General features: G+C 42.1%; 4 protein-coding genes and 2 non-coding genes across 26 annotated transcripts in view; 3 read left to right on the top strand and 3 right to left on the bottom strand.

The window, feature by feature from the left end:
* Positions 1-215: 215 nt before the first annotated feature.
* On the bottom strand, positions 216-70,376 carry IFT25 (intraflagellar transport 25). Of its 18 annotated transcripts, none has more exons than XM_060140004.1 (8): positions 70,224-70,353; positions 69,500-69,576; positions 56,031-56,101; positions 55,220-55,332; positions 42,287-42,393; positions 40,604-40,672; positions 38,371-38,414; positions 36,531-37,166 (listed from the first exon to the last, which is right to left on the bottom strand). In XM_060140004.1, the coding sequence occupies exons 4-8, from the start codon at positions 55,315-55,317 to the stop codon at positions 36,942-36,944; spliced, it is 543 nt and encodes a 180-aa protein (XP_059995987.1). In that variant the 5' UTR covers positions 55,318-55,332; positions 56,031-56,101; positions 69,500-69,576; positions 70,224-70,353; the 3' UTR covers positions 36,531-36,941. The 18 variants fall into 18 exon arrangements, with proteins under 18 accessions (XP_059995998.1, XP_059995997.1, XP_059995996.1 ...); XM_060140002.1 differs by having other exon boundaries at positions 69,500-69,573; XM_060140009.1 differs by lacking the exon at positions 69,500-69,576 and adding an exon at positions 60,735-60,823.
* On the top strand, positions 8,161-23,372 carry DIO1 (iodothyronine deiodinase 1). 3 transcript variants are annotated; one of them, XM_060139996.1, is made up of 5 exons: positions 8,399-8,456; positions 8,631-8,739; positions 16,510-16,653; positions 19,625-19,824; positions 21,626-23,372. In XM_060139996.1, exons 1-5 carry the CDS (start codon positions 8,403-8,405, stop codon positions 21,692-21,694), a joined length of 576 nt encoding a protein of 191 aa, XP_059995979.1. In that variant the 5' UTR covers positions 8,399-8,402; the 3' UTR covers positions 21,695-23,372. The 3 variants fall into 3 exon arrangements, with proteins under 3 accessions (XP_059995980.1, XP_059995977.1, XP_059995979.1); XM_060139994.1 differs by having other exon boundaries at positions 8,165-8,739; XM_060139997.1 differs by lacking the exon at positions 21,626-23,372 and having other exon boundaries at positions 8,161-8,739; positions 19,576-19,785.
* Positions 33,565-33,637, top strand: TRNAA-UGC (transfer RNA alanine (anticodon UGC)). The gene has a single exon. It is a non-coding gene; the product is annotated as a tRNA-Ala (tRNA).
* On the bottom strand, positions 42,610-42,682 carry TRNAG-CCC (transfer RNA glycine (anticodon CCC)). The gene has a single exon. It is a non-coding gene; the product is annotated as a tRNA-Gly (tRNA).
* A 492-nt stretch (positions 70,377-70,868) lies between the features above and the next one.
* Positions 70,869-89,608, top strand: LRRC42 (leucine rich repeat containing 42). 2 transcript variants are annotated; one of them, XM_060139993.1, is made up of 9 exons: positions 70,869-71,078; positions 72,339-72,371; positions 76,707-77,193; positions 81,103-81,234; positions 82,634-82,752; positions 83,993-84,081; positions 84,254-84,367; positions 87,654-87,738; positions 89,112-89,608. In XM_060139993.1, the coding sequence occupies exons 3-9, from the start codon at positions 76,721-76,723 to the stop codon at positions 89,384-89,386; spliced, it is 1,287 nt and encodes a 428-aa protein (XP_059995976.1). In that variant the 5' UTR covers positions 70,869-71,078; positions 72,339-72,371; positions 76,707-76,720; the 3' UTR covers positions 89,387-89,608. The 2 variants fall into 2 exon arrangements, with proteins under 2 accessions (XP_059995976.1, XP_059995975.1); XM_060139992.1 differs by lacking the exon at positions 72,339-72,371 and having other exon boundaries at positions 70,870-71,078.
* A 24,331-nt stretch (positions 89,609-113,939) lies between these two features.
* The window catches only part of LDLRAD1 (low density lipoprotein receptor class A domain containing 1), a 9,004-nt gene continuing 1,047 nt past the window's right edge, over positions 113,940-121,896 (bottom strand). The window contains exons 3-6 of the mRNA XM_060142584.1: positions 119,622-119,750; positions 117,168-117,305; positions 115,289-115,417; positions 113,940-114,088 (exon numbers count right to left, since the gene is read on the bottom strand). Of these exons, the coding sequence (XP_059998567.1) occupies positions 113,940-114,088; positions 115,289-115,417; positions 117,168-117,305; positions 119,622-119,750 (545 nt within the window). The remainder of the gene's footprint in view (positions 114,089-115,288; positions 115,418-117,167; positions 117,306-119,621; positions 119,751-121,896) is intronic.

The following is a 121,896-nucleotide window of genomic DNA, read 5'->3' as shown; positions in this document are numbered from 1 at the left end:
CATGAAATGGAAAACCATGATCTCTTGCCAGTAATAGAATGTAACCATAATAATAAATGAAAATCAAAGTTATTAAAAATTAAGAAAATAAACAATAAGATATAAAAGTAATAATGAATTGATTTATACAAATACATACCTGAAAAGTTTTTCAGTGAGAATAAAGGAATAACTTATGATCAATCAGTAATGAAGATATGTATATTAAACTCATTGCCTCTTCATTTAAAATAAGGATTAGCTTCTAGAATAATAAAATGATTCTTTCCTTTGGTTTTGATGTTATAGCACCAAGAATCCCAACTCCCAACACATATCTGCAATTGGAAAGGAAGGGCAAAACATATTTAACCACTTTTTAGATTTCAGTTATACATATTTATAACTACTTTGTATTCTAAATAATTGTCAGCTTCCAAAGTGATGGTTGATGTACTGCTGAAAATAACAGAATTACTGGAGTTTTGAAATATTTATGGGCAGCCTGTGTAACATGGTGTATCAGAGGTCCACACCAAGGTCCAATGATACGTAGGAGGTCTCAGAGAACTTATAGTCATACTCATAGCTATGCTTTAACAGTGAAAGGATACAAGAGAAAATCAGCAAAGGGAAAAGGCACATGGGGCCAAAGTCCAGGGAAAACCTGGCATAAGCTTCCAAGGGTTCTCTCCCAGTGGAGTCACACAGGATACACTTAACTCTTCCAGCAACAAGCTGTGACAACATGGGTGAAATATCATCTACCAGGGAATCTCATCAGAGAACAATGCCCAAGGTTTCTACTGGGGGCTAGTCACATAGTCATCCTCTGTCTAGCATGTACCTAAATTCCAAATTCCCAGAAGGAAAGCAGGTTTTCACAGTAGCTAAAATGTGAAAGGAACCCAAATGTCCATCAACAGATGAAGGGATAAGCAAAATGTTTTTTGTTTGTTTGTTTGTTTGTTTGCGGAGCACAGGCTCCGGACGCGCAGGCTCAGTGGCCATGGCTCACGGGCCTAGCAGCTCCGCGGCATGTGGGATCTTCTTGGACCAGGGCACAAACCCGTGTCCCCTGCATCGGCAGGCAGACTCGCAACCACTGCGCCACCAGGGAAGCCCAGAAAAATGTTTTATATACATACAATGGAATATTATTCATCCTTAAGAAAGAAGGAAATTTCACAGTATGCTACACATGGAAGAAACTTGAGGACTATGCTAAGTGAAATAAGACAGTCATAAACAGACAAGTACTGTATAATTCCACTTACATTAAGTATTTACAGTAGTCAAAAATCATAAAGACAGAAAATGTAATTGTGGTTGCTAGGAGCTAGCAGGAGGAGGGAATGGAGGATTATTGTTTAATGAGTATCATTTCAGTTTTACAAGATGAAAAGAGTTATGGTGATAGCTGCACAACAATGTGGATGTTCTTAATGCCACTGAACTATACACTTAAAAATGGTTATAATGGTAAATTTTATGTTATGTGTATTTTATCACAGTAAAAAAAACAAAAATAAAGTAATAGGGCCAGTGATTGCAAATGTAGATCATATAGTTCTAATAAATTTACATAACAACTCTTTCCAAAAACAAAGGTAAGGGAATAGAAGAAGATACACTATGCTAACACTAATCAAAAGAGAGCTGGAATGACTATATTACTTTCAGACAGAGCAAACTTCAGAGCAAGGAAAATTATCAGGGATAAAGACATTTTATAATGATAAAGGGGTCAATTCTCCAAGAAGGCATAAGCTTTAATGTGTATGTGCCTAACAACAGAGCATCAAAATACATGAGGCAAAAACTGATAGAACTGAAAGGAGAAATAGACAAATCCACTCTTATAGTTGGAGACTTTAATACCCCTCTGTCAGAAATGGATGGATCTAGCAGGCAGAAAATCAGAAAGAACTTAGGAGAATTCAACAGCACCATTGGTCAACTGGATGTAATTAACATCTATAGACCACTTCACCCAACATCAGTGGAATACACATTCTTCTCGAGCTTACATGGAACATTCACCAAGATAGACAACATTTGAAGCCATAAAACATACCTTAACAAAACAAACATAAATCAGAAATCATACAATATATGCTATCAGACCACAGTGGAATCAAACTAGAAATCAATAACAGAAAAATACTTGGAAAACTCCAGAATACTTGTAGATTAAACAAAACACTTCTAAATAACACAGGGCCAAATAAGAAACCTCAAGAGAAATTAAGAAATATTTTGAACTAAATGAAAATGAAAATACAACTTAACAACATTTGTGAGATGCAGCAGAAGTAGTACCTACAAGGAAATTAATAGCATTGAAAGCATATATTAGAAAAGAAAGGCCCAGGTTCAATCCCTGGTCAGGGAACTGAGATCCCATGAACAGTGCAGTGTGGCCAAAAAAAAAAAGAAGAAGAAAGAGAAATCTAAAATCAATAATCTAATAATTCAAAATAAATCAAAAATCTAATAATCTAATAATAATCTAATAATCTAATAAATTCCACCTTAGCAATTTGGAAAAAGAAGAGAAAATTAAATTCAAAGTAGTCAGAAGAAAATAAATTAAAATTAGAGCAGAAATCAATGAAACTGAAAACAGGAAATCAATAGGGAAGATCCATGAACCAAAAGCTGGTTCTTTGAAAAGATCAAAAAAATTGATAAACCAGGCTAAGTAAGAAAAAAAGAAAGAAGATGCAAGTTTCTAGTATCAGAAATGAAAGAAGGGACATCACTACCAATCCCATGGATATTAAAAGGATAATAAAGGGATACTAATAATTCTATACCCACACATGTGATAACATAGTAAAATGGACCAATTCTTTGAAAGACACAATCTGTGTAAACTTACACCAGAAGAAATAAACAATCTGAATAGGCCTGTATCTTATTAAAGAATTTGAATAAATAATTAATAACCTTCCAAAACAGAAAAAGTACGGGCTCAGATAGGTTCACTGGTGAATTCTACCAAACAATTAAGGAAGAAATTATGCCAATTTTCTACAATCTCATCCAGAAATTAGAAGGAGAGGGAATACTTTCTAACTCATTCTATGAAGCCAGCATTACCCTAATACAAAAACCAGACAAAGACATTACAAGAAAAGAAAATTAGAGGCCAATATCTTTCATGAATATGGATGTAAACATCCTCAACAAAATATTAGCAAATTGAATCCAACAATAATAAAAAAAACTATACAACATGACCAAGTGAGATTTATTCCAGATATATAAATCTGGTTCAACATTAAAAAATCAATTACTGTAATCCATTACATAAAAAGCCTAAAGAATAAGAATCACATGATCATATCAATACATGCAGAAAAAGCATTTGACAAAATTCAACACCCCTTAATTATAAAAATTCTCAGCAAACTAGGAATAAAGGGGGAACTTCCTCAAGTTGATAAAGAACGTCTACAAAACACCTACAGCTAACATCATACTTAATGATGTTACAACTAGAAGCTCTTCTGCTAAGATCAGGAATAAGGCAAGAATATACCCTGATGGTTTGCAAACTGGCCCCCTTACATGGAAGGCAGGGAGAGACCAAAGAAAGAGGCAGATCACTCCAGATTGGTAGGTGGCAGGATGGCATTTTAAATAAGCAAGGGGATTTACGAGGCTTGTCTTGGGCAGCCACAAGACAAGTAGATCTCTGAACACACCCACCATTATCTTAAAAGTTTATACAGAGGACTTAACTGGGTTCAGTCATATATACCATCCAGATTGTCTCAGCATCACATTACTATCTCAGGCTGCATAATTGGGTAGCTTCTAGCATGGGGAAGGCAAGCAGAACACACATTCCAAAGACAGAGGAGGAGGTGAGGAGCTTCTGATTGCCCAAGTCCAGCTTACAGGTTAACCAGTGGTCATGTCCTCTCAGTAATCTCTTCCAATATCCCCTCTCACCACTCTTTCAACATCATACTGGAAGTATGAACAAGAAATAAGTGTATACAGATCAGGAAGAAATAAATAAAGCTTTCTTTGCTCATAGATTACACAATTGTTTATGTAGAAAATCTGAATGGGGCTTCCCTGGTGACACAGTAGTTGAGAATCCACCTGCCAATGCAGGAGACACAAGTTTGAGCTCTGGTCCAGGAAGATCCCACATGCTGCGGAGCAACTAACCCCGTGCACCACAACTACTGAGCCTGTGCTCTAGAACTGGCGAGCCACAACTACTGTGCCTGCATGCTGCAAGTACTGAAGCCAGCGTGCCTAGAACCCATGCTCCGCAACAAGAGAAACCACCACAATGAAAAGCCTGCGCACCGCAACGAAGAGTAGCCCCCAGTCGCCGCAATTAGAGAAAGCCCGCGTGCAGCAACGAAGACCCAACACAGCCAAAAATAAATAAAATAAATAAATTAAAAAAAAAGAAAAAAGAAAATCTGAATGAATTGACCAAAAAACTACTGGAACTAATAAGTGATTATAGCAAGTTTGAATGATACAAGGCTAATGCACAAAAGTCAATTGCTTTCCTATATACCAGCAATGAACAATTGGAATCTGAAATTTAAAATCATAATACCATTTACATTAGCACCCCCCACACTGAAATACTTAGGTATAAATCTAACAAAATATGTAGAAGATCTATACAAGGACACCTATAAAACTCTGATAAAAGAAATCTAGGAAGAGCTAAATAAATGGAGAGATATTCTATGTTCATGAATAGGAAGAGCCAGTTCTTCCTAACTTAATCTATAGAGTCAACACAATACTGACCGAAATCCAAGCAAGTTATTTAGTGCATATTGACAAACTGATTTCAAAGTTTATACAAAGAGGCAAAAGACCCAGAATAGCTAGCACAATATTGAAGGAGAAGAACAAAGCTGAAACACTGACACGACTTGACTTCAAGACTTAATTTAAAGATATAGTAATCAAGAGAGTATGATATTGGCAAAAGAATAGACAAATAGATCAATGGAAAGAAGAGAGAGTCCAGAAACAGACCCACACAAATATAGCCAAGTAATCTTTGACAAAGGAACAAAGGCAATACAAAGGAGAAAAGAAAGTCTCTTTGACAAATGGTTCTGGAGCAACCAGACAGCCACATGCAAGAAAAATGAATCTAGGCACAGACCTTACACCTTTCACAAATATTAACTTGAAATGGATCTTAGACCTAAATATAAAACACAAAACCATAAAACTTGCAGATAACACAGGAGAAAAACTAGATGACCTTGAGTTTGGTGATGACTTTTAGATACAACACCAAAGTCACAATTCATGCAAAAAGAATTGATAAGTTGGACTTCATTAAAATTAAAAACATCTGCTCTGAAAAAGACACTGTCAAGAGGCTGAGAAGACAAGCTACAGACTGGGAGAAAATATTTGCAAAAGACATAGCTGATAAAGGACTGCTATCTAATGTAAACAAAGAACTCTTAAAACTCAACGATTAAAAAAAGAATAATCTGATTTAAAAATGAGCAAAAGATTGGAACAGACACTTCACCAAAGAAGATATACAGATGGCAAATAAATATATAAAAAGATGCTTAACATCATATGCCATTAGGGAATTGCAAATTAAAACAAGTGGGATACCATTACGTACCTCTTAGAATGGCCAAATTTCAGAACACAGACACCATCAAATGCTGGTGAGGATGTGGAGCAACAGGAACTCTCATTCATTGATGGTGGGAATATAGAATGGTGCAGCCACTTTAGAAGACAGTTCGGCAGCTTCTTACAAAACTAACCATACTCTTACCATAAGATCCAGCAATTGTGTTCCTTGCTATTTACCCACATGAGTTGAAAACAAGTCCATGAAAAAACCTCACACAGATATTTATGGCAGCTGTCTTAGTCCATTCAGACTGCTATAACAGAATACCATACATAGACTGGGTAGATTATAAACAACAGAAATTTATTTCTCACAGCTTTGGAGGCTGGGAAGTCCAACATCAAGGGATCAGTAGATTTGGTATCTAGTGAGTGTCCACTTCCTGGTTCCTAGGCAGCCACCTTCTTGTTGCATCCTCACATGGTGAAGGGGCAAGGGAGCTCTCTGGGGTCTCTCTTATAAGGGCACTAATCCCATTCACTAGGGCTCTACTCTAATCACCTAATCACCTCACAAAGACCCCACCTCCAAATACCATCTTTAGGGATTAAGTTTCAACATATGAATTTTGGGGAGATACAAGCATTCAGGCTATAGCAGCAGCTTTATTCATAATTGCCCAAATTTGGAAACAACCAAGATGTCCTTTATTAGGTGAATAGATGAACTGTGGTACATCCAGACAATGGAATATTATTCAACGATAAAAAGAAATGAGCTATCAAGTCATGAAAAAACATGGAGGTGGGCTTCCCTGGTGGCTCAGTGGTTGAGAGTCCGCCTGCCGATGCAGGGGACACAGGTTCGTGCCCCGGTCCAGGAAGATCCCACGTGCCGCGGAGCAGCTGGGCCCGTGAGCCATGGCCGCTGAGCCTGCGCGTCCGGAGCCTGTGCTCCGCAATGGGAGAGGCCACAACAGTGAGAGGCCCGCATACAGCAAAAAAAAACAAAACATGGAGGTTTCTTAAATGCAAATTACTAAGTGTAAGAAACCAATCCGAAAAGGCTACATACTGTATAATTCCAACAATATGATATTCCAGAAAAGGTAAAACTATGGAAACACTGAAAAGATGAATGGTTGCCAGGGGAGAGGGAGGGATGAACAGGTGGAGCATAGAGGATTTTAGGGCAGCAAAACTGCTCTTTATGATACCATAATTGTGGATACGTATATATCACATATTTGTCAAAACCCATAGATTGTACACCACCGAGAGTGAACTCTAATGTAAGCTATGGACTTTGGGTGATAATGATTTGTTAACATAGGTTCATCAGTTGTAGCAGATGTACTTCTCTGGTGGGATATGGACAGTGCGGGAGGCTGTGCATGGGCAGGGGCAGGAGGTATACGGGAACTCACTGTACTTTCTGTTTAATTTGCTGTGAATCTAAAACTGCTCAAAAAATAGCCTATTTAAAAACAAACAAAAACAGGAAAAAACAAGTGACACCAGGGATATAAGATTGCTTTGTACCTGGCAAAATGCTACATACACATGAGGGTTGTTATGGCTTGAAGAGGCAGGTGCCTGCACTTTGTGGGCACAGCATGTGGCATTTGCATTGATATGCTCAGAAAGAGAACATCTTCTGGAGACGGTTTTTCTTTCTCTAAATAAAGTTTGTGTGCTAGAGGCCAAGGTTGACACTTTTTAGAGGTGACAGCCACTTTCCTGTCATTCTTCCTTCTGCCCTAACACACAGCTATGTAAATGTCTCAGGAGGGGTAAACTTAAACTTTGTGAATTAACTCCTTAGAAATTATTAATGGCAGAACTGGCCTGAGGCCACTTCCCCTCTCTGGGCCTCAGTTTCCCTGCTTAAAAAAGAAAGTGGTTTTCGATGTTTTCTAAGACACTTTCCCTCTCTGAGCTTCTGTGATTCTTCTCTCAGTTTCTCCGATGAGCCAGGCTCTCTCTAGCTTGTAGTTCTTTGGACGTGTGGCTCCTTCCACCAGGACCACTGACCCCACTTGCCTGGTTTACTGCTTGCTCTTCTGTCTTTCTGGTTTCAGCATAGACATCACTTCCTTGGGGAATTCCTCTTGACCTCTCTAAACAGAATAAACTGCCCCTTCTCCATGCTCCCATAGCCCCCACTCAACCTCCCTCTCTGTACTTAACACACTAAATGGTAATTTTCTGTTTACTTGACCCTTTCCTGCTCTACACTGCACCCTGCCGAGAGCAGAGTGTTGTATTTATTACTCTACCCCCAGTGCTAAGTGGAGGCGCAGTTCCAGATTTCCCAGTTCTGTCTACCTGGAGAGCTTCCAGACCCAGATCCTCTGGGAAGGGTTATGCCTCCAGAAACTCTCAACCACCAGCTAGAAGCTGTGAGTGGGAAAAGCATCCTTCAGTAGGAAAGAACAATTTACGTTATTAAAAGACTAACATTAGAACTTACTTATAGCAGAGCCTTTCTAAAGAAACACAGAGTCCCTCTAAGTGTGACCTTTTAAAGTTTTTGTTTTTAAAATTTATCAGAGGGAGAATTTAAGATCTGAAGTTTCCCAGTCCAAGTATCTCTCAAAGGCTAAGGCAAAGAATCAGAAATGATCATTAGAACAGACCTTTAGCACCTGGCTTGGAATTTTCCATTCCACTGACAGGAAGGCAAACACCTTCTGTCCTGGCACCTTCTTCATATCCGGGTTGGCTGCTGCTACCCTGCACCTTTGTTCAGCTCCACCCCTTGTGGCCCGGCGGTTTCTGCTCTGCCCACCAGCCTCAGAGCCAGCTCTGGCTCTGCCACAATGGGGCTGCCGCTGCCAGGGCTGTGGCTGAAGAGGCTCTGGGTGCTCTTTCAGGTGGGCCTGCACGTGGCCATGGGCAAAGTGCTTCTGACACTGTTTCCCAGGAGAGTCAAGCAGAACATCCTGGCCATGAGTGAGAAGACTGGCATGGCCAAGAATCCCCACTTCTCCTATGAAAACTGGATACCCACTTTCTTCAGTGCCCAGTATTTCTGGTTCATCCTGAAGGTCCGTTGGCAGCGACTGGAGGACATGACGGAGCAAGGGGGTCTAGCCCCAAACTGCCCCGTGGTCCGCCTGTCAGGACAGAGGTGCAACATCTGGGACTTCATGCAAGGTCAGGAGGCTGGTCCAAGCTTGAGAGGTGCTTGGATGGGGGTGCTTGATGGGGGTGGGCAGGTGGGTTGGAAAGCCTGAATGCTACTTAATCCAGCTGCTTCTTTTTTGGCTTCTTGTCCTCTTCCCACTTCCTGAAACTAGCACCTCTCCTGGGTTCTGTTCTTCTAAGTGGCATCGTCCCCTTCCCAGGCAATCAAACCGCAAACCATCCACACTGGCTGTCAGCTCCTTCAGCACCTCTCTTACTGCACAGTCACTCTGCCTGGGATGCTCTTCACTGCCGCCCCACCCTACCCCCCACCCCACACCTGGTCCACTCTTGCCCAGTGACACTGCCTGAGACAAGCCAACCCCCGGTCCCCTGGCCTACTCCCTCTTCTATGCTTAACATCCTAAACTTTTCTTTATCACACCCATTGTGGTTTGTAATTATGTGTGGGTATTTGATGAATGTCTGTCTCCTTCACTAGCCTGCAAGCTCTGTGCAGGTGGAGGTCATGCCTCTAACTCACTATTGGGTCCCCCTGGCTGCTGCTGGCTCATGGTAGTTGCTCAGTAAATATCTGTTGAAGATTCTCTCTCTCTCTCTCTCTCTCTCTCTCTCTCTCTCTCTCTCTCTTCCAGGCAAACCAGCTCTATTTGGGTTCTTAAAGGCCTCTCTGGTCAGTTTTCCCTTTTTGTCCTTCCTCCTCCCCGTCTTGCCATCTCTTCCCACCGAACTTGTGGATGGCTGCCAGATTCCCCTTCCACAAGCACATTCCTGGATGACTGGTGCCCCAGCTCACCAACCTTCAGCAGCCCCCATCTGCACTTGGGATGAAACCCAGGCTCAGCCTTGTGCTGAAGGTCCTTCCTGATCTGACTCCAGCTTTTCTTCCCAACTTCACCTGCAGGCTTCCCCTCAGGCCCACTGCCTCCAGATGAACTGCTGGTTCTTTACATGCCTTGTGCTTTCCCTTCTCTTTGCCTTTGCTGGTGTGTTGGCCCTTCCCCTCTGTCACCAACATTCCTCATCGTCAGGGTCCTGCTCTCGTGCCTCTCCCTGTGAAGCCAGCTCAGATCCCTTCACTGAGGCCTGCTCTCCCTCCCTTCTGAACTCATGGATCTCTGCCTGCACCTCTCCTGGACATTGATCCTTCCTACCCAGCACCCGGCTACTGAAGCTCAAGTGTCATCCTTCCGCCCAGTGGGGAGGCTTGGGACAGGGCTGTGTCTGATTCATCTCTGAATTCTCAGGGTATAGACACAGCAGAGTAGAGAAGACCCCTGAGGCAGCTGGCTAATCTAGTAATTTTCAAAGCATGTGTTTTGGAACCCAAATCCCACACATGTGCTTTACTACATAGAGTTCCCTGGTCAAAATAGTTTGGGAAACACTGCATACTATACTCTCCTCCTGGAAGTTCATCGTGCACATGGACATATAAAAGGCTCCAAGACACCCTGAAGCTTAAAAACAAACCAAACTTGAACACAGCACTGACTAATTTTCTACTTTAATTTTCCTAACATACACATACAACTCCCCACTCTCCACCAGAGGAAAATCTTATCATCATCATATTGGTTCCAAAGAACAACCTCTGGGAAAGGCTGACCTGATCCAATGTTTTCATTTTAAAACGGAAATGGAGGAAACTGAGAGCAAAGGTTACAGGGCCAGTGACAGACCAAGTCAGACCCAGAATCAGGGCTTCTTCACCCTGTTGTTTCAATACACCTCAACAGACATTTGTGAGCGTTCCCTATGAGCCAGACCCTCAGCTAGATGCCAGGGACTCAGAGCTAGGAAAGAGCTTGCTGTTTTGCTTGAGGAATGTATGGTTCCACGGAACAGACAGATGTAATAAACAAATCCGTACAGTTCCATGAGGTGGGCAGACAAAGGTATGAACTTTGCCTGCAGGGCTTGGAAGATTTCCTGGAGGAAGTGGCTTTGGAGTTAGGCCTTGAAGAATGAGTAAGATTTTTATAGCTTGAAAAGTGTTGCAATCAGACGGAAGGGGAAGAGTTTTTTGCTGATGACTTTAAACCATTGTGCTGAAATGACCTCTATTTATTCAATAAACATTCACTAAGTGACCACTGATAATAAGAGCAATGAGAGTAATAGCTAATCTTTACTGTGCGTCTACCTCGTGCCAAGCACTGTGATAGAACCAGGCCAATTTGCTGACTTTTGACGGTCTAGTGATCGGTTCCATGAAAGCCAACTTGCCTCACGGCCAATTCACAGCATTCACTTGCTTATTTTAACTGTTTACCTTCCAGTGAGCCCGTGTACGTTTTGTTTTTTTCCAGCGTACGTTTTAAAGACTGTTCTATTTGTCTCTGCTCCCTGCTGCTACACCTGAAACTGAAGATGGAGAGAGAAGGAGTCTGAGAGACAAAAGAAAACTCTATTTATAAAATAGAGTTGGCTTTCAGCACATTGGCCCAGAGTCCCCTGAAATAATAGATACTGACAACACAGAAATCAACACAACTGGAAGATCTCATAGCTCACAGAGGGAGATGATGGAGCGGGAGAGGGGACCCAGCAGTTCCGGGAGGAGTCAGGTGGGGTAGGAAGGTGGCCAGGGGAAGTTTTCCTGGAGAAGAGGATGGTGAGCTGATGGTCTAGGGACCGAAGCCTTGAGGTGGGTGAGGAAGAGGAGAGTGGTGACCAGAGCCACGCAGAGGGGAGGAGCAGCAGAGGTCTGATATGTGGAGGGGCTTCAGTCAGTTTGGCAGAAGTGGGGTGTGGGAGGTATGAAGGGGTGAAGAATGAGGCTGGAGACATCATCAGGGATCAGAGCTTGTGGGGCCTCATGCGTCTTAGCAAAGAGGGTATCCTTTATCCTGTATTGGTGAGTTCTAGAAAGATTTTCAAGCAGGAAGTTAACATGATCAGTTCTGCTTATTAGAAAAACATCCTGTATGTGTTTTGGAAACCCACCAGTTCACTAAAAAGCTCTGTTGTATGCTTTAGGTATAAATATGAACTCATTTGAGAGCCACAGACTGGAAAGTCTGGAAAACTCTTTACAGATAATCTAAAGCAACCTTTACAATTTTCAGATGCAAAGGCCCAGGAAGGTAAAGGTAAAGAGTTCTTGTAGAGTGAGAACCAGACTTGAGCCTTAGGACTCTCAGCTAGTGTACATTCTGTTGTTGGATAAAACAACAGAGGCTCAGAGAAATTCCCAGCCACCTCTTATCCTCTGCATGTATGTGCACACACAAGACATACACACACTCTCAGACACACATGTACCGCAAAACATTAACTGGCATGTTGGGGTAGAAGGCAAGTCCGGATGATTTCTTTTCTTGGAACCTAGCAGCTAATCTGAAACAGGATTTATTTCAGCCCCCATTTAAAATCTTCTAGAATCTCTCCAGGTATACTTATGAGGGGTCAACTATAAACTAGCTTTCTCTGCTGAGAGAGCCTGGCGTAGAGAGTTGATTTACTGGTTTGGGGGTCAACCAGTAAGGTAACCAATGGTGGGTTCGAGTCTAGTGCCACCACAGAGCCGTTCTCCCACTTATGCAAACAAACTGGACTTGCCAGTCTTGCCTGATGTTCTTGAACTGGTGTCCTCTGCACTGCGGCCTGTGGACATGGGCAGGCTGCCAGCCCCCGGTACAGCCACCCACTTGCGCCCATCCTTCCTCTCTCTGCTAGCAGGAAAGCAGGGAACTAAGTTTAAACTTTGCCCTCACTACTGGTCATTGCACCCAGACACACTATAAATAATTAAACAAATGGCTCTGCTTCTTCCAGTGTCCTAACCAGTGGATGGTGCATTTTTTTTATCCAATTGAGAACAAAATTCCAGACAGCTCACGTTTTGCACAGGTCCTGACCTTAAATCTCCTCTGTTCTTATCTGAAGGGTGACTCCCTGGGGTCACTGGAGGCCAGTGGCTGGCCACTTGGCCATGACTGGCCTCTGAGCCTCTCCTGCTGTGACCTGGGCAAACCCTGCACATGGGTGAGGATGCGACCAATGGAGGCCCTCTCAATGCCTCCTAGGGCCTCTTATGAGGAAATCTGTGAGACAAGGACGAGGAGAACTTTGTATCTCCAGAGAAACTGGCCTGCTTCCTCCTCAGGTACTGAAAAATGAGGAATATATAAGTAATCATGTTTCTCCTTTTCCTTGGCCACATGGAAACTCGGAGTCAAATGTTAGCTCAGTTATAATGAATGCATGAGACCTGTTCTGTGCCTCTCAGAGCGCCATGGTTTTTTTACATTTTTATTTGATATTTTATTATCATATGTATAAATAAATAATTTTATTTATTATATGTATAAGCTGCTTCAAATCCTTTGCAGAATGAGGTGAGGGAATAACTAACCCAATAAACCACAAGTGAGTTAAGATGCCCTCTACTCCCCATCCATCAACAAGTCCTGTCAGTTCTACCTTTTCCCCTTCCCCACTGCACACAAACTAGCCCAGACTCCCATTATTTCTCATGTGGATTCCACCAACGCCCCCAACTGCCTCCATTCTCACCCTCAGTCCTTTTGCCACTGAGCAACCAGAGTGATCTTCAAGTGTTAGCTGACCACTTTTCATCTCACAGCCTACTGTAGCAGTCAGAGTTCTGCCTTGCAAGCAACAGAAACTCACTCTGATTTTCTTAGTCATACACATTTACACACGTACAAAGTGTATTAGAAAGATGTTGCAGGCTCCCCAGAGTCAACCACAGCTGGAGCACTGGGCCTGGACCATCTTTTAGCATCAACAGTTGGGCCTGGAAGCTGCTGTCACTGTGATTGCCATGGGAATTCGTCACCACTATAGGACTCCACCATCCCTGACGGGGCACTACCACTGGGCCGTGGAAGAATTCTACCATCTCAGTAACTCCAGAATCAAAGAGCTATGTGAGAAAGTCCAGTCAGCCTGGGTCACTGCCTGTGCCCTGGCTGCTGGGAGCGAGAATGGACCTGGCCCCCCTGCCTTCTACAGAGCAAGGCTGGGCGCGCTCCCCCATTAATAGTACACAAACTATAAATTCCAAGGAGGAAGGAGGGCTAGAGACTGAGCAGCCAAAATTGCAACAAATATCCAGCATCCTTACTTTATCTCCATGATGTCCCCTTGTGCCTGGAAGAAAATCCAGCTGCTATACAAGGCATAGGAGAGCTTGCCTGCTTTGGCCCATACCTACCTCTCCAGTCATGTCTCTCATTGCCCCTGGCCTGGTTCCAGTCACAGTGGCCTTGCAGGTCCTTGAACACACCAAGCTCTGTGCTTCTTTGGGCCTTTGGACATGGAGCCCGTTTGCCTGGAATGCTCTTCTCCTGCCTTTGCCCATACGTAGCTGGCTCTTTCCTGTTTCTCAGGATAAATGGCATCTCCTCAGAGGCCTCCCCTGACCCACCTGTCTTCAACGAGGTCACTCCTTTAGAGTCTCTTTTGTGTCACTTATCACAACTTGAAATTACTTCATTGATGCTTTTGCTTGCTTCCTGCCTGTCTCCCCATTAAACAGAACCCCAACTGCATGCAGGCAGAGACCTGCTGCTCTCGCTCTCTGCTGAATCCCCAGTGTGCGGCAGAGAACCTTGCGCAGTATGAGCGCTGAGTAAATGCTTGTAATGGAATGAGAGTGTGCTTGATGTTGGGGACATGAAGAAGAATGAGGGACAGGCCCTACCCTCAGGTGCAATGAGTAGCCTGGGGGATACAGACACAAACCGGCCATGTCACAGTGCGGGACCTGCCATGCTCTAATAGGTGCACGGTAAGGGTTCAGCGATGTCAGCTCTGGTCATAAGTAGCCACGGGGTGCTAGCAGCTCCCTAGAGTTACCCCCAGCCTAGACTGGGGGAGTTACAGAAGACTCCCACCAGGGCTGACTTCATGGGCGCGGGACTAATGAATCATACAGGGTGCCATGTTCAGAAGGGCCCTGAGCTTGGGCTGAATGCTCTGCAGTAGCTGTCTGGAAATTCTTAATAGCTTTATCTTTTTTTTTTAATGTATTTATTTATTATTTTTTTATTCTTTATTTTTGGCTGTGTTGGGTCTTTGTTGCTGCGTGCGGGCTTTCTCTAGTTGCAGCGAGCGGGGGCTACTCTTTGTTGCAGTGCACAGGCTTCTCATTGCAGTGGCTTCTCTTGTTGCGGCATGCAGGCTCAGTAGTTGTGGCTCACGGGCTCTAAAGCACACGCTCAATAGTTGTGGCGCACGGGCTTAGTTGCTCCGTGGCATGTGGGATCTTCCCGGACCAGGACTCAAACCCGTGTCCCCTGCATGGGCAGGCAGATTCTTAACCACTGCGCCACCAGGGAAGTCCAATAGCTTTATCTTTAATTTGCATTTTGTAAGAGAAGACTTTTCCACAATGGAACATGCCCTGAACACTTGGAGCCTTGGCTCACACAGGCTCCTGCTTCCCACAGCCCCCCTGCCCCCAACACGTTCTCTAAGGCCCACTCCTCCCCTCCCAGTGCCCCAGCCTATCCAGCCTCATTTCTGCTCCCACCCAGTGACTGCTACCACCTTCTGGCCCCAGAGAGGGCCTGGACCAAGGTATGGGAAAGGTTAGGGTCAGGTGTGGGCATCCCACCGCATCTCATACTAGGGCGTAGAGGTGGTCATCCCTAGCCTGGGCTGACAGCGCCATGAAGCAACTTGGCAAGTGACTGGGGGTGACTTGGCGGGAGAAGCTTTTTGCCCCCTCTCCCCTCATCAAGGTACCTAGCATGTCCGTGCATGGAGGTTGGAATAGTCTGTGGGTTGGGGTGATGGCAGGTAGGAAGATGATATGTCTGGCTCAGTTTCTGTGCTCCTGGCTGGGGCATGGTGTATTGGTCTGGTGGCTGGAGGGAAAGGAAAGCTGGTAGCCAGCAGCCACAAGCACAGAGTTTGGGGGCTCCTGGGTGACTGTGAGAGTCTGCATTTGCCCTATGAATATCCCTGTGTCCAGGGGAGCATGACATTAAGCAGCAACTGAAAAGCAGCATGCCAGGGCAAGAGAGATACTGCACAAGAAAACTTTATATTTTAATGTATTTAACGGCACTTTCTCCCACTTTTTGAACAAGGGACTCTGCATTTTCATTTTGCCCTGGCCCAGCCGATTATGTGGCCAGTCCCCACGCTTCACTCCCCTTTGTGGAGTCTCCTCCACTGCTCCCCACTTCACAGGGAGGAGATGAGAGCTAAGAACATAAGAGCTTACATTTATTGAGCACCTACTATGGGCAGCCCTTTTCTGTTTTAACTTATTTAATCCTTAGAACAATCCTATAAGGTAAGTATTGGTACTATGTCCATTTGTGGGTGAGGAAACTGAGGTGCTTTGAATGGAAAGAGCACCAAATTGAGAATCTAGAAGCCACAATGTTAATTTTAATTCCATCACTGACCTGCTGTGTGACATGGAGCCAGCCTATAAACCAGGGGGAAAAAAATCACCCACCTTGTAGTATACTAATTACATCAATGAGAGAATAGATGTGTGCCTGCCTTATAAACCGCATGAAAGGGACTCTCCTTGTTCTTATTTTAATTACCACCCAGTGAGTGCAGGTGGTCTGCTGAGACCACCTGATAGAATCCCCTCATTTTGGAGTGGAGTAAACTGGCTCCAGCCTCTGCTAAATCCCGCGCTCCAGGCTTCCATCCCGCACTGTGCCCCGGCTCCATCTTAGAGGGGAAATAAAGGTAATAGAATGAAAGCAGGAGTGAAGATGGTGCTTGCAAAAGAAATGCTGTGTGTCGATTATTGGGTGATCGTGATTCTATTTGTTTCAGGCAACAGGCCACTGGTGCTGAATTTTGGAAGTTGCACCTGACCTTCATTTATTTTCAAGTTTGACCAATTCAAGAGACTTATTGAAGATTTTAGTTCCATAGCAGATTTTCTCATCATTTACATTGAAGAAGCACATGCATCAGGTAAAAAAGAAAGATTGCCTGCCTCCACCTCTTCCCTCTCTCTCTCCCCCCCTTTGCTCAAGGTTGGGGGTAGGGAGAAGAGGAGGAGAGAGAGAAAGAGCCGCTATTTGTTGAGGACCTACCATCTCCCAGTCCCTGCTAGGTTTACCCACCACTCGCTAACTCCACAGTCTGTGCTCTCAACTAGGCACACAGAGCAGAAAACCTGGAGCGACAGGTCTAGCTGGGAGACCATCTAACATTCTGAATGGATAAATAGGGAAACCAAGGGAGAGGAGCTAATATGAGCACAGTCACAAGGAATTTAGACCTGAAATGTCACAAGTGAAATGGCGGCTCTATAGCAACCTGTGAAATCCATTCCAAGCCTCTCCAAGCTCAAAGGGACTTTGTGGTTCATCTCAGACAGTGGTTCCCAAGCGTCAGTGAGCACCAGAAGCGCCTGGAGGGCTTGTTAAAGCAGACTTCCGGACCCCACCCCAGAGTCTGAGTTAGATCTGGGGTGGGGCCTGGGAATTTCCATTTCTAACCAGCTCCGGGTGACACCGAAGCTGCGGACTGGGGACCACACTTTGAGGACCACTGCTCTGGGCCAGCTTCTACCTGGGGCTGGGATCCTTTCTTCAGCCCCTAATAGGTGATGACTCATCTTCATTACCTCATGGGAAATCTTGTTCCTTTGCTGCACAGCTGTTTGTGAGAAAGTCCTTCCTAACGATGGGCAGACATGTCCCTTCCTGAAACTTCTACAGCTTGGTCTAAGCCCCTTGAACTTTATAAGATGGTCAGACACATCCCTGTCTCCCTGATTTTCATGGGGACTGAACACATGAGTTTGGCCCAAGTCTCAAACCCAGAGATTGGAGAAGGCAAGAAGGCTCATGTGGCTGAGGGGGACGAGTCATTTACTCACCCATCTCCCCACAAGATGAGAGGCTGTTTTGATCATCTGTCACCCAGCACCTGGCACAGTACATGTCACAGAGTCAGTGCTCAGTAATAGTTGGGTGAATAAGTGAGCATTTAGGCCAGTATTAGCCTTGCTGGCTTCTCCACGTGTTGTAAGTGTAGAGATTGCTATTGATTCGTTTTCAGCAAAGCTGGTCCAGCAGCCCTTTCCCCAGTGTGGTCCTTAGATCCCTCATGTCTGATCCAACTGGGTTGCTTGTTGAAAATGCATATTTCAGGGCCCCACCCTAGGCCCGCTGCATCTTAGTTCATATGCACCCAGAGGTTGGAGAACTGCTTTCACCCTAACACTGTGTTCATTTAGCTGCCCATTTCTATCCTCATGTAAGGCTTTGGGGCAACTTAAAATATTAGCATAGGGTAACAGGTACATGGAGATTCATTAAACTGTTCTCTCTACTTTTATGTATATTTGAACATTTCCAAAATAAAATTCAAAACAAACAGCATAGGTATCAGGAGAGCAAAGGCAAGCACAATGTGCCTTCTTTGTTAAATACGCTTTGGGAGAGCAGCTGCCGTCAAGTAAAGAAAGAGACCCTGGGCACCTACAGGTGTCTGTGGTGTCCACCGTTGAGAAGAGGCGATGCCTTGATGTTCTCATAGCTGATGGCCAAAGCGCTGCCGAAGCTGATTTACCTGTGGGGTCAGCGCTGCTCAGTCTTTAAAGTGCACTTAAGTCACCTGGTGATCTTATAAAGATGCAGATTCTGGCCCGGTGGGGCTGCGGAGGGGCCTGAGACTTGGCATTTTTATGCAGCTCCCCAGGTGGTGCTGAGGCTGCTAGCGCAGGGACCACACTTGGAGTAATAAGGTGGTAGAGGATCCCGCTTTGATCTCTAAAAGTACACATTGCAACAAAAGGGGTTGGATCCTCCCAGAAATTGTTTCTGGTCCTGATACCTGTCTCCTCCCCCATTCTCCTGGAATCAGACTAGCAGGTTTAACCCTTTCCTGGACCCAGGGCTGTCCACCTCAAGCCACTGAGAAATTTCTCCTGAAAGCTGGGTTTCCTAGGGGAAAGGTACTGAGCAGAGAGGACTCTGAAGCATGGAGCAGGTGGGGCCAGTTCTGCTGATGGATTTCAGCAACTTATATTACCCTGGGAGGCAACTATTAGTATAAATGCAAGCCACGTGGCTTCTGAAAGAACCTTCTACCCAAGTAGAAGGGCAAGGCCAGTAGCAGTTTATGGTTATTTTTTTCAACCTGTGGGCCCATAGCTAATGAGTACCCTCTCTTTAAGTAGGCAGATGGGCACCTCGCAAACGAGGCCAATTGAAAATCCCCTTCCATTTAAAGTGAAGAAGCTTAAATGGGTTTGGTTTGGTGGTGGGGGTGGGGCATCTCCAGAGCAAAGTAGTAGAATACCTGCAGTATAGAATGAAAACTGCAAAAAAAAAAAAAAAAAAGAAAAGAAAACCGGCTTCTTTCCCACCCGTCTGCTATTTGGGGGCAGTCAGGCAAAACAAACCCAATATCTTTCAAGCATCTACTATGAACCAGGCAGAGTGCTGGGAATTCTGCAATGTTCTCTCATGTAAGCCTCACAGCCATCTGCAACGTAGGTTCTGTTAATCCCATTTAACAGATGGGAAAACTGAGAATTTAAAGAGCTCACCCAATATCACACAGCTGGGTGTGTCAGGGAAGGCTTCCTGGAGGAGATGGTGTTACAGCAGTGGTTCTCAACTGAGGGTAATATTTGTCCCACAGGGGGTATTTGGTAACATATGAGACATTTTTGGTTGTCACGAATCGAAGGCAGGGGGACGCTACTGACATCTAGTGAGTAGAGGCCAGAGATGATGCTCAGTGCCTTACAACACACAGGACAGCCCCCGTATCAAAGAATTATCTAGCCCAAGTTGTCAATAGTGCCAAAGTGGAGAAGTCCTCCATCTGCAGCCCTCAGTTAAAAGTGTGTGTGGCGGGGGTGTATTTGGCCGGCAGGAAGTAGGTGCCATGCCTGTGGGGCTGCTGTCCGGCCTTTCTCTTACAGATGGCTGGGCTTTTAAGAACAACGTGGACATCAAGAATCACCAGCATCTCCAGGACCGCCTGCGGGCAGCCCGCCTGCTGCTGGACAGGAGCCCCCAGTGCCCCGTGGTGGTGGACACAATGAAGAACCAGAGCAGTCAGCTCTACGCAGCGCTGCCTGAGAGGCTGTACGTGCTCCAGGACGGCAGGATCCTGTACAAGGTGGTGACCTGGGGCAGGGCGCCAGGGAGGGCGAGGACAAAGACAGGACTTTGTATCAACGCTCAGAGAAGGAAACTGCCTTGCCCAAGGCCACACTGCACAGGCTCTGATTTCAATTCCAAATCCTCTGGGATGAGATAGGAGTGGCAGAGTTTGAAGCTGCTAATCCCTGAGACAGGCCTGAACGTGGAAGGGGGTATAGAGGCCAGAAGAGAACCAACTCTGCAGTTAGGAGCTGGAAATGCTGAAGCAGGAATTCGAGACAGACATTACGTCCAGGCTTCTTTTCTGGTGATTGTGTCACCACCCTTCAGTGCTTCCAGCCTGGTGAGGGTGAGGGGAGTAAGCATAGCCTCCAACCCTGTGGGCACTGGTAGCCTCCCCTGAGAGGATGGAAATTAAGTTTTATAGCTGCTGAAGGGATTCAAGCCTTGGCAAGCACATGAAGCCCAGTCACGTGGATGCTCCTCTGCCCTTTGTAATGGAAGTGCCCCCGATTCTCCATTCACACCCTTTGCTATCATGCCGCAGTGCAACTGTTTTCACTCACCATGTTCACGTGGTCAGACAGGCCCTACTCACACAGGTGAAACAAGCAACAACCTGCAGATGAATCCTCAGGGTGCTAAGGGTCACAGCATGAGGATTCAGGTCCTTCTTCCTTTCCTCTCTCCTGTGACATGGTAGTAAAGTGGCACGATTGAGGCAAGCTAGGTACCGAGTCCATACCCTGGAAAGCGCTGTAAACACAAACACAAATTTAAAATGGCCCACATCTTACTTCAAAGTGCTCACAGTTGAGGTGATAAGGAAGACACAAATAGAACGTTAACTTGGCCCGAGTGCGGTGAGACTCCAGAACAGGGATCAGCAAAGCTTTTCTGTAAAGGGTCAGATAGTAAATATTTTCAACTTTGTGGGCCAAATAATCCCCGTCGACATGGTTCGGTTCTGCTGTTATAGCACAAAACCAGCACAGACAATATGTAAATGAAAGGGTGTGAGACATCAGGACAGAGTTAGCTCTCAGACTATAAATTTTCTGAATGTCGGGGAAAGGTAGGCCTTTCAGAGGAGGTGACGACTGAAGCCAGCCACGTGAACATGGTGAGTGAAAACCATTGCAAATATAGGGGAGAGGGTGGGGAGAGGCACTGAGACACATTAGGGAAGGGTGTGAATGGAGAATCAGGGACACTTCTGTTACAAAGGGCTCATTCTGGACCAAGGAGTTTGGCCTACATCTTAGGGCAAAAGAGAGCCACTGACGAGTTTTGAGCAGGGGAGAGGCACAATCAGATCGGTACTTTAGAAAGATCATGGCCTATTGGGTGAAGAATGGACTGGAGAGAGCAGGGGCTGAGGACTGGGGGTGGGGGGAGGTGTGGCAGCTGCCCAAACAGAAGATGAAGGGGGCTGAACTGGGGCTGTGGGACTGGAGAGGCAGAGGTGGTTTGATGCAGAGTGGGCAGAACTTGATGAGAGGTGGAGAAGTAGATAAGGCTGGTCTGAAGGTCTGACTGTGGAAGAGAAGCTTATTTGCATAGACCCCTTTTCTCCTTTTAAAACTATTCACTTTACCTGCTCTGGTTTTCCTCCTGCTTCTCTGTCCAGTCTTCCCATTAAGTGTTGGTGCCACTCCACACGGGTGATCTCAACCACCTCATGGGTGCCTGCCTTGACTACACCATCCTGACGACTCCCACATGTATATCACCAGCCCAGATTTCTCAGTTAAGCTCCAGACCTACATATTCCTGCAAGGTGGAAATCTGGAAATGCTGACTCATTTTTCTTGCAGGGTAAACCTGGCCCTTGGAACTACCGTCCAGAAGAAGTTCGTGCTGTTCTGGAAAAGCTCCACAGTTAATCTGGACAGATCCCCCAGTTCTAGGTGCTCAACAAGAGGTCTTCTCAAGGCTTGGCTTGCCCCCCATCCCAGCTGACATTTACCTCTTGATCTGTGTCCCCAGCGGAATCACTAGCCCAGATTTTTCTTATCCAAGCAAACAACTGTTACAATGAGAAAATGAAGCTGCAAGTGAGCTGAGTGTTAAAGAAGGTACAACTCCACACTGCCCCCACCGTGGAGACCTTGTTCATTGCACAACGTCTCAGCGTGAGAGCAGGCGCACTCCCTGGGCTTCCTTCTGAACATCCAGCCACTCCACTATGGCATTCCTTAAATGAAGTAACTTCATTTTACCAAATTTGCCATTTATGGAATTGATAATTTAATAACTAGATTGGTTTTTAGAACTAAGCATGGGGATAACTCCAGGTGTTTAGAGAGAGATGAGGAATTTAAAGAGAAAGGAGTAGGAATGGGAGCAGACAGTACAAATGGGAACGCTTCCCTCGCCAAAAGATTTAAACCAGAAAGTGGTGGGGGTGATGAGAGGTGAGTTTCCCTGGTAATATGTCTTCAATTCTACTGTAGAAGAGGCGGGTACTCACTTTACCATCTTTGAATATATTTCATAGAAGTCTGGCTCTCCATACCCAGGAATCTTCTACTATCTTCACTTACCAAGAGCCACTTGTGGGGAGGGCTGGCTTCCTAAAAACATTATAACCTTGACCAAACTAGACCACAGGCAATACAGAGCTGTCATTCAGTTATGCAGAAGCTCATATCTGTAATTCTGCTTCTCTGATTTCTTCACAATTCTCCTAATGGTCATTTGTGTTAGATTACATCAGTCTAATGGATAACCATTGGTATTGATCTGTTTTAACTCTGCCTCTTTTCATATTTGTTTATGATGGCCACAGCCTAAAGTACACACAGCTGTGACTTGATTTGAAAGAAAATGTTTTAAGATGCAGCAAGCTAATACAGAATGATTAAAAAATATCAGGCTAGTTCAGATGGCTTCAGTGCGATATTTACACTGTCTTTTCTAATGTGTGTCAGCTTGTTCTAGCTTTTATTATAGACCAATGTAATTTGATTAGAAAAAATAACATATGTTGGAAGGCCCTCCTCTGGAGGGAAGAACACTCAGTCTGTATGTGTTACCTGTCTAACATGGTTTTGTCTTGTGAGCTCCTTGCCAGAGAACATCCATATGGGAGGCATATTACGTTCACAACATGACATAATAGAATGGACTTGGGAAGCATTTTTTCTAACATGAAAACACATTCTCCTTGGCTCTGCCTTAGTTGCCACATGTTATTATTAATGTCGTTATTTTACTTTTTAAAAAATAGTTGTTAATCATCTATCAGGCACAGGCACTTTCAGATACGTAGTCTTATTTAATCTCTGTATATTGCAAAGAGGAGATTATTAGCCCCGTTTTACAGATGAGGAAACCAAGGCTCAGAGTTAAGTAACTTGTGGAGGCTCTCAGAACCAGTAAGTAACAAGCTGAGATTCAAACCCCATCTCTAACTTCAAACCAGAGTCCTAGCTGTGCTCTCTACTGGCTGTGTGACTTTGGTTAAGCTGCTTTTGTATCTTGAACTATTACAAAACAGGGTATCAATAGGGCCTACCCCACAGAGGACTCATAAATAAAGCACTCAGAACTGTGCCTGACTTGGAGAAAATGCCATCGAAGTGTTGGCTCTTATGGTTACCATCATTATTGTTCCACAACTGCCTCCTTGGGCCCCCTTCAATTCACGTCTATAAGTGCATAGAAATATCCCGGTTTTAAACAAATAGTAGCTGGAACTGAGGAGTTTTCAGAAAGCTAAAATAGATCCCAAACATTCCAATTCAATTCTCTTCAATGTAATGCTTCAGACATTAATTGAGCACTGATTCTTTTCTGGGTGCTGAGTGATGATGCAAAGATGACAAAGTCCAGCTTTGGTCCTCCAGCAGCTTAACCTCCTAGGGCAGGGGGGATGGGGGTGGACATGCACTGCAATAACCATAATTCAAGCTGGACTATGATGGGTTAGAGTGAAGACTAAAGCTCAGAGAGCACAGAGGAGAGAGCAGCCCTTCTGAGCTAGGTGCGTCTAGGAAAGCTTTGTGGGGGTGGGAGCCTCTGGGCTTGGCCTTCTAGGATCCCTAGGACTTCTATAATCTGGGATGGGAGCCTGAAGAGTATGGGAAGGGAGAAGAGCATTCAAGTGGGCTAAACAGCATGGGCAAAGGTGGGAAAAAAACCTGCCCAGGAGACTGCAAGAGGTTTGAATTCAGTTCTACTTCATGATCAAGAAAGGGCTTTTCTATTTGAAGGTGACCTCTCTGGGTCTGGATAACAAGAATGATCTTGTTATCCAGAGGAAGTAAAAGAAGCTTGTTAAAATGTCTTGTCCCACTCTGAGTACAGTTTGCATTCAGAACTTCAACTGATTTGAAGAATCTTCTTCAAAATACCATGCCGGTCTGCTTTCAGTGGGAGGGTTTACGTTTTTAGTTCACTTGTTCTCTAAGGGTGATGACCTTTGTGGTACCTGGCTTTATGTGGGACTCTGAGCCTACACCCCATTCTAGCTGATGCAAGACATTGCCTTATGTGCCTGGCAGGAGGCCCAGGAAACTCAGGCTCTGACTCTCAGAAGTTGGCAGATGCCCTCGGAGTGGCCCAGTGACTTTAATGCTTGTTCAACTCCCCAGAGTCAGGCTCCCAACTGGTTCCTGGCCACAGAAAACTTTATTTCTGCTAAGTTCAGCCATTAACTTCAAAAGGTGTATTAAAATATTTTATCCAGCATTGTTAGATGTTCGATTCCAGGATATCCAATTGGCCATATAGATTACATCATTGCAAGTCTCAAGTATGCAGTTTTTTGAAGAAGGGCTCGTGGATCCTGTATTCCCTGAAGTCTTACATGCTTCTAATGACCAGCTGTTGTCCTTAAGCCTGAAGGATATCTGGCTGGGTTTCAGATTCTTATGTTTCAGTCTCGACCTCAGAGATCTGTGGACATTGTTCCACTGTTGTCTAGCTGTCATGAGAGGAAAAGTCTGAGGCCAGCCTCATTTATTTCCCCTGGCACTTACTTGCTTTTATTCTGCCTGGAAACTTGTCAGATTCTTTCTTCATATTTGAAGTTCAGTAACTTCACCAAGACGTAGTCTAGTGTTGGTTGTTCTATGTCACAATTTACTGCTGTGGTCTGAATGTTTGTTTCCCCTCAGAATTCATATGCTAAATCTTAAAGCCCAGTGTGATAGTGTCAGGAGGTGGGGCCTTTGGGAGGTGATTAGGTCATGAGGGTGGAGTCTTCATGAATGGGATTAGAGCTGGCTTGCCCTCTTCCACCATCTGAGGATACAAGAAGTCTGTAACCCTGTAAAAGGGCCCTCACCTGACCTTGCTGACACCCTGATCTCAGATTTCCAGCCGTCAGAACTGTAGGAAATGTTTCTGTTATCTATAGGCCACCCAGTCTATGTTATTTTTGTTATAGTAGACCTAAAGGACTAAGGTAAATACAATATCCTCTTTTGATCTTAAGATTTCTTTTTTTTTTTAATTTCAAGGACATTTTTTGTTGCCTTGAACATCTTCTCTGTTGCTTTTGTTCTATTATCTTACTCACGGACTATAATTATGGGTATGTTGTATCCTTTTTTCTTCCATAACTATTATCTTCTCCATAACTTTTAAAATCTTTGTTCTTTTTGATTCCATGTTGTGATTTTTCTCAAAATTTTTCCTCTGATCCTGATTCTTCTTAAGTTGGGTTTGTTATTGTTCCAGATACGGCTTGTTGGTTCTCACTCTTTCCTACTCTTCCACACTCTCCTCTGGGTTTCAGGAGGTAGAAGCCTGAACACTGCATTCTGGTTAGGTTCTGCCAATGCGAAGCACTGGTGGAGATTAGAGGTGGGCAGAAGGCAGAAGTCATTTTCTCCATCTCTGGCTGTAGGGATTGCAGGAGACTGTGCATGGTAGCTGCTTTAGGATCACCAGCCATGGTGGTGGAGTGGCTTCTGTTCAGAGGCAGTAATGGTGCTTCCATTGATCAACAGTGAGTGTGGCCCATGGGGCTTCAGCTCTGGGTTACATTCTCATCTTCTGTTTGTTTTCCCAGACTTTTCAACACTTTGTAACAAATTGCCTGCATTATTTCCTTCCCAGCTTTAACTAAATATCTAGATTGATTTCAGTTTTCCTAACTCAATGCTGACTGCTACAATTATCATCATCATCCCTTTGCTTCTTATGTGGCTTTCACCTCTGAAACAGTTTATTTTTCTCTTCCATTTCTTTTCTCAGCTCTGCCAGCTCAATTTTCATCTTCTGCATCTTCTTTTTCTTTAAATCTTTGCACCTCTTTGAGCTCTCTGTCTTTTTTTTTTAATTAATTAATTTATTTGGCTGTGTTGGGTCTTAGTTGCAGCACGTGGGATCTTTCATTGCGGCTCACGGCTGTTTGTTGCGGCAGGCAGGCTTCTCTCTAGTTGTGGCACGTGGGCTCTAGAGAATGCGGGCTCAGTAGTTGTGGCACGTAGGCTCTCTAGTTGTGGTGAATGGGCTCCAGAGCGGGCGGGTTCAGTGGTTGCAGCACGTGGGCTTAGTTGCCCTGCAGCATGTGGCATCTTAGTTCCCCGACCAGGGATTGAACTCTCATCCCCTGCACTGGACCACCAGGGACGTCCCTCTTTTTGATTTTTTGAGAGATAACTATTGGGTCTCCATTCTTGATGTGTTCTTTGTGTAATTTCTGTTGCAATGAGTGTCCTGTAACTGCCTTATTTTTCTGGGCCCCCCTCCCATCTTTTTGTCTTATAGTTTCTAGTCATAGGTCCCTATAGCACAATGGTTCTCAAACTTTGACATGCATCAAAATCACCTGGAGGGATTGTTAAAACAGATTCATGGGTTTCCCCCGCCAGAATTTCTGATTCAATAGATCTGGCGTTGGGCTAGGGAATTTGCATTTCTAACAAGTTCTCCGATGAGGAGGAGGTTGCTGTTCCAGGGACCACACTTTGAGAACTATTGTTACTATAGATGCCGTCAGTGTTCTGCCCAGATCCCTTTTCCACATCAGTGCATCCATCTGCCAGCTGCTGTGAGTGTTGGCTGCTAATGGTTCACAAGTGTCTTTTCTCCTGAGAATTGCTCTAAGTGACAGGAGCTACAATGCCTGAGACGTTATGTTCCCATAAGGGTGGCCCATGGCCAATGACTGATGGATTTGAGAGCACAAAGGCCTGGTCCCTTGCCTCCAAGTTGGAGAGCATACCTCTCTGGTGTCATTCATGCTCCAAAGCTCCCTGTGGCATCAGGCTGAGGCCAGACTTCAGCTGAAGCCATCTTTGATTAACTTTCTCCCCTGACCTATTCTGCTTCTGGAGAGCACTCCCTCAGTTAATCACTCTTACAACCATTCCTCTCTAAAGCTCTGTTTCTAGAGACCCTGACCTAAAGCAGTCCTCTTCTGGATCTTTTCTGATTGCTCTTTTTTAATAGGGCTTGTTATTTGCTGAAGCATAATATAGAAAGAGGAACTGTCAGCTAGGGCAATCTGCAACTTTGATTTAGATTGGTTGTCTTGAATACTCTCGTTATTTCCTTTGCAATGGGGCTCATAGAGCCAAGGTGAGCTGCCTTCTCACCACCTGCTCTGGACTTAATTGTGCCCTCCCCCCACCCCCATTCATATGTTAAAGCCCTAAGCCCCAATGTGACTTTATTTGGAGGTAGGACTCATTCAAGGTTAAATGAGTTCATGGGGTGGGGGGGGGGAGGCTGATACGATAGGATGAGTCGTTATAAGAAGAGACACCAGAGGGACTTCCCTGGTGGTCCAGTAGTTGAGAATCCACCTTCTAGTGCAGGGGACGCAGGTTTGATTCCTGGTCTGGGAACTAAGATCCCACATGCCGCAACCACTGAGAACGTGGGTCACAACTGGAGAACCCACATGCTGCAACCCACATGCTACAGAGCCCACATCCTCTGGAGCCCGGGCACCACAACTACAGAGCCCACGTGCTCTGGAGCCTGCACGTCACAACTAGAGAGGCTGTGCACTGCAACTACTGAGCCTGCGCCACAGCAGGAGAGAAGCCCGCATGCCACAATGAAAGATCCCACGTGCCACAACTGAGACTCGATGCAGCCAAAAATAAAATAAACATTAAAAGTGATACCAGAAAGTGCTCTCTTTCCCTCTCTCTCCCTCCCTCCTTCCCTCCCTTCCTCCCTCCGCATTTGCTCCAATAAGAGGTCATATGAGCACACAGCAAGATAGTGGCCATCTACAAGCCAGGAAGAGACATCTCACGAGAAATCCACCATGCTGACACCCCGATCTTAGACTTTCAGCCTCCAGAACTGTGAGAAAATAAAGGTGTGTTAAGCTGCTCAGTCTATGGTATTTTTTACGGCAGCCCGAGCTATCTAAGACGCCTTCCTTCACCATGCGGTACTTCCAGCAGCCTCCACTGGCGTATCTTGCCTGGCTCCTCCTTCAGCTCCACCTCCTCCGCCATTTTGAATGATTAACCTGAGCCCTGTGGGGACATTCTCCATCCTGAAGCTGCCTACAGACCAAGATCGCTTCAATCTAATCAAAGGATTGTTGGATAAACCTTTCAGAACTGTGACACGTTTAAGAAAGTGTCTAGCTCTGGGAGAGCATGTCAAGTCTCATCTTCCTCCTTCACTGAATCCTGATTTCACAGTACTTAGCGAGTATGCTTCCCAGTTAGAGGTTGTACCTACTTCCTTGAAGAGAAAATTTTTTCTTCCTCTTTATAATCTTTTTTGTTGTGAATGACTTTTGAGGAAGAGTGGAGTAAAAATCCCTTTACTCTACCATTTTTAACCAGAAGTAACCATTCTATATTTATATATGATTTATATCCCATTATAAAGTATGATATATGATATCTGTACATATCATACTTACTAATGTATGGATGCAGAGTCGTTTCCAGATTCCCATTTTATAAGCAGCATTGCTAGACATCTTTGTCCATTTGTCACTTATCTGATTATTTTATTAGAATAGATTCCTAGAAATGGAATTTCTGTGTCAAAGACTATACACATGTTTAAAACTTTGATGCATTCTGCCACACATTAGATTTTAGAAGGCTTGTTACCGGGGTCAAGCTACAAATGGCTGTTGGAACATCACCTAGAAGAGGAAGGTCCCAAAAGATGCCTCACACAGAGAGGCATTCCTGAGATATAACTCACAGCACAGTGCTTTTTAAAAAAGTCTGTATAAGTAAGTGATAGACACAATTTTCGTCTGTATAATATTTCTTTGCCTTGCTTGAGTACATGGTTAAAAAGTTATTAGATTTTTACTTTTTTATCCAATCCTTTAAATAAATACTGATTGGTTGTTTAACTTTATGCAAGGCATTGTGACAGGCACTGGCCCACAGTAAGTGATCCAAACATGTATATATTATTAGCTAGCTTTATTAAAAATTCCTCAAGGATTTTAAAGTATAAAGAGATATAGACATGCAAATAAATGAACAATGTTCATTTAGTCGACAAATATTTATTGAAAATCTGCTATGTGCCAGGCACTTTTCTACGTCCTGAGGATACAGTCATGATCAAAAGCAACAAAACTCCCTGCCCTGTGGAACTTACATTCTAGTGAAGCAGAGAGACAATAAACATGATATACAGGATAAGTAAGACAAAATAGATAGTGATGAGCAGGGCTGTCCCTAAAAGGGTATGGAAGCCAAGGGCAATTCATTCAGTTGAGCCCCCAACCCAAGATATTCACACTTGAAAGGAGGCTGCACTGCCCTCTTTCATAGTATGCTTGGGATATCATTAAAGGAAAAAGAATCTAAGTTGAATTTTAGAAGTAGTGAGAAAAGAGGAATAAGGTACAAGAACGCTTGAAGCACAGGACACAGGCTGGCTACCTCAGCTGCCTAAACCCATGGGCAGGGGGCAGGGTTGGGGGTGGGAGTCTGGTGGTGAGGGTAGGGAGGCTCCGTAATTTGTGAGGAAGGCCTCACTGAGAAGAAGATTTTGAGTAAGGATCTGAAATAAATGAGGAAGCTAGCTGTATAGATACCTAAGGAAAGAGCTTTCCAGGCAGAGGAAACAGCAAACTCAAAGGTCTGAATCAGGAGTTCGCTGGTGGTCCAGTGGTAAAGAATCCGCCTTCCAAAGCAGGGGAAGCAGGTTCGATCCCTGGTCAGGGAAATAAGATCCTACATGCTGTGGGGCAACTAAGCCCGTGCACCACAATTACTGAGCTCAGGCGCCTCAGCCAGAGAGCCCCACGCCTCAAACTACAGAGCCCACTAGCTCTGGAGCCCGTGCGCCACAACTAGAGAGAGAAAACCCACATGCCACAACTAGAGAGAAGCCTGTGTGCCGCAACAATGATCCCGCATGCCGCAACTAAGACCCGACGCAGCCAAAAAAATAAATTAAAAAAAACCCCACAAAGGTCTGAATCGCAGTCAGGAGTTGGTGGGCAGGTGGAGACAAGGCCAAATGAGGGGGATAGAAGCAAGCCAACTGGGGACAAATGAGACTTTAAAAAGATGATGGGTTCAGCAGTGAAAAACAAAAGGTAAAGCCACATATTATTGTATCTATTGCTTGAGACTTGAGTGGTTTTATCAAGTGAAAATGAGTTTTTAAAGCCTAGGAAAATGAAGGTGAAAGGATGCTGTTTTCAAATATCATAATGTGGTATTACAAGCACTGCACTGAGAACTTCTTCTCTGCATTCACAGAAGAGAGAGACACAGAAAAAGACTTAAAGATAATTTACTAGGCTTGTGCCAAAGAGATCAATCAGATAACCTCTGGAAATCCCTTCCAGCAATCTGTAAGCCTAACACAGTCTAACACAGTATTTCTTTTTTTTTGTTGTTATTTTTTTAACATCTTTATTGGAGTATAATTGCTTTACAATGGTGTGTTAGTTTCTGCTTTATAACAAAGTGAATCAGCTATACACACACACACACACACACACACACACACACACACATATACATATATCCCCATATCTCCTCCCTTTTGGGTCTCCCTCCCATCCTACCTATCTCACCCCTCCAGGTGGTCACAGAGCACTGAGCTGATCTCCCTGTGCTATGTGGTTGCTTCCCACTAGCTATCTATTTTACATTTGGTAGTGTATATAAGTCCATGCCACTCTCTCACTTCGTCCCAGCTTGCCCTTCCCCCTCCCCGTGTCGTCAAGTCCATTCTCCATGTCTGCATCTTTATTCCTGTCCTACCCCTAGGTTCTTCATAACTTTATTTTTTTTTAGATTCCATATGTATGTGTTAGCATACGGTATTTGTTTTTCTCTTTCTGACTTCACTTACTTCACTCTATATGACAGACTCTAGGTCCATCCACCTCACTACAAATCACTCAATTTTGTTTCTTTTTATGGCTGACTAATATTCCACTGTATATATGTGCCACATCTTCTTTATCCATTCATCTGTCGATGGACACTTAGATTGCTTCCATGTCCTGGCTATTGTAAATAGAGCTGCAATGAACATTGTGGTACATGACTCTTTCTGAATTATGGTTTTCTCAGGGTATATGCCCAGTAGTGGGATTGCTGGGTCATATGGTAGTTCTATGTTTAGTTTTCTAAGGAAGCTCCATACTGTTCTCCATAGTGGCTGTATCAATTTACATTCCCACCAACAGTACAAGAGGGTTCCCGTTTCTCCACACCCTCTCCAGCATTTATTGTTTGTAGATTTTTTGATATGGCCATTCTGACTGGTGTGAGGTGATGCCTCATTGTAGTTTTGATCTGCATTTCTCTAATGATTAGTGATGTTGAGCATTCTTTCATGTGTTTGTTGGCAATCTGGATATCTTCCTTGGAGAAATGTCTATTTAGGTCTTCTGCCCATTTTTGGATTGGGTTGTTTGTTTTTTTGATATTGAGCTGCATGAGCTTCTTGTTTATTTTGGAGATTAATCCTTTGTCAATTGTTTCGTTTGCAAGTATTTTCTCCCATTCTGAGGGTTGTCTTTTCGTCTTGTTTATGGTTTCCTTTGCTGTGCAAAAGCTTTTAAGTTTCATTAGGTCCCATTTGTTTATTTTTGTTTTTATTTCCATTTCTCTAGGAGGTGGGTCAAAAAGGATCTTGCTGTGACTTATGTCATAGAGTGTTCTGCCTATGTTTTCCTCTAAGAGTTTTATAGTGTCTGGCCTTACATTTAGGTCTTTAATCCATTTTGAGTTTATTTTTGTGTATGGTGTTCAAGAGTGCTCTAATTTCATTCTTTTACCTGTAGCTGTCCAGTTTTCCCAGCACCACTTATTGAAGAGGCTGTCTTTTCTCCACTGTATATTCTTGCCTCCTTTATCAAAGATAAGGTGACCATATGTGCGTGGATTTATCTCTGGGCTTTCTATCCTGTTTCATTGATCTATATTTCTGTTTTTGTGCCAGTACCATACTGTCTTGATTACTGTAGCTTTGTAGTATAGTCTGAAGTCCGGGAGCCTGATTCCTCCAGCACCGTTTTTCTTTCTCAAGATTGCTTTGGCTATTCAGGGTCTTTTGTGTTTCCATACAAATTAACACAGTGTTTCTTAAACGAAGAATTACTGACATTCCAGTTTAGGAAGCTGGCGAAAGGAAAATCCTCAGTGTTTGATTTTATTGAACATGAACACAATTGCTCTAAGTCACCTTCCTTTTCAAAAACCTTAAATGGCTCCAGCGTTATGGGAAAATATCTGAAAGCATTAAAGGCTCTTTCTGATCTGGCTGCAATGTCTGGTTTTAGTCTTCTCCTTTGCCCTAGTCAGACGTATGTATTCATCACTCCCTAAATACGTTTTATGAGAGTACTCACCTTCATATCTTTGATGGCACCAACGTTACTCTTGAAGTATCTTTTCTACTCTCCTCCATTTATTTAAAACTTACGTTTCTGAGAGTAAGTAAATTTGTGCAACAAATCTTGTTAAGCAAATTGTCAGAAAGTATCAAAAGCCTTAAAACTGTTCCTAACTTTGTCTAATTCCCTTCCGGGAATCTCTTCTAAAAAAATCATCGGCGGGACTTCCCTGGTGGTTCAGTGGTTAAGGCTCTGTGCTTCCATTGCAGGGGGCATGGGTTCGATCCCTGGTTGGGGAACTAAGATCCCACATGCCGCAGCATGGCCAAAAAAAAAAAAAAAAAAAAAAAAAATCATCTGAGGGGTAGGCAAAGATTTATGCACAGAGATATCCTCTGTAGTAGTATTTATTGTTATTTGTCTATTATGAAGAATTTCAAGCATACATTAGAAAGACTAGTACAATGAAGCCCCATATATCCATAACCTGGGTCCAACAATTTATTGTTATATTTACTTCAACGAACACTTTTTCCTTTAAAAAAATATGTTCAAGTATTTTAAAGCAAATCCCAAATACCATGTTATTTTACCCTACATACTTCTAAATGCATCTCTGAAAAATATGGGCCTTTTCTTAGATAAGCTTAATGCCAGTATCACACCTAGCAAAATGAACAATAAAACCCAGTCCATAAGCAGATTTCCCCAATTATCTTTAAAATGTCTTTTTTTCAGTTGGTTTGCTCAAACCAGCATCCAAATAAAATCCACACATAGCATGTGCTTTCTGGGGCTCTTACATCTCTCTGAATCTAGAGTGGATCCCCTTCCTTAATTAATTAGCATCTTTCATGCCACTGACTTGTTGAAGAAACCAGGTCACTTGTCCTGTAGGATAAGCCATATTCTAGATTTGTCTGTGTATCAGCCAGGATAGGCCAGGTTATGCTGGGGTAACAAGCAGCTCCAAAGTATCAGTGACTTGGGAATTCCCCAGTGGTCCAGTGATTAGGACTCTGCACTTGCACTGCAGGGGGCCCAGGTTTGATCCCTGGTTGGGGAACTAAGATCCCGCACATGGCCAAAACACACACACACACAAAACAAAAAAAACAATGAAGTTTTATTTCTCCTTCTATGTGTACCTCAGATTGACTGGGACCTCTGCTACCTGTTATCATCAGTCTCACCCCCAGACCTAGAATGATGAAGTAGTTACTGTGGAGAATAACATTGCTAGTCATTGTGGGAGAGAGAAAAGAGCTTTGAAGGGTCTCTTGAAGGCAATTAAATGCTCAGCCTGGAATTCAACTACCCTTCATCTCACTGGCCAGAATTAGTCTCATGGCCCTACCCAAAGAAGGCCAGGAAGTATATCTTACCATGGGCAGAGAAGGCACAGATCTGGGCATTTCACTGAGCTGCATTAATGGCTACAAGTCTATTTGCTTCCTTGTGGTGTCATTTTACTTGTTCCTGTTTCTCTTGAACTTCCTGAAAGTGAAAGATAACTCTAGAACTTGATTTGATTCAGGCTCAGTAATTTTGGCAAGAGCACTTCATAGGTTGGTCTATATGCTTCATATTGCATCATATCAGGAGGCACCATGTTTAATTGTAGTAGATTCTAGCAGTAGTGGCTACCACTTCCTCCCCACTCCCAATTTAGTCACACCTCCTTATATCCATTCCCTTGGGTAGACCCCTCTTGTTCTGACTCTGGGCTTGGCCATATAACATGATTTGGGAAACAGGACAATAGCAAATATGATACAAGCAGAGACTCAAAGTGTTGGCACTTTGTGGCTGTCCCTCTTTTGCTACTTTTTTAGAATGCTGAGACTGGTAAGAAAGTATCATGTGATAACAAGAAAGCTGGCAAATCCAAAATTTGTAGGGTTGGTCAGTGACCCAGGGAAGAGCTGATGTTGCAATACAAGTCTGAAGGCCCACCCGCTGGCAGAATTCTTTCTTGCCCAGGGGAGGTCAGTCTTTGTTCTACTAAGGTCTTCAACTGATGGCTAAGGCTCACCCACATTATGGAGGGCAGTCTGCTTTACTCAGTATCCACCAATGTTACTGTCATCTAAAAGATACCTACACAGAAACATCCAGAATAATGTCTGAACAAATATCTGGGCACTGTGACCCAGTCAATATGATACATAAAATTAACTAGCACATATATATTTCACTAAGACTGTGTTGTGGCTTGAACTGCATCTCCCAAAAGATATGATGAAATCTTAACCCCTGGTACCTGTGAATGCAACCTTACGTGGAAACAGGATCATTGCAGATGTAATTAGTTAAGATGAGATAATACTGGAGTAGGGTGCACCTTTAATTCAATATGACAGTGTCCTTATAAGAAGAGGAGAAGACACAGAATATGCATTGAGGGAAGATGATGTGGAGAAACACAGAAAGAATGCCATATGACGATGGAGGCAGAAACTGGGGCTATGGTGCCACAAGTCACGGAATGCCAAGGACTGCCAGAAACACCAGAAGCTAAAAGAAAGGCATGGAACACATTCTCCCTCAGAACTCTGATAGGAACAAACCCTGCCAATACCTTGATTTCCAACTTCTAGCCTCCAGAACTGAGAGAATAGATTTCTATTGTTTTAAGCTACCAAGTTTGTGGTACTTCATTACAGCAGCTATAAGAAACTAACATACCCGCGCACCGCGATTAAGAGTGGCCCCCACTTGCCGCAACTAGAGAACGCCCTTGCACAGAAACGAGGACCCAACATAGCCAAAGATAAAAAAAAAATAAAAAAAAAAGAGACTAACATAGACTGCATAGATAAAATACTATATTCTAATGCCATTTTTTTTTTCCTGTGGGTTTATCAATTGTAACAGAGTTAGGTTCATGCATTTCTGTTGTTTTCAACATTTTGGAATTGCTCTTTAACTTTTGGCTATATTATTTATTTATGTTTTCAAATTCAAGTTGTATAATATGTTCAGAGAAGTCTTATATCCCCACCCGAATCTGTCCTATCCTGTTCCTTTCCTTCCCAAAATATAAAGAAAATCAAATAATATCAATAATGGTTGTCTCTGGGAAGTAAGATTATATGTTTCCTAACTCTTCTCTGAGGTCTTGAAATCAAAACAAAATAAAGAGAAAAAAATAAAATGATTTGTCCTACAGGGCCCAGTTCAAGTTCCATGACCTCAAAGAAACCATCCCATAAATACTTTCTCTTTTTTGAACTCGTACATTGTTTATTTTCCATATTGCTCCCTTAGCCCTTTGCATCAATCAATCAATAAATTTAAAAATTAATGCACTGATATCTGAAGGATACTATGTTAGATACTGTGGGGACACAATGTATTATCAGTTGTTTTCATGTATAGTCACGTCCTTGATTAAGCTGTATACCGAAGCAAAAGCTTTCTTATGACCTACACGGTGGCCGTCACTGCTGTCTGATGAACCAAATTCCTACAAAATGTTGAAGAGAAAATAAATAAAAACTGAAACAGATTGATACAAATACCTTTAATAATAACAACTTCATGTTTAAATAAATGTATTGTTAAAAAATAGTGCAAGAGTATTTTGTTATAATTATTAAGAAAGATTTGAGACTGCTATTCCCTCTGCAGAAACACTATGCACAGATGCAAAATGATCAAAGGCTGATACAATAATGAATCTCAAGTAAGTGGCGTGGCCATCATGTACCTGTAGGGGAAAAATCAATATAGATGATTTAGAATTCTAGTTAACTGTTAAACAAGCAGTTAGCAGAAGAAAGTGTTTGATGCAAGAATAATATTCTAAATATATAATGATTTATAAGATATAATGTTCAGAAGAGAAGCCAGCCACATGTAACAGTACAGTTATTCTGATATGTAGCAGCCAAATATCAGCCTTGGTTTGAGGAAGAATAGCAGGTGGAGCTAAAAATTGCACTGTACAATTCTGATTAATTTTTTTAAAGTAATTTATTTTATTTATTTATTTTTGGCTGCATTGGGTCTTTGTTGCTGCACATGGGCTTTCTCTAGTTGTGGCGAGTGGGGGCTACTCTTTGTTGCGGTATGCAGGCTTCTCATTGCTGTGGCTTCTCTTGTTGCGGAACACGGGCTCTAGGTACACGGGCTTCAGTAGTTGTGACACAAGGGCTCAGTAGTTGTGGCTCACAGGCTCTAGAGTGCAGGCTCAATAATTGTGGCACACGGGCTTAGCTGCTCCGTGGCATGTGGGATCTTCCTGGACCAGGGCTCGAACCTGTGTCCCCTGCACTGGCAGGCGGATCTTAACCATGTGCCAGCAGGGAAGCCCTGATTAATTTTTTTAAAGTGTTTTTCTGAAGTATTTTTCATAATAAGAGATTTCATTTGTTGGATGATGCCTCAGAATACACTACCCTGAATATAATACTTTTATATTTATATAAAAATGTAAAGAAAGTCTCCGAAAAGCAATCTGGCAGTATATATAAGAAGCTATAAATATGTCTATACCCATGGACCCAGTAATTCCATTCCTTGAAATTTAATTTTAGAAAATAATTAAAAAGGTGAACATTGTGGTAGCAGGAACAGGCATAAGATGTCCCCTGTAGTATTAGTTATAATGACAGAGAGAGGAAAAAGGAAATCAGTTAACATCTATCTGCATACATTTAATTTTAAAATTATAATTATGAAGCTTTTGATACAATATTAAATTTTTAAAAGATACAAATTTTTTCATACATACTATTATAACTATGTAATGCATTTGGTTAACAACTAGAAGAAAATAAGTATAGTAAAAGCTGTTGTGAGAGGGTACTAAACTTTGGGTGATTTACAGCCTTCCATTCCCCCTTACTTTTCTCCAAATGCTCTATGATGCTGCAACCCTCCCTGATCCACAGTGAGTCCTGAAACAAAATACTCAGCAGAGGCTTACTAACCATAACCCATTAATAAAGATGGAGAAAATCAGGAAGATAAAATTCAGTCTAATTAATCATTTTTCTGGTCCCCACTGGCCTCCCCAGTCATTGGGCACACTTAGGTGGTAGAGAAGATAATTAACAGGATTCAAAAACTCCTAGAGAATCATTTGAAACACCGATTTCATAGCAGCTGCCAGTAAGTTGTGAAGAAGGAAACCTAATGGACAAGGTACCTCTTTAACCCTTATTTAGAGACACCTTAGTTAAATAAACACTACTACCTAAAAAACACATATTCACAGTTGTTTGGCTTTTTGTGTTTGTCTAAAACCAGGGCCTGACAAACTAGCAGGAACAGAGAAACTCCTGATGAGGCAGCAGCTTCCTCATCAATGGGCATTCATTCCACTTGACAAGCAAAGCCCAATGGAATGTTGTTGGAAACTGCTGGTTCTCTTTTCACCTCATCTCTCTTTGGCTTATTTGTTGCTGATCCTATGCTCCAGTTCCCTTATCTGAATCTCCCTTGTCCTTTCATACTTAAATTAACATCCGATTTTGGCATCTCAACCTTTTTTGATTCCTATTCTATAAGGCCTACAGAATCAAGTGAAAGGAAAGCAAGTACATACTTCAAAATAAATGAATAAACAAAATAAAACAAAAACAAGTGAATTCTGTTCTATCCTTGCTGTCATATTATTATTATACTGTCATATATTATTGAGAATAACCATCTCTATTGGTTGATGAGACACAGAACCTATAATATTATGAGGGTATTTATTAACTTTATGACTATGGAGTTAGGTGTAAAATTTAAATATGCTGTGCTGGCTAAAGATAATGTTTATCTCTTCAAAGTATATTTACTTACCATAATTTCTTCATTTTGAAGCTGCCCCTCTGTATGTACCAGATCTAAAACACAAATTCAACAGAATTGAGGTAGGGCTCAAAATGCATGAGGACATATTGAAATTTATATTCAGCAACACACGATATCTGGTAAACTATAGTCAGACCAGATTTACCAGTGTTTGGGGGTTAAAATTCAATATAAAAATAGAGATATTTGATATAAAAGGTATGAAAGATAAACTATGAGCTATAAAATATCTCTAGTGAGTATAAATAAAAGTAAATGTAAATTACAGTAAAGGAATATAAAGTGAAGAATTGATAAAATGTGAAAGTCCTTTTTAAGGATCAAGTTACTAAGAGTAATTGCAGGCCTGAAAGGAGCCATCTTACCATTCTCATGGGTACAGACTAGGGCTCAGTTTCTCACAATGAATTTTCACTATGATGCTGAGTTATGCCACCCACGAATTGATCTTTTCTGGTGTCCAGCTTTAGAAAACCTTTAATTGTGTAATTTTAGGACAGATTATTTTATTTGGTCATGAGTTAATCACATCAAACATTCTTTTGGAAACATGAAATATTTAATTGATATAATAATGTCGACATTATTTAGAAATTAATTTTGTTTATATCAAAATAGTGTACATAATTTTAAAAGGCATGTAGTACAAAAAGGGAAGTTTCTGGGAAGTAAGATTATGTATGACTTTCTGTTTCCTAACCTTTCTCTGAAGTAATGAAAAATAGTAATTCCCTGCTTGACCCCTTTTCCTCCAGTCCTGCTCCCTAAAGGCAAATGTTTTCAACACTTTAAGCTGTTTTTCCTGGAATTATGTTTTATACTCCTTTTCTTGATTTATCAATTTTTTACTGACTTTATATTATGGTAGGTAAAATTTATGTCTCTTGGACCAATATCCTCTTCCTCCTCCTCCTGCAAATTTTCCCTCCTGCCATCCTCTCAATTTTGAAATCAATACTTGATGGTTATACTATTATCTATCTAAACATTATTTACTGCTGAAATAAGTAATAAATTGTGACACATTTTCTTTCTTAGACAACTCCTTCTCTACTAGAAGTTAATAATAACCTCTTCTTTCATTTGCTTCATTTTTTTAAATTATGAAAAATTGGAAAATCTCAAACATACATAAAAAAGACAGGATATAACTCCTATATATACCCATAATCTTGAATTTGCAATTACTAAAATTTCACCATACTTGATTTATCTAATTTTTTTTGCTAAAGTATTTTAAAGAAAGTCTAAGACATAATTACATTTCACCTTTAAATATTTGGTTATCTATCTCTAAATAAGAATATTTTCTTATATAACTACAATGCCATTATCATATTACAATAAAAAATGCTTTAATATCCAGTCCATATTCAAATTTCCCCATTGTCCCCCTAACTGTCTTTTTATAGTTGGTTTATTCAAATCAGAATTAAGTCTCTTTTAATCTTGAACTGCTTTCTCTCCCACACACACTTTTTTCCCACACCATTGACTTACTGAAGAGAGGAGGTCAGTTGTCCTGTAAATGTCCCTCATTTTCTCATATTGCCTCCTCGTGGTTTCATTTAATTTGTTCTCTATCCCCTTTTCCTATAGATTGGAATTAGAGCTAAAGGCTTGATTATATTGAGGTTTTAAGGCCTTCATCATATGTCTGGTGATTTCTGGCTTCTGTTACTCATGAATAGATCATTTGAAAAATGTGCATGAGCCAGACTCGTTGACTACTGGACTTTGATAGGGTGATCAGGAATGAGCTAGCCTGTGTCAGTATCCACAGATCTTCTGGGACCATTCAGTTTCTCCAAAGATGAATCCTCCAATCTCCTGGCTGGGGCTATATTCCTGGTCGCTGAGCAGAGCACAGGAAGGAGGCTGGAGTTCCCACCACTCAATATGTACGCTTCCACTTAAATCCCTTGTTTTCTACTCCGTGTCTCACTCACTCTCTTTACTATGCCTCGTCTCCTTGAGTCCTGAGCCTCAACATTCAATGTTCCTAGTCACCTCTTGGGGGTGGTTTGTGGGAGGAAAGACTGGTCACTAGCTTTATAGGGGAGAAGGTACCTAGGGTCCTTTTAAATATATATATATGTATGTCACAAGTATCATTCAAGTCATCTTTTTTCACCAAAATGCAGCCCAGTTGGAAATACAGAGTAAAGGACAATTCTCTACTTCTTCATGATCAGAACAATGTTGGTGAAACAGCACATACCTCTTTCAATCCACTGCTCAAAATCAACTGGCTCTTTAGAAGTGCTCTTTTCAATCCTCAAGGTCCGTACTGACATTGTAAAGAAACAAAATAAAGTGTTAATATCTATCTAATTCTATGTTGCTGTCCTGTATTCCTTTCTTCCTTTGTCTGAGACCGTCAGGCATTGGTGGGACTGCACAAAGTACTGGGATCAGGAACAACATGTTCTGAAAATCACTCACTCACTCCGTTTTTCCGTAAGTCCCTACAGTAAAATGCAGACTGTGTAACTGTAATCTTACAAGTGTTTGCAAGCATACAACACAAAGCTAGTAGGGCCTTTCTGCATTTGGAATTATCTAGATTTTTGTTTTTGTTTTTTTGTACACTGGTAAATAATACCATTAGTGGTCTTGATCATAAAACTTTATGGAGAAACTACTGTGAGTCAGACATATTCATTGACTCTTGACTTCCATCTTAGGAGAAAGGTATTATTAACTTACTTTACTGATGAGGAAACAGGCTTAAAGAAATCAGGCAACTTAGAGAAGCCAGGTGAAGTGTTCAATGATATAGAGCTAGTAAGTGCTAGAACTGGAATTCAGACTTTAGGTCTGACTCCAGAGCCTTCGCAATTAATGACAGAAGAGAAAATGCAGTCATCTTCCTTCTGCACTGTTTTTTCCTTTACCCCTAAATCAGTTCCCTTCACCCCAAATCCATTCTTCCCCTTCTGTGTTCTGTGCCCTGTGGGGAGGACCCCTGGGGACTGCATCACCTGGACTCACTTGCCCACTGACTACTGGTTAGATTTGGCCAACTGGAGGCACTGGAAGGAAACTGAAGAGCAGTGGGGAAGTGACATCAGGTTGTATTTTCTCCGTGCCCTTCCCATTTCAGTGCCGTGTCTGACAGTTGTTATGTCCGTTCATTGGTTACAGCTCCTGTTGGGCAGGCTCTTATGCATGGGCTCCAGCACTCACTGGGCTCCAGCAATACTATTTCCTTCCTTTGGCCCAGGGGAGGTAATGGCTTACTGCTGTAGCCACTTTCTGGGTGTCTCACCATCCCTAGTTGTTCCCTTAACCCAGGCCATAATTCTGTAAGTAGTCCCATCAATAATGTCTCTTCATTTGAGTCATCTGGGGTATATCCTGTTTCCTGCCATGATTTTGTCCGACATACTTTATCCTTAAATAAACATAAGACAGGATTAGGATGATGTTCCAGTGGGAGATAGTCTTCCTGGATCCCTCAGAAAATGCCATTATTAATAAAAGAATCAAAATTATCAAATGCAAATAATCAGGATTATCAGATTGTCAGAAAAAATTTGACAGAGAACCCTTAGCCAAAAGAATCTGGAATAAAGATGTCAAGAAACCTAGTGTTCTGGCAAGCTGGCTTCTTACATTCATAACACGGTCTTTTGCCAAAGGCTTTCACGTAGTAAATTGCATGGAAATTATTATGTGCTTTGGAAGGGTTTCAAATTTGCAGTTTCAGAGAGGCTAACTGTGCTCAAGGCAGTTAACCCATACTCCCCACCCATCAACCCCAGCAAGAAAACTGGATTCCATGCAGTAAAAAAAAATCAGTGTTTTGCCAAAAGTTTACATATGTGCCTTCTGCCTATGAAAAAAACTGAAAGATGATGAAAATTAATGAAATGAAGTGAAATGAAAATATCATGCTTACCAAAGTAACTCTGGATTAAAAGCCTTTCAATCCTTACATGTTTGTGAAAACAAATAATGAACTCTTGGGGAAACATTCCTGTGGTGGTCCAAAATGTTTCTGGATTTCTATTGTTAATTTTAAAGAAAAAGAGAAAAAAATAGCCAAATGTTTAGAAATGTTTAATCACAAAATTCTAGTGAATAACTATTTAAAAAAATAAACGACCACCGGATTCTTGCAACCCCTTTCTTTCTTTTTTTTTAATATTTATTTATTTATTTGGCTGCACCGGGTCTTAGTTGTGGCACATGGGATCTTTACTTGTGGCATGCGGGATCTAGTTCCCTGACCAGGGATCGAACCTGGGCCTCCTGCGTTGGGAGCACAGAGTCTTAACCACTGGACCACCAGGGAAGTCCCACAACCCCTTTCTAACTGTTCATTCTGCCTCTAATCTCTCCCCAACTTTAATAATTCTTTACTACTACCAGATACATTTTTAAAAAAATGGAATTGATGTCACTCTTGCCTAAAAGCAGTGACCCCTTACTGCCTATGAATCTAAACTCCTTAGTATGGCATTTTATGACCCTGTACAATCTGGTCCCATCATTAAGTATATCGTCCCCCATCGTGATATCATCTCCCATTATTGTAGTCACGTTGGACCAATTAAAATTCTGCAAACACGTCATGTAGGCTCATGCCTCTGTGCCTTAGTTCATGAGGTTCTCTTGACCTAAAAAAGCCCTTCTTCCCGTGCAAAAGTTTATTCACTTTTTGGTCACATCTCTCCAACCCCAACAAATCACAATAACTTTCTCCCTCCTTTGCACTCACCTCACACACAGCATCCATTTTTACATTAGCACTTTCCTCTTGTGTTTTTATTGCTCCAACTACACCCTCTATAAGTCCAGCCACTTTCTCTTAGTCACCTTTATATCCCCAGCAACTATCACAATGGCTGACCCACAGCAGATACACAACAGATGTTTGTTGAAAAAAATCAAAACATGCACTCAATGTTGGTCATATACTATGTAAAATTACATATATACCTAGACACACACACACATATATAGTATTGACTACAGAAATAATCACTTCTATTTTAATTATATAAGGTTTTTCTTTCTCTTTTGGAGGTAAAATTTACCTACAGTGGAATTTCTCTTAAGTGCAATTCAAAGTTTTGATAAATGTATATGCTTATGTAACCAATATCGCAAAGGTAACCAATACCCTAATCAAGATAAAGAACATTTCCATCACTCTAGAAACTTCCCTTCTCTTCCCTCCAAACAACCTCCCTTATGCAACCACTGCTCTGATTCCTATCACCATAGACTATGCTATAGTTTGTTTATACATTTTTTGTTTGATATTTTTGTTGAATATTTGAATTGCTTCCAATTTTTTACTATTGTGAGTAAAACTTCTATAAACATTCTTGTACAGGTGTTTTTGTGGATATGTTTTCATTTCTCTTGGATAATTACTAGGAGTGAAATTGCTGAGTCATAAGGTAAAGGTATGTTTAATTTTATAAGATGATGTCAGACTTCCAAAGTGGTTGTGCCATTTTCCATTCCTAACAGAAATGTGACGGAGTTCTAGTTGCTCCACATCCTTGACAACATTTGCTGTTGTTAGGCTTTTTAGCCATTCTAGTGGATGTGAAATGGTATCTGACTATGTTATTAATTTGCATTTCCCTGATGACAAATTATTCTAAGCCCTTTTTCATGTGTTTTTGGCCATTCATATATTTTCTTTCGTGAAGTGTCTGTTAAGTATTTTCTCATTTTTAAAAAAGCTCTTTTGGACGTCCCTGGTGGTGCAGTGGTTAAGAATCTGCCTGCCAATGCAGGGGACATGGGTTCGAGCCCTTGCCCAGAAAGATCCCACATGCGACACAGCAACTAAGCCCGTGTGCCACAACTGCTGAGCCTGTGCTCTAGAGCCCACAAACTACAATTACTGAGCCCGTGAGCCACAACTACTGAAGCCCATGCACCTAGAGCCCACGCTCCACAACAAGAGAACCCACCGCATGGAGAAGCCCGTGCACTGCATCGAAGAGTAACCCCCGCTCGCCACAACTAGAGAAAGCCCGCACAGCAATGAAGATGCAACGCAGCCAAAAATAAATAATAAATTTATTAAAAAAATTTTTTTTTTTTTTTTTGCGGTATGCGGGCCTCTCACTGTTGTGGCCTCTCCCGTTGCGGAGCACAGGCTCCGGACGCACAGCCTCAGCGGCTATGGCCCACGGGCCCAGCCGCTCCGCGGCATGTGGGATCCTCCCGGACCAGGGCACAAACCCGCGTCCCCTGCATCGGCAGGTGGACTCTCAACCACTGCGCCACCAGGGAAGCCCTTAATTGTGTCTTTCAATGAGTATTAGTTTTATTTTTGGTGAAGTCCAGTTTTATTACTCTTTTCATTTATGCTTAATAATTTTTGTGCCTGCCTTCCTTCCTTCCTCCCTCCCTCTCTTTATTTTTGGCTGCGTTGGGTCTTCATTGCTGTGCGTGGTCTTCCTCTAGATGCGGTGAGTGGGGGCTACTCTCTTCGTTGCAGTGTGCAGGCTTCTCACTGCGGTGGCTTCTCTTGTTGCCGATCATGGGCTCTAGGTGTGCAGGCTTCAGTAGTTGTGGCTCGCGGGCTCTAGAGTGCAGGCTCAGCAGTTGTGGTGCACGGGCTTAGTTGCTCCACGGCATGTGGGATCTTCCCGGACCAGGGCTCGAACCCATGTCCCCTGCATTGGCAGGAGGATTCTTAACCACTGCACCATCAGGGAAGCCCTGTGTCTTTATTAAAAAACCTTTGCCTACTTCATTGTCACAAAAGTACTTTCTTGTATTTTCTTTTAGAAACTTAATTATTTTAGCTTTGAATTGAGTTCTATTATCCATATTGAATTAATTTTTGTGTTTAGTATGAGGCAGGGGTTGAGGGTTTTTTTTAATCCACATGTTTATTCAGTCATTCCAGCACCACGTTAAAAAGACTTTCCTTGGACTACCCTGGTGGCGCAGTGGTTAAGAATCTGACTGCCAATGCAGGGGCCACGGGTTTGATCCCTGGTCCAGGAAGATCCCACATGCCGCGGAGCAACTAAGCCCAACTACTGAGCCTGCGCACCACAACTATTAAAGCCCGTGCTCCCTAGAGCCCACATGCCATAACTACTGAGCCCGTGTGCTGCAACTACTGAAGCCCGTGCACCTAAAGTCCGTGTTCCGCAACGAGAAGCCACCACAATGCGAAGACAGTGTACCACAATGAAGAGTAGCCCCTGCTCACCACGGCTAGAGAAAGCCTGCACACAGCAATGGAGACCCAATGCTGCCAAAAAAAAAAAAGAAAAAGACTTTCCTTTTCCTATTGAATCACCTAAGTGTCTTTTCCTAAAATTAATGAACTGTCTATGGGTGTATGTACTTCTGCCCCTCCATTTTATTCCATTGATCTGTTTCTGTATCCTTAGCCTTTTGTCAAAAAGTAATTGACTTTATATGTGTGGGTCTATTTCTGGGCTCTCTAGTCTGTTCCACTGATCTATATATATAGATCTATCTTTACAAAAATGCCATGTTGTTTTGATTACTGTGTATTTATTTTAAATCTTGAAATCAGATAATTTAAGATTTCTTCTTTTCAAAATTAGTCTGACAAGATTAGTTTGCATTTCCATACACATTTCAGAATCAACTTGTTAATTTCTATGTAAAAGTCTATTGAGATTTACTGAATCTATAGGTCATTTAAGGGAGAAACAGCCACTGTAACAATATTGAGTTTTCCAATCATGAATGTAGTATATCTTTTCATTTACTTAGTTCTTTCATTTCTCTCAGCAACGTTTTATAGTTTTGAGTGTAAAGGTCTTGCATGTCTTATTAAATTTATTTTTAACTATTTCACGTCTTAAATGCTAATGTAATTGGAATTTTTTAAAATTTCATTTTCTAAATGCTTCCTACTAGTATATAGTAATACAATTGATTTTTGTGTATTGACCTCGCTAAATTTACTTATTAGCTCTAGCAGTTTTTTGCAGATTCCTTAGGGTTGTGTAGATTCACATACTCTGCGAAAAAAGGCAATATTTTTTAGTGGCCAATAGCTCTTGCTTTATACACACACACACACACACACACACACACACACACACACCCCTGGAGAAACTGAAACTCAAATAAATATTATGAATAGTTCAAAAGGCTACTTGGTTACAAGGTATGTAAAGAGGACTCATTCCAAAGCTTATTTTTCCTTGTTGCCATCTGGAAGGGGAAGGCTCTTTGGGGAAATACCACAAGGGTGCATTTTGATCATTATCCTCATTACGTCTACTAATTTTCTTAAAAAAATTTTTTTTAATTTTATATAATTTTAAAGGTTACTTTGCATTTACAGTTATTACAAAATATTGGCTATATTCCCCATGTTGTACAATACATCCTTGAGCCTATCTTACACCCAATAGTTTCCCCCTCTCCTCTCCCCACTGGTAAACACTAGTTTGTTCCCTAGATCTGTAAGTCTGCTTCATTTTTTGTTATATTCATTAGTTTGTTGTGTCTTTTAGATTCCACGCGTAAGTGATATCATACTATACTGAACAAAGATAATTTTGCTCTCTTTCCAATCTTTATGACTTCTATGTCTTTTCTTGCCTTATTGCATTGTTTAAGACCTCTAGGACAATACTGAATAGAAATGGTGAGAACAAACATCCTTGATTTGTTTCCAATACTGGAGGGGAAGCATTTTTTTTTAACCGAACATAGTTGATTTACAATATTATATTAGTTTCAGGTGTACAGCACAGTGATTCACTACTTTTATAGATTATACTCCATTTAAGGTTATTACAAAATAATGGTTATATTTCCCTGTGTTGTATAACAGGGGTCCCCAACCCCTGGACCACGGACCAGTACTGGTCTGCAGCCTTTTAGGAACCAGGCCGCCCAGCAGGAGGTGAGCAGTGGTCAAGTGAGTGGAGCTTCACCTGCCACTCCCCATTGCTTGTGTTACTGCCTGAACCACCCCACCCCCACCCCCTGGTCCGTGGAAAAATTGTCTTTCACAAAACTGGTCCCTAGTGCCAAAAAGGCTGGGGACCGCTGCTGTACAATATATCTTTGTTGCTTATCTATTTTGTATGTAGTAGTTTGTATCTCTTAATCTCATACCCCTATCTTGCCCCTCCCCATTTCCCTCTCCCCACTGATATCCATGAGTTTGTTTTCTATATCTGTGAGTCTGTTTCTGTTTTGTTATATATACTCATTTGCTCTATTGGGAAAGCATTTATTATTTCATCATTAAGCTGAAAATTTTTAGTAGATGTCTTTATCAAACAGAAAATTCCCTTCTCTTTTTAATTTTTTGAGAGTTGTTATCATGAATGGATGCTGAATTTTGTCAAATGATGTTTTAGAATGATCATATTTTTTTTCTCCCTTGTTCTGGCAATATGGTAAATTACACTCAATCTGTATTCCTGTGATAATGTGGTGAATATGCCAATCTTGCATTCTTATGATAAACTCCATTAGCTGAATTCAATTTATAAGGTTTTTTGGGTCTATGTTTACAAAGGATACTGTTCTTTAATTGTCCTTTCTTGTAAAGTCTTTGTCAGGCTTTGGTAGCAGGGTTATGCTGTTCTCATAAAACAATCTGGGAAATGTTTCTCCTCTATTTTTGAAAGGGTTTCTAAAAGACTGGTACTATTTTTTCTCTAAATATTTTACATAATTTCTACAATTGATATAAACTATTCAAATTATTAAATTTCATCTTGTGTCATTTTTATAGGTTGAGTTTTTCAAGGAATCTGTCCATTTCATCTAAATTGTCAAATTGATTAGCCTAAATCTGTTCTTGATACTGACTTACTATTGTTTTAGAATCTGTAGTGATATTGCTTCTTTCATTTCTGGTACTAGTAACTTGCATTTTCTCTTTTTATTTTAGTCAGTCTTGCTAGAGGTTTATAACTTTTATAAACCTTTTCACATAGTCAACTTTTGGCTTTGATAATTTTTTCTGTCTATTTTCTATTTCATTGATTTCTGCTCTTACCTTTGTCATTTATTGTCCTCTACTTTCTTTTGGTACAATTTGTTCTTTGTTATCTAGCTTCCTAAGGGAGAAATTTAATTATTGTTTTTTGTTGTTTTGTTTTGTTTGCGGTACGCGGGTCTCTCACTGTTGTGGCCTCTCCCGTTGTAGAGCACAGGCTCCGGATGCACAGGCTCAGCGGCCATGGCTCATGGGCCTAGCCGCTCCGCGGCACGTGGGATCCTACTGGACTGGGACACGAACCAGCGTCCCCTGCATTGGCAGGTGGACCCCCAACCACTGCGCCACCAGGGAAGCCCTAATTATTGGTTTTAAAACATTCGTTTTTTGGGGGGGGGGGCTGTGTTGTGTCTTTGTTGCTGCGTGTGGGCTTTCTCTAGTTGCGGCGAGCAGGGTCTACTCTTCATTGTGGTGCGTGGGCTTCTCATTGCAGTGGCTTCTCTTGTTGCTCCGCGTCAGCTCTAGGCGCGTGGGCTTCAGCAGTTGCAGCACATGGGCTCAGTACTTGTGGCACACGGTCTCTAGGGCACACAGGCTTCAGTAGTTGCGGTGTGTGGGCTCAGTAGTGGTGGCACGGGGGCTCAGTAGCTCTGCGGCATGTGGGATCTTCCTGACCAGGGATCGAACCCATGTCCCCTGTGTTGGCAGGTGGATTCTTAACCACTGTGCCACCAGGGAAGTCAGAATATTTATTTATTTGGCTGTGCCAGGTCTTTGTTGTGGCATGCAGGATCCTTAGTTGTGGCATGCGGGATCTTTTAGTTGTGGCATGCAGAATCTTTAGTTGTGGCATGTGGAATCTTTAGTTGTGGCATGCGGGATCTTTAGTTGCGGCATGTGGGATCTTAGTTGTGGCATGTGGGATCTTTAGTTGTGGCTTGTGAACACTCAGTTGCAGCATGTGGGATCTAGTTCCCTGACGAGGGATAAAACCCGGGCCCCCTGAACTGGGAGCGTGGAGTCTTAGCTACTAGACTACCAGGGAACTTCCCATCTGTCAGTTTTTGCTTTATGTATTTTTAATAACGATTATGAGGTCAACGTACATTTAGATTGTTATTTCTTCTTGAGGAATTGATATTTTAACATTATAAAATGTCCCCTTTATATCTGGAAATACTCCTTATCTTATATTTTACTTTGTCTGATATGACTATAGCCACAGCCACCTTCTCATGCTTACTATTGATAGGGTGAATCTTTTTCATCCTTTTATTTTCAAACTATTCATGACTTTATATTTAAAGTACATCTCTTGCAGATACCATATACTTGGGTCTTTCATTTTTACCCAGTATAACCCTCTCTGCCATTTAATTGAAGTGTTTAGAATACTGGCATTTAATATAATTATTGATATGGTTGGGTTTAAGTCTTGCTATTCATTTTTATTTGTCCCTCCCATCTATTTTTTCTTGTACCATTTCTCCTTTCCTACCTACTTTAAAATATATATATATTTATTTATTTATTTTGGTTGCACCGGCTCTTAGTTGCAGCACGTGGGCTTATAGTTGAAGCATGCAGACTTCTTAGGTGCGGCATGCAGAATTCTTTGTTGCAGCATGTGAACTCTTAGTTGCAGCACACATGTGGGATCTAGTTCCCCTACCAGGGATCGAACCCAGGCCCCCTGTATTGGGAGCGTGGGGTCTTACCCACTGGACCACCAGGGAATTCCCTCCTTTCCTATCTACTTTTGAGTGAATCAACAAAAGTTTTAATGCTGCTTAATTCCTTTATTAGTTATTTAACTATACCTCTTATTTTTAGTGGCTGCTCTCAAGGTTATCAAACCTCATGACAGCCAATTTGCACTGAACTCCACTTTTGTGCCATTGTTTTAATATATTTTATACACACATATATAATAAATCCCAAAATACAAAATGTTTTTTGCCATTAAGTGGTTAGCTGTCTTTCAAAATTATTAAAAGAGGGCTTCTCTGGTGGTGCAGTGGTTGAGAGTCCGCCTGCTGATGCAGGGGTGCGGGTTCGTGCCCCGGTACGGGAGGATCCCACGTGCCGCGGAGCGGCTGGGCCCGTGAGCCGTGGCCGTTGGGCCTGCGCGTCCGGAGCCTGTGCTCCACAAAGGGAGAGGCCGCAGTGGTGAGAGGCCCGCATACCACAAAAAATTTAAAAAAAATTATTAAAAGAAAAGATAGTCTTTTATATTTACTGAAATATTTACCATTTCCAATGCACTTACTTTCTTCCTGAATGTTTGAATTTCTATCTAGTATTTTATCATTTCAACCTGCAGAACTTTCTTTAGCATTTCCTGTGATGCAAGTCTGTTTGTGGTAAGTGAAAAGTCTTTCTTATATCCTATATTTTTTAGTGATATTTTAACTAGACACAGAATTCTGGGTTGACAGGTTTGTTTGTTTCTCTTTTTTCTCCAGCATTTTAAAGATATGATTCCATTGTCACCTGAATTCCATTGCTTGTGATGCAAAGTTGGCTGTCACTGGTACCACTGTACCCCTGTATGTAATGTATTTTTTTGCTCCAGTTGTTTAAAAATTTTTTTCTCTATCTTTGTTTTTCAGCAGTTTGGCTATGATATGGTCTGTTATTCATCCTGCTTGGGGTTTGCTGAGTTCCTTGGATCTGTGAGTTGGTATTCTTTAATAAAACTGGGGAAAATTCAGCCAAAAAGTAGAAACAATTCCGATATCCATCAATTGATAAATGGGTAAATAAAATTTGCCATATACATACAATGGAATTATTTGGCAATAAAAATGAATGGAGCACTGATACATACTACAACATGGATGAGCCTTGAAAACATGTAAGTGAAGGAAGGCAGTCCAAAGACAACATATGTATTATTCTATTGATATGAATGTCTGGATAAGCAAATCTGTAGGGACAGAAAGTAGATCTGTGGTTGTCTAGGGCTCATGGGGATAGGGGATGACAATGAAAGTGTGTGCGGTTTCTTTTTGGGGTGCTGAAATGGATTGTGCAAATGGCTGCATAACTCTGAATATGCTAGAAGCCACTGAATTGTATATCTTAAATGGTTGAATTTTATGGTATGAGAATAATATGTCAATAAAGGTGTTACAAAAAAGAAAAAAACAGAATCCAGGTCTCTAACTCACAATTCTTGATTTTTTTATACTATGCTTACTATTTCACAATTTCTTTTTATTTATATTTATATGGTTTAAAATTTTATTTATTTAAATAAATTAAACAATTTTTACTTGCCCTATGTTTTTTCTTGTGTGCTTTTAATGAACATGATCAAAGTAATAACATAAAGATATATAGAGATGCACTTGGATTTTAAAATAACTGAATTCCTATAATTAAGTAAAATGAAGTCATCAAAATAGTAGTTTCCTTTAAAACAAGGCCTTATAGCCATTCACTGTTCAACATCTATCATCTCATGTGATAATAAAAAAAGTCATGTAATTTTTTCACAACTCTGAGGTAGTCAGGGAAGGTGGTATTATCCCCACTTTTCAGACCAGGAAACTGAGGCTCAAAGAATAACACATATATTCTTAGCCCAAAGTAACACACATAGTTCACTTACCCAGGAATTTTAACTGTAAATCTCTCATTCTTTTACATTATGCCAAAGGAACCAATTCTCTCTCTCTTCTACTTTTTCTAACTCATTTTTTTTGTGTAAAATTTTTCTCCTTTTTCATTGACATGTTAAATACCAGGGGTCAAAAGTAGAGTCAAGAGGAAGTAGAAATATAATCACTTTTTAAAACTCTATTTCTGAGGAAATTGAGAATTCGGAGCACTATCCATTAGGGGCAAATTTATAGCACTGTTTTCTCCAAATAATTCTATTGTTATTTCCATTTAGATAAATCAACTTATGAGCAAAGAATAAATTTTACTATCTACTATATAAAATCTAATTGTGTTTGTTGGAAATGCATATGAATTAAAAGTCTCTGATGTGCTCTGTTCAGTTTATTGGGTCAGTAACTACTTTACTCCATATAGTTTTCTGTATTAAGGGTTTTGGTCTAATCTAAAAAATATTATGTACTTATTCATTAGTATGGACTGATAAAGTCTAAAGTATTATGTTACGTATAACAGCCAATTTTAATGATCTATAAACATATTCCCTTGAAAGAAAGGTCACCAAAAGGGTGTAAGGTAAATTGATCTTGCCTTGAAAATTTGATTTATCTCCAATCAAAGACAAGGAGTATTTTTGGAAAGATCTCTATTTCTGGCAAATGATTTAAGGTACATCTCTATAGGTCTGTGATCCTCATAGCAGTTCCCACATTTATATCTCTACTCTAAGGCAGAGTGAGATAAATAACTATTACCTGAATTTCAGGAAATAAAAAACTAAGAAGGATTAAGAGGCACATATATTAAGTTTTTTGTTCAAACCTTAAGTTTTAGAAACTGGGAGTTAGAAGACATGAGTGTTAGTTTTGATTCTGACACTTGCTTATCTGTATGATTTTGAGTAAGTCACTTTACCTCTAATCATTTTTTTCATCATCTTTATAATGAGGGTGAAAATACTTTTTTTTTGGCCTCTTACTCCCCAAGCTTACTTTGAGGGTCAAATGACATAACATCTATAAAACTATAAAGCCCTATGCAAATATATATTAACAGATGCATACATGTATGTATGTATGTATATGTGTACATGTTTGAGTGTATATATGACTAATCTTTGATGGTCTAATTCACAAGCTACTCCACAAATATTTTAAGACACTGTGGAGTCAAAGATGAAGTCATAGTCTCTGACTTCTAGAAATTTCCAGTTGAGAGGGGAGACATACATTAAAAATAAATAATTATATAATAAAGGAATAAATAAGATAATAGAGGTATATATATCAAATTCTACTGGAGCCCACCAAAAAGGGAAACTATCCTACCTGAGGGAAAGGGACAGATGTCAGTCAGAGAGGAGGTAAGAACTGGGCTTAAAGGAACAGGTCCAATTGCTAGAATTTTATACAGATACGTGGACCTCACAATAGAACACAAAGAGCCACGAGATCTACGTTACAATTGGCTCTGCCTTCAATAGTTAAAACTAGTACCTGACCTCTTTAGATCTCTCTTACCACAAGTCTAAATGAAAGGTTTCAATAAGATGAACTCATAAGTCCTTCCAGCTCTAAAATTATATGATTCTATGAGTCAAACTCAGATCACTGTACAAATACCAAGAAAGAGAATTCAGGAGGGTAATAAAATTGCCAGAACTATTAAAAAAGGAGTTTTTCTTGGGTGGACTTGGAGGGTATTTGCTTAATGAAATAAGTCAGACAGAGAAAGACAAATACTGTATACCACTTATATGCAGAATCTAAAAAATAAAACTAGTGAATATAATAAAAAAGAAAGAGACTTACAGATAAGGGGAAAAAACTAGTGGGGAGAGGGAAGTGGAGAGGGGCAAGGTAGGGCTGGGGGACTAAGAGGTACAAACTACTATGTATAAAATAATTAAGCTACAAGGATATATTGTACAACACAGGAATTATAGCCAATATTTTATAATAACTATAAATGGAGTATAACCTTTAAAAATTGTGTATTGCTACAGCGTACACCTGAAACTTACATAATATTTAAGAAAGCCCGCGCTCAGCAATGAAGACCCAACACAGCCAAAAATAAAGAAATTAAATAAAGAAATTAAAAAAAAAAAGGATCAAAACCCTAAATATACACAACTGAATTAGCTCCAGGAATGGTACTAAAGTAAAGCAACTATACTTCAATTTTTTAAAAAAATTTTTTGGCTGCGGCATGCAGGAACTTACTTCCCCAACCAGGGATTGGACCCGCGCCCCCTGTAACGGAAGTGTAGAGTCTTAACCACTGGACCACCAGGTAAGTCCCACATACCTCAATTTTTTTAAAAAAGAAGTTCTTCCATTAACTACTTTTTTCCTGGAATTTAAAAGTCTGAGAATGATATCTATCCCTACCTAGAATAAGCTCTAGCACAGTGAAGAGTGGTGACTGGAATATCAAGAAGCTGAGAACCAAACAATGCAGGTGGATAGCAAGAAGCGAAGCATTCAGTTCAGCAAAGATGTTGCTTAGACCAGAAAGAAGATAGGCAGTACATAGTAAGTCATACTGTTTATATTCCTATTTACCAAGAAAAACTTGGAATAAAACCATAACCAGATATTAAAATGTATACTTCCATAAAATGAGGTAGCTGTTGTTTGAAGTTTTGCCTTGTTAGACCACATCTTTAAAAACTATTTTTCTAAAAAGTTCAGTTTAGGAATTCATAAAGAAAAGGATCAGGGACTTCCCTGTTGGCACAGTGGTTAAGAATCCACCTGCCAATGCAGGGTACATAGGCTCGAGCCCTGGTCAGGGACGATCCCACATGCCGTGGAGCAACTAAGCCCATGTACCACAACTACTGAGTCTGTGCTCTAGAGCCCACACACCACAACTACTGAACCCGCGTGCCACAACTACTGAAGCCCACACACCTAGAGCCCGTGCTCCGTAATGAGAGAAGCCACCGCAATGAGAAGCCTGTGCACCGCAACTAAGAGTAGCCCCCGCTCGTCACAACTAGAGAAAGCCCGCGCGCAGCAATGAAGACCCAACACAGCCAAAAATAAATTAAATAAAGAAATTTTTTAAAAAAAGGATCAAAACCCTAAATATACACAACTGAATTAGCTCCAGGGATGGTACTAAAGTGGGTAGTCAGGTAATTTAGTTCACCAGACATTTATTAAACTATGTTTAACAGTGCTAGTTGTTGTAAAACACATAATCTCAGTACTCAGGGGGTTCACTGACTTAATATTAAGACTTTAAGGAAGAAAGAACAGTAACTCTTACCCATCAATTATATTTTCAGGTGGGTGTTTTTCATCACTTGATGTAGCTAAAATCACTTCAGTCCCTTCAGAGCTCAAACAAACATCAATGTTTCTCATCTTAAAGTATTTAACCTGCAAGGAAAACAAAACAGAACAACAAAAGCAATCTTTTTATTCTCTGAATTTTATCTTGAGCAAAGGAAGAGAGAGAAAGCCTGTTGCCTAGCACAAAGCTTACCAACCAAATTATTCAACAAGTGGGAAGGACTCTTAACATATTTACTTAGGTAAACTTCTGACCTCTCCCAGGGATAATCTGTGAGATATGAGTATTTGCACTACTCTACTCCACAAAAGAAGTCCCTGACACCAACATAATTTTTCTGTTTCTAAAATTAAAACCCTCAACAATTATATGGAAACAGTTAATACGCTAGAGTGACATGACTTAGTAGGTAAGTTTTTAAAAAGTGTTTATATAGTTATAATTCAGAAATTTAAAAAAATGAAGAGTATAAAAACAGACGCTTTGTAACTATTTATCCATACACTTATCAATTGAAATAGCAAGCAATATTATTTAAATCTTAAAAAATACTTTATGATCGGTATTTTTTTTTTGAGCAGAAATGTGAAATGAAAGAAGATAACTTTTCACTTATTTTTAAAGTCTAAATCAGTCACTTGGTTCATGAACTTAAACACATTTCTGTTGGAGAGTAATATTTTAAGTCTGATAAAAAGCATATGAAAAGATATTGTTGAGCTCTACTATGAACCCTGGAGGGTAAGACACAAGGAAGACCATAGAAGATTACATCAGAACTCACTCTTCTCCTTGATCTACTGGTGATAAGGCACAAACCAAAATATAGATGCAAAGTGATGGGGAAAGCTGTATCTATAAAGAATTAAAAGATGAAGAGTGTTTGGAAAAGGAAGAAAGGCTTCTAATACACCTCATAGCCTAGCCCCAGTCTAACTTAAAAAAAAAAAAAACTATTTCAAATAAACAAACAAGGTAGAGCGAATATTACACTTACTAAACAGCTGTGTACTGACTTCCCAGATTTGATGTTAACATTTTTCCATAGGTACTTTTTTTTTTAAAGAAATAAGTAGCCCCTTACTGTCCTTATTCTCTTCCTTGCCCAGTGGTAACAGCTATTCTGAAATTGGTGAATAACCTTCCTATATTTTTATTTATTTATTTATTGGCCAAGTCACGCAGCATGTGGGATTTTAGTTCCCCAACCAGGGATTGAACCCACCCACTGCAGTGGAAATGCAGAGTCTTAACCATTGGACAGCCAGGGAAGTCCCTGACTATAGTTTTATACTTTTACCATATATGTATCAATATGTACTGTTCTTTTAAAACTTAGATGTTTTCACAGTGTATATACCCCTTGCTACTTGCTTTTTTCATTCAATATTATGTTTTCAAGATTTTACTATGTTGATACATGTAAATCTACTTTATTCATTTTAACTGCTGTAAGGTATTTCTCCATTTCTCTAATGATGGATATTTAGGTCTGTTTCCAATTTTTTGCTATTATAAACAAATTTGCAATGCACATCCTTGTGCATCTATCCATTGGCAAATGTAGGAGATCTTTATAATAAAGAGTATCTTTCTTTGTAGAAGTAGAATTGTAAAAATTTAGAATCAATGTATCTCCAAGTCAATAATTGATCTATTTGATCTCTAAATTATAACAATTTAAATTACCATTAGCAGTGTATGAAACTTTCTGCTCCCTCATATTCTCACCAATTGTTGATATTGTTAGACATTTTAGCTTTAGTCAATCTCATTGGTGTGAAATGGTATCGCAATAAGGTTTTATTTTTCTTTTTAAAATAAATTTATTTATTTTTGGCTGTGTTGGGTCTTCATTGCTGCATGCGGGCTTTCTCTAGTCACGGCAAGTGGGGGCTACTCTTCATTGTGGTGCGTGGGCTTCTCATTGCGGTGGCTTCTCTTGTTGTGGAGCACAAGCTCTAGGCACACGGGCTTCAGTAGTTGCAGCATGTGGGCTCAGTAGTTGTAGCTTGTGGGCTCTAGAGTGCAGGCTCAGTAGTTGTAGTGCATGGGCTTAGTTGCTCCGCAGCATGTGAGATCTTCCTGGACCAGGGATCAAACCCATGTCCCCTGCATTGGCAGGCGGATTCTTAAACACTGTGCCACCAGGGAAGTCCTCAATAAGGTTTTAATTTGTATTTCCAGGATTACTAGTGAGGCTGAATACCTTTTCATGTTTATGGGCTATTCAGGCCTCTTCTTCTCTTATTTGCTTTTTCTTATCCTTTGCTCATTTTCTATTGGGTTGCTTTTTCTCCTTCTGTCCTTTTCTTTTTGATTTGTAGAAAAATTTAAAACAAAATAACCTGTATACAAGTCCTTTGTTATAGCATTGCAAATATCTTCTATTCTATAGCTTGATTTTTCTTTTTAACTTTGTTTTTTTGTGCAAGAGCTCCTCCCCCACCATACACACTTTCTTTTTTGTTTTTGAACTATAACACACATAGAGAAAAGAACACAAATCATAAGTATATGGTACAATAGATTTTCACAAAGTAAACACACCCAGGTAACCACCACCCAAGTAAAGAGACAGAACATCACCAGCATTTGAGACAAGCCCTTCTTACGACCCCTCCTAGTCACTACCCCTCTCTCCTTCCCAAAGGTAGGTGGTTCTTATTTCTAATCTACAGATTAATTTCACCTGAACTTCATGTACATGGAAATAATACAGTTTGTACTCATTTGTATCTGGCTTCTTTCACTCATCATTATGTGTTTGAGATTTATCCATGTTGTTATGTATAGCAGAGTTGAAGTGCAACTAAGTAACCCAGCCCCCACCCAGCTCAACTCTTAATCAGATCAAGGAAATCAACCCCTAAGTGGAGTTTCACAGGAAACTGGGTGTGAGCTAAAAAGCAAAGAAAGATTTCTACGGTCTTGGGTACTTAGATCCCAAAGCCCTGATGAAGGAAAGAACTGATCTCACTCTCAAATATGTGAAATCAGAGGTAAACTGAAACAATTTAAATAAAACTACAACTCATTACAATCCCAGCATAACCCCTAGTTGGACTGAAATGATCTGCCCCTTATCCTAGCTAGCAGACAAAGAAAATCGTGTGTTCTCTCTGGGAAAAAAACATTATCTACTTCAGTGTCTACCATTCTTTTAAACACAATGTCAAACATGCAAAGTCATCTGAATAGCACAAGGAATTATAGCCATTATCTTTTAATAACTTTTAGTGGAGTATAATCTGTAAAAATACTGAATCACTATACTGTACACCTGAAATTAAGATAATATTGTAGAGAAACTATAGTTCAATAAAAAATTTAAATATAAAAATTTTTTAAAAATTAAAAACTTAAAAAAAAGTCATTTGAAGCAGATCTACAGATGACCCAGGTGCGGGAATTATAAATTGATTAAAGAATTCAGTGAAAAGATGGACAAAATGGGTGAACAGAAAGGGAATTTTAGCAGAGAAATGGAAACTATAAAAAAGAACACAGTAGAAATTCTAGAACTGAAAAATACCAAATCTGAAATAAAGAATTCATTAGATGGGTTTAACATCAGATTGGACACAGCACAAGAAGAGGTCAGTGAATTTAAAGATAGGTCAATAGAAATAATCCAAAATGAAACAGAGGGGAAAAAAATGAAAATAACAGAGCATCATATACCTGTGAAACAATATCAAACTAATCTGAAATACATGTAACTAGAATCCCAGAAGGAGAGGAGAAAGAGAATAATATAGAAGGATAATTTAAGGAGATATGGCTGAAAATTTTCCAAAATCTATGAAAGACATAAACCGACAGATCCAAGAAGTTCAGTGAACCATAAGTTGCATAAGTACAAAGAAGATCCCACCTAGGCACACCTTAGTCAATTGTTGAAAATTAAAGAAAAAAGTTAAAAGCAGTCGAGCAAAAAACACCTTATATGCAGAAAAACAAGAAGAATCAAAACTGACTTATCATTAACAGTGGAAGCCAAAAGAAAATGGAATGATGTCCTTGACATGCTGAAAGAAAAAATACAGAATCCTATACCCAGCAAAAATATCCTTAAAAAGTGAAGGCAGGGACTTCCCTGGTGGCGAAGTGGTTAAGAATCTGCCTGCCAATACAGGGGACATGGGTTTGATCCCTGGTCCAGGAAGATCCCATGTCCATGGAGCAACTAAGGCCGTGCGCCACAACTACTAAGGCTGCGCTCTAGAGCCCATGAGCTACAACTAATGAAGCCCACATGCCCTAGAGTCCGCGAGCTGCAACTACTGAAGCCCGCGCACTCTAGGGCCTGCCTGCCACAACTACTGAGCCCGTGCGCCTACAGCCCATGCTCTGCAACAAGAGAAGCCACTGCAATGAGAAGCCCGTGCACTGCAACAAAGAGTAGCCCTTGCTTGCCGTAACTAGTGAAAGCCCGCATGCAGCAACGAAGACCCAACACGGCCAAAAAAAAAGATGAAGGCAAAATAAAGACAAACAAAAACTGAAAGTATTTGTTACCAGTAGACCCACAGTACAAAAAATATTAAATGAAGTACTTTAGGCTGGAGGGATATGATTACAAGCTGAATCCTGGATCTGTGGGAAGGAATGAAGAGCACTGGAGATGGCAAATATATTGCTAACATAAAAGAATATTCTTAAAATTTATTTAAGAGGCTACTGAGTAGGGGACTTCCCTGGCAGTCCAGTGGTTAAAACTCTGCACTTCCACTGCAGGAGGCACAGGTTTGATCCCTGGCCAGGGAACTAAGACCCCACATGCTGCGTGGTGTGGCCAGAAGAAAAAAAAAGAAAAAAAAGACTACTGACTAAAGTGAAAACAATATCAATGAATGGTAGAAATTTAATAGATGTAGAAGTAATAAATATAATAACACAAAAGGCAATAAAAAAGTAAATGACACTGTGTTTTCTGTGAAGTACTTTTGCAAAGTTCTTATGTTGAACATGAAGTGATATGCTATTAATTCAAAGTAGAGTAAGATAGTAAGGATGGGGTGGAGTCAAGATGGCATACTAGGAGGATACGGAATTCGCGTCTCCTCACATCTAGGGCACTTACGAGGCACCAGTGAGGGACCGTGGACACCTAAGGGGATGGGAAGAACCCCCAGCGACTGGCTTGCGGGATCTTGGTCCCCAGGCCAGAGGTCAGGCCCATGCTCCTGTGGTGGGAGCTCTGAGTCCAAACTGCTAGACTAACAGAGAACCTCAGACCCCAGGGAATATCAATCGTAGTGAGGCCTCCCGGAGGTCCTCATCTCAGCACCAAGACCCAGCTCTACCCAACTGCCTGCAAACTCCAGTGCTGGATGCCTCAGGCCAAACAACCAGTAAGACAGGAATACAGCACCACCCATCAAGAGAACAAAAAAAATGAAATGACAAATAAATACATTACAGATGAAGAAGCAAGGTAAAAACCTACAAGACCAAATAAATGAAGACAAAATAGGCAACCTACCTGAAAATGAATTCAGAGTGATGATAGTAAAGATGATCCAAAATCTCAGAAACACAATGGAGAAAATACAAGAAACATTTAACAAGGATCTAGAAGAAGTAAAGAGCAAACAAACAGTAATGAAAAACACAATTACTGAAATTAAAAATACTCTAGAAGGAATGAGTAAGAGAATAAATGAGGCAGAAGAACAGATAAGTGAGCTGGAAGATAAAATGGTGGAAATAACTGCCAGGGAGCACAAAAAAGAAAAAAGAATGAAAAGAATTGAGGAGAGTCTCAGAGATCTCTGGGACAACATTAAATTCACAAACATTCGAAATATAGGGATCCCAGAAGAAGAAGAGAAAAAGAAAGGTTCTGAGAAAATATTTGAAGAGATTACAGTCGAAAACTTCCCAAACATGGGAAAAGAAACAGTCACCCAAGTCCAGGAAGCATAGAGAGTCCCATATAAGATAAACCCAAAGAGAAACATGCTGAAACACATACTAATCAAACTATCAAAAATTAAATACAGGGCTTCCCTGGTGGTGCATGGTTGAGAGTCTGCCTACCGATGCAGGGGACACGGGTTCGTGCCCTGGTCTGGGAAGATCCCACATCCTGCGGAGCAGCTGGGCCCGTGAGCCATGGCTGCTGAGCGTGCGCGTCTGGAGCCTGTGCTCCGCAACAGGAGAGGCCACAACAGTGAGAGGCCCGCATCCCGCAAAAAAATAATAATAATAAAAAATAAAAATAAAATAAAATAAAGACTGTTACAAGAGATAAGGACACTACATAATGATCAAGGGATCAATCCAAGAAGAAAACATAACAATTATAAATATTTATGCACCCAATATAGGAGCACCTCAATACAAAAGGCAAATGCTAACAGCCATAAAAGGGGAAATTGACAGTAACACAATAATAGTAGGGGACTTCAACACCCCACTTTCACCAATGGACAGATCATCCAAAATGAAAATAAATAAGCAAACACAAGCTTTAGATAACACATTAAACAAGATGGACTTAACTGATACTTATAGGACATTCCAACCAAAAACAACAGAATACACTTTCTTCTCAAGTGCTCATGGAACATTCTCCAGGGTAGACCATATCTTGGGTCACAAATCAAGCCTTGGTAAATTTAACAGAATTGAAATCGTATCAAGTATCTTTTCTGACGACAACACTCGCTCTGATACTAAATAATAATTACAGGAAAAAAAACTAAAAAAATACAAACACATGGAGGCTAAACAATACATTACTAAATAACCAAGAGATCACTGAAGAAATCAAAGAAGAAATTAAAAAATACCTAGAAACTAATGACAATTAAAACACGACAACCCAAAACCTATGGGATGCAGCAAAAGCAGTTCTAAGTGGGAAGTTTACAGCAACACAATCTTACCTTAAGAAACAAGAAACATCTCAAACAACCAACCTAACCTTACACCTAAAGCAATTAGAAAAAGAAGAACAAAAACCCCCCAAAGTTGGCAGAAGGAAAGAAATAATAAAGATCAGAAATAAATGAAAAAGAAATGAAGGAAACAATAGCAAAGATCCATAAAACTAAAAGCTGGTTCTTTGAGAAGATAAACAAAATTGATAAACCATTAGCCAGACTCATCAAGAAAAAAAGGGAGAAGACTGAAATCAACAGAACTAGAAATGAAAAAGAAGTAACCACTGACACTGCAGAAATACAAAGGATCATGAGAGATTACTACAAGCAACTATATGCCAATAAAATAGAAAACCTGGAAGAAATGGACAAATTCTTAGCAATGCACAAACTTCTGAGACTGAACCAGGAAGAAATAGAAAATATAAACAGACCAATCACAAGCACTGAAATTGAAACTGTGATTAAAAATCTTCCAACAAACAAAAGCCCAGGACCAGATGGCTTCACAAGCGAATTCTATCAAACACTTAGAGAAAAGCTAACACCTATTCTTCTCAAACTCTTCTAAAATATAGCAGAGGGAGGAACACTCCCAAACCCATTCTATGAGGTCACTATCACCCTGATACCAAAACCAGACAAAGATGTCACAAAAAAAGAAAACAACAGGCCAATATCACTGATAAACATAGATGCAAAAATCCTCAACAAAATACTAGCAAACAGAATCCAACAGCACATTAAAAGGATCACACATCATGATCAAGTGGGATTTATCCCAGGAATGCAAGGATTCTTCAATATACACAAATCAATCAATGTGATACACCATGTTAACAAACTGAAGGATAAAAACCATATGATAATCTCAATAGATGCAGAAAAAGCGTTTGACAAAACTCAATACCCATTTATGATAAAAACTCTCCAGAAAGTAGGCACAAAGGGAACCTACCTCAACACAATAAAGGCCATATATGACAAACCCACAGCCAACATTGTTCTCAAAGGTGAAAAACTGAAACCATTTCCGCTAAGATCAGGCGCAAGACAAGGTTGCCCACTCTCATCACTATTATTCAACATAGTTTAGGAAGTTTTAGCCACAGCAACCAAAGAAAAAAAAAATAAAAGGAATCCAAATCAGAAAAGAAGTAAAACTGTCACTGCTTGCAGATGACATGATACTATACATAAAGAATCCTAAAGATGCTACCAGAAAACTATTAGAGCTAATCAATGAATTTGGTAGAGTAGCAGGATACAAAATTAATGCACAAAAATCTCTTGCATTCCTATACACTAACAATGAAAAATCTGAAAGAGAAATTAAGGAAACACTCCCAATTACCACTGCAACAAAAAGAATAAAATACCTAGGAATAAACCTACCTAAGGAGACAAAAAACCTCTATGCAGAAAACTGTAAGACACTGATGAAAGAAATTAAAGATGATACAAACAGATGGAGACATACACTATGTTCTTGGATTGGAAGAATCAACATTGTAAAAATGACTATACTACCCAAAGCAATCTACAGATTCCATGCAATCCCTATCAAACTACCAATGGCATTTTTCACAGAACTAGAACAAAAAGTTGCACAATTTGTAGGGAAACACAAAAGACCCCGAATAGCCAGAACAATCTTGAGAATGAAAAACCGAGCTGGAGGAATCAGATTTCCGGACTTCAGACTACACTACAAAGCTACGGTAATCAAGACAGTATGGTACTGGCACAAAAAAGAAATATAGATCAGTGGAACAGGATAGAAAGCCCAGAGATAAACCCACACACATATGGTCACTTTATCTTTGATAAAGGAGGCAAGAGTATACAATGGAGAAAAGACAGCCTCTTCAATAAGTGGTGCTGGGAAAACTACAGCTACATGTAAAAGAATGAAATTAGAACACTTCCTAACACCACACACAAAAATAAGGTCAAAATGGATTAAAGACCTAAGTGTAAGGGCAGACACTATAAAACTCTTAGAGGAAAACATAGGCAGAACACTCTATGACATAAGTCACAGCAAGATCCTTTTTGACCCACCTCCTAGAGAAATGGAAATAAAAACAAAAATAAACAAATGGGACCTAATGAAACGTCAAAGCTTTTGCACAGCAAAGGAAACCATAAACAAGACCAAAAGACAACCCTCAGAATGGGAGAAAATATTTGCAAATGAAGCGACTGACAAAGGATTAATCTCCAAAATATACAAGCAGCTCATGCAGCTCAATATCAAAAAAACAAACAACCCAATCCAAAAATGGGTGGAAGACCTAAATAGACATTTCTCCAAAGAAGATTGCCAACAAACACATGAAAGAATGCTCAACATCACTAATCATTAGAGAAATGCAGATCAAAACTACAATGAGGCATCACCTCACACCGGTCAGAATGGTCATCATCAAAAAATCTACAAACAATAAATGCTGGAGAGGGTGTGGAGAAAAAAGGAACCCTCTTGCACTGTTGGTGGGAATGTAAATTGATACAGCCACTAGGGAGAAGAGTATGGAGGTTCCTTAAAAAACTAAAAATAGAACTACTATATGACCCAGCAATCCCACTACTGGGCATATACCCTGAGAAAACCATAATTCAAAGAGTCATGTACCACAATGTTCATTGCAGCACTATTTACAATAGCCAGGACACAGAAGCAACCTAAGTGTCCATCGACAGATGAATGGATAAAGAAGATGTGGCACATATATACAATGGAATATTACTCAGCCATAAAAAGAAATGAAGCTGAGTTATTTGTAGTGAGGTGAATGGACCTAGAGTCTGTCATACAGTGAAGTAAGTCAGAAAAACAAATACCGTATGCTAACACATATATATGGAATCTAAAAAATAAAAATGGTTCTGATGAACCTAGGGGCAGGACAGGAATTAAGACACAGACGTAGAGAATGCACTTGAGGACACAGGGAGGGGGAAGGGTAAGCTGGGACAAAGTGAGAGAGTGGCATGGACTTATATACACTACCAAATGTAAAATAGATAGCTAGTAGTAAGCAGCCGTATAGCACAGGGAGATCAGCTCAGTGCTCTGTGACCATCTAGAGTGGTGAGATAGGGAGGGTGGGAGGGAGATGCAAGAGGGAGGAGATATGGGGATATTTATATATGTATAGCTGATTCACTTTGTTATAAAGCAGAAACTAACACACCATTGTAAAGCAATTATACTCCAATAAAGATGTTAAAAACAAAAAGACAGTAAGGATACATGTTATAATCCTAGACTTAGGATAAAGCAACCACTAAAAAACATAAAGAGTTATAGGAAGGAGGCCAACAGAGAGGAAAAAATGGAATACCATAAAATACATGGTAAATTTGAAAGAAGGTAGAAAAGGAAGAAAAAAAGAATTAAGTCAGTTAGGACAAATTGAAAATAAAAGCCAGAAGACAGATTTAAGCACAAACACACAGATTATTCCATTAAATGTTAGTAAACTAAACACTTTAAGACTGAAGAAAAAAAAAAAACTAAGTACTCTTTTCAAGAGACACACTCTAAATATGAAACTAAAAGGATAGAATAAGATAGAATAAATCTTAATATCTGGTAAGGTAAATTCCCCTACTTAATTTTCAAAAATTTTTTGTTTTATGCTTTATACTTGATTATTATAGCTTTGTTAAATTATATTAAAACATTTTCTGAGATGTTAATTATAATTCAATTCCATTATAGATTAATTGGGAGAGAAGTGACATGTTTATAATGAGTTTTCAAATCCATGGATCTGGAGTATCTTTTCATTAACTTAAGACTTCTTTTAAGTCCTTAAGTTGTTTTACAGTTTTCTAGGAACATATCTTTGCCTCTTTCATTAGATTCACTCTTAGATACCTTATCATTTCCATTGTTACTATAAATGAGATCTTCAAAAAAAAAACATTATTTTTTTAAAAATCTTATTCTTTACAAGGAATATTTCTAACATTTCACCATTAAATGTGATGCTCAGTGAAGGTTTTGTTAGACACTGTTCATTGGGTTATAGAAATTCCCTTCTCTTTAGTTTGTTAGCTTTTATTTTTTAAGCACAAATGAACGTTGAATTTTATCAAATGCTCTTCTAACATTTACTAAGGTGATCACATAGATGTTTCTACAGGTTAATGTGATAAATTAAATCAAGATTTTCTAATGTTATAGCATCCCCAGTTCTCAGCATAAACTCTATCTACACAGCCAAGGTGTACTGGTATTTTTATCCATAGTTGGATTCAGTTTGCTATTATTTTTAGAAATTTTGCAAATATATTTCTAAGTGAAATTGGCCTATAATTTTTTCTGTTGTTATTTAGTCTATGTCTGGATTTGGAATTTAGACTGTACCCTGAACATAAAGAAGCTGGAGAGCTTCCCTTATTTTTCTATTTGCTGGGTCATTGGATCCTATAAGCCTAGTAAAGTGTTTGTACGTAGATTTTTGACTATTTTCAATTCAGTAGTTCTTTTCAGGCTTTCTACACTTTCCTGAGTCAATTTTGAAATCTGTATTTTGAGAAAATTCTTTCTTCCTAGATTTTATATTTATTGGCACAAAGTGCATTTTCTATTGTAATTTTAAAATCTAGTATTGATAGTGTTAAAAGCTGTGGTAAGATTGGTCAAGTGTTAAAAGCAGTGGTTCAGAAAAAAGTATATATTCGAATATGCTTTTATTTTGCCTTTTTTCTTGCCAATCTTACTACAGCTTTTAATACTACTGATACCAGAGAACAGGTGTTATATGAACACTGTTAACATTTAGTTTGAAGACAAAAAAATACGGTGAATTCCTGGAAATAGAGGCTGATGTACTTGGATGTGAATTTTCAACAAAATTCTAAAATTACTAAATTTCATTATTATTAAAAGGATAGCTTTGAAAATCTAAACAAGAAAGTAGTAAAATTGGAAAGCAACAGTACCATTAATTCACAAGTTATACCAAACCTACATATTTCTTTTTGGTTGTTTGATAGAGTTACTACCTATTAGGGATATTCCTGAACATTTCAACAAAACTTCAGACAAAGCATCCCAAGACACCTGTGGATGAGATGAATAAATATGGGATGGGTGACAGGCAGTACTTTAGGTAGATATTTATAATTCTTGGAATGGTAATACTAAAAGAATGGTGATTAATGGAACAAAATGAACTGTGTAAGACCTCTACCCTTATCCCATTCAAAATTATTGTTAATTAAGGAAGGAAAAAATATGTTTATCAGTTTTGCAGATGACACAAAGCTGTGATGTCAGCTAATATACTGGATGAAAGAATTAGCACACAAAAAATCTGAGCAAGCTAGAAAGATAGGTTGCAATGAATAAGATATTTAATATACTCAGACTTAAAAAATCAATCACACAAGGAACGGCCTAGATCAGGGACTGTCAAACTACTGCCTGTGAGCCAAATCTACCCTGACACCTGTTTTTGTATGGCCCATAAACTAAGAACGTTTTTCACATTTTAAAATATGTTTTCAAAATCAAAATATTTTGTGGCACATGAACATTATATGAAATATGAAATTCACAGTTCAGTGTCCAGGAATAGTTTTATTAGAAATGGCCACACTCATTCATTTATATATTGTCTATAGCTACTTTTGTGCTATAGTGACAGAGCAGAATAGCTGTGACAGACTATAAGGCTCATAAAACCTAAAATATTTATTATCTAGCCCATAAAAAATTTGCCAACCTTTCATCTATAACATGCAGAGGATTAGTTGATTGCAAAGTCACTATAAGGCAAGAGTGTACTATATCTGCCCCCAAAGGTAAAGGAATGTTATTTTAAATTACATTAATGTAGCTAAGAAGGAACTAAATTCTACCAAAATCTGTGAAAACCAACTAAGGGCCAGGCACTGTGCTAGTAATGCAAAGACACTACGTAGTAATCTTTGACTATGTAAACCTAAGACAAAGACGGTGACTTAAGAATTGTTTCTGCCTTTAAGTTCAGAGTCAAGGAGAATGGACAAACATGAAACTAATAATTTGTTATGTGCAAACAGTGTGATCCACATCTAGAATACTGTGTTCAGTTCTAGGTAGTATAATTTAAGTAGGACATTATCAGGCTTGATATTGTTCAGAGAACAGAACGTTCATGACGATCTATAAACTATGTTACATGGAGGGAGTTGAAAGACTATCGTTTAAAGAAGAGATACTTTAGTGAGAGAAATATGACAAGTTTTAATATCACAAGTCTTCACAAATGGAAAAAGGATTTAACTGGACTCAACAAATACGAACTGTAAGCAGGAAGACATCATAGATGTAAGAACTTTCCAGCAAAGTAAAGATTTTTAATCTTTTCCATCCCTGAAAGTGTCCAAGAAGACTAGGTGATAACCTACGGAGGAAACCAGAGAAAGAACTCTTGCACTGGGGTTCTTTTAGCCTGAATGAAATTCTAGGAAAGGTAGATTAGGAACAGATAATGAAAAAACTTGAAAGCCAGGTAAAGATGGTAGGCTTTAGCCTGTAGTCCAGTAGTTCTCAATTGGACTGGGGGTGATTCAGCCCCCCAGGGGACATTTGTCAATGTCTAGAGCCAGTTTGGCTGTCATACTGGGGGTGGGGGGGTGATGCTATTGGCATCTAGTGGGCATTTCATGATGCTGCTAAATATTCCACAATGCACAGGACAGTCCCCCAAATCAAATAATTATCTGACAGAAAATGTGAATAGTGCAGAGGTAGAAAAACCCTGTGGTAACCTACTTGGCAGTGGAAATGTGGAGGGTGGAGACTTAAGGACAGAATTTGCTTTAAAAAAGTAATATGTTTTAGGGAAATATATCTAGCATTGATGTGTAGTAGATAAATAAGAGCATGTATTCTCCAAATGTTCAGTTCTTTTCTGACGTCACATTCTTACCACCTAAATTATCTGAAGGAAGCAAATATGTACTTTAATACAAAACTCATTTCATACCTCCTATAGCCACCAATACCCTTCCTTTTTCCTGTGTTGGATGGAATTATTTAAATAACAAGAAGCGGCAGAATTTGGGTTCACTTTAAGGTTTCTTTGTTGCGCTTAATGCGAAAGAGGCACACCAATCCCGAAGAAACCCATAACACAACTCAACAGGTATGTTGCTTCCTTAACTCCAAAATGCAGGTTCAGGATGTAATCTAACCCCCCATCCTGGGATGCCTTACCTAACTCACACGTGTTCACTCAGGGCCTCAGTTCATCAAAGGTGGTGCACTCTGGGGTGCCATCCTCTGCATTTTTAAAACTCCCTGACCCTGGACTTCCCTGATGCCTTATCCTCCTCTAAACCCAGTGCCACTTACCCAACCCTTTCACCTCCAGTTCACGTAACCTTTCTTTCCAAAAAGCTTTCTGCGCCAAGCCTTCAGTTCACTTTCTTCTTGTGGTCAGGAAAGAGTACCCCTTGCGTCTGGTACTCTTAGAACCAGACTCCTCAAACCCTTTCCCATAACATCATCCACTGGGAACTTTTGTGTAAATTAGAAAACGGCCATCCTCTGCCTCCCCAGGGCCAGGGCCTATAGCTTGGTATCACTTGAAAGGCAACCAGCCCTGACACTACCCTTTCACCTCCGTCCCACACCCTTCTACTCAGTTCAAGACCATTTCAATAGCTCCAAGGGCCCTAAACACATACTTTTGGACGCCCGGCCCAAATTACATAAAATATATGAACCCACATCCTACATCAAATATAATTCTTAAGTATATGGGTTACGTTCCAGTTAATAGGTTACATTTGGATACATTTATTAATTTCTATTTGGAACTGATTTTCCCTTTTGGGGGTCAAAACATTATTTCTGGCTTCCAGAAAGTTCGTGGGCTGGCACTAGTGTCTCTAGGACTCAGGGGAGTGAACAGACCTGCGTCATGCGTCAGTCTTCCACCATCCCGGTCACCTCACCGCCCGCCCACCGTCCGCCTCCGCGCCGCGCGTCTCCTCACAACCCCAGCCACGCTCGCTCTCTCCCTCCTCCACCAGCATCCCCCACCTCCGTCGGCCTCGCCCAGCCAGGCTCCCACCTCCCCCGGTGCCAGCCGAGCCCGCCGAACCACCCTGCTCGCCTGGGCCTCCGGTTAGCTCTAAGCGCGCTGATTGTCGGGCCTCGAGGTCTCCCTACCGCCCCGCCCCCTTCCCTTTCCGCAGGCCTCCGCGGAGTTCGCGGGCACTCAAATCCTACTCCCGGATCTTCGCTCCACCCCGCCCACAGGCTCTGCCCCGTCCCGCCCCACCCTGCGCAGCGCGCAGGTCCCCAGCTCCGCCCCGCTCCCGTCCAGCCTCCTCCGAGATCCCAGTCGCGCACAGCTGTACTCCCGGTTGTACGCGCCCAGTCTCCCTCAGGCCACGCCCCCAGACCACGCCCCCGTGCTCTTCCTTACAGCGCGGGCTGAGCTGCGCGGGCTGAGCTGCGCGGGCTGAGCTCCGCAGCCCCGCCCAAGGGCCTTTCCCTAGGCAAGCGCCTGAGTATACGCTGCTTACCCTCCCCCAGCTAAGCTGGCTCCCTGGGGCTTCTGAGACCCACGGGACCCGCCCTCGCAAGAGCACGCACGCGCAGTCCCCACCTCTCCCTGCTCAGAGCCCTAGGCCCTCAGGTCGCCAGCCCCGGGTCCGGCCCCGCCTCCAAGCGCGACCCCGCCCCTCATGCCGGGTATCGCGCAAGCGCGCCTCCCCTGCCCAGCCATCCCCCCGCCCCCGACGGCCCCGCGGTCCCAAGGCGCAGGTCGCCCCCAGCCCCCCCCCTTCTCCCGCACATTCTCTGTCCCACCCTCCCTAGCTTTGTGCCGGGGGCGCGGAGCCGCTTCCCCCTTCAGCCGCGCCGCGGGAGGAGGGAGCCGTCAGCGAGGAGCTGCTGCTGGCTGCCCCAGGCAGGGGCACAGGTAGGTGGCGGCCGCGGGCTGGGCCGCTCACCGAGCCCGGGGCTGCGAGTGGGGGCGGGTGTGAGGTTTGAGGGAGGGGTGGAATGGGGGGAGGGGAAGACCGAGAAGGACGGGGCTGGGGTGTGGTTGGGTGAAAGGTGTGAGGGTCTAGGGTTGTCAGAGACGGGTTTAAGGGTGGAGTTGGGGTGCTGGGGTAGTGTATGGGGGCGTGTGAGACTTGGGGTTCGGGGCCTGGGTGGGAAAAGGGAGCAGGATTAGCTTGGGTGGATTTGGGGAGGGACATGCGTGGGAATTTAGAGAGAGAGGGAGAATTGCAGTACTGGGGAGGGGGAAAAAGTGGGATTAGAGGAGTGCAAGGAGGAAAGGATCTAGGATGGGAATAGGAGAAGGGGTGGGGTTTTGGGGGCAGGGAGAAGTTGTTGGGGCTGTGAAGTTGGGCATAGTGAGCGTGAAGGATTTTGAAGGTTGAGGGCAGAAGACAAGGAAAAAGATGGAGAGTTTGGGGTCCTGGGAGAGGGAATCTCAGAATGGGAGGAAGGGAGGAGTACATGGTGAAGGACAGAGGAAGAGTGCATGGGGGTTAGAGAGGACGCGGGTGGAATGGTGTGGGGGGGAGGAAGGAGAGCCAGGTGGAGGTGGGCTTGCAGCTGGGCGACAGGGAGCCGTATTTCAGAAGGGATGGAAGGATTGGAAGGGCGTGAGGTTTGAGAGGTGGGGGCAGGGGAGCTGGGCGTGGGTGAAGGGGGTGGATTAGGAATTTTGGTGTGGAGATTGGATCTTGTGTGAGAAGCTTAGAGTTGGCAGGTAGAAAAGCTGTGAAATGTCAGGGTGTAGGAGAGATTGGCCTGTTCTCAGGGGAAATAAGGAGCTAGGTATGGTGAGAAGGCAGGTAGGAAAGTGCAAGTTATAGGACAACAGAAATGAGTTGAAAACTGGGTAATGGTGGTGACCCAGAACAATAAACTTGAGATTGTTAGTTGGTTATTGGTGGTTTGGAACTAGTTTCTGTTCAGGTTTTTATGTTAGAAACTTTCTTCAGAATACTGCATTTTCAAATAAACCAAGGGTGTCTGCAGCCTTGGGATGACGGCCATGGATTGACAGGTGTTTTCCTGGTGTGTGGATTTGGGTAATTTCTGCCCTGGCAGAGGAAGGAGGGGAGGCCTCAGTGTAGCTCTGTCCTGGCTCTGTTCCCACCAACTCTTTCCTCAGTTGTCCACTGTTTTTTTATCTCATCCCTCTCTCACCCCTCCCCCCCAGCTTGAGTCAGTGAATACCAGAGGGATCCAACAGGTGGGTGAGATTAATTTTTAACATTTTTTTATCCTTAAGGATGATGTCATATTTTTATTCTTGAGAGACAGCATCATGCAGTGGCAAGAGCTTGAGCTTTGGAGTGATACAGCCTTGAGATTGAATTCTGGCTCTGCCACTTATTAGTTCTGTTTCTTAAGTAAGTTACTTTACGTCTCTGAGCGCCTTCATCTGTTAAATGGTGATCCTGACTTCATAGGATTGTTGAGAATTACAGGAATCATTTAATATAGTGCCTAACAGTGCTTGGCAACTCAGTGGTAGCTCTCACACCCACTATTGTTATCATCATAATCTTACTATGATTAATATTCCTGGGGGATTGTTAACTTACTTTACCTACTAAAGTTAGGCGTTTTCTTCTCTTTCTTTTCAAATTAGATATCCATAGACTCAGCTCACAATTTTAATTGTCTGCTTCCCTGACTCTGTCCTTCCAGTCCACTTGACTGGATAGTCATGAGTCTTGCTTGGCAAACTGGCTTCAAGATATAAAAAGCTGTTTAGTTATCAATTATTTTATCTTGCCTCTTATTCAAAGAGGCTGAAGAGAACTGAGTTTTTAATGTAGTAAGGCTACATCTTATTCATTTGATGAAATGACATGCTTCATGGTAACTTTGGCTCATTTGTGGTGACCAAATACTAGAACATGCACTATTGTAATAGTTTTCTATGAGGTTTTATGGGTTACAAAACTCCCTCTCTGGAGACAGGCTTAGAGGCTATCAGAATGCCCTGTTACTCTGTCGCTCTAATATGAAGTATAGCTAATACAGATCTCCACTGGACATTGTTATTCTTTCACATACCAATTACTTAAATTTTCCAGTTCGTGTAGTATTTGTGCCATGGTATAGAATAGGCCCTGTCTCCTGAGGGGCTCCCTTATAATAGACCACTCTGTGTAACAGCCAGGCACAAGCAAAGTCAAGTTACAGAAGCTTTGTTTGGAATTTTCTCACCTTTATGGTTCTTAACCTTGAAAGGCTTAAACATTAATTCAATTCTTAGATCATTTTATAGTACTTCACAAACTCTCAGGAAGCTCCTTATTGTGAGAGTGCAAGATGCACAAATTTAGTAGTAGAAATCAAAGGTCACCAGGATTTCCTGACCATGGTCAGTTCCTCAAGTATCATAGTTGAAGAACAGAGAGCCCTTGGGGTTTCTGGACAGATGATGTGGGCTTACTCTTCAGGAAATATTTGATTTTTTTCATCGTTTAGAAAGAGAACTAGCATTTGATGAGTAATTTAAAAGTAAAATATAGCCAGAACTGTGCCGTTTTTGAAAATGATCCATGGAAGCCGGAGCTGCCAGGATTTGGGGCAGCCTGGGTAAGTGTCCTCACTTTGGTCCCAAGCTGCCTGTGCCCTCTGCTGGATGGAATCAGATTTTTCTGATTTTCACCGGAAGTGGTCATCCATTCATGCATTTGTCCATTTTACTCCAAAGTTTATGGAAGACACTATTGCAGGTGATGGTTAGGGGTACTACAGATAGGCAGACCCTATTTCGTTGCCAGGAAGTTTATAGTGTGCTGATTACTTATAATATGTTATCTTCCATGGAATTTGTCTTTCTACTTTTAAAATTAAGTCATTCTTGTTTGGGGCCATATCTGGTATCTACTTTCTGGTCTACAGGTAGAGTAGGACTCTGAATGTCCAAATCCAGAGATAAAGACCGAAAGGGATCTGCTTTATCTCCTTATCAAGATTAAACTCTGTGAGACTGAAGGGGCCAGGTGCTTACCCCTGGAAGAAAAGCTTAGAATAAGTGAAGTATCTCCTCGGCAGCAGGCACTGAATACTGGCGAGAGTATGGGTTATGAGAGCCAGCCAATTTTTTTTTTCTGGTTTTTAGATTTTTTTTTCCTCCCTGGTAGTACCAGTAGCAATATACTCCCATCATCCTCTTTGCTTCTACCACCTGCAAAAGGGTCTGGCGAGTGGGGGAGGAGTCTGCAGCTGTTGCCTGGTAGAGGAGCTGGCTCCTAGCAACAGTATCAGCAGGGCTTGCAGCTCAGAGTACTAAGTCTGTCCCTTTGAGGTCTCACCCTTCCTCTTCATTTGGTTCAGCAAATACCTGTTGAGGACTTATTCAAGCTAGGCTCTGTGTTGGGCCTGGAAAAGAAAAGAGAGATGAATCAAGTTAAGTGTCGTGTACTCAAAGGGCTCACAGCTTTGGAAATATTAGCAAGTGAACGGACAGTACACAGTGCGAGGTGCTATGTAGAAAGAGACATTGGTGCTCTGGGAAAACCAGACAGATGTGTGCACTAGTGCAGGGGTTAGGAAGTTTTCTCAGGAGAGGGATGGTGGTTGAGCTGAGTGTTAATGATAACTAGGAGTTAGCTAGGTCAGGGAAGCAGAGAAGGATGTTCCAGCCAAAGGGAGCAGGATGTGCAAGGGCCAGTGAGACGAGAACACAGCCAACTTACCTGGGTCGTATGGCTTAGCCAGAGAGGAGGGCATAAGGAGATGAGCAGGGAAGAGCGAGGCTCTCGGGCGTGGCAGGGCCCTCTTTTCTGATGTGCTTTTATACACATAATTATCCTCAGGAGAAACATGGATCATACTGATACCCACAAACAGGATCAGTGTTTGATCTCCAGAGACTCAGCATTTTTGATCACTGACTTGATTGATTGTTGACACTTTTAAGTGGCTTCAGAGCTACATCCTAGCCCTGCATTGATGCAGAAGAAACTGGGTTTGTTCACTCTAAAAGTCAGTCAGAGTCTTTTAGAGATAATAGCAGCTTTTTGACCTATATTATATTAAGTTTTACCTAAAAATTGTAGCAATAATAATCATATACTTTCATTTTATTTAACTTGGCAATTTCTCAAATATTTTGAAACCTCACAGTTCCTCAGGAAAGCAAGTGTTTATTTCAGTTAGCGCTTGGACACAAAATGTCACCCATATGATTGCATAAATACCCTGCTGTTTTTTTTTTTACCCTGCTGTTTTTGATATGTTGCCTTACTTCGGAAGTGCCAGCTAACTGAAGAAGTTAAGGCACAAGAGCTAACTAAAAGCTATTCTAGCCCTTGGAAGCATCACACCTTAATAGCTTTTAGTTAGCTCTTGTGGTGGAGGTCTTTATTTGTGGATCCAAAAAACCATGTTGCTTGTGGTCTGTGTAAGGTTTAGCAAAGGAGTAAACTTTAGTTCCATGAATATCTACTCAGGGACTATTACATGCCAGAGCACTATGTTGTTAGGGTGGATGAATTAAACATGATCCTTGCTCTCAAGGAGCTCAGATCAGCAGAACACGCCCAGAAATAAATCAGTAGCAGAGCTGTGAGCCAAGTGCAATAAAGAAATGTGTGGAAGGTGCCAAGGTAGCAAGGGAGTTATTAGTTTCTAGCCTTTGTTCTGTGTGTAAACATGTTTTAAAAAACAGAAATAGTTGGACTTCCCTGGTGGCGCAGTGGTTAAGAATCCGCCTGCCAATGCAGGGGACACGGGTTTGAGCCCTGGTCCAGAAAGATCCCACATGCCTCGGAGCAACTGAGCCCGTGTGCCACAGTTACTGAGCCTGCGCTCTAGAGCCTGCAAGCCACAACTACTGAGCCCATGTGCCACAACTACTGAGCCCATGTGCCACAACTACTGAAGCTCGCCTCCTAGAGCTCATGCTCCGCAACAAGAGAAGCCACTGCAATGAAAAGCCCGTGCACCGCAACGATGTGTAGCCCCCGCTCACTGCAACTAGAGAAAGCCCACGTGCTGCAGTGAAGACCCAATGCAGCCAAAAATAAATAAATAAAAATAAATTAATTAAAAAAAAACAAATAGTAAATTCCACGTGTACAATTTGTAATTTGCAAATCAATAAAAAATTTTATCATTTTAATGGCTGCATAACATTCCATGGTATGGATGTATCATCATTTATATAATAACACCCTTGTTGAACATTTAGGTTATTTTCGGTTGTTTTGCTAATATCAGCTGTGCTGCCATGACTTTCCTTGTAGGTGACTCTTTGACCACTTCTGTGATAACTCCCTTAGAGTGAATTTTAGAAATGAGATTTGAGCTGGCTTTTGAAAGATGAATAAGAGTTCACCAGATAGACAAGAAAAGGGGAAGCATGGGAAAGGGCTTCCAGGTCGAGGTAATAGAGGTAACCTCCAGTGCCATAGTTCACAGGCAACTGGTAAGCTTTGATTCCCCAAATCAGCTACAGGGCCTGCCTGGAAAGCTCATAAAGCTCTGGGCACAGCAAGATGAAGTTACACGTTACAAATGGCATTTTAATTGGATTTGATTTCCTTGTGCCTTGCTTTTACAGTTGCAACCAAGGCAATGTCTTACTACCTCAACTCAGAAAACCACCTGGACCCAGGGCCTGTCTACGTGCGAGAAAATGGGCAACTGCACATGGTCAATCTGGCCTTGGATGGTGTCAGGAGTAGCCTGCAGAAGCCAAGGCCTTTCAGACTGTTTCCCAAAGGCTTTTCGGTGGAGCTTTGCATGAACAGGGAAGATGATACCGCACAGAAAGAGAAGACTGATCATTTCATCTTCACATACACCCGGGAGGGGAATCTTCGGTACTCTGCCAAATCCCTCTTCAGCCTCGTCCTGGGCTTCATCTCTGACAATGTTGATCACATTGATTCCCTTATTGGCTTCCCTGAGCAGATTGCTGAAAAGCTGTTCTCTGCTGCTGAAGCCAGACAGAAATTCACAGAGCCAGGTGCAGGGCTCAGGGCTTTACAGAAATTTACAGAGGCCTATGGAAGTCTGGTGCTTTGCTCCTTGTGTTTGCGAAACAGGTGGGTGTTCTGATTACGATAGTGAGTATTTTATTGGGTGTGTGAATTCTGTCAAGCTATGGGGTTTAGTGGGCTTGGGCACTTTCCCCATCAAACAGCCCTTGAGTTCAGAATTTCCATACACGAAGTGGTAGGCCATTTTGAGAAAAATCATTGTCTTTCTCCCTTACCCTCCCAGACAACACTTAGGTTTATTTTGAAAACACTTTACAAGGATTAGTTGATTGCCACAGCTCCTCCATTAGGTAGTAAATACTCCTCTACCAACTTTTCTAGAAAGAGAAAATAGAAAAGAAAATGTGATTTGCTAAATATCTCTTGGTATGCTCTCGGGAATGTGAAGATTAGTAACCAAAGTTCCTGTCTCTATTCCAGTTTTCAGACCACTAGATATTGAGCATTAGATAAAACGCAACTTTAGAAGAATAAGTGATTAAAATTTCAAGTGTCTTAAAGTTTGGAAATTTTCAGTAAGGTCCCAACACCAGAACCAGGGTCAGTCTATTTTCTAACAAAGCAGATGTTTTCTCTTATCACCTGCCTTTGCTCATATACTTTTATTGATTTATTTAAAATTTTTATACCACCATCGTGTAAAATGACTTTCAAGGCATCTACTAATTAAAAAGAAAAACTTGAAAAAATACACAGAAAATTTAAACACAAACACAAAAAGGTATAACGTGGAACATAAGCCTCCCTCCCATCTCTCTCCTGTTTCCCTTCCCCAGAGGCAACTACTGTTATCAATTTCTTTTACATAATTCCAGAGATAATTCTGTACATACACATGCATGTATAGCTGTCCCCTTTGTTATACAAACGGCAGCACACACACAGTGCTCACACTGGTATGCACTTTGCTTTCTTCACATATTTTGAAAATCATTTTCCATCAATATGTGTAGATTTTTAAGATAGCAGTATAGTATACCATTATATATATCTTTATACATTTGGGAATATACTCTATCTATAAATTGTATTCTGTTTTTTCCTCCACGTACCATTATACCTTAAGTATTTCTCACAATAGGGAAGATGCTTTTTATCCATTTGTGATGTCTGCACACTGTTCCAGTGGTCAAATTGGATGAGAATAGCACTTCCATTCACATTTGATGAGCACATAAATTAATGTAGCATTTCTGGAAAGAAGCTTGGCAATATGTATCAAAAGCTTTAAAAATATTCATATCTTTTGTTTGACCCATTAATTCCATTTATTAAGAGTCTGTTCTAATTTCTAATGTAATAATCAGATATGAGAACAAATACTTTACATAAGGGTGTTCATTGTAGTACTATTTGTTATAGTGAAAATCTGAAAGCTGAATATCCAACAAGAGGAAATTAATTAAATAAATTATGGTACATTCATATAATGAAATAGTGTATAACTTTTAAGATAATATCCAAAGATCATTTAAAATGGTGTGGTAAAATGTTCATTATATAATAAATGAAAAAAATAAAAATAATATGTATGATCCCAATTTTGTTTGTAAAAAAAATAGGAAAATTTACATGTATTGCATATATAGGGGGGGAAAAAAGAGAAGCCCACTGAAATGTAATTTAGGTAATGAGATTGAAGTTGGTTTTAATTTTCTTTATAGTTTTCCAGATTTTCTTAATTTTTTCTCCAAGGAATGTGTATTACTTTTATAATCAGAAAAATATAAGAAACATTTTTAGCAATCTTTTGGCTCATATTTTATTGCAACAATTACAAATAAGACAATGCTGCCTTATTCAGATATAAGAATAAGATTTTTCAGTTGTGATCAAAAACTTTCCTTCTTTTGAACCCTCAAAGGAAAATAGAAAGAAGGCAGGAGATTTGGGTTTGCATTTGCAATTCTCAGCTGAAGCTGCAGCAGCAAAGGTTTTACCAACATGAAAGGGTTCAGGTCATGGGGAAAGAGCTTGAGAAAATAATTGAAAAATAAGATAATCGTGTAGGTACAGGCACTTGCTTTGTGGGGTTGGGTCACAAAGCTGCCTGCCAAAAGGAGAAGCCAGTGCAACTGGGTTTCAACCCTACAAAACTGTCTCCTCCCTGTGATTTTTAATCCCACCGGTGGTCACAGGGAGGCAAGTATTTGCCTTAAAATATCACCCTGTGTAACCGAAGTAATTATAATAGCTACCATTTAATGAGGGCCTATGAGATGCCATTTACTTTTGGAACATTTTTTCTGATTTTCTTAATAGTCCTTAAAGGAAGTGATCATCAGCTCCATTTTCTAGCTGGAGAAATTGAGGCTCACAGAGGTTAAGTAAGTTTCTTACAATCATACAAGTAATTAGCATTGCTGGAACCCAAACTCAGGTCTGACACTAAAATATCTGTGCTGTTTCTGTTGCTTCTCCACTATACTCTTCTGAACTTTTTAAGGGGCAAGTTGTAAGACTAATTTTGAGCGAGACCCTAGAGCTTCAATTACGTCCTAGATAAGCATGTAGTAGTGTCTGTGGTTTTGCATGTTCGTTTCTCAGCTTTGATTTTTGTAATGTTTGTTAATCATGTTATACGTTTTTGTGTCCTTCCCAGATAACCCTTGTTTCAGAATTACTAAATATCTTTTGGTTAACTGATCAAAGGATGTGTGTTTTCCTTTCTGTAATTGCCAGTAATTCCCCAAATTCCCATTAACCCACTTCAACTCTGTGATTGGAAGATGGAAAACAGCAGCTTTATTTACAATGCAATTAAAATATGTCTGAGTAAATAAGGCTCATTTGTGTACCCAGCTGAGCTCAGTCACCAGGCAGCTTAGAGGGGGTATCAGTGCCCCAGGCCATCTGTACCCAGCAGTCAGGCCAGCGATCAGCTTCAGTATATCTTATTCTGATTGGAAGTAGGAAGAAAAGAGATCTAACTCCCTTCTTGTCCTTGGATTATTCAGTGCTGTTTTTGGTAATTATGATTCTGGCAACAGTAGAGAAATGTGAACACTTTTAAGTATAACCCCACTGATCCTAGCTTACCATCTCGCTGTGGAAACTTTTAGACATCCATGAGAAAAGTGGATGAGAAAGGCATGCTCTTGCCCACAAGCATTTCCCTGTTCTCTTAGACTCCTCTCCTGTTTCCTGTCACTTCTAATCCCTTTTCATTTTTTCTCACTGACATCATATGAAATAGATGGACAACTAGAAAGCAGGGTGGAGGCCATAGCCTGGGCTGTGCAGTATCTTTTTGATCTTCTTTTCCTCTCCAGAGGCCTCCTGATACTTCCCAATAGCAGATTGGCAAGGTGCCCCAGTGTAATTAAAGTGTTCATGCTCACAGGTTTGCCTTAATAACCATCTAGTTTAGAGTGAGTTCTTATAATAGTCATGCTGCACATACTTTTGGAGTAAAGTTAGCAGGATAACAGTGGCACAGTGACGTGGGCAGCTACTCAAACTTGTGTTTGAATAGAAAAGATAAAACCTGACTGTCAAATATATCTTGGTATGTTCTTGGGGATGTGCTGGTTAGAACCCAGAATTCTTGGCCTTTTCCAGTTTTCAAAGCACTAGATACTGAGCATTAGATAAAAAGCAACCTTAAAGGAATGAGTGATTAAAATTTCAAGTATTCTAAAGTTTGGAAATTCTCTGATGAAATCCCAGCACTGACACCAAGGTCTGTCTGACTTATAACAAAGAAGATTTTTTCTCTCGTGTCCTGCCTTTGCTCATATGTTTTTATTTATTTATTTAAAGTTTTTATTCCACCATCACATAAAAAGATTTTTAGCTTAAAAAATTCAACCTGTGCCTACATAGTAATCAGTAAAGTCTGCTTATTACATAGTACCTTGTCCTGATGGAATGTTGATGTGTCACAAAGCCACAAATGGTGATGTTTTAAAAGAAGGAAAAGAAAAGCTGTTGATTGCTCTCCACGCCCCACAGATATCTGGTGATTTCAGAAAAACTCGAGGAGATTAAGTCTTTCCGGGAGCTGACCTGCCTGGATCTATCCTGTTGCAAGCTTGGAGATGAGCATGAACTTCTAGAACATCTCACCAATGAGGCCCTGTCTAGGTATTGACCTGCCACCATTTGTAGATGAATTGTTTTGTTTCTTTTTTTAAAGGATGATCAATTGGGATCATCTTGAAGAATGTTGATTACTTCCCAATCCTGTGTTTATTTGCTAATTCTTTTTTCTAAAACGATTCAATCTTCATTTACTTGGTACAAGCAGTATAGATTGGACAACTCTTAGGAAAGTAAGTCACTAGGTTCTTTACCTCAATAAACTTTATTTCAACATATAATACTTGACGCTACCTGTGTTGAAAAATGATTTTGCCGTGGTTTATTCTAGCAAGAGATGAGAAGTTATACAGTTTCTACAATCATTATCATTTTCTATTTTAACTGCTAATGAACTGTAAATTATTTAAAATGTGAACTATTAAAAGACAGCCAAATAAATCCTTTTCAAGAACCTTAATTTAAAGAAATCATCCAGTTCATACCATTCACAAATAGTCCGACTGATCTCAGTATGGCCAGCAGAGACAAGGCAGATGGATTCCTTTGTGGTTTAATAAACACCCAGAAGGATAACAGTACTACAAACCTGAGTCTAACCTGTTTCTTGGGGCCTGCCTAGGACAGTGACACCTACCTACTGCCCTGTACAAAGGTTTTTTTTTTTTTTTGAATTTTATTTTTTTATACAACAGGTTCTTATTAGTTATCTGTTTTATACATATTAGTGTATATATGTCAATCGCCATCTCCCAATTCATCCCAGCACCAGCACCACATTCGCACCCCCGCCACTTTCCCCGCCTCAGTGTCCGTATGTTTCTTCTCTACATCTGGGTCTCTATTTCTGCCCTGCAAACCGGTTCATCTTGTACAAAGGTATTTTTGTACAAGGTTAGTAAAGGTTCGGATTTCTTGAGTGTGGGACAGTGGAACACATTAATAACACCAGTTACAGGTTAGCTGAATGGATTGGGTTATGTCTGTACCTTATAAACCCAATCTGAGAATTGGATTTATAAAATAATTAGAATGAAAGAATTGTGCTTTGCATAAAGAATTCTCATAGGAGTTCTTAGCAGACTTTCCCAGTATATTTAGAGTGGTTTTGGTTTTCACACAGCATTTGTCAGGAATGCAGCTTTTGTGATAAACAAGTGTATTTATATCCTTAATGCAGTCCCTGTTTACCTCATTCCATCATATACCTTTAGTGCCCTCTGCCATCTGAGACTAGTACTACATGACACTTTGATCGGTAAGTTAACCCTCACTCAGCAACTGAAGTAGCACCAAAATATCTTTAACTTTATTAAATGCATTATGTATGAAATAGCAGAGGTTAGAAGATATATTTTTGAATGAAATTTATGAAAGTATGTTCTCATGACTAGACTTTCTCAAATGCTCTTTAAGTAATTTACTTATGGACTTTGTTTTCTAGTGTAACTCAACTCCACCTGAAGGATAATTGTTTATCTGATGCCGGGGTGCGGAAAATGACGGCACCAGTTCGAGTGATGAAAAGAGGCCTTGAAAATCTAACATTATTAGATTTATCTTGTAAGTTTTATTAGAAGTTATAGATGATTAACGTTGGAAGAATGGACTTAGAAATCATTTAGTTCTTCCTCTTTGTTTGAGAGGTGATAAAATTGAGGGGAGGTGACTTTCTTAGGTGCCACAACAAGTTAACGGCAGAGCAGGACCTAAAGCCAGAGGCTCTTGACTCCTGGCCAAATACCTTTCCTGGCATAGTGCCACCTCTGTAAGGTAGTAAAAGCCCTTACAGATTCACCCATGCCACTTACTCTCTGCAGACAGGGCAACCTTTCATCATATTCACAACATATATGAAGGACGTTTGGCTCATTTTTACTTTCTTTGAGTTGCTGATCTATAGTGTTTGTCAGCTAGGTCATTTTTTATCAATAATTGCTTGGTGAAAATCAGGATGAAATTCACAGTTTTGATAACTTGCACAGAATGAACCAGTTATTGACTCCAGTAGTAGAAAGGTGGTAAGATCATTTATGATTTAACTGAGCATTTATTAAATATGTGGCAGGATGGTATGGTGTCAAAAAAATAGAAAGAGCAGGGGTTTGAGGTCAGAGGACACTCCTTGCTCTGCTACTGTGTGCCCTTGTACAAGTTATTTAACCTCTCTGAGCCTTGGTTTTGGCTTGTGTGAAATGAAGATAATAATGAATGCCCTCCCTTCCTCCCAGGGAAGTCTATTCATTTAACAAATATTTTTGGAGTGTCTACAATGTGCCAGGCACTGTGCTCATGGTCTTTAGGACTCAGTGCTAAATGCAGTACTCTCTGATATGAGAAGGTGATATGTAAGAAAGGATTAAAAAAAAATGCAGGTTAGTAAGACATTAATAGTCTTTGTGCCTCAGTATCCTTGAAAATCTTTTTAAAAGAAATCTTTTACTTTGGACGTAAAACGGCTGTGAACAAAGTCTAATATACCATTCTAATACATGTTTACGTATGTTGTTTTCATGTGGTTCCAAATTAAACCCTTTGGAATAACTATCTGGTTCATTAATTTTTCTGCTAACCCCCAGCTCCTAGAAAGTTAAAGCTGTGAAGGATGTTAAGGATCATCCAGCGTAGCTCCTTCACATTACAATAGGAAAGATAAGATTTCTACATTCAATTTACTCTGAAAAGCTTGTTCACTCAGTATTTTCTATTTTATCATTGTTTGGCCTTTTTTCCTGAGCTTATTGTTGGCATTGTAGCAATACTTATAACTATAACAGAATACTATCTATGTTTTGACATTTAGGTAACCCTGATATCACAGATGCAGGAATTGGATACCTCTTTTCTTTTAGAAAACTAAACTGCTTAGATATCTCTGGGACGGGACTCAAGGTAAGACTTCTACTCCCTTCTCTTGCTTTTCCAGACTTACAATTTGATATTTTGCTTCTGCTAATTGGCATTTAGAAAGGGCTGGGATCTGTGATGGTGTTTATTTCCTACTGAAGGCAAGTAGGAGTTAACCAGATGTGTGTGCATTAGTGTTCTGGTTTTCCCTTACTAGGACGTCAAAGCTGTCAAACACAAGCTTCAGACCCACATAGGTCTCGTTCACTCCAAAGTGCCTTTGAAGGAATTTGATCACAGTAACTGCAAGACAGAGGGCTGGGCTGACCAGGTAAGGCAGATATTTTCTCCTACAGTTAATGTGGCTTCATTTTAATTCCAAGTGTCTTATTCAACACTTGAACAAATGTTAATCCTCTTGGTATTCCTTGGCTGAATTGTCATCTTCAGTCGAATCCGAGATACTGATGGCCTGGTAACTAACCCAGTTACTTAAGAAAAGGTGTTAGGTGCCAGTCCTTAAATCACATGCTCTGGTTGCTAGATTGTGCTTCATCCGTATGGGACCTGGAAGAAAACGCCTTCTTATAAATGACTCAGAAAATAAATGAATTCTTGCTTGCTATGCAAAAAAGCAGTGTGAACCAACTTCACAAGGACAGATTCTCTTAGCAGTGTGTGTATACTGGAAAGAGAATAAGTCACACTGATAAGAATTTAAATCTAACTCTTTCCCTTTTGGGGGGCAAATTTCTTAACTCTTAGTGAAGAAACCTTTTTTTATCCTGAGCTCTCCCATTTTCTTTCTTTCTTTTTGAAGTTTTAAATTATGTACAAAGAATTAGGACTGTTTGGAAAGGTAGATGTCCTGGATGAACCATTCAAGGAAGTTCACTTAGTCCAACTCAACGAAGCCGATATCCTCCAAGTACTGGCAGAAACACGGGTGACACATATTGAGGCCATATTTCCAGATCAGACTATGCTAGTTTGAGCACACTGAGCCCTTCCATATTCAGCTTCTTAGCTGAACTTTGATGCTCTCTTGTCTTTTTGATGGTCTTCCTTAAGTTGGTAAAGTACAGACTTAAGTAGAGAGTCAGAAGGTAACCAAGTAGTAGAGCACCAGTAGATGCCAGCCTCCCTGTGGCTGGTGCCTTTCTCCTTCAGATGCTTTAAACCAATGTTTATTGCTGGAGGCCTAGAGGAACCACCAAACTTTTTGATCTGGATCCCTCCTTGGCTCCAAGCAATAACGCATGGTTGTGGACCTATCCGACCACCTGATTGTAGCATCACCTCCCTATAAGTAAGCAAGAAGGGGTCCTGGTGAAGCACTTTGAAGTTTGTGAAAATGCATGCTGAAATAATTACAACAGTTCATTGCCAGACAAAGTTTATAGTGCTGGAAGAATCCTAGATACATCCAGTAGACTTGGGGCAGGTGTGGGATGGTCTTACAAGGGCTTGATGTAGTTTGGTTATGGTAGCAGGTGACATGGTGGAAAGAGCATAGGCTGTAGGGTCAGAGGCCTGAGTTTGGGATCCTGGCTCAGCAACCCAATAGGGATATGACTTAAGGCAACTTTGAGTCTCTGTTTATTTATCTGTAGAATGCAGAAACCAACACCTTTCTTGCAGAGCTAAGGATGAAGTAAAATACCTAACAGCCTGGACTGAAAGCACCGTGCAGTCTCAGCTGGGCCCTAGGACTTGGCAGCAGTGCTTTATCTATCTTTTGTTGATCCTTATTGAAACTGTTTGAGGCTGACTCCATCCTCCTCCTGCCTCATTCTCAGAAGGTGACACAGAAAAATGAGGCCATCTAACAGGAGTCCTTTACTTCCCTCTGTCTCAAAATTTCTACAATTCTGCAACATACCCCACTTCCCTCCTATCTAAGGGAACAGGTATGCCTCTTTATTCCAGTGATAAGCCCTTTAGTGGCCTCTTTTCCTTTCAGTTCTGTTCCCTGAGATCTCCAGCTTACTCTGTGATATTTTACTAATAATTATTTCCCTCTACTGCCCCACCACTACATCTTCAATCTCACTGTCTGTTGGCCATTTTCTTTATGTGTATAAACATGTTACTTCTATTCTCACATGTTCGTTATCCCCCATTGCGATTGTGAGCTGTTTTCTTTTCTTATCTTCCCACCTCCTCACTGCCTACTCAGTTCTTAATCCCTTGTAAGCTAGTTCTGGCCCTCACGGCTCTGCTGCAGGTGTCGTCCTGAAGGTGGCATGTGATCTCATTATTCACCTTCCTTGGCTTTTACTGCAGTTCTGATATAAACATGCATGCCTTATGCTTTTTCTCTCTGGCCTTCCTGCTCAGTATCCCCTAACTTTCTCACTTCTCCCTTTAGCTCTTGCTGATTCCTCATTTCCTCTTCTCCTCTTCTCTTCTATCTCTACCCACTCTCCTGGTGATCTGAACTGTTCTCAGAGCCTTTACTGTCCCTGCGGGAATGATATCACCTTCTCTTACACGTTAGACCTGTTCCTAAATATTCTCCATAAATCTCTGCCAGGCACCTCAAATTCAGCTTGTCCAGAACCAGGCTTGTCGTCTTCTTCCCCATCCCCAAACAGCTCTTCCTAATTGACATTCTTATTTCTGTTAGTAGAAGCACAGTTTTCCTTATTGTCCCCTGAGCCACCAGATTCAGTTCATCTTAGCATTCTTTTAGATCTGTCCCCATTTTCCATGCTCAGGGAGGTATCATAGAGGGGCTGACAACTAAGATTTATTGAGTGCTTCCTATATTCCAGACACTGCTAAACCCTTCATGTATGTTAATCTCATTTAATCCTCACAACCGCCCAGTGGGCTATGTACTATTATTAATCCCGATTTTACGGATGAAGAAATTGAAAGACAGAACTTAAATCACTTGCCAAGGGTCCCCTGACTAGTATTGGTGGAACTAACTCTGGAACAATATTCTTAAACTATGTGTTGTGCTGCCTCTGTGACCTGAAAATGTTTGTCTTGACTTTCTTTTTTGATCATTTCATTGCATACCATGAGAAGTGCTGAATTTAAAGTTCTTGCTACTTGTGCTATATGTGAAACAATTGTTTACTTTATTTATGTGTAGTTTATACTAAACCAAATTTTCAAAAGAATTTATAGTAGCTTATAATAAAAATACATTTGTAGCAGTTTAAAAAAATGGAAACTGATCATGAAGTGTCATGAGAATATGGAAACATGGTCCTTTCACACACGTACAAGAGTGAGTTATAGTTGGTATAGTTTAAGGCATGAAAGTGAGTCTAGGAATGTGTGAAAAGTGTTATGACTAAGATTTTAAATTTTAGTATTTAGTTTAAGGATATGCAGTTTATTTCTAGATTGGAATAGAGATGAAAATAGGGAGTCAGCTTTGTAGATTTTTTCTGAGTCATGCAAGTATGTATATCCAGCATGTTTGTATTCTGACCAACTCATGCCTTAAAACAGAAAATCCAGACTTGACTTGGTTCTTCTTATCACCATCATCTGAAGTAAGATTACCATGGGGGTTTGTGTTTATGGAAAGAGAGGGGTGGGGACCAAGGAAAGCTTGAGACTTTGTTTGGATTCAAATCTTTCCAAATACATTTTAGATTGTTCTGCAGTGGGAGCGTGTGACTTCGGAAGCTGTGAAGCCACGAGAAACCTCGGAGCCTGGAACAGCTGCTCAGCATTTCTGTGAGAAATTCCCTTTCCTTTGGAGTGTTTTGCCCTTAGGTTATTTGCCCTTAAAGCACTTAGCTCATCTTCACTCAGTGGGAAAATTAATTATGATAGTATTGACTTAATTAGATCACTGAGACTTGTATTCTGTCAACACAGCTTACAGTGTAAGTTCACACTTAGCTTTGAGTACCAGCACCAGGAAAATAACTTATTAAATGTATGTATGTATGTACATATGTGCTTATTGACATCCCATCTTGTTCCAGAAAAAATTTGCAGTGGTATAAAAGTAGATGGATATAGAACATTAAAAAGGAATTAAAAGTGCAGCCAAAAGGGACAAGCAACCCAAGTGTCCATTGACAGATGAATAGATAAACAAAATGTAGTATTTACATACAATGGAATATTATTCAGCCTTAAGGAGGAAGGAAATTTTAACACATGCTATAACATTGCTGAAATTTAGAGACATTCTGCTAAGTGAAATAAGCCAGTCAAAAAGACAAATGTTGTATGAGTCTTCTTATGAGATTCCTAGAGTGGTCAAGTTCATATAGACAGAAAGTAGAATGGTGGTTGCTGGGGACTGACTGAGGTGAGGAGTGGTAGGGAGTTACTATTTAATAGATACCAAGTTTTAGTTTTCGGATACCAAGTTTTAGTTTCTCCAAGCTGAAAAAGTTCTGGAGATGGATGGTGGTGATGTTTGCACAACAATGTGAATGTACTTAATGCCACAACTATACACTTAAAAATGGTTAAAATGCTAAATTTATGTTATGTGTATTTTACCGTACTTTTTTTCTCTAAGGAGTTAAAGGATGAAATCGAAGTGAAGGAAAAATAAAGGTAGAAAAATAAGAAAAATTCAGGGCAAACCAAAAAATATAGGATAAGGTTGTATCATTTGCTAGAGTTGTGCCGCAAACTTGGCTGTTTTTAGAAGACAGGGTCAAGTCCAGATTTTGAGTAATAATAGCTGACGTTTTTTCAAGCTTTTACTATTGTGCCAAGCTTTGTGCTAAGCCCCTTATGTTACTTTATCTTCACATCACCCTTATGAAATAGGTTTTATATCCCTCTAAAGATGAGGAAACTGAATCTCAGACAAGTCACTTGCTCAAGGTCATTTATGCAGCAAGTGGCAGATCTGAGATTTAAATCCAAATCTGTGATACTCTCATGTGAGTGCATACCTTCAACCTGTGCTGGTGCATTTGCTGTAAGTTACTTTACAGGGCACTCAATAGGGAATAAAATTAATCCAAACCTCACCCTGTTTGGGCCTCTTATCACTTCCCTTGGATCATCTTTCTGGACTTAGGCAGCCGTTAGCAGTGGCATAGGAAAGCTCATTGCCCTTCCGTTTGTCACCCTTACAGATGGGAAGCGGGCTCGAACAGAAGCCCCAGTGAAGTGTCACCTGGCAGAGGCCCACATGAATTCTTCTGAGAAACTCCAGTTCTATAAAGAGAAAGCCCCAGATTGCCATGGACCACTGTTGAAACACGAAGCCCTCTCAAGCCAGGAGTCAAAGAAGAGCAAGAAGAGAGCTTTCGAGGAGCCAGAGAAGGAACAGAGCAACTCTTCACAGTCTTCAAAGCAGAAATATGTGTGTCTTGCTGTGGAAGACTGGGACTTGTTAAATTCCTATTGATTGGCGGATATAAGTTGACCATTTTTCCCTCCAACTCTAATGTACGAGGAAAGGGGGCTGATGATGTTTTCCTTTTCGTTTGAATTTACCTATGGCATTAGCATAGCAAGCGGATATTTCTACTTTTGTGGTGGGGGAGGGGAATGCTATGGAAGTATGTAATAATTTCTAATGTATATTTTCAATACATAGTAATTTTTTCAAATAAACGTTTTTGCTGTCCTTAGGTTCTCCTTGTGAAAAATAGACTGGAGCCACAGGAAGTAACACTTTGGTTTGGGACAAAGGCCATGTGAACTAACAAGGCAGCTTAGCGTCATTTGTTACTACTCCGGTTTGGCCCAGCCTCAAGTTAAGTGAGTTGTTTAAGGTCCGGAGCTTATAAGAACCAGAATTTATATTTCTTTCTGTCCAGCTGTAAAGCCCACTCTATTACATGGCCTTCTTAAATAATAGTTACCATTCATTAAAATCTCAAATATTAGGTCTATTAAGTAAACCACCAATTATCTTCACGATAGTCCTGCCAAGTAAGGATTATCACGTCCATTTATCAGATGAAGAACCTGAGACCAACGACTCACTTTAGACCAGTGCTTCTCAAGCTTTATTGTGCATGCAGATCACCTGGGGATTTTTTTTTTTTTTTGGCCACACTGTGTGGCATGTGGGATCTTAGTTCCCCAACCAGGGATCGAACCCACGCCCCCTTCATTGGAAGTGAGGAGTCTTAACCACTGGACCCCCAGGGAAGTCCCCTGGGGATCTTTTTGAACTGTAGATTCTGATTCAGTAAATCTGGAGTTGGGCTTGACATTGAACATTTCTAACAGGTTTCCAGATGATGCTAGCGCTTCTAATTTGTGGGCTACACTTGGAGTAGCAAGGCTCTAGACCTTCATCGTCCAGTACCGTGGCCCCTACTCACATGTGGCCCCTGAACACATGAAATGTGGCTAGTCCAAATTGAGATGTGCTGTAAAATGCATACTGGATATCAGATATCAGAGTCCAAAAGTATGAATGAAAAAATCTCCATTTTTTTTTTTTTTTTTTTTGCGGTACACGGGCCTCTCACCGTTGTGGCCTCTCCCGTTGCGGACCAACAGGCTCCGGACGCGCAGGCTCAGCGGCCATGGCTCACAGGCCCAGCTGCTCCGCGGCATGTGGGATCTTCCCGGACCGGGGCACGAACCCGTGTCCCCTGCATCGGCAGGCGGACTCTCAACCACTGCGCCACCAGGGAAGCCCAAAAAATCTCCATTTTTAAGTATTGATTACATGTTAAAATGGTAATTTGGGGGTTAAAATATTAACTTCATCTATTTTTATTTTTCTGATGTGGCTACTACAATATTTACATGGCTTGCATTCGTGATTTGCATTATATTTCTGTTGAACAGTGCTGCGCTAGACCATATTCCATCCATAAAAGGTGAGCTTAAAGCAAGACTTACTGGCAAATAAAAGGAAGGGAGAGAATGCCTCGAGGAATTGAGAGCATCGTTGTGGTAGATTTGACATCTGGAAATGCTCTGGAGTTTAACCAGGATTTTAATAAAAGTAGATCTTGGATCTGATATGTGTTCTATTTGCTATTCAGAGCTAGTCAAGGTGCTACTCTGTAAGTGTGGCCTGTTGCCCAGGATCATCTCAAAAGTTCTGATTTTTGAAATTTATCCAATGAAAAAGCAGATTCAGTGAGGATTGTTTTTTGTTGTGGAAGTAGGGTTGAGCTTTAAAATGTCATTTGGGTGAACAGGAGCACAGCTTGCCAAATTCCTAGTACAGGCAGCCTTACTTGTCAAACTTAGCATATATTGTTAGTCAAACCTGAGTCTAATTTGATCACCCCCCACTATCACCACCCCCTTGTTGCTGTGGTGCAATGCTATGTCAGAAAGTGGCATCTGATTACTCTTCAAACATCCCACCTGTTCTGATCATTTTGGAGGGCAAATCTTCCTTCAAAGCAACTTATGATTACTTCTCTTTTATAAACACAGTATACTTTTGAAGCTAAGATTTCATTTTCTTTAATCCTTTTTTTCTTTCAATGTTCTCATTTTCCTCTGTTGGTGAGTACTTTAAGCAAATATTTCTTGTTTGATCTGAACAATTCATTGTAGTCATTCAGATGGAGTTATGAAAGTCTAGTCTTTGTTTTAATGATTGAAACAAATGATGAAGGTCAAGAAATTATGACTAGTATAAAATAGATGAGGTAATCTGTGTGTGTGTGTGTTTAACTTACATGTAAGATTAACTTTTTTATTTTTTTAATTAGAATTTCTTGTTTCTTCTTAGAATTCACTTTCTGACTCATGAACTTTGGGCAAGTGACTCAGTTCTGCTAACACTCAATTTACCTCTTTAAAACTAGGCCACCTACCTACATAATGCTTGCAAGAATGAATAAATCAGTGTTACTCAAAATTATGGTCTGTGCAACCCTGCCCCAGAGTCTCCTGGGGTATTTGTTAAAATGAAAATTCCTGTACGCCACCCATATTTACTGAATCAGAATCTTAGTTTGTTAGAATTACGTAATAATCTGACATTAAGTCAAATTTTCTTTTCATACATTTATTCCAAAAAATGCTGAGCCATTCATTTGAAAAAGTATCCATTGAACATTTAACCTGTGCCAAGTGTTGGGGATTCAGCACTGAACAAGACAAAAGATGGTGTATGCCTTCAAGGAGCTCCCATTCAAGGGAGGTGAGACAGACATGTAAGTAAACAGGACAGTAAGTCAGCAAGCTAAGTTCACATAGTGAAAAAGTGGAGCTGGTAATGAGATACTGGGGGACGGGGATGGGGAGAGCTAGGTTTTTAATTAATTTAGGGGATTGCAGAAGGCCTCTCTGAGGAAGAGACGTTGAGCTGAGAAGTATGACAAGAAGGAGCTAGTCATGCAAACATCTGGGTCTGAGGAAAGGAAAGAACAAGTGCAAAGCCTGAGATGGGAAATGCTTGACACATTCTAGGGACAGAAAGAAGAAAAAGAGTGAAAGCCAGGTGGCTTGTGCATAGTGAAGAAGTCGTAGAAGATGAGTTTAGGAGAGAGACAAGTGGCAGATCATCTAGGCCTTGTGGGTCATGGAATTTGAATTTCACCTTAGTGTAACAGAAAGCCACTGATTAAGCATACATCACATGTCATCTAACTTCTCTTTTGAAGAGTGAACCTTTGCTGCTCTATGGACCCAACGTGTAGGGCATGGATCACAGTGGGGGCAAGAGTAGAGCAGGGAGGTCCAATCAGGACCATTAAAGAAGTCCAAGTGAGAGACGATGGCAGCTAGGACTAGATAGTAGCGATGGTAGTGATGATGAGAGGTTGGATACAGGGGCTAATTTGAAGGTCGAGCTGACAGGTCACGTTGATGCATTTGGTGTCAGGGAGTAAAGGAACAGAGGGAGTAAAATCAAAGGCAACTCCTTCCTAAGGTTTTGCCTGAGCAACTGAATGGATGGTAAAATGCAGGAGAGGAGTAGGTTTGGGGTGGGTGGGGAAATCAAAACTTCTGTCTTAGACAAGTTTGAGAGGCCTAATGAGATGCACAAACAGGCAGTTGGACACATGACTCGAGCTCAGGGGAGTGATCAGGACTAAGATATAAAGTTGGGGTTCCGCAGTATAGAGTTGATATTTGGAGCCCATGACTGTATATGATCACCTAGGGAGAGTGTAGATAGAAAAGAGATATGGGGCCTGGGGCCTTCCCACACTTACGATCATGCAAAAGAGGAATGGGTGTTGAAGACAGAGGTAAAACCAGGAGAGTATAAGCCTAGAAGTGAAAATGTTATGGTAAGAAGGGAGTGGTGAGTTGTGTCAAGTACTTCACATGGGATGAGGACAGTGATTTGGCAGTTTGGAGGTTGTTTGTGGCTTTGATTAGGTTTGGGGGAGAGGTGAATGTTAAAAACCCAACCGGAGTGGATTAAAGAGAATGGGAGATGAGGAAGTGGAAATAAGAACCACAGAAAAAATTCCTCAGGCCATGTCTCTTTTCTATCTGTACTATGTAAAGGAGTATAAATTCCAAATTCTTGTAGTAACTGGGGTCTTGGGGTCAAAGAAGTATTTTCTTTTGTAGATTTTTATTCAAACATTTAAAAGTAGAGAGAATAGAGCATGCTCGTTACTCATTGTGACAGGCGTATAATAGCCCCCCAAAAATGTCCAGGTCATAACCCCTGGAAATATGTTACTTTACATGGTAATGGGGACTTTGCAGATGTGATCAAATTAAAGATCTGGAGATGGGGAGATTATCCTGGATCATCCAGATAGGCAATGTAATCACAGGGGTCCTTCTAAGAGGGAGGCAGGAAGATCAGGGTAAAAAGCAGGAGTTGTGACGACTGATCCAGGAGGTTGGAGTGACACAGTGAAGGGGTCACAAACCAAGGAAGACAGGCGGCCTCTAGATGCTGAAGAAGGCAGAGAAATGGATTCTCCCCTGAAGCCTCCAGACAGAGGGAAAATACGTGAGAATGAGAAACCATGAGGAGTGCTTAAGAGCAAGGAATTAGCTCTCCTAATGATGGAAGTGCTTGGGACACTTAGCTTCTTGGCAAGTCTTGCAGAGTTAGCTTGCAGCTTTCTTTCTGGTCTTGAGATTCTCCCCACTGCCTTTTAGTGTTAAACTTAGCTTTGATCTTCTAGAGTCCTGTAAGTAATACCATGTCAAAATAAATAGAACATCTTACCAGAAGGCCTTGCTCTGTTTCTAGTCCTTCCACTGAAGGTTTTTCCATACCTTTGGGGATAACATGAAGGCCTAACTTTGCAATAGATTTATACGAGAATATTCTGGCAACATTAAATGCAGTATGACTTCTGGGTAGTAAAGAGCAGTGACACAGCTTTTCTGGCCACCTTTAACCATGTGTCTTTGGCCATCCTTATTTTTTGAAATTTATCCTAAAACCCGAGTTAGCTCTTGATATATCAGTGTTGAGCCCTGGCCATACCTGTATCCTCTCAATTGGAGAAGAGAAATTATATCCTGGAATTCCTAGATTGGCCTGACCTGGATGATTTTGACATCCTGCTGTTACGGTCTCGCTCTCAGTATCTATAGCAAAAATTTCCCCTCTGCTTCTGCTTCAGCCTCTTGTTCCTGGCAACTTCCTCTCTCTATCAACTCTCAAAGATGGTTCTTTGGGCTGTGAAGGATCAGCTCTAGACTAGGAGTCAGAAAACCCAGGCTCTAGTCCATGTTCTGTCGCTTACTAGCAAATCTCTTCCCTTCTCTGGGCCTTGATTTCCTCATCTGTGAAAGAATGTAATAAACTTACTTGTTTGATAGGATTGTTATAGGAATTAAATGATATAATGTGAGTGAAAGTGCTTTAAACTATAGAGTCTAATTCAGATGTTATCTAATTATTTATTTCTTTGTAGAATCCTAAAACATTACCACAGCTCTTCATGTTACAGATAGGGAAGCTAGGGCTCAGAGAGAAGAAACTTATTCATTATGGCGGTTAATTTTATGTGTCAAGTTGGTTAGGCTGTGATGCCCAGTTGTGTGGTCAAAACCAGTCCAGGTGTCACTGTGAAAGTGCTTTATAGATATGATTAACATTTAAACCAGTAGATTTTTAATAAAAGAGATCACTCTCCGTAATGGGGATGAGCCTCATTCAATGAGTTGTAGGCCTAAGAGAAACGACTGAGCTCCCTAGAATAAAATTTTCTCTCTCTCTCCATCTGTTTGGGAATACACATATACACACCCTACTGGTTCTGTCTGTCTGGAGGACTCTTACTAATATATTCATTCTTTCATTCATATGACAAACAGTTATTGGGTATCTACTGTGGGCTTTGTTAGAGCAAATAAGACAGGGTCGCTGCCCTCAAGTAGGGAGCAGACTAGTGACTTCCCAAGTACAGTTTAGTGTGATCATTACTGTGATTTGGGCGTGCTTTGGGAGCTTTGGGACCACAGTGAAAGAATGCTCAAATGGGTAACCAAGACCTGTGAGGCAGGAGATGCTTCCTGAATGATGCTTGAGTGAGTTTTGAAGGATGAATATGAGTTAGCAAAGAGAGGGACCAGGCATTTCGGGCTCTATAGAGTGTGGAAAAGAGTGACAACATTTCCACGTGTGAGTCCCTTAGGAGTTCTGGGCGGCTGGAGCAATGGGAGTTGGAGAGAGTTGAGTGATGAAGCCAGAGCAGTGAGCAGGAACCATTTAGGGGAAAGCCTTGATCCTGAAAATCATAGGGAGACATGCAGGGATTAAAGTAGGGTGACAGGGCTTCTCTGGTGGCGCAGTGGTTGAGGGTCCGCCTGCCGATGCAGGGGACATGGGTTCGTGCCCCGGTCCGGGAAGATCCCACATGCCGCGGAGCGGCTGGGCCCGTGAGCCATGGCCGCTGAGCCTGCGCGTCCGGAGCCTGTGCTCTGCAACGGGAGAGGCCACAACAGTGAGAGGCCCGCGTACCGCAAAAAAAAAAAAAAAAAAAAAAAAAAAAAGTAGGTTGACAGAGGTCTGTGTTTTAGAAAGATGCCTCTGGCTACTAGGTGGAAGCTGACCAGGAGGGGAAGTCCAGTGAGAAGCCGAGAGAGACCTAAGGCAAGGCGTAGGGATGCAGCCGTGAGATGTGATCATTCACTCAATACATACTTGTTGAGCATCTGTTCCGAGCCAGGTACTTTGTTTGGTGATGGGGATCCATAATGGACACAGACTCTGCTGCTGTGGAGCTTGGTGTGGAACTGAAAGGGTTTGGTACTGACTTACAGGAGAGGAGGGGTCAAAGAGGACTTCAAGGTTTCTAGCCTGAAGTAAGTAACCACTGAGATGGGAACATTGGAGCAGGAAGAAGTTCGTGGGTCAGATGAGTTCAGTTTTGGAGCTTGTAGAGTTTGAGGTGGTACAGCCAGATGAAACTGTCCAGGAGACTACTGATCTGTTATTCTGCAGGGCAAGAGAGCTTTGGGCCTGGGAGAAAGATTGGGAAGAAGCTGGGGGTGGGAATGAAGTCACACAGGAAGAGCAGACGTCAGGTTAAGAACCTGGAATTGTATGCAGAAATGCTGTGTGTTTGGATCATGTGGGCTTCCCCCCTCCCTGTGCAGTAGATCCATAGCCGTCATGACAGTCTCAAAGGGGAGAAGACGTGTGCTTCCCCCTCACCCTCCCGCCAATTATGAACCACTGAGATAATGCATTTTAATTAAGCAACACATCCCCACCCCTCCCAAGAATCTGACGTGGCAGATCCCAGGACTGTCTTTGAGAAACTGAATGAAGGTGTGGAATGAGGGTAACAAGGATCCTCCAGGTGAAGTGCTCTGTAATTTCAGTGTGCTTTGCAGATGGGAAACTAGTCTCAGAGGTATTGGGGCTTGCTGGGAAAGTCAAGATGTAATCTCAGATTGACTCTCAGGTTCAATATTTCCCCACGGCGTTGAGCAGGCTAAATGGAGTTTTGCAGGCCTTAATCTCATTCACTCCCACATTCCCATCTGAAGAGAATAGAATCTGCAATGAGATACCACTTAACACCACTTGAGTCATTGCCTAAGTCTCCCAACCTTTAAAATGAAATAATGATGGTTGGACTCTGTCTTCTCAATGAAGGACGTAGAACAAATCTGGACACTCTGGGAAAGTGTCTCCCTCTGCCTTGCTCAAAGGATTCAGAAAGCAGCCACAATGCAGTAATGGGACCAGCTTTGCCTTTCTGCCTGGAACAACCGAAAAACCAGGCAGAATATATGAAGCGTCAGTTTAAAAACACTGGACATCAGGCAATAAAGGACAGTCATCCCCAAGAGACAGGAAACAAAGTGAGCCCTACGACTGCTTCAGCTTACTGCCTAGAGAGAGTTCCCAGGCTGCAGCACAAAGACAGGGAGTCCAGGCAGAGCCTAACAGAATCCATGCATTGAGGAGTTGGAACTTAGAGTTCAGGGAATGCAAGGCAGCTAGAGTTCACAGGACAGAGTAGTAGAGAGGAGAAAGCTGCAGACACAGAGAACTCTGGAGATATGCAGAGAGCGCCCCTCCAGTATTCAGTAGAGTACTGATCAGCACATGCATGTAAGGAAACTACCTCAGGCCAGGGGAAGAACCACCCAGAGGGATTAGAGAAAACAGTGCTTGATGGCCACACAGGGCTGGGAATACTGGAGAGCCTCATTATCCATGGGTATTGAATTCAGAGAAGTCTTACCTCAGTAGTGGAGAATAATTAGTCATAAATAGTAATTAGCCTAGACTAAACAGCTCTAGTCCTGCCCAGTAAGTCTTAAAAGCAAGACCTTAAAGGATCAAGTGTTACAAGTAACTTAACTGCATCCAAGAGCAGTATCAAGAATATTTATAGGAAATCAAAAATATCTAACAAACACCCAACAAATTAAAATTCACAATGTCTAGTAGCTAATAAAAAGTTACCATATATAGTCTAGAAATAAATCCTCAATTTACAGTTAATTGATTTTTGACAAGGGTGCCAAAATAATCCAATGGGGAAAGAATAGTCTTTTCTACAAATGATGTCAGGCACCTGGATAGCCCCAAGCAAAAGAAGAAAGTTAGATCTTTCCTCATACCATATACAAAATTTAACGAAAAATGGATCATAGACCTTAATGTAAGGGCTAAAACTGTAAAACTCTTGGATGAGAATATAGTCATAAATCTTCATGACCTTGGGTTAGGCAAAGTCTTCTTAGGTATGACATCAAAAGCACAATCGACCAAAAGTAAAAGATAAAGAAGGCAGGTTAGACTACATCAAAGCTAAAATCTTTTATGCTTCAATGGGCAGCAGTGAAAAGACAACCTACAGAATGGGAGAAAATATTTGCAAAGCATGTGTTTGATAAGGATCTAGTATCCAGAATATATAAAGAATTCTTACAACTCAGCAATAAAAAGTTAAATTACTAAAACAAATGGACAAAATATCTGAGTAGGCATTTCTCCAAGCAAGATATACAGATGGCCAATAAGCACATAAAAAGATGCTCAACATCATTATCAGGGAAATGCAAATCAAAATCACAATCCACAATGAGATACCACTTCACATCCACTAGGATGGTTATAATCAGAAAGAAACAATAGCAAGTGTTGGTGAGGATGTGGAGAAATTGGAACCCTTGTATATACTCTACTGGTGGGAATGTAATATGATGCAGCCACTGTAGAAAACCATCTGGCACTTCCTCAGAAGGTTAAACATAGTTACCATATGACCTAGCAGTCCCACTCCTAGAGAAATTAAAATGTTCATCCATACAAAATCATACATGAATGTTCATAGCAGCATTACTCACAGTAGCCCAAAAGTAGCAACAACCCAAACGTCCAACTGAGGAGCTGATAAACAAAATGTGATATATCCATACAATAGAATATTACTCAACAATAAAAAGGAATAGAGTACTGATACATACTACAACATAGATGAACCTCAAAAATAATTAAGTGAAAGAAATCAGCCACAAAAAGCACATATTGTATGATTTCATTTATACAGGATGCCCCAAACAGGCAAATCTATAGAGACAAAGTAGATTAGTGGTTGCCTAGGGATGGGGGGTCGGGGAGAAATGGGGACTGACTGCTAATGGGTGTGGGGTTTCTTTTTCAGTTGATGAAAATGTTTTTAAGGTGATTATAGTGGTGGTTGCATGACTCTATAAATATACTAAAGACTATTGTACACTTTGAAGGAGTGAATTGAATGGTATATAAATTATACTACAGTATAGCTGTTACAGTATATGAAAATAAAATTACCAGGCATGAAAAGAAGAAAGAAAATATAATCCATAGCGAGGAGAAAAATCTATCTAAATTTACCCAGAACTGACACAGATATTAGAATCATCAGACAGGGACATTAAAAGTCATAATTGTGTTCCATGTATTGAAAGAGTTAAGTAGAGACATGGAGAATACAGAAAAAACCCAAGTCCAGCTCCCAGGGATGAAAATAACATTGTATAAGATGAAAAACGCATTGTCGGCATTAATGGCAGTTTAAAATTGCAGAAGAAAATATCAGTGAATTTGATGACATAAAAATAGAAACTATCCAAAACAAAATATACATAGGGAAAAATAACTTCAAAAAGATGAGCAAAGCAGCTTCAAGCAGCCAATATGTGTGTAATTGGAAATCCAGAAGAAAAAGAGAAAAGGGGACAGAAAAAATGTTTAAGGAAATAATGGTAAAAATTTTTGCAGATTTGATGAAAGGAGAGCCAAGAAGTCCAATGTCCCGTAAGCACAAGAAACATGAAGAAAACCACACCAAGCACCATATCATAATCAAATTGTTCAAAAGTAATGATAAAATCTTGAAGCAGTCAGAGGAAAAAAAGTGCCTCATATACAGAAGAGCAAAAATAAAGATGACAGTAGGTTTCTCATGGGAAACAATGCAAACAGTGGAATGACCTTTTTAAAGTACTGAAAGAGTTTATCACCAGCAGACCTAAAGTACATGAAATGTTGAAGGAAGTCCTTCAAGCAGAAGGAAAATAATGAGGTGGAAATATGAATCTACACACACACACAAATAAGGAGCACATGGAAATAACTACATGCTAAATACATAATGGTTCTTTCTTACTAGTTAAATCTCTTTAAAGGCAATTGGCTATTTAAATGAGAATAACAGCAATGTATTATAAAATGTATGACAATAATTGCACACAGAGGTCAGGTGGGGAGAAATGGAATTATACTGTTGGTACAATTAGGTTCTTAAAAGTGAACTGGTGGGCTTCCCTGGTGGCGCAGTGGATGAGAATCTGCCTGCCAATGCAGGGGACACGGGTTCAAGCCCTGGTCTGGGAAGACCCCACATGCCGCAGAGCAACTAGGCCCGTGAGCCACAACTACTGAGCCTGCACGTCTGGAGCCTGTGCCCTGCGACAAGAGAGGCCTCGACAGTGAAAGGCCCACGCACTGCGATGAAGAGTGGCCCCTGCTCGCAGCAACTAGAGAAAGCCCTCACACAGAAACAAAGACCCAACACAGCCAAAAAAGAAAAAAAACTATAAAAAAGAAAAAGTGAATTGGTTTAAAATCACTTAAAGGTAGACTGTGCTAAATTAAAGATGTATACTACATACTCTAAAGGAACCACTAATATAACAAAACAGTTTTGTTTATAAACCAACAAAGTAGATAAAATGGAATCATAAAAAGTATTTAATCCAAAAGAAATCAGAAAAAAAGGAAAAAGGGGAGAAAGAACAAATGGGGCAAACAGAAAACAAATAGCAATATAATTTCAACCATATCAATAGTCACAATAAATGTAATGTAAATGGTCTAAATATCCCAATTAAAAGGCAGAGGAGACTGTGAGATTGAATAAAAAAGCAAGACTCAACTATATGTTGACTAAAGGAAACACATTTATATTTAATATTTAATTTAAATATAAATACACTAATAGGCTAAAAGTAAAAGAATGGGAAAATGTACCTTACTGACATTAATTAAAAACAAAACTGGTCAAGAGGGAAGAGATATGGGAACATATGTATATGTATAACTGATTCACTTTGTTATAAAACAGAAACTAACACACCATTGTAAAGCAATTATACCCCAATAAAGATGTAAAAAAAAAGAAAAAGAAAAAAACCAAAACAAAACAAAACTGGTGCAGCTAAATTAATATTAGACAAATAGATTTCAGAGCAAAGAATATACCAGAGATAAAGAAGATCAGTTCATAGTGATAAATAGGTCAGTTCATCAAGAGGATATAACAATCCTAAATGTTTATGCACCTGATAACAGAACTTCAACATGCATGAGGCAAATAATAATAAATAAACCTAATAAACCTGCAAGGAAAATAGACAAACCCACAATTCTGGTTGGCTATTTCATTACCCCTCTCTCAATAAATGGTAGAACAAGTAGACAGAAAATCAGCAAGTTTATAGTAGACTTGAACAACGCTATCCACTGTCGACTGAAAAAAAGAAGCAGAACTTGAGAGTTGTGAGTTAAGTCTTATTGACATTTGGGGCAAAATAAGGACGGCAGCCTAGGAGACAGCGTTACTGATAGCTCTGAGAAACTGCTCCAAAGAGGTGGGGGCGGGGGGAAGTCAGTATATGTGATTTTGGAGAAGGGAATGCAATCAAGCACATATTTTTTTGCAGAAGGTTTCTGCTAGTCTTGTACAGGTTACTGCTAGTCACAAGGAGCAGACGTCACCATGAAGGATTTTAGTGCTTTTCTAGATATGAGGAGATGCAAGAATCGGGCTTATAAAATACTCTCCTAAAAATAACTATCTGAAGACCTGTTCTGCCAGTTTTTCCCAGAGCACAGAGTGCCTCATTCCTGATCTCCACCCTAAGCTCCTTTCAGGGGGTGTTGAAGGTCAGCAGCTTCAGCGGCTCATAATTTGATCCTTGTAGAGGTAGATGGCAAGTGCCAATTTGTAAGTGATACCACCAACCTGATTTACAGAATCCCACAGCAGCAGAATACACATTCTTCTCAAGTGCACACAGAATGGTATATTTCTACCAAGATCAACAAAAAAAGAGAGAGAAGACATCAGTAAAAGTGATAAGCCTCTAGCCAAACCGATCAGGAAAAAAAGAGTGGAGACACAAATTACAATATCGAGAATGAGAGAGGCAGTATTACTACAGATTGTACAGCTATTAAAAGGATAATAAGGGAGTATTACAACCAACTTTATGCCAATAAATTCAGCAACTTTGAAGAAATAGATAAATTGCTTGAAAGACATTACCAAAGTTCACTCAAAAAGAAATAGCTAATCTGAATATTCCTGTATCTATTAAAGAAGTTGAATTTGTAGTTCAAAACCTCCCCACAAAGAAAATTCCAAGCCCATATGGCTCCACTAATGGATTTTCTCAAACATTTAAGAAAGAAATAATACCAATGCTACACAAACTATTCCAGAACACTGGAGAGGAGGGAACCCTCCCTACCTATTCTATGAGGCTAGTGTTACTCTGAAAAAGACATTACAAAAAAAGAAAAATGCAGGCCAATATCCCTCATGAACACAGATGCAAAAATTCTTTTTTAAAAAAATTTTATTTATTTTTTATTGAAGTATAGTTGATTTACAATGTTGTGTTAGTTTCAGGTATATAGCACAATGATTCAGTTATATATATATATATGTGTATATATATATATATATATATATATATATATATATATACAGTTATACATGTATATAACTGAATCTTTTTCAGATTCTTTTGCCTTAGAGGTTATTATGAAATATTGAGTATAGTTCCCTCTGCTGTACAGTAGATCCTTGTTGATTATCTACTTTATGTATAAGTAGTATGTATATGTTAATCTCAAACTTCCAATTTATCCCTTCCCGCCCTGCAAAAATTCTTAATAAAATTTTAGCAAATTGAATCCAACAATATATATAAAAAGCTTAATACATTGCAACCAAGTGGGGTTTATCCCACAAAAGCAGGATTAATTTAACATTTAAAAATCAATTTATGTAATTCACCACATTAACAAACAAATAAAACATAGGTCATCTCAACTGACACAGAAAGAGCATTTGACAAAATATGACATCAATCCTGGTAGAAACTTTCAGCAAAGTAGGAAAAGAAGGAAAATTTCTTACCTTGATAAAGGTCATTTATGAAAACCTACAGCTAACTTATCCTTAATGGTGAAAGACTGAATGCAAGTCATCCAGATTGGAAAGAAGAAAGAAAACCGTCTTCACTCATAGATGATATGATTATATATATAGAAAATCTGATGAAATCTACAAAAAAGAAAATCTACTAGAATGTAAATCTACTAGAATGTACAAAATTTAGCTGTATTTTTATATACTAGCAATGAAATATGGGAAGTTAAAATTTAAAAATATGACTTGCTGTCAAAAAATATGAAATAGGAATAAATCAGACAAAGGACATACAAAACTGTACACTATAAAACTATAAACATTATAGTTTTGAGAAAACTTATGAGAAAAATTAAAGGCGAACTAATAAAGGGAGATATGTAATCACAGGTGAGAATACTCAACAATGTTAAGATGTCAGTTCTCCCCACACTTGATCTGTAATTTCAATGCAATCTCAATCAACATTCGAGCAGAACTTTTCTATAGGAATTGGCAAACTGATTCTAAAATTCATATGGAAATGCAAAGGAGCTAGAATAGTCAAAACAGCTTTGTGGGGGTAGGGAAATGGTAGGAGGACTAACACTACCTGATTTCAAGGCTTATTGTAAATCAACGGGAATCATGACAATGTGATATCGGCAACAAGACTGACAAATAAGTCAACGGAACAAATAGACCACAAATATATGAATTACCATTTTTTTCTTAACGTAGATGCAAGAAAAATTCAATAAAGGATCGTCTGGGCTTCCCTGGTGGCACAGTGGTTGAGAGTCCGCCTGCCGATGCAGGGGACACGGGTTCGTGCCCCGGTCCGGGAAGATTCCACATGCCGTGGAGCGGCTGGGCCCGTGAGCCATGGTCGCTGAGCCTGCGCGCCCGGAGCCTGTGCTCCTCAAGGGGAGAGGCCACAACAGTGAGAGGCCCACGTACCACAAAAAAAAAAGGATCGTCTTTTCAACAAATAGTGCTGGAACAATTGGATTCCATGTGCGAAAAGAAAAACAAAAAGAATTTTGATTCATTATTTGCACCATATAAAAAATGAACTCAAAGTTGATCACAGACCTAATTTAAAAACCTAAAACACCAAGGTTGTCTCATAACTGCAGAGAGGTCAGGACAGATGTTCAGCTCTGTGAAAAGACTCTGAAAGCACGCATGGACTTCCCAGAAGCCTCTTCTTCCAGATGTGATATGTATTGGATAGCCATTCCAAATAGGAAATACTGATACTTTAAGCAGTTTGTTTAGGCTATACTTACAGTTCTATCTAGGTCACAGCAGAATACCCTTACTGCAACTACACACCGAGTATCTGATTCCAAAACAGAGTAATTCAACATGGAGGATGAGGCATTGGAAACTTCTGGATTCTTTTTCTAGGCTTTAAAAATGCTTTACTGAACAAGTCTAATTACTCTATTTCTTTGCCAGAATTTCACCACTGGTTAAATGAATTCAGTAGCATTCACTTCAAAGTAATATTTTGAAGTTTAATTAATGAATGTCTTATTTATAAATCCTTACAAAGAATTGTTTGACTTCAAACCTTCAGGATGAAACCAAATTGAACTTGAATATTTTTTTGCCAGTTGCTTTTCAGATAAATGGTCTCTTTTTTCTCCCTGTGGAGAAATCAGCATAAACACTATTGGAATTCATCTAAACAAAAGAATGGAGCATTATTAACATTCCATGATAAAATGGAATTTTTATTGGAAAGGGAAAAAAAAAATCCTAGAACTATAAACCTTCTAGACGAACACATAAAATAAAATCTTTGTGACCTTGGGTTAGGCAATTATTTCTTAAATACAACACCAAAAGCATGATCCATAAAAGAAAAAATTTGATAAATGGGACTTCGTCAAAATAGAAAACTTTTGCTTTTTGAAAGACACTGTCAAAAGAATGAAAAGACAAGCCATAGACTGGAAGAAGTATTTGCAAATCATTATATGATAAAAGGTGTGTGTATTCAGAGTATATAAAGAGCTCTCAAAACCCAACAATCAAAAAACAAGCAATCTAATAAAATTTTAAAATATTTACACAAACCTTTCACCAAGGAAGATAAGCACACGAAAAGATCAACATCATTAGTCAACATCATTAGTCATTGGGGAAATGCAAAGTAAAATCACAATGAGATGCTACCACACACCTATTAGAATAGCTAAAATTAAAAATACTGATTATCCCAAGTGTTGACAAGGATATAGGGCAACTCAACTCTCCTACTCCAATGATGGGAATGTAAAGTGATACAACCACGTTAGAAAACAAGTCGTTTCATGAAAAGTTAAACATACACCTACCACATCCAGCCATTTACTTTCCAAGATAAATGAAAGCATATGTCTGTTGCAGGAAGGGAGACCCCTTTCAGGGCCCGAGAGTGGGCTCGAACACTCAGAAATGCATTGTCCAAGGAGACACACATGCTGACCAAGCAAGAGACTTTATTGGGGAGGGGCACCCAGGTGGAGAGCAGGAGGGTTAGGGAACCCAGGAGGACTGCTTTGCCACGTGGCTCACAGTCTCGGGTTTTATAGTGATGGGATTAGTTTCCGGGTTGCCTCTGGCCAATCATTCTGACTCAGGGACCTTCCTGGTGGCACACGCATCACTCAGCCAAGATGGATTCCAGTGAGGAGGATCTGAGAAGTTGGTAGGACGTATGGACTGGCTTCTCCTTTCTCCTTTTGACCTTTTCCGGATTCTTCCGATTGGTGGTGTCTTGTTAGTTCCGCATTCCTTACCAGGACCTCCTGTCGCAAGATAACTCAAACGGTTGCTGTGGTGCCTGGCCAGGGTGGGTGAATTCAGTCAGTGGTTCCCCTAACATGACCATGTAGAGACTTGTGTATAAATGTTCAGAGAAGCTTCATTTGTAATAGCCCAAACTTGGAATAACCTAAAATCTATTAACAAATGAATGGATAAGTGAAGAATGCATTTCTTCAGCCTGGAATTAAAAAATCATGGTACATGCACACGATGGAATACTACTCAGCGATGAAAAGGAATGACTATGGGCATGCTACGACATGGATAAATCTTTATATGTTTTTTATTTTGGCTGCACCTCTCAACACGTGGGATCTTAGTTCCCCAACCAGGGATCGAACCCATGCCCCCTGCAGTGGAAGCTCAGAGTCCTAACCACTGGACTGCCAGGGAAGTCCTTGGATAAATCTCATAATAGTTATTCTGAATGAAAGAAGTCAGAGAGGCCAAAAAATAAGAGTATATGCTATATGATTTCACTTATATAACATTCTAGAAAAGTGAAAACTAATCTATACTGACAGAAAATCAGTGGTTGTCTAAGTATGGGAGTGAGGATCGGGGTGGGGTGAGAGTGAAGGATTACCAAGGGACACAAGAACTCTTGAGGGTGACGCACATGTTCACTATGGACATGAAACTATGTGATAGTTTCATGGGTATTTATCAATACATGTGTCAAAACTTATGAAAGTGTACATTTTAAATATGTGTAGCTTATTGTTTGTCAATTATACTTCAATGAAGCTGTTTTAAAAAAACTCACTGAACTATATACACTTACGATCTGTGTATTTCACTAATGTAAATTACAACTCAATAAATGTTTTTTTAAAAAAATGGAATCAAAGAAATCGCTTCTACCTGACCTGGAGTTGCTGGGTGACCCTCAGAATCCCAGTGACAGCTACCAGGCAGTGCCAGTTTGGGCTGGTCCCTTCCCTCTCTGCCTCTCTGAGAAGCAATGTCCTCTTCTCAAAAGTCTGGCTGGGCTCTGAGCTCCTCGCCAGTTCTCTGAAGTCTGTGGTTTCGTTAGTCTAAGGATGAATGGAGAGTCCTGGGAAATGGTGATGGCAGAAGGTTAAACCAGACCAGATTTCCAGTCCAAACCCTGCGGTGAAGCCTGAGTCACTTTAAATTCCATTCATCTGTACCTGCATGTTTGCACAGCAAAGAACCTGTTGTACTTAAGGTACTGATCTTGGAGCAAAGACCAGGGAGGCTGGGAGATGGCAAATATTGACGCTCTATCCCTAAGTTCTCTCTGCAGGCTGTGGCATTAAATCCCCTGCTCTGCTGATGTGAACCAAGGGAGGGGCCTGGCTGGCTGCCCTGGGCTCTGTGTCTTCCTGGACCTAGCTTATGGAATGCTATTTGGGAGGTTGCTACAGCACCTGCTTCTTTGTGAAAGGAAGAACCGATAAAGCAGAAAAGAACAAACACTGTTCTTCTGCCAGCACCAGCCACCTCCTGTTTACAGGCTGCCTCCCCCTGGCCTGGACTCCAGCTTCCTCTTCTAGGGAGTCCTGGCTAAGAAAGAGCGAGCCGTCAAGGAGCGGGGATGGTGGGCTCTGGGTTTGAGCCTATCAAGCTTTGATCCTGACTCCACCCTTTAAAAACTGTGTGATCTTCGCCAAGCAACTTCATCTCTCTTAGCCCCTGTGAGGTACAAATAACCAAACCAGGTTCCTGGAATGGTTGTGAGGATAAGTGAAAATGGGATACAAGAGCTAAGACATGTACCAAATGCTCACTAAATATTGCCTGATGATATTTGTGAACAGGGACTGTTGCCTGCCAGTGCAGTAAGAAAAGAATGTTGCCCACCATCCCAATCCTATAAGATCAAGCCATTAGGTACGGCAACCTCCCACCAATGGTGTACCCTGAGGGGAATTCAGGATGGAGAAAACCAGGAAGCATTCTGTGCTTTGAATTAACATACATATGTAAAGAATAATTTCAATGAACGCAGATCCTTTCATTTTTCCATACATAGAAAAGTGCCAAAATCTTTCATTTTTGATGTCTGCTGTTTGTGATTAGCAGTAATCTTTCGGTGTTAGACTACATGTTTTTGTTTTTTCAGCAAAAACCTCCTATATATCCTGGTTCCTCCCTTCCCTCTTCAGAGCAGTTCCTGGAACTGTCTGAGAGGCTGTCTCCTGGGCTATAGTCCTCAGTAAGGTCCCCGGATAAAACTTAACTTGCAACTTTTAACTGTGCATTTTTCTTCTGTTGCCATATTCATTAAAGGCCCTCTCCTTTCTTCTGCTTGAAGCTTTACTGTTTCCCAGCGGCATTCACCTTTTGGACATCACTTTTCCCCCTAATGCCTGCAAAGTAGTTTGATCATGACATCCTTATTCCTGCTGTACAGAGGAGAGCCTTCTTTGCAGCCTCTCCTCAGATGGAGGAATCATATGTGTTTCTCCTGCTGAATACCTCGGCCAGAACCCGGAATCCAAGACTCTTCCTCATACTCCAGCCATGGGGGACAACTTCACGTGCCCTTAGGTGCCCCTCTTCCACTGGCCCCTGTGGCTCTTCAGCCTGGTCTGCCCTGTCCCTGGCTCCTTCATCACCCTGCTCAGACATCACTGCCACTGGAAGCTTCCCAGACCTCCTGAGACATAGCATGAAATAGCCAACTGCCGTGGCTAAGCGCCCAGACTCCTGGTGTTGTCAAACCCAAGTCCATGTGCCTGAGGCACAGTGAGGCCAGACAAACGGAAACAGAGTTTGGAGCAGAGAAAGGTTTATTTCAGGGCCAAGCAAGGAGAACAGGCAGCTCATGCTCCAGACCCAAACTCCCCAAGGGCTTTCAGGGGAGCATTTTTTTTTTTTTTTTTTTTGCGGTATGCGGGCCTCTCACTGTTGTGGCCTCTCCTGTTGCGGAGCACAGGCTCTGGACGCGCAGGCTCAGTGGCCATGGCTCACGGGCCCAGCCGCTCCGCGGCATGTGGGATCTTCCTGGACCGGGGCACGAACCCGTGTCCCCTGCATTGGCAGGTGGACTCCCAACCACTGCGCCACCAGGGAAGCCCCAGGGGAGCATTTTTAAAGGCAACATTTGGGGGTGAAGGCTGCAGGATTCATGACTTTCTTCTCATTGATATGTTGTGAAGTAGCAGTGTGGTGTTTTAGGAATCCTAATCATCAACTTTCTGGTTCCGAACAGTCTGGGGTCTAGTGCTTGTGCTCAGCAGGTAGTCGCCATTCTCCACCTGAGTGCTCGGGGGCTCTCAGTTCCTGCAGAACAACTTAAAGATATGCAGCAGATTGTTACGTATATTCCTTGAGGAGGAACTAGGACTCTGTTTTCGCTAAACTATTATCATTACTTTTCTTGTTTAACTGCTTTTCCTTTGTTTCTATATTCCCACACAACCCTAGTTAGTAACTGCTGGAGTCTGCTCTTTGGAACTCAGGGAAGGCCTAGGAGACTAAGCAAGAAATGAGGGGGCGGGGCATGGAAAGGGTTCCCCCTCCCCTTCCTGGGAGGCCCTGCAGGGTTCTTCTGTTTCCCTGGCTCTCCCCTTACCAGCCATACACACTTCCACAAGCTGCCTGGCCTCTCTAAGCCTCATAGAAACACAGTACGACCCTCAGAGCCTTGTTGGAGGATGAGAGGTAAAGCTCCTACGTAGCATAGTGCCCGGCTCACAGTAAGAGCTCAGCAAGTGCCAACCGTGTGCACCTAGAAAGCTGGCTTCTGGTCTTCCCCCTGCTATTGACACGCTGAATGGACTCGGGGAAAGTTGGTCTCAGCTTTGGTTTCTCCATCCTATAAAACGAAGAATCTTAACCCCATGGGCCTGTTAGGGAACCGTTGACTGAAACCGCCTGCCTTGGCCAGACACGGTGATAACTACTCATGGGTTGTCTCACAACAAGAGGTCCCACCAGGAAGGACCCTGAGTCAGACCAAATATGGGCCAAAAAAGATGACTGGCCAGAGACAACCCTGAAATTAACCCTATTACCATAAAACCTGAGACCGTGAGCCACGTGGCAGAGCTGTTCTCCTGGGTTCCCTTACTTTCCTGCTCTCCGCCCAGGCGCCCCTTCCCAATAAAGTGTTTTGCTTTGTCAGTATGAAACCGTGCACCTCAGACTGGGACGTGAACCCATGTGCCGGGACTCGAACCCTGCCAAAACCCAGATTGGGACTTGAACCCACACTGCCGGGACTCAAACCCAGCCAAAACCCATAGTATTCCAACTGAGATCACACACCTGGTTTCAGGACTTAATGAAGCTCAGCTTCTTGATGTCTCATCGCAGAAAGAATTCAGTGAGAGACAAAGGAATAGGTAAGAAGTGGATTTATTTAGAGAGAAGCACACTCCACAGACAGAGTGTGGGCCATCTCAGAAGGTGAGAAAGGCACCAGGGTATGGGGTTGTCAGCTTTTATAGGGCTGGGCAATTTCATAGGCTAATGAGTGGGAAGAGTATTCCAGCTATTTTGGGAAGGGGCGGGGATTTCCAGGAATTGGGCCACCGCCCACTTTTTGATCCTTATGGTCGGCCTTGGAACTGTCATGGTGCCTGTGGGTGTGTCATTTAGCTTGCTGATGCGTTACAGTGAGCGTACACTAAGGCTCAAGGTCTAGTGGAAGTTGACTGGTCCTCCATCTTGGACCCATTTGGTTCTAATCAGTTTACGTCATGTCCTTGGGCTATGGCGTTCTTTGAAAGGTTGTTCCCTAACCCCTTCCCTCCTATTCCAAGTACACATGTCTCCTCAGACAATTCATTTCCAAGTGTTAGACAAGAGGCCGACTCTCAGGCCCTGGAAGGGGTCCCCTTCCTGCAACAGGCCCATAGATGGGCTTGGTAGGGAGGGGAGGGCAGAATTTTGTGCAACCCGTGGTGCCAGTGCCTCTGGGCATTTTTCTGAGAAAGCCACAGCCCAGTGAAGAAGCCCAGGGATGGATGACCACTGAGGTCTCCCTGTCTCTCTCGCGGGGACCAACTGCAGCACCAGCAGCCCCTGGCAGGAACTGGGCCTCTCCTACACCTGAACCACCGAGGCTGACTGATCTTGAAACAGCAGGGAAGTGGGCAGGGCACAACCTATAATAGAATGACATAGCCCTTGAGGATACAACAAACACTGGTTAGAACCGTTAGGTCCAAGATGGTGGAAGAGTCAACTTCCAGTGGACCTTAAGCCTCATCATACACTCATTGTAATATATTAGCAAATGCTAAATGACACACCCACAGGCGCCATGACAGTTCCAAGGCTAACCATAAAATGTCAAAAAGTGGGCGGTGGCCCAATACCAATCTCTACCCGTTTCCCAAAATAGTTGGAAAAATCCTCTCATTCGTTAGCCTATGAATTTACCCAGCCCATAAAAACTAACCACCCCATATTTCGGGGCCTCTCGCCTTCTGAGATGGCCCACACTCATCTGTGGAGTGTGCTTCTCCCAGGGCCATTCTCAACTTTTGAGATGGACCACACTCTGTCTATGGAATATGTATCTCTCTAAATAAATCCACTTGTTACCTATCACTTTGTCTCTCACTGAATTCTTTCTGCCAAGAGACATAAAGAACCTGAGTTTCATTAAGTCCTGAGACCAGGTATGCGATCCCAATGGAAAGACAGCGGGTTCAAATCCCCATGAGAGTTGTGCAGTTTCAGCATGAGCAAACATAGGCTCCCTCTTCCTTGGCCTCTCTCCCCAGTGACCTTGTTTTCAACAACTGATGCTCAGGGTGTCAGGAACATGTTGGTATTTGAATGCTGGAATGAGTTTCTGAAACTTTTCCTCAGGGGTCAGTCAGCTCAACTCTCTTGTCCTCTCTCAGGCTTCGGGGCCCCTGCTGTCCTCATTCTCCCTACTTCCCCCCCCCGCCCCCACACACACATGTTCCACCAGTAAATAGCCCTTGATCATCCTCTCTTCTCTGCCCACTTGGTCATGCCCTGGCATGTTCTTCTTGGACTTTTGTAATTAAAGGTCACTAGCTCCAGGTGACTTCCTTGCTTACCATGTTTTGATGACACCCACTGCCCTTAGGATGAAGTGTGATGCACTATGCCCTCCAGGACCATGTCCTTGCCCACCTCCTCACCTCCTACTGTTCTATTGCTTCGGCCATGTGGCCCGCTGGGCATTCCCACGCCTTTCTTCCTGAGGCCCCTCAGCCAGAAATGCCTTCTCCACCTGTACCACTGGAAATTCTCCTGCCCTCCAGAGCCAGCCCAAATGCCCCTCCTCTGGGAAGGAGCGGCTGCTCTGGGTCAGTCTTCAGAACAAAGGATGCCCTGAGTGTGCCCGTAGTACCTCACTTGTGCTGCACTTGGAGAGAAACTCAGCCGAAGATGCCAGAGCCCATTGCTGAGCCTCCCCCAGGCAGGATCACTGAGGCATCCCGTTCCGGGAACTAATCTTCAGGTCATCAGAGCCCCAAACACGATTGTGTCCTGGCTCCCGAAGGCCCCTCCTTGGCACCTTCAGCCCAGCCTTTTCTGCTGTCCCACCCCGCCTCCCAGTGTGAGGTGCCTCCTCCGTGGGACCCTGTGCTCCTCCAGTGTTGGACCCAGGCCTGCTCACTCCTGGGTGCCTGGTGCCCGGCTTGGCACAGAGCAGGCATACAGAGACTGTTTAGTGTGTGAGTGAATGAATTAACGTGGCAGTGAATGAACTAGAGCTCACCCGTCTCTCTTGGTGCACATATTTATTTCAAAACTCACGTGAGACTGATACACAGAACTGATTTTATTAATTTCCAGTGGGGATATGTCCGTCTCCCTCAACAGGAGTCCCTTATTGGCCAGATTCCAAGTCCATCTTTCAGAATAAGGGTGGGACGCTTTCTGACCCTCAAGCTACCTTTTTATTTGTTTTTTGTTTTATTTTGTGGTACGCGGGCCTCTCACTGTTGTGGCCTCTCCCGTTGTGGAGCACAGGCTCCGGACGCGCAGGCTCAGCGGCCATGGCTCATGGGCTCAGCCGCTCCGCGGCATGTGGGATCTTCCCGGACCGGGGCACGAACCCGTGTCCCCTGCATCGGCAGGCGGACTCTCTACTACTGCGCCACCAGGGAAGCCCCAAGCTACCTTTTTAAATACACGACAGAGACTCTGCCTCCACCCTGGCCAAGATAGAGTCACACTGGTAGATGGAAAGACTTTGGGGTTGGGACACCATGGATGGTATTTGAGTCCCAGTTCCAGCCCTTACTCTGCTGTATGATCCTGGTTATTTCTCCCTCTGGGCCACAGTTTCCTCATCTGTTTAATGGGGATATCCATCCTTGCCTGCCTGGGTGCTGTGAAACTGGAAATGTATGCCGAGAAACAACTCCTTCACTCAGGCTCTGAAACCAAAATACAATCCCTACTTGAAGGAACCTGGGCTGTTTTGTTGGGCAGCTGGTCACGGGGTGAGGATGGGAGTGGTTGGGAAGAGAAGAGATGGACGGGGGGTGGGGGAGGGGCTCCTCAAGCGTTCTTCCTACAGCTCAGAGCTTCCTGGGGTGGCTTCCTAGGGGCAGGATGACAAGTACCCCGTCTCATGTGCATTTCATGTGATCCATCAGTGGGACCTGCTAGGATTACTGAGCTGAGAAAACACTGAGGCTGCATCCAAGCCCAGGAATATCTGCCTTAGGTACCAAAAGGGCAGGAAGTGGCATATACGTCATATATGTGCCATCCATAAGGGCTAAATTCTCAGCTTGGTGTTTAAGCCCAAGACTTATCTTTTCTCCAAGGGGTGACAAGGTCAGTATCTGCAAGCCTGTCTTGGAGTGGAGGAGCAGATTTCCTCTGTGCAGCACCAGAGGCAGGCCTCCGATCATGGAAGCGTATTCCCTTCATCTTTGTTAGGAGTTGCCTAACATGGTAGTGAGCTCCCTGTCACTGGAAGAATTCAAGCAGAGGCTGAAAAACTTGAGAGCAGGAGAGGCAATTCCTATTCAGAGACAACTGTGTGTAGATCCCACTACATGATCTCGAAGGCTCCTTCCTGCCCTTGTGTACTTGGATTCATAGCACATGTGACAGGTTATCAGTGCCATTCCAAACCAGCCTCCCACTCTGGCCTGGGTGACCCATTCAGGGTCCAGGACAGGAGTACTCATCAGACCAGTCAGAGCAGTGCTGCACGTGATCACGGCAGAGGCTCCTGGGGATACAGCTGCAATATTTGAAGACGGTCGAGGGACAGCGCCACCAGCCAGGGCCGCAGGGCGGGCACACAGTCACTGGGAAGACAGAAGAGCAGCTGCTCTGTCCTGGAATGCCCCATGCACCAGGGCACTCTTTAGCTCTGAAACCTACCATTGTCTCCACAGCCCTGCCCCATCTGACACGGGTTGACTATATTCCTTATTTCCCTGGAGAAGAGAGAATCTAGACTCCCCAACTCATAGGCTGTGCGACCTCAAGCAAGTCTCTCTGTCTGAATCTCAGTTTCCTCATGTGCTCAAGGTTGTTATCAAGGAAGATGGGCAAAGTGCCAGGCCGACAGTCAGTGTTCAGTTACTAGTGGGCGCATATAGTCTCCCATCCTTCTCTCTCACCTTGATTCGGTCCCACCAGCCCATTTATGATTCCCTGAGGGCACCTCGCAGACCTCCCTCCTTTGCCCTGGACCCTGGGCCTCCAGTATTCTTCCCTGCACACCCAGCCTCTGCCTGTTGAAACCCTGTCCATTTTTTAAGGCCTGCTTGAATACTGCGTCTTCTGGAGAAGTCTCCCTTGATGATTACTTCTCCTATCCACCCCCTCCACAAAAAACCTCTCCAGGACCCCAGCACTTCCTTTTGGCATCATCATGATGTGAGTCCTGGGGGTGGGACATATGTTTGACTCCTGACTGTGCCCCAGCAGAACCTGGCACCAGGCCAGCCCCCAACAGTGCTCAGAACATGTTTGTGGGTTGAACACTGGGGAAGAAATTGAAAGGAAACTCTGGAGCAGTGAAAGAACTCGTCTTAGAGTCAGGAAACCTGGGTTTACACCCAAGCCCCCTTCCTATCACTCATCATATTAAGTCACTTCTGGTCTCAGTTTACCTACATATAAACTGGGGCCAGCGATTCCTGCCTTCCTTTCCTCACAGGGTTGTTGGGTGGTGCAGAGAAGATGAAGGAAGCCCAGGTTCAAACCCCGGCTGGGCCATGTACATACTCTTTACATGACTGCCCTCTGGGTCCCAGTTTCCTCATCTGCGACCCTGAAAGCAAGTTTCCCACCACAGAAGAATAACTCTCCAGAAGGAGCCCCTTGGAGTGGTAGTGAGCACCCTACCACTTGAGGCATTCAAGGAGGAGTGGAAGACTTCTTCCTAGGATGCAAGAAGGGGATGCAGGGGGAACTTTGGAGATTCTCTCTGTTTAACTTCTGCCCTCTGGCCACTGCCTGGCCACCTGCCCCAGCCAAGCTTGTGCCCAGACCCCTACCTGGGCTCAGTTCATCTGAGCAGTCCCCACAGTTGTTGATCCCATCACACTTTTGGTCTGAGTAGATCCAGGAAGCGGGGTCTCCGCAGTGAGCCACGAGGAAGCCCGGGAAGCTCTGGGGTGTGTCTCCTACAGAGGGAGAGATGAGGCAGGAGGAAGTCCACATCTGGCTGCAGCTGCCTCAGGACTATCTGGAGGTGGATTGTCCTGGCCACCCTGGCAGCTGTCAAACTCGGGGTCACTGCCCATCTATCCCGGAAGGGCAAAAGGAGGTTTCTTGGGGAGGAGGTCGTCAAGGAGAGAGGAGGGTTCTTTCCCTGTTCGCCAAATAGAATGCCCAGAGCCATTTCTCCCTTCTCAGCTCTTGCGCCTTCCCACTCCACACCATTGCTTGCTTTATTCCTCCCTCCAGAAAAGTCCTCCTTGACACTTGTCCAAAACCATTCCACCTGCAAGTCCAGGTTCAAGTTCCTTCACCTCCAGGAAGCCTCCTCCGACTGGAACATAACAAGAATAAATATGAAGCCTTGCACTTGGGTCCCAGAACTCAGGGAATGTGGGATCACATGCTTTGTGAAAGAGAGTCAGAGTATCTTTCCTGAAAGTGGGTTCTGTGTTAGACAGCAGTGTGACAGGTATACCAAAAATTAACACAAACTCAGGCCACATCATTAGAGGTATAACCCAGACTTGGGAGGGGAAAAGCCTTTGTACCTTGGACTCACCAGAGCCAGCCAGGAGTGTCATGGATGCTTCTGGGGCCAGGCCAGGGAGAGGGACATGGGCATTTGGTATGTGTTCTGTAGAGTGCTGGTGGAGTGGGGAAGACCAATCATAAGGGGGTGACTGGGAGTTCAGAGGGTGGCCCGGGTAAGAGGACACTCATAGGGGACAAGAAAACAATCTCCAAATCCCTGCAGTGGCATCATCATGGGAGACAGATTGAAATGTGGTTCTTGGGGGGCAGGGGTTAACGAGAGGGCAGAGTTGGAACCAACCAAGGATGCTACTGGGAGGCAGCTCTAAACTCAGTACGAGGGAGACGTTCCCATGGAAAAACCAGGCAATGACGGGAGCAGCTGCTTCAAACTGTAGTGAGCTTCCCATCCTGGGAGTGTGCAAGCAGAGGCAGAGGGGATTTGGGCATGAGCTGGGACATGGACTAGATGACCTTTAAGATCTCTTCTGGTCTTGAGGGTCCATGATGCAATGACCCTTCCCCCGTAAGCTACCCCATCCCACCACTCCGACTCACCAGGCTCTCTCCCTCCTCTGTGGCAAGTGCCACGCTCCTCTCTTGAGAACTGTCAGGTCTCTAAGGTCTGGGACCAGACCTTCCCATTCATTCACTCATTTCATCATTTATTCAGCAAATCATTCTCGATACCTCTCTGTGCAGTGCCCTGCACCAGGCACTGGGCCCCAATATCAAGCAGATTAGGTTTGCCCCATAGGAGTTCACAGTCTGATGGGGGTGGCAAACATGCCAACTGAGAGTGACAACCAGTGTGACTAGGGCTGGGGTGCAGGGAAGCACAGGAGTTGTGAGAGCCCAAACGAGGGAACGTAATTTAGTTTGGGTGTCAGGGAAGGCTTCCTGGAGGAGGTAGCACTTGAAATCTGCCTTGAGGGCTGTACACAGGTTCTCTGGACATGGAGATGCACAGAGTGGAGGCATCTCCTAGTGTGGGTACATGTGTGTGCGTGTGAGTGGGACAGGGCGGGGGAAGATGTTCCTGGCTGAGGGCAGCATTTAAGCAAAGGCCTGAGGACATCAGGGTACCTGGTATGTTCAGGGGTGGTCGAGCTTCAGTATGACTGCAGGGAGAGCTGGAGTTGGGGGAGGCAACTCCCAAGGGGCCCTGGAGTAACTACTCACGGCACAAGGCCTCCTCCTCGTCCTCGCCGTGGGCACAGGTGTGGACGCCATCACAGACCCTGCTGGCTGGGATGCAGCTCCTCCGGTCGTGGCATAGGAAGCCCGTCCTGTTCATCTGTGTCACACAGGGCTGGGCCCCTGAGTGGGCAGGGCGAGCCCCGGAAGGGTCAAGGGTGGTGTTTACAAGGGCATCACCAAGTTCTCCCCACTGAGCCCCACCTGAGCTGGGGTGAGAGGCTGGGGCCGTGGGGAGGACACTGGGCTCAGCGTCAGAGATGGGGTCCAAGCCCCAGCTCAACCACTTGCCAGCTGTGTGACCACGGGCAAATGACCCAACCTCTCTGTGCCTCAGGTTCCTTTCTGCAAGGTAGGGATCATAGCACACACCCCACAGGACAGTTGGGGAGATTACATAAAAGCCTCTGTGTCTGGGCTTCCCTGGTGGCGCAGTGGTTGAGAGACCGCCTGCCGATGCAGGGGACACGGGTTCGTGCCCCAGTCTGGGAGGATCCCACATGCCACGGAACGGCTGGGCCCGTGAGCCACGGCCGCTGAGCCTGCGTGTCCGGAGCCTGTTGCTCCGCAACGGGAGAGGTCACAACAGTGAGAGGCCCGTGTACCGAAAAAAAAAAAAAAAGCCTCTCTGTTTGAATAACCCTAGAGAGAATGCAGAGAAAGTCATGGTTTATTGAATGACTGTCTCACGGGAAGTTCCTGAGGACAGTGCTCAAGTCAGTGAAGTGGCTTTCACAGTGGGGCTCCTGGTGCAGGTGAAGGTGTCAGAGGCAACGTCCTGGGGCTGGCTGGGGACCGTCATGCCACAATCCCTTACATCTGGGACAACTTTACGGGCTGCAAAGCACCTTCACATTTTTATTCTATTGTTTCCCCAAAAACCTCTGTGAGGTGTCATCATTAGCCCCATTTCCTAGATGAGGAAAGTAAGACTCAGAGAGATGCGACATGCCCGGCCACGCGGCTAATAACCCAGGCTGCTGCCTCTGCTCTTTCCTGAGGCCAGGTCGCCTCCCCAGCGTCCAGGAATGGTGGGGACCATCTGAGTGTCTATCCTTCTGAGAGTCTGCCCTTCCATCCCACTGCGGGGAACACCCAACCCTGGGGCTTCCCCCAAAGAATTAGGGGAGAGAAACCAACAGATGGACTGGGAGGTCCGGCTCCGCAGGCTGTGCATGTGTACACGCATGAGTGCAGGTTGGACGTGGGAGCGAGTTTGTGCCTGTGTGTTTGTGCACATGTGAACCACGGCTCATCTCCTGGAACTGCCTCAGCTAGTGTGAGGGGGCCGACCCTCAGAGACAGTTACATTGTCACACACACACAGCTGCTCACACAGACATACATCAATACACTCGCACATATACAGACGTGTACACACACGGGCACACACACACAGATATGTACCTGCATACACAGACATGTGCATAGATACCTGCACACACACGTACACGCACACATAAACACACAGACACACAGGTACATACATGCAGGCAGCTCCTTGCGTGCTCATACCTATCCCCAGCGCCCATGCTCAGGCATGTAGGGTACTGTGGATTTTACCCCCACTCCACCTGTCCCCTTAGCACCTCCTGCTAGGTGACAGAGCCATCTCTCAGAAAGGTAGGTCTGCTGACACCCTGCCCCCAGTTTAATCCCCGCCCATGGCTCTCTGGATGGTGACCTCGCTCCCCAGTGCAGCCTTTGAGGCCCTGGACCTCGGCCCCACCCACTGCTCTGTCCTTCGTGTCCACTGACCTTCTCCTCACATTTCCTCCCATCCCAGGGACTCTGCACAGGGTGTTCCCTGTGGTTTTCCTGCCACCCCTTCCACTAATCAATCCCACTTTCCCTTCATGCCTCAGCCCCCTTTCACTGCTCAAGGAGCCCTTCCTGACTCCTGGACTGGGTCAGAGGCCTGCTCCAGACTCTCAGAGCCCCCACTAACCCTGCCTTACTGTACTTATTGGATTAATATCCGCCTCACTCTCCAAACTGTTAGCTGCGTGATGGCAGGGTCGGTGTTGGGGCTCACCACTGAAGTCGGGCCTCAGGGATATGTTGGACAGGCCCCTGTCCTCTGTGGCGAAGGCAGACATGCAGATGGATGGCACCACACAGGGTGAGCAGACTCGGGGAAGAGGAAGTGTGAGAGTTATGGGAGCTGAGACAAGGCTCCTAAACCAGGCAGGCAGGGAGGTCTTCCTGGAGGAGGTGGCATCAGAGCTGGGTCCTCTCAATAGCTCATGCTTATAGATGTGCAAATGGAAGCTCAGAGATGTGTATATGTCAGTGTCTGTGTGTGTCTGCACATGCACCCTAAGGAACTGTCCAAAAGTCATTTCAAGGAGAAGCCAGGCAGGGTCAGTTTTCCCCCATCTCTTTATGTCCCCCTCCCCTCCCAACAAGTCTGACCCACCCTCTCTTGCCCACCCTGACCTGGCATGCGAGGTGGGGGTCCAAGGATGGCGACCAGGGCAATCAGGGCTGCAAGAGTTGCCAGCAGGAGCATCAGGAAGGCTGAGAGGCAGGCCCCTCGGCACGAGCAGCAGAAAGGGCTCCGGTCTGCTGTGTGGGGTGGGAAACCAGTGATGGAGCAGCCAGTGCTGGGGCCCAGAGATTCCCTGCCCTGACCACTACTAGTGGTCCCTACCCACTGGGGTCCTGGAGGCAGGACAGTCTTCCCTGGAGGAGAGGGCTCCCAAGCCCACCATTATGCTCTCAGCTCTGCCTGTGGGCCACCCCCACCAAACACCTGTCTCTGGCCCAGGTCCAGTCGCTGGTGAGTGGCAGTCAGGATGAGGGTCCCAGGTCTCTGCTCCACCCCCCTCACCCTCCTGTCCTTCCATGAGGCTGTCTCCTCAGGAGGAAGAGAGATGTACACCTGTGTATCAAGCCCCTACCATGGGGCAGAGACCAAAGCAGGCCCTTCATAGCCATTATTTGTATTTTTCAAGACAACATTTATTTTATAAATGAGGAGACTGAGGCTCAGAGAAGAAAAGGTTCAGGTCACCTTGTGTGGAGCTGGGATGTGAATCCACACCTATTTGCCGCCCAAATGGGTGCCCTTTCCACATGCCAACTGATTGCTCATTCTGGAGCCCGTCAGGATGCTGATTGGAATCCCAGCTACACCACTTTCCAGATGGGCCACACTGAAAAGCCACTTTACTTCTCTGTGTCTGTTTCCTCAAGTGGAAAATGGGGGTCGTAATGCCTACCTTAGGGTTGTTGAGCGGATTAAGCTAGGTATTGTATCAGAACAGTACTTGGGACATAGTAAGTGCTGTAAAGGTTTTAGCTACTATTCATATTTATTGAGCATCTACTATGTGCCATTCTGTATCTGAAGTACTGTGGAAATAGGTGATGTCCTCCTGCTTTAACTGATTTCGATCCTTTAATATTTGCTTGCTTGTGAAATAATGAAACAAAGTCTTCTTGGGATCCTACTAGATGCCCTGCTCTGTAGAGGACACAAAAGCAGTCACAGCTCTGATCCCCTTGCCCTCCAAAAGCTTGTAGTTGCACTTAGAAGACAAGATGTAGACAGGTAAAAAGAAGAGTGTGGGCACTCCTGCTGTCCTCTGGGGCACAATTATCTCAGAGAGGGGGAAGGAGCAGGTCTGATGCATCTACGTCCCCAGGATCCAGCCTGGGGACATAGTGGGCAGGCACACAGTAGCTGCTTTCTGAATACTCTGATCTAGAGATCCAGGAAACAAGGGAAGGGCCCAATTCAGGTCAGTTCAGGTCATTTCCATATAATCCATTCACATTTCCAGAGCTGCCTACTCTGTACTCAGACTATACCTGTACACCAGCTGCTCACAGAGCCAGGCGGCAAGTGTGGTTAAGAAAGCGTGAACAAGGTGTCATTGTGCTTGAAGGAGGGTGGGATTTCCACAGGCAGGAGAGGGGAAGGTGCGAGGAGAGAGCACTCCAGGCAGAGAGCGCCTGGATGGCATATGGGGGACAGCAAGTGGTCCTGTGTGTCCGGAGCCTGGAGTGGGCATGCATTGGGAAGGGAGACGATAGCCGATCTATGCTGTAGGAGATGCAGCATAAATCTAAAACCCATATTCCCTGCAGCCTTAGCCCGTGGCTCCCTTGTAAACTCAGGTAACCAGGGAGACAGCGGGAAGGCTGGCAAGGAGCAGCATACTGGTTGGCCAAGCAGCCACTCCTCAAACATTTGTGCAGCACAGGCCGGGTGGGTGGGGTCACGGGAGAGCCTCGGGGCCCACGGCCAGATGAAGGCTGCACTTCAAAGCCTGAAAGCCCTTAGGTGCCGATGCCCCAGGGGACAGATGGGGAAAGGAGGCCATTTTCCCACATCATGCCCACCGTGAGCCAGGCTTGGAATAAACAAGCACCAGTGTGGAGCAGCAAAGGCACCGGGGCTCTGCAACCAGAGGGACCCTGATTCGAATTTGAACCCTGCCTCCCTCCTCCCATCCATGTGGGACCCCAGCTTGGCCGAGCTACCTTCACCTCCCTTCACCTCAGCTGCCTCATCTGTTATTGCCCCCTAATAGGAGCCCCTCTCAGAGCTGTCCTGAGGGTTGAAACAGGCCCTGCGATGCCGGGCACATAACAGGGCCTTGATCCTCGATCCTGATAGTTATTAGTAGTAGCTACCTCTCTGGGGCTGTTTCCTTAAACGATCAAATGAAGGCCAAGATTGGAAACACGTAGCAGGTGCTTACTA

Source organism: Lagenorhynchus albirostris, chromosome 2 (assembly GCF_949774975.1).
Source record: "Lagenorhynchus albirostris chromosome 2, mLagAlb1.1, whole genome shotgun sequence".
NCBI lineage: Eukaryota > Metazoa > Chordata > Mammalia > Artiodactyla > Delphinidae > Lagenorhynchus > Lagenorhynchus albirostris.
The sequence above is the reverse complement of the archived record's forward strand: the minus strand, read 5'-3'. Positions and strand labels throughout refer to the sequence as shown.

Bases quoted from the DNA above. Each gene is read 5' to 3' on its own strand.
- IFT25 (XM_060139998.1), bottom strand. The intron at 42,394-55,219 runs GTAAGAGTTACT...AATTAACAATAG, and splicing joins CCTGAAAATATAATTGATGG to AAATCCAGAAACATTTTGGA. The intron at 38,415-40,603 runs GTATGTGCTGTT...TTTGTGTTTTAG, and splicing joins TGAGCAGTGGATTGAAAGAG to ATCTGGTACATACAGAGGGG.
- LRRC42 (XM_060139993.1), top strand. From the start codon at position 76,721: ATGTCTTACTACCTCAACTCAGAAAACCACCTGGACCCAGGGCCTGTC. The intron at 84,082-84,253 runs GTAAGACTTCTA...TTCCCTTACTAG, and splicing joins TCTCTGGGACGGGACTCAAG to GACGTCAAAGCTGTCAAACA. The intron at 87,739-89,111 runs GTGAGAAATTCC...TCACCCTTACAG, and splicing joins AACAGCTGCTCAGCATTTCT to ATGGGAAGCGGGCTCGAACA.